Source organism: Sceloporus undulatus, chromosome 3 (assembly GCF_019175285.1).
Source record: "Sceloporus undulatus isolate JIND9_A2432 ecotype Alabama chromosome 3, SceUnd_v1.1, whole genome shotgun sequence".
In the NCBI taxonomy this organism is placed as follows: domain Eukaryota; kingdom Metazoa; phylum Chordata; class Lepidosauria; order Squamata; family Phrynosomatidae; genus Sceloporus; species Sceloporus undulatus.
Window position 1 is genome coordinate 185450810 of NC_056524.1, and position 105949 is coordinate 185556758.

The following is a 105949-nucleotide window of genomic DNA, read 5'->3' on the forward strand; positions in this document are numbered from 1 at the left end:
GCATTTTATCCTGGATTCCTGTTCACACTCACATGAAATGCCATGGAGAGATTCAACCCTGGCAGTCACGGCAGTGGAGGCAGAGGAAGAGGAAGAAGAGGAGGAGGGGGCCAAAGGCAAGTGGAGGAAGGCTGATCCAAGGCAGGGATAGGGAGAGAAGAGGAGGAGGAGGAGGAGAAGGGGTCCAAAGGCAAGCGGAGGAAGGCTGATCCAGGCACAGATGGGAGCAGATAAGGGAAGGAGGAGGAAGATGAGGAAGAGGGGAGCTCTGAATGGGATTGAATTATAAGTTTTCATTGGTGGCTCCCATAAAAACCCTGGTTCTTTTGAAAAGAACCTCCGAAATCCCTGTGGTAAAAAAACCTGGTTTAAGGGGGATTTGCACTGCCCCCCCCCCCGAATTCAGGTCAGGAAAACCCGGTATGAATGTGAACAACCCCCAGGAAAACCTGGCACAAGTTTACACCGGTTTGGAACCCAGTTTAAAATGCAGTGTGAATTTGGAACCCAGTGTGAAAATGCAGTGTGAATTTGGAACCCAGTGTGAAAATGCAGAGCCCCCTGGTTTTCTTGACAAATTTGTTCAGAGGGAGTTTGCTTTTGCCTTCCTCTGAGGCTGAGAGAAAGTGACTTGACCAAGCTCAGCTAGTAGGTTTTCATGCCTGAGTAGGGATTCAAATTCTGATCTCTAGTTGTAGGTCAAAGCTCAAACCACTACACCACACTGAGTAGGCTACCAAAATTAAGCTCAGAGTAAAACCTGTAAACCTAGTAAAATAAACTAGCCCACAGCTTTCCTCCACTAGTCTTAAATTTAACTTCACTGTGGCAAAACTGTGATTTGTTTTTGTTTTTTCGATTTACAAACCTACACAGACAAGCCACATACAATGTCTATGCAGTAAATTACACAGACCTTATCTGCATAACAAACCCAACATGGTCAGATGGTAGCAGGTAGCTCACCAGAATGCTTTGACTGCCAATGAAGAAGGCTGGCTATTCCAGGCAAAAGAGATTCACAGATGTAATTATACCAGTGTGATCTGTGTGATTTAGAAAGCAAGGAGCTGAATGGTTGAGCAGACGTGTACTACAAATGGAAGCAGGGAAGACTAACATGATGTAGATTTCAGATGCACTCAAAAATAATTCACATGCAGCTGTAAAAGCCTTGAGCTGTGCTATGCAGTGTAAAGATACTCCTGTGGGTTCAGCCTTATGAATCTCTGAATAGTCCTTAATCAATGCTGTTGGCTACATTAGGTTTCAGAGTGTGCAATTGCTCAGAGATGCTGACGTGTTGCAGCCCTCCATTTTCTTCTGCTGCTCTTTCTGCAGTTTGTGATCACTGTGTCTTCCTTCCACCCACCTGCCTGCCCCTAACTTCCGACTATGTGGGTAGTAATTGGTATAATTAGGCAGAATGTTAACTAATGATATCCTAACTAGTGTTGTAATGCAAAGCTGCCATTTCACTTCTGCATCATAACTCTAAAGAATGGGGGAGGAGAAGGAGAAAGGTGGAGAACAGAAAAAAGGATGGATAGATAGATAGATAGATAGATAGATAGATAGATAGATAGATAGATAGATAGAATATAGATATCCTTCCCTTCTCCACCTTTCTCCTCCTCCCCTTCCTTTAGAGTGTAGGTGTGTGTGTTTTCATATAAACAATCTCATTCACAACCAAAACATAAACATTCAGAATTAAAAATATAAAGAAAAAGAGAAAAGAAAAAAGAAGATACAAATAAAGTATATAACTAAAACTAATATATAGTACTAAAACACTAAAACATGTAACTAACTTCCAGGCTAGCCTGGAAGAAGAGACTCCTCCCTCTATAACTGTCATCTTCCAGCCTATGAGGGAGTTGACCAGGCAGGCCCAGCTCCACCAGGGCTGGCCTGAAGAAGAAGAGCCCTCCCTCTGGTCCATCTGCCCTGGTCCAGGCCTCAGAGGGAGAGAAGAATGCTGGACCTGATCCCCTCCCTCCCTCACCATTCCCTTCTCCTTTTGTGTCATGTCTTTTTAGATTGTAAGCCTGAGGGCAGGGAACAGTCTATTATCCACTCTGTTGTAAGCCGCCTGGATTCCCAGTGATTGGGCGGCATATAAATAAATCCTATTATTATTATTATTATTATTATTATTATTATTATTATTAAATACTAAGAGCTAACCAGAAGATAATAAAGGAAGTATTCAAACACACTTTCTGTAGTCAAAAAGAAAGAAAAGAGAACATGGATGACAGATAAATGCTACAAGCAATAATGGAAAGAAGAGAAGCAAAGCAAAAGGAAGATAGGAATAAACTAAGAACCATGGGTCCTAGATCAGATCAAGCCAGAAATCTCCCTGGAAACCAAAATGACAAAACTGAAGCTGTCATACTTTGGACACATCATGAGAAGGGAGGGCTCACTGGAAAAAAACGGTAACACTAGGAAAGGTGGAGGGAAGTAGGAAGAGAGGAAGGCTGAATGCTAGATGGATGGACTGTATTAAGGAGGTCATGGGTATGGGTTTGCAGGAACTAAGCAGAGCAGTGGAGGGCAGGGGGACTTTGGCGCTATCTCATCCACAGGGTTGCCATAGGCTAGATCAACACAAGGACAGTTAAGAACAACAAAACTAGTTGAAACACAAAAGATCTCTGAGGTCCCAATTCACACTGTAATGAGAGAGTGAAAAAGCAAAGGAAAAACTTAAGGCTGAAAACAGGTGGCCCTAAAGGAGCAGCATCATGCAGCTCCTTTGTGCGCCTGATCGGGGCTGCAGCATGTGGTTGCTGGCCTTTCTGGCCTTTCCCCAGTACAAAAAGGAGCAGCAAAAAGCCACTTCTTTTTGTGCCAGAGAAAAGGCATCTTTGTTGCTGTGGCTGTGTTTCTTCAGTGTTTCTTTAGCGTTCCTTTGGCATGCTGCACCTAAATGCTATGCCGCCGAAACACCAAAATGCTGCCCGTGGGCAGTGTGATGCTGGGGGTGGAGTTGGGATGTGCAATGTGTGGATGCCACACTCCCACACCACCCTGAAGCCAGCTCTTTTTATTCTACAATTACAGTTGCAACTAGGTAACTAGATAATCCTATTAGAATGACTAATAAGATAGCCAGAATTTATTGCATTGTTAAATTTATTATTGCTCAAAAAGTCCATAAAAAGTTTCTAGTTTTTCTAAATATATTCTGTTGGTTTAAACTTTAAAACCCATATCAGTTGGGCAGCAAGCTTAACAATCCATTCTTTCACTGTTGATGTTTCAGTCCATTTCCAAGTTTGAGCAAACTGTGTTCCAGGTATTGTTGCTGTACAAACCAGTTTTATTTTGAAGATCTATACAGTGTTTTCCGTATCCAGAAATATTTCCTGGGAGTCTCCAGCATTACCAAAGACTTTTATTCCCATTCCTCAGGTCAGTTTAAATTAACCAGTACTTTTTAAATGAAAAGTACTGGTTACTTGCCATGTGTTTCTATTAGCTTGCACTTAGTAAAGATGGCCATCAAATAAGCACAACTATTGTTTTCACTTCAGAGACTCAACGGAGATCAAATGAGGAAAGGTCAGCAATAAAAACAAACAGTCCTAATACACAACTAATATAATACTGCTGAAGCACTTTAGCACTTTATGGAGATTATTGCATATGAATATTCCCAATGGGGTAGACACATTTAACTGTCAATCTTGCTGCACCTGTCCTGTGGTTGGGCCATAGGTAGCCCGTATGCAACCCAGGCTAACTCTGCAGCTTTTCAAGAACAGGAAAATCCTGCTCTTTAAAAGCTATGGCACAAGCCTGGGTTACATTCAGGCTGCATATGGGCTGCCTACGGCCCAACCACAGGACAGTGTGGTAAGATCCACCATTGATGGTTAAATGTGCATCTATCCCGTTTGGGATATTCATGTGCAATAATCTCCTATAATGCCTGCATTTAAAAATGGTTCAATGGAAATGGGTAAAAATCACTTTCTGAAATGTTTCATGAGACTGGATGTGACACATGGTCAGTGGGAAGGTGAAGAGCTCAAGGGAAGAAGAGGGGGAGGGAATCCCGGCATATTTTGCGTGAGAGGAAATCCATAAATGTGGAAACCTATGAACCCATTATGCAAACCCACGAATGTGCAGGTACAACCCAAATAAAATTACTAAGTACTTGGAGCAGTTGAGCCCTGGCTGGATTTTTTAAAAACTCTGACAGCAACCATTCAGCACATTGGGAGGAGCCCCAGTTCTTTTTCTGTGACCAGATTGCTGCATGCCTCTCTTCTGTGTACACACAGAAAGAGGGGGTGTTCCCACTTAATATTTGAAACGATTTAAAATACAACGTTTTTAATAAAACCGATTCAAAATAACCCTGGTGTTATCTCGCGTTCCGAAATGCGTTATTCTTCGTTCCCATCTGGTTATTTAAATCAAAGTTTTTACCTGCAAGCGTTCCTACTTGGCATGAAATCGGTGTTTAAATAAAGCGATTCTTCTCTTCCATACCTTATTTGGAGCTGTCAATCAATAGTACGTCAGAATGACGTAACGTTAACCCGGATTATTTGGAAGCGATTTAACTTTCGTCAGCATTTCCATTTCATTGACCGTTTGTGAAATGATGTATTTTTGGCGGTTTTTTTTTAATGAACCAATCAAGGCGCTTAAACGATCAAACGTCATAAGCGCTGTCAGCCTTATATACATTTTCCCTCCAAATTTAGTAGGAAACCCAAGCTCTTTCCAGAGGAACTATGGGATAGGTTTTCCAGGGCAGCATCCCCTCTTCATGTCTCCCAAGACAGCCAGGGAGAATCCCTTCACAGAGCCCACAGATCAATGGGGGAGGCTTCTGGCAAAGCGAATTTAGTAGGAAACCCAAGCTCTTTCCAGAGGAACTATGGGATAGGTTTTCCAGGGCAGCATCCCCTCTTCATGTCTCCCAAGACAGCCAGGGAGAATGCCTTCACAGAGCCCACAGATCAATGGGGGAGGCTTCTGGCAAAGCAGGGAGGGAGCACCTCTTCCAAAGATTCTCTTTCCAGGGTTGGAGGAGAAGGCAGATTCCGTTTCAGAAAGAGAGGGAGAAGGCTCTATCCCCCCCCCATTGATCAGAGCCCTTCCCTGTCTGGGCGAGATCAGATGCCTCCTCGCGAGGAGCCTTCCCTTCCCTGTCTGGGCGAGATCAGAGCCCAAGCGGGCAGGGAATGCCTCTTCGAGAGGAGGCTTCCCTTCCTGCCTCTCCTCCGTTAGAAATGGGCTCTCCCCACACAGAGGGGAGGTTGCAATCCACCGGAGGAAGCCTTGTAGTCCTTTGGCAGATGCAGGCGCTTGAGCAGCCGAGACTTCAGGCGCTTAAAGCGCTGAAGAGATTAAGCGCCTGTAAACCATTAAAATAAAAAATAAAAATAATCCTTATCTCTTGTTGAAAGACCACAGCGGACAAAGGGGTGAGGGAAGCAAAAATGGCGACAGCCACGACGGATGGGGACAGAAAGGGCAACTCCCCCAAGGACAGCCCCCACCGCAGTCCGCTCCTCCCATCCATCCAACCCGATTCAAAGGCTGTCGTTCCTATTTAAATACTCCGGTTCCTAACTCGAATCAATGGAAAAACGTAGGTCGGACCCTAGTGTTTTTTTAATGCGCGTTAAAAGACGAAAACTCGATTCAAATTTTTATCCCGCTCTACGATTCGATTTGTAGTGGGGACGATTGCGGGTTGCTCTAGAACCGTTCTAGTTTTAAATCGGATCCTAATATGAATGCCACTCCTTGGATTCGATTCAGAACGCGGGGTTTCCCCTAGTGGGAACATCCCCAGAGATTGCCATTTTCTCTGCAGGCAGAAGGAAAGCAGCAGACTAATCTGCTTATGGAGATGAGGGGGAGAGACCTCTGGTCTCTATTTTCCACCACTAGATTGCTTTGTTTTCCTCTTTGTACATGGGGAAAGGAACAGTCCATGAGAGGCCCTTTTTCTCTCCTTTCCTCCCCACTCTTTGTGTGTGTGTTTGTGTGTGTGTGTGAAGGAGAGAGAGAGAGAGAGAGAGAGAGCAAATGGTTTCAGATTGGGTTGGGGCTGTGCATTGCTGAGACATGTCCCAGAGACATGGGCTGTTCTTTGGGGCAAAAAAATAAAAATAAAAATAAAAATTGGTTTCCTGCTCCTGCCTACAAGTACACCTGCACAGCATCACAAACAATGAAATTGTGGCAATTTTTTAAATAAGAAAATGCATTAGCACATTTGACTTAGATTCATGTTTCCAATATAACAAAATGAAAGAGAAATTATTCCAAGATAATAATAATTAACAAGGCACCAGATCATATCTGATCTTGGATGTTAAGCAGGGTCCATTCCAGCTAATACTTGGGTAAGAGACTGCCAATGAAAACCAGGTACTGTAGGCTATATAAATGGCAAATCCACCTCTGAATATTCCTTGCCTAATAAAACTCTATGAAATTTATGGGGTCATCATAAGTTGACAAATGATTTGAAGGCATGTGTACCCAAACAAAATATATTACCTTTCCTAAGCACAGAGAGGTGATTATTTTATCCTGATCCATGGTAAGCATGGAGTCCTATATAATAGTCAGTTATTTGTAACAAATAAGTCATATGTATGCAGAATTAATGAGCTGGTCAGAAATGCATACATTTCGGATGTTCAATCACTGCTTTTGCTTTTGTGGTCTGTATGAGCCAGCATGGTACTGTATAGTGGTTTGAGTGTTGAACTATGACTCTGGAGGCCAGGGCTCAAATCCCTGTAAGTTCATCCATGTAAACCCACTGGGTGACCTTGAGCAAGTCACACACTCTGAGCCTCAGAGGATTGCAAAGGCAAAACCCCTTGAAGAAACTTGCCAAGGAAACACCATGATAGGTTTGCCTTAGGGTCACCATATACTGGAAACAACTTGAAGGCACATAACAACAAACAACAATGAGTTGAACTGAGATACTTCCTCACAGTAAAATCCAGGATTATTATTATTATTACTAACCTTTATTTATGAAGCGCTGTAAATTTACACAGCGCTGTACATGCAATCTTTTTAGTTAGACGGTTCCCTGCCCTCGGGCTTACAATCTAAAAAGACATGACACAGAAGGAGAAGGGAATGGTGGCGGGAAAGGGTAAGAGGTCCAGCAGTTCCTCTCTACCTCCAAGGCCTGGACCAAGGCAGATGGACTGGAGGGAGGGCTTGGCTTCAAAATGGAAGGTTAATCATTATCCAGGGAAAATACATACTCACAAGTAGGATAATACATATACAGTACATAGCAATACAGGAAATGGTTCAATAAGCAGGCAACAAAAGAACATCAGATAGTAAGCGACAATTATGCAATGCCTGGGAAGGCTTCTCTGAACAGGATGGTTTTCAACTCTGTTTTGAAGCTAAAGAAGTGATGGCTCTTGCTTGTGGGGGAAGAAGGTTCCAGGAGTGAGGGGCAGCAAGTGAAAAGGGGCGAATCCGGGATGGGGCAGAGGAAATCCTGGGCTGAGACAGGAACCCTTGACTACCAGAACAGAGGGCCCGGGTGGGAAGGTGAGGAGAAAGAAGGTCTGATAAGTAAGGAGGGGCCAGTCCATGGAGGGCTTCGAATGTCAACAGCAGGAGCTTATACTGAATGCGGAAAGGGAGAGGGAGCCAGTGAAGGGATGCCAACACAGGAGAGATGTGGTCAGAGCGGTGGGTGGAAGTGATAATGCGTGCAGCTGAATGCTGGACAGAGATTAAAGGACGGAGGTGAGAAAGAGGAAGCCCAGCCAGGAGGACGTTACAGTAATCCAGTCGTGAGATCACTAGGGCATGGACCAGGATCTTGGCAGTAGAGGCGAAGAGATATGGTCGGATTTTGGCAATATTGTACAAAAAGAATCTACAAGCCTTGGCTGTGGTCTGGATCTGAGGGATACACGACAGAGAAGAGTCAAAGATAAAGCCAAGACTGCGGGCTTGCTGGACTGGTTGAATGGAAATGTTGTCCACAGAGACAGAAAAGGAGTGTTGAAGGGTGGGCTTAGGAGGAAAGACAAGAAGCTCCATCTTGGACATGTTGAGCTTCAAACGCCAATAGCGCATCCACTGTGAGACAGCTGTAAGGCAAGAACGAGACTTGCTGTTCAAGCCTTGGAGAAAGGTCAGGGGCAGAAAGATACAGCTGGGTGTCATCAGCATACAGATGGTAGGAAAAACCAAAAGAGCTGATGAGTTTTCCTAAGGACAGTGTGTAGAGAGAAAACAGAAGGGGACCCAGAACAGAGCCCTAGGGAACTCCAACAGATAACGGAACAGGAGAAGAAGTCTGACCCCTTGCAACTACTGCAAAAGATCGGCCAGACAAGTAAGAACTAAACCAGTCGAGAACAGAGTCTGAGAACCCAAGGTCAGAGAGTATGTCCATTAGGAGACAGTGATCAACGGTGTCGAAGGCTGCAGACAAATCGAGAAGGATGAGAACAGAGTAAAGGCCATTAGCCTTGGCCTGTAAAAGGTCATTCGAGATCTTAGTGAGAGCTGTCTCTGTGGAATGCCTTGGGTGGAAGGGATCAAGGATGGAGTTGGTTTCAAGAAACTTAAGACAGCGCGATAGCCCCCACCGCTCCCCAGCCCCAAGCGGCGACAGAGGGACTAGAATCTCCTTTTTTTTTCCCTCCTGTCTCCACGCCTGATAAAAGTGAAAGAAGGAGAGGAGGGGGGCACACAGGGATAAGTAATAAGGAGAAAAAAAGACTTCAAGTAGTAGAGATAAGCGCGGAAGAAAGGGAGAAAAGTTAGAGTAAATAATTATAGGGAGGAATAGTAGCAAGATGAAGAAATATATTGGAGAAATGGAGAATTAGAATACAGAGAGGAGGGGTATAGGAAAGGGAAGAAGGACCGCTAAATCCCTAGTCCGTCGCGCTAGAGAATAAGACATTAAGAGCTGCCCGAGATCTAAGGAAGAGAAAAGAAAAAGGAAAAAGAAAAGCGAAGTAAATAACCCATGGAAATATAGGACAAATAAGGGGAAAGAAGCAAAGAAAAGATAGAAGCTGGGTCCGCAATACAGTCAGGGGAAGGTGCAATCTTACCAGACTGTAAACCAATAAAGGGTGGGCTGGCAGAGAAGGATAAGAGCAAAACAGCCAGACAGAGACTTTCCCAAGGAAGAGGGGAAGTAAGAAAGGTACTCACAAGGCGTTCCTAGAGGGCAGAATAAAGGAAGGAAGGAAGGGTAGAGGGGAAGGAAGGTTTAGAGAAAGAAGGAACCAGGAGTCGAGGCCCTTTATTTGGTATAACACAACAGAACGGAAGTTCTGTGAAGAGGTGCGGAGGAAGCAAGAAGTAAATAGAGAAAAAGGATCCCCAAGGAAACACAATAGAGAAGAGAAAGTAGAATGAGTCAAAGACCAACTACTAGACAGTTTAAACAGTCACAAAAAATGTCGCAAAGACAGGGAAGGTCACCTTCAGCATCACCAGAAAGGCAAGTAGATGTAGCAATACAAATAGCTAGTCTGTTAGAAGAGTTTAAGATGTTTAAACAGGATATGAAGAAGGAAATGAAGGAAAATAGGGAGGAAATTAAGGAAGAAGTGAGAAAAGAAGTAGATAAGATAGGAAGGAAGATAGAAAAGATATCGGAAGAAGTAGGACAAGTTAAGAAGGATATAAAAGAGGTGAGAGTAAGGACACATGACTTGGAGAAAACATCCAAACAGATTAAAGAAAGAATACAACAGGAGGAGTGGAAAACGACACAACTAGAGTTAAGACAGAGAGAGAAATGTTTAAAACTCAGAGGGTTACCAGAAGATCCCAATGAAAATTTAGCGGAGAGGATAATACCAGATCTGGGGAAATTTTTGGAAATAGAGGAGGGAAAATTGGAGTTAGAAATCGACAGAATGTTTAGAGTTAATTCAATAGTAGCTAGAGAAAGGAAGGTACCGAGAGATATTGTAATATACCTGGTGAGGACAAAGATAAAGGATTTGATAATAAGAAAAAGTTACGCGGAGAGATTAATAGTGGAAAATGAAGAGTTGAAAGTGTTTAAGGATATACCGAGCCAAATATTGAAGAGGAGGCAAGAGTATAAATTCCTGACAAAGCTACTGACAAAGGGAGAAATTGGTTTCAGATGGGACAAATTAGAAGGCATTTCTTTCAATTATAAACAAAAACGATATAGAATAGACACAATAGAAAAGGCAAAAGAGATTTACGAAAGAATTAAGCAAGAGGTGGAAGAAAGGAAATAAGGGGATAGGAAGAATATACATAAAAAACTAGGAAACAATGATGGGAATAAAATGTTTAATTTGGAATGTGAAAGGATTAAACTCAGGTGCAAAAAGGAAACATGTATTTCATTTTGTAGAAAAACAGAAAGCGGACATAATATGTTTGCAAGAAACGCATATAAATAAAAGGGAAGTAAAATATTTAAGAAATGGAAAACTAGGGGTTCAATATGTCTCAGCATATGAAAAAAGAAAAAGAGGAGTGGTGATATATGTGGGAAAAGATGCACAGAGTAAAGAGATTATGATAGATCAAAATGGAAGGATGGTGGTCGTAGAAGTTAAAATAAGGGATACAAGAGTGCTAATAATAGGAATTTATGCCCCATTTGAGGAAAAGGAAGACTTCTTCAGAAAAATACAAGATATAATCTTAGAACAAAAAAATGGATAAAGTGATTGTAATGGGCGATTGGAATGGGGTATTTAACCCAAAAGAGGATAGAACGACAGTGAATGAAAAAAAGAAAAAAGGTAAGAAGGTGCTTCATGGGAAACTCCCAAAAATAGTATGGGACCTAAAAAATAATTGTGCACTAGAAGAAGCATGGGAGTATAAATATGGCAAAGAAAAAGGATTTACATTTTATTCAGAAAGGCATAAGTCGATGTCGAGAATAGACATGTTTGTCATATCTAAAGTAATGTTACCGGATATTAATAAAATAGAAATATTGCCCAAAATAGTATCGGATCATAATCCAGTAATGTTAAACTTGAATGAAAAAAGGAAAGAATGGGCATGGAGATTAAATGAATCACTGATAGAGGCAAAAGAAAGTGTAGAATATGTGAAGAAAGAATTAAAGTTCTTTTTTGAGGAAAATGGAGGAATGGATACAAGAGCGAAAGTAATATGGGACACGTGTAAAGCAGTAACGAGGGGAATTTTTGTAAAATTAGGATATGAAAAAAAGAAAAAGAGAGAAAGGAAGATGAAGCAGTTAGTGGAAAATCTGAAAGTAAAAGAGAGGGAAATGAGGGAGAAACCGAAAGATAATAAGGTAAAACAGGAAGTTAAGATGGCACAAATACAGCTGAACGAAGAATTGAATAAGGAAGTAGAATGGCAATTAAAAAGGAGTAAACAAAAATTCTTCGAAGAGGCAAACAAACCGGGAAAATGGTTGGCACAGAGGTTAAGGAAAAAGCAGGAAAAAAAGTTAATTACGGAATTAAGAGTAGGGGATAAGGTATACAAAGAACAAAGAGACCTAAAGAAAGTGTTTAAAGAATTTTATGAGGAACTGTATAAAGAGAGAAAGACCGGGGAGATGGAACAAGAAAAGATAGAGAGGTATTTGGAAAAGCAAGAAATAGCAATTTTAGGAAAGGAGGAACAAGATAAGTTGAACGCTCCAATCTCAGATAAAGAAATAAAAGAGGCAATAGGAAGGGCTAAAAATGGATCATCTCCGGGGCCTGATGGCCTATCAGCTGGTTTTTACAAAAAATTTGAGGAAATAATAGTACCACAATTGAAAGAAATGTATAATAAGATAGGTGAAGAAGGGAAACCGGATTCATGGAAGTATAATAATATAGTGGTAATCTTAAAAGAAGGAAAGGACGCAAAAGATCCCAAAAACTATAGGCCGATATCACTAATAAACAATGATTATAAATATTAACTTCAATTCTAGCAGAAAGGGTAAAAGGAATACTAGAGGAAAGAATTCATAAGGATCAGACTGGGTTTTTACCAGGGAGACAAATACATGAGAATATAAGAACAGTGATAGATATATTAGAATACTACAATATAAACAAGGAAAAGAAAGCTGCTATTGTGTTCATTGACTCTGAGAAAGCATATGATAATATAAGGTGGGAATTTATGTACAAGATATTGAAGAAAATGCAAGTGGGAGAAAAATTCTTAAAATGGGTAATAGAATTATATAAAGATCAAAGAAGCAAGGTGATAGTAAATGGGGAAAAATCGGATGAAATAGAAATCCAGAAAGGGACGAGACAAGGGTGCCCATTGTCTCCTCTGCTATACATTATGATCATTGAGATATTGTTGCAAAATATAAGGGAAAATGAGAAAATACAAGGAGTAAAGATAAGAGACCAATGCTATAAGGTAAAAGCCTATGCAGACGATATTGTAGTGTATATGGAGAATCCGTTAATCAGTATAAAAGAGTTAAAAAATACAATAGAAAAATTTGGAGAAGTAGCTGGGCTAAAGATTAATGAGGAAAAAACAGTTGTAATTACAAAAAATATGACAAAACAGGAAGAGAAAGAACTAGAGGAAATTACAAAATTTAGAACTCAAAATAAAGTCAAATATCTGGGTGTCTGGATAACAAAAAGAGTCGGAGAATTGTATGCAAACAATTATCAAAAAAAATGGAAAGAGATAAAGGAGGAATTAGGGAGATGGGCAAGACTACGGCTCTCCTTATTAGGGAGGATGGCGGCAATAAAAATGAGCGTGCTGCCCAAACTCTTATATTTATTCCAGAATCTCCCGGTCATAAACACAGATAAGTGCTTCAGGGAATGGAGAAAGGAATTAGCGAATTTCATTTGGGAGGGGAGAAAAGCACGAATAAAATGGGACAATTTGATAGATAATAAACATAGAGGAGGTTTAGGAGTGCCAGAGCTACAAAAATATTATTAGGCAAGCGGAATGGTCTGGGTGGAAGAATGGATTAAGTTAGAAAATGTTAGAATGCTAAATTTAGAAGGTCATAACATTAAATATGGATGGCATGCATACTTAAATTACAAGAAATGGAAGGAGGACAGAGAATTTAAAAATCATGTCATAAGAAAAGGGTTATTAAGGATATGGGAACATTATAGGAATAAGTTCTATAGGAAACTACCCAGATGGACGTCGCCACAGGAGGCTCACTTCGGAAAGTTTAGAAAAGGGGAAGAACAATGGATAAGATATGAACAAATATTAGAGGAAGGAAAAAAAGGGGATCTAAGAATTAAGACCAGAGAGAAACTAGAAAAGGAAAATATGAAGATTGAATGGTTCCCATACAAGCAATTGGAGGAAAGGTTCAAGAAGGATGAAAAACAGGTGGGAATAGAAAACCAGAAAAATGAGTTAGATAGGATAATTTTTGAGACACAGAATAAGAAGAAAATATCTAAATATTACGCGGAACTATTAGAAAGGGATGTGGAAAAGGAAAGGATTAAGGGGAACATGGTAAAATGGAGTCAAATGGTGCAGCATAACATAGAGCTGGAGGATTGGGAGAGATCGTGGGAAAAAACGAATAAATTCACCCTAGCCCAAAATATGAAAGAAAACTACTATAAAATGTTCTATTTGTGGTACACCACGCCGGTTAAAATATACAAAATGTATAAAAAAAGGGAATAAGACATGTTGGAAATGTAAGAAAGCAGAGGGAACCTTTTACCACATGTGGTGGGACTGTAAAAAAGCCAAACATTTTTGGAATGAGATACACTGTGTGATAACAGATATAGTAGGAGGGAGATTCCAAAAAACACCTGAGTTATACCTATTGAATATGACCTGTAGAATAGAGAAAGAAATAGAGAGGAGATACTGGAAGATAATTTTGTATATGATTTCGGCGGCAAGGTTGCTATATGCACAAAGATGGAAAGTAGAGCAAGTACCAACTATAGAGGACTGGTTTAATAAGGTGATGGAAATGAAAGAGGCGGATAGACTGTCCAGGAGTATAAAAAGAAAAGAAGAAGATGAGGAAGAGGCTGAAGAAGATGTGTGGAATATAATAGAACAGTACTGGAATAGTGTAATGTAAACAAAAGGAAGTAAAGGGGGGAAGATAAAGAAATAGGATATGGGTTAGGCAGGGAGAGGGGAGGAAGAAGGGTAGGTGGAATGGGAGGGAAGAGGGGAGGGGGAAGGGAAGGGTAGATTTGTAAAAGGAAAAAAGAAAAAAAAAGTGTAAGTAAATATATATATATATATATATATATGAATGTGTCAGATACATTAAAAAAAAAAAAGAAAAAAAAAAAACAAAACTTTAGAAAGAAAGGGGAGAAGAAAAATCGGACGATAGCTAGACAAAGAGGAGGGGTCAAGAGAAGGTTTTTTCAGAATTGGGGAAATGAGAGCATGTTTGAAGTCCGATGGGAAGGAGCCTGTAGAGAGAGAGAGATTGAAGATATGGAGAAGCGAGGGCAGAAAGGAGGGAGCTATAGAGATTAGAAGACGAGTAGGAATTGGATCAAGAGGATAAGTTGCAGGTTTGGAAGAGTTCAGAAGTGCAGAGAGTTCATCCAAAGAGGCAGGAGGAAAGACAGAAAATTTGTTAGGCGAAGGCGATAGAAGATTAAGAGCAGAAGAAGAATCAGGAGGGACTATCTCAGAGCGAATAGTGGTAATCTTAGAGATGAAATAGTTAGCAAAGTCATTAGGAGAGAAAGATGAAGAGACAGGAGGAGAGGGAGGTTTAAGCAAAGTGTTGAAGGTGGAGAACAAACGCTGCGGGCGCCTCTCATTGGCGGAGATCAATGATTTGTAATAATTCTGTTTTGCCATAGAGAGGGCGCGTGAGAAGGAAGAAAGAACAAATTTGAAATGGATAAAATCAGCCCACTCTTTGGACTTTCTCCAAAGACGTTCGGCCACTCTAGAGCAGGACCGGAGAAACTTAATGTTGGGGGTAAGCCAGGGCTGAGGTCTAGTCTTGGAGGAAGAAGTGCGTACAGAGACAGGGGCAAAATAGTCGAGAGTTGAGGAAAGAGTGGAGTTAAATAAAGACATTGCTGAATCAGCAGAATCCCTGAGATTTAGGGAAGAGAGAGATGAATCCAGGGTCAGACCAAGATGGTTAGAGTCAACAGATTGAAGATCACAAAAATGGCGTTGAATAGTATGGTGAGGAGGAGGAGTATAAGTGAGAGCAAAGGAGATTAAATGATGGTCAGATAGTGGAAAGTCAAGTGCCAGGTAGTCAGAAATGGCGCAGTTTGCAGCAAGAATTAGGTCAAGACAGTGACCAAGAGAATGAGTTGAAGAGTTGTACAGGAGAACCAGTACAGTACTGTGTGGTATTCCCTCCCTCCCAAAATGGCATGAGTCCTGTTCAGGCATTTGAAAAAGAGAGCAGCTAAACACACAAGAAGGAGAAATGACATAGAGCCTTTTGTTCTTTCAAAAGTGGTTCTCCATAAGTGAGGTGAATGGAGTACCATACTTCTCTCCTTGCATGTTTTCCTCACATACATTTAGAACATCTGAGCATAACAGGTCTGTAGGGGCCTCATTGTTTATCTTTTTCCCATTTGATGGCTTAGAGCTGCACAATACTGATGTCTGAGCCGTGAAACTAGTCAAAGGTATTGACTCTACCATAATAGAGACTAGATGGGGAAAGATACTGATGGATCCTACTGCCCATCCATTTATTAATCGAAGAGCAATAACCCAAAGCCAAATCCAATAGCAGCCTTCCCTAGAGGAGACCCACTGAAATCAATGGGATTTAAGTTAACTGTGACCACAAAGTCCTATGCAATCATACTACTCTAGGTTGGATTAATGCTGGTTTTAGTTCATTGATTTGTGCTGGGTCTTTTCTTATTTGATATAAATACTGAGGTAGACAAAGGTAGGTCAGTATTACACTGTAAATGAAATGCAGAATACATTGCTTTTGTGTTGACATGAAACCAGCTTTTCCAATAGAGATGTATGTGGAAGCAAACTTGCAGGCTACCAGATCAATAGACCTCTAAATTATTTATAACTGTACAATGTTCAGCTTGCACTGATTTTATTGTGAGGTTCATTGCATGCTTTTGCGGAGGCAACTATTAGCAGAGGCCTCAATACTCTTTGACTTAATATTTGATATTGTATAGTGGTTAGAGTTTAGGACCATAATTGGGAATATCCAGGTTCATGTTGCTGCTCAACTGTGAAACTCACTTTGGCCCCATCATTGTCTTTTAGACTAGCTCACCTCATGATAAAGTGGGGAACAAGAAAGGCAGGTGTACTACTTTAAGCTAGCTGGAGAAAATAAGAGATACACTGTAAATGTAACTGAGACCTGGTACAGACTAGGGCAAAGCGCTGGCCTAGGGCCAATTTTAGGGCTCGGGAGAGCCGAGTGTCTGCATGCTCTCGAGCCCTACCGTGCTATCCGGGCACCATCATGACTTACCCCCGTCCACATGGGGGCCACCATGATGACGTACACACAGTGCAGTGTCCAAATGGCGTCGTGCCGCATGTAGGTCATTGGTGAAATCCCATGAAATCTCATCATGAAATCTCACACCATAAGAAACAAAGTCCCATCCAAAATTACATTTAGCTGTTCCACTGTAGTTTCCTATTTTTCATACTACTTAGCAATGGCCAATGTCCCATTAGAGAATTGGAGAACTGCTGTGGATCAGGATAATCTTTTCAGGTTGGCCTAATGTTCAAAGGCTGATTTTCCTTCTGTTTTATTGGGGGAGTGGGGCATAAAATATATATAAAAATTACTTATATTGATGTAACATTATTCCATTAAAATTAGCAAAACAAAAAATCAAATTACTTCATTAATTATTATTATATTTACCTCTGTTCATTATGAAGAAATACAATCCTCCACTCATACTTAACTACCAGTAATTATTATTAAATGTAGATTATATATAAGTTAAATGTACTTATGTACTTAAGTTAACTATGATATTGATTATTGGTGTCAAACTAAAAGGAACTAAATGAATTATGATATTGACCTTCCCACTGACTATAAAGCATTTAGTTCCTCTTACCCATTGAACATAGTACATTCAACAGTTTGCTGACAATTTGCAGTGACAAATTGCAATGCCCATGTTTAAAATATGGGGCTTCCTGTAGGAGGTGGAGTAGAAGGGGCTTGGAGCTATATGCGGTCCAGGAGCTGCATTTTTCCCATCCCACATTAAAATATAAAGTTGGAGGGAACACTCACACCGTTAGGGTGGGTGAGGTGACCACTTTGAAATTGCTGGCCATTCCCCCATCTGGAGGAGAAAGACCTCTAAATATCACATAGGCCCAGTACAGATGGGCCTTTAAGCACATAAGGAATATGTGCTAGGATTGCCTCTGGGTGTCGCTTACAGACGCCTCGCAACCCTAGTAAGTATTCCATACGTCAAAATGGTGGTGCCCTGTACACACAGGCACCGCCATTTTGACGCGATGGACATTTAGCGTCCGCACACCATGGAGCACTCAGGCATCGCAAGTGTGCCAGAAAAAGAACCCGCTTTTTGCGGGTTCTTTTTTTGCCGGTGGGAAACTGCGTGGTTTATCTGCTGCTGTTTCCCGTCGGCGGAAAAGGAGGTGCCGGCAGACCATCCTTTCTGGGCAGTCTGTATCCTGCCACTGCCTATCTTTTTCAGTCCTCTTAAACGTGAAGGATCTTACCATGTCTCCAAATAAGATTCAATTGTCACCCTAATCAGTTTATAAATATAGAGTGCAGTTGCTGTTATTGTGTGACTTCAAGTCATTTCTGATTTTTAGTGACCCTAATCTGAACCTATCATGGGGCTTTCTTGGTAAAATTTGTTCACAGGAAGTTTTGTCATTGCTTTCCTCTGAAACCAAGATTGTGTGACTTGCCTGAGGTCACCCATGAGGTTTCAGTGGCTGAGTGGAGATTTAAAGCCTTAGCCCCAGGGTCCTAGTGAAACACCCAAACCACTACCCAACTCTGGCTCTGCAGAATGGAAGGGATGCCATTTGATTCTTTACTTTAGGTAGCAAAAAGTCTTGGGCTGCTCTGGGAGTATGGAATGTTACTAACATCCGTGAAAAGGAATGGTTCATAAGAAACAACAGAAGAGGGGGATCTGAGATGCTCCATCCATCCATCCATCCATCCATCCATCCATCCATCCATCCCATTTAGCTTTTTGCAACAACATTCAGTCACTACCTTAAACATCACCCAGTCCTACGTTTTGTTTTAAGTTACAAGATAATCAGAACTAGCATATTTTGCAGAATCTACATGTTGTTGTGAAGCCAGGGGGAGAGACAGTTTTGCATTCATAATGAGAAATGTTCCAGTTAGCATGAAAAACAGATATGGAAATCCAGTCTAATATGGTTACTCTCATATTTGGTTTTCTCATTCTCCCATTTAGGTGCCAATGTTGTTGCTGCACACCAGAGGGCAATGGAGAGCTGAAATGGATGGATTTCACTGCAACAAACATTAGACTAAAATAGGCTATAGTGGAAATTTGGTGTTGTTATTAAAGAGGACATGTGTGTTTGTACATATGCATTCATTGAGTTAGCATGTGACGACAGAAATACACTGTCATTCTAGCAAAGCAAATCTTGGATAGATACTTTAGCAATCAGAATACTTCAGAATTTCATAAAAAAGGTTCTTAGGAGTTGGCCTATTTATAGTTGTTGTTTTTAACTGTGTGAAAGCATCCTTAAAAAGTAAAGAAGATTGTGGTGGTTGTCCATGTGTTGAATTTGAGGACATCTCTGATGCTATACCTGTAAATTAAGACCTGTGATGTGGGGGAAATAATCCCCAAAAGGGGGAAAAACATTTTTAATATATTATTTTTCCATGTAAAATGTTCCATTTCTTACACATAGAAAAAAAAGTCTCCTCAAATTGTGAGCAGCCATTACATTCCACGCACAGTACTTTGGGACTAATAAAATTAGTGTGCCAACAGTCTGCAGTGGCTTTTTTTCCTATCCCTCTTCAATTTAAACAATGTGAGGGAGGTATAAGTCTTTAAAATTTTAAAGAATTTCAGGAAAATATAGCCTCTACGTGCTTTAACATTTGCTTGAAAATACTTATTGAAACTGCATTAATGCAGAAGTCATAAATGTGTACATGCATGTGAGTAAGTTCTATTGTTGCAGGCTTAACAAAGGAAAAAACAACAACATAGGTCTTCCTCACTTTCCCCATTTCTTTGACTTTTCTTCTTTTAATATGTGTGTTTATGATTTCACTACCACTGGAAGAAATGGGAGGAAAATTATGAACACAAGTTCCAGGGCTGCTGTGCATTTCCTGCCTCCCACCCCACTCCCATGCCTGAGTCACGTCTGGGGACCTGAAGATCCAAAGCCTTCACTGATTCACCCATAACATGCCTCAATCTGCCTGACCTGTATGACTCTACCAACATCAAAGTTCTGATGTTGGAAAATATGGGGGTCACAGAGATTTCCACACAGGCCATGAAGTGGAATCCAAAGTAATTCTTCCTTTCCAAAGGCAGACCTGACCGAGTGCACTCTGCCCTGCAACATTTGTTCTTGTTCCCACTTGTGTTGCATAAAAGTGTTGCCAAAGCTATGATAGCTCAGATGTATTTGTGACAGTCAAGAGATTTAACATTATCCAGGACCATGCAGAACTGTCTTTGCTTACTCCGGTCTTTAAGCTTTAATTAGATTTATATATGGTGAATCAAATAAATAGAAGAATAAACAAATATATATTTTTATGATTTACACTGTCTTTTAGAAAGTTTTTCTTCAGAATGTATTTCAGACTACAGTTGGCCCTCTACATTTATAGCTTTGATTATTCATGGATTTAATTGCTACGTTATCTCTAGGAATCTCTAGGTCCTCTAGCTTGACTCTGCTGGAAGTTGACCATAGAGTCACACTGGAGGACCTAGAGATTCCTAGAAACAGTTCTCTAGGCATTTTTTGGGTCTCCTGTGTGATTCTACTGTCAAGTTCTGGCTGATGGTGACCAAAGAGTTGTGCTAAAGAACCAAGAGATTCCTAGAGAAGTGCCGCTAATCCCAGTGAATGTGGAGGGCCCACTGCATCTGAAAAACTGTGATCCTATCTGTACTGGCCAGGGTACTCTGAGTATTCTGGTGCTGGAGCTGCCCTGACCCTCTTACATTAGGCCCTCCATTCTGAAGCTGGGTAGCTGTTCGCACATTTCCTGCTGAGCTGACTAGTGCATCTGCTATCCTTGCAGACTGCTTCACTCCAAGGCTAGAACAAGGGTCCAATAACAATCAGAAGGCTAGGACCTCATTCTGAGCTCAGGACAAGCAACTGGTGGCAGCAACAGATGCACTTTGCAGCTCAGCAGAATGCATTTTGAACAGTCACCTGGAGTCTGAACAGAGGGCTCCAGATCTTCCAGGAAGGTCTAGAGCAAAAAGTAAGGTTTTTAAAATGTGTTTTAAGTGGGGGGGGGGTTTATACACTGGTTCTAGAGCATATCCAGAGGAGGGTGACCAAAATGGTGAAAGGTCTGGAAATCATACTCAATGAGGAATGACTTAAGGAACTGGGTATATTTAGCCTGGAGAAGAGACTGTTAATAGGTGATGTGATAACCCTGTTCAAATATCTGAAAGGATGCCATATGAAAGGAGGAGGAAGCTTGCTTTTTGTGCTCCAAAGACTAGGACACAGATCAGTGGATGCAAACCACAGGAAAAGAGATTCCATCTCAACATTAGGAAGAACATGCTGATGGTAAGAGCTGTTCGACAGTGGAACATACTACCTCGGAGAGTCATGGAGTGTCCTTCTTTGGAGGTTTTTAAGAAGAGGCTGGATGGTCAACTGTCGAGGGAGCTTTGATTGTGTGTTCCTGCATGGCAGAGGACTGGACTGGATGACCCTTGAGGTCTCTCCCAGCGATCCTATCATTCTAGTGCTGAATCGGCCAGATGTTATCCAGTCTGTTTGCACCCCAACCGAGCATTGGGCTGTGCATTATTTGATCTCCCTGCCAAGAGGGCAGGGGTGGGGGGTGTGGTGAGGTGAGGAGGATACTTTATTTGGCCCATGCAAACAGGGCCAGCCTCCCACTATCAGCGTGCCAAGGATCTTAATCCTTAATGGGGGCTTTTTCTTTGTCCCGCCACCATCAAAGGCATATTTAGTGAGGACACAGGAGAGAACCTTCTCAGGAGGTGTTCCCAGGCTGTGGATTCCTCTCCCATGGGAGGCATAGCACAGACCATTGACTGTTAGCTGGCAAGTTATTTTAACTAGGGTGTGCTATTGTTTTATCATATTTTGAACATGATATTTTTAACAGTTTTACTTGTTTATTTTTATTTTAAATTGTTAATTTTAAAATGTTTTTAAACTTTTGTATTATCTAAAATTAAAATAATTATATTAACTTATATATTATGAACTATCTTGGATGCCATACTGGGAACAGGGCAACATATACTGTAAATTGAATCAATCAATCAATCAATCAATTAATCAAATAAGGGAGTTTTGAAAAGGTAAGGTTTGTAGTGATTATGAAAAACAGCGTATATTGAACAGAACCAGGCCATCACAGCCTCATGATGTGGGATGGTTAAGAGTCATGTGTGATTTCATTTTCTGCAACATACATGTTGGGAAATAGCCATTAACAAGGCATCCAATGACATCTTGCTAGATAATTAGTACATTATGTTTGGGCTTTGCAATAGATTATTACCTTTTATCTTTATATGTACTTTTTTCCCTGGAAAAAAAAATAAAATAAAACCCCAACCTCTTCCTGCAACTAGGTCATGGTTATCATTGTTAAGTCAACGATCACCTATTATTAGAATGTGCTTATTTTCCAAGAGGATATTGCAGTCTCAAGTCAATATTTACAAAAGAAAAAAGAAAATTCTTTGGTGCCTGAGAATGGAGGATCATTTTAGGGTATCTGGGGATTGGTTTCAAGACTATGGTTTGTTCCTTTGTTTTGATATAAACAAGATCATTTATAATCCAAGAAAGGTCTTCTGACCAGTTTGTGTACATATAAAGATATCTGACTTTGGTGAGCCATTGTGTGAAACAGCAATCAAGACACCTTTTCCAGAATGTTTTTTTTTTTTCCCTTTTGCTATTGCAAAACACGGTTATTTCGATTGTTGAAAGAAGAGATTCCCGGAAGCTTTAGGTAATGATTACTATGTCTGGAATTTTAGTCAATCAGAAGGACTTTAAAAACAAGTGTTCAAGTATAAACAAAGAGTGGGTACCTTTGTCTGTTCAGATGTTTTGGACTGCAGCTCCCATGGTGGGTGCGACTGCTGGAAATTATAGGCCAGAAATCTGAAAAGTCTAAAATTTTCATCCTTTGCATACCATCCAACATTTCACAGAAGAAAAATAGGACATTTGTGGCCAAGCACCATCAGAGTGGGCTCAACAAGACAAAGATTATTGACAAAGAATAGACAAGTTAGGAGAGGATGCAGCAGTTTGCTTTTGCCTGAGCCTAATGAGAAGGGCAAGATTCTACTACTTCTCTCCTTTCTATCTTGCTGAATTAGCTGAGTGCAAATCTTTGCACTTTGAACTCAGTTATCAGCAGTTGAGGTATGTTGAGGACAAAGAGGGAAAGTGGGAGGAGGAAAGAGAAACTGGGACATTTTAAAAGCAGATGAAAAAGTGGGACAACAAAGGATTAATTAGGACTGTCCCTGCCAAATCAGGACAGTTTGAGAGTATGTCGTGGTATGAGCCAACAGCAAACTACATCTATAGGGTTTTTAAGTTCAGGTTGAGCGTTTGTAGAATAAATGTTATTCTTTTCCAGTCCAGTTAACTCCCTGTCTCAAAACCATAAAATAGTAAGTTTTAAAAGTTTATTGAATAAGGACTATTACACCAGGCTGCTAAGACATCACAATTGTGTTAGTATAGGAAACACAACCACTCCAGTTTCAGTGCATTCATTTTCGCACAGCACTTCAAAAGTGCTGTGGTGCTACTATAGTTTAAGGCTCTACACTGACCTTTGTAGCCCCACCATCCTGGCCTATCCCTTTCAGTTTGTATTTTTTAAAATGATTTTTTTTTTTTTACTTTTCAATTGCACATTCACAGCAGTTGATTAACTAAATAAAGTAAAATGGCAGAAAGGAAAGAAATGAAAGACAGGCTGCTTGGGAATAGTGGAAGGAGGAGATGAGCATAATCATGTCCACTTGCACCACAGGACTTCCTGCATATCAGAACTGCAGCAAGACTTATCACATGTGAATTAATAGTGGAAAAGCAGTGTGATTGAGAGGCATTGACAGGTTTTGCCCATCAATGAAAAGGAGTGCTCCAGGAATGGATAGAAATAGCAGCTGCAGGACAGAAATAACACTGTATTATAAACTACGAGCACAGACACTACTATCCTGCTGTAATTCTACTTTGGCAGCCTCATGTGATAAAATCCTAAGTCAATAGACCATATCACAAACACAAACCTTGCCAGATTGTTATCTGGCAGTCATATAGCACTGAACCTCAGAATTATCCCAGTTATCACAACTGACATCTGAGATGAAGTGTTGCAATCTGGGTTATAACAATCCCTCCCCCACAACAGTTTGCATATAAAAATCTCCCTTTTTGTGTCCTTGAGCACACTGAAAGCCTACAGCACACATTAGGGCTGAAGGGCGGGGTATAAATACCATAAACAAACAAACAAACAAACAAATAATATTTCCTAAAATTAGTCATCTGATTTTATACTTAAGTACTTGAGGCTCACCAGCTAGTTGTGTCACATGATAACTTTTGCAGGGCAGCTGTTCATGTGATTCTAACACAATAAAACTTTCAAGCTGCTGTTTCTTCCTCAAGGTCTTTTTTGGTCATCGTAAAAGACACAGAAATATCCCCTGTATGTAACCCATACTTTATGAGAATTCACTAGTAGTTCTGAGAAAAGCTTGAGAAGTTGTTTGTTTGCTTATTTATGTAACAAAATATTTCTACACTGCCCTATATTTGAGGATCTCATGGTGCCTTAAAATAAAGATGAATCTGAAACATTTGAAACCATTTGACTCATTTAAAGGCTGAGAAAACATATTAAGCCATTAACACTTGAAACACTTTAACTGTTTAAAAACAGTTAAAACAAATTAAAACCACTCATGTGCAAATTTGGATGAACTCAATTGTGCTCCAAAATCTTTAGTAAAGATTTTACTTGTTGCTAGAAGGACAGCAGTGTTGGTGCCAATCAGGCCTCTAAAGGGAGGGAGTTCCATAACTGGATGCTTTACTAGAGAAGGTTTGTTAAAAGTAAAAAGCTACTTCCATAATAGTAGTTAGTTACCATTATTATTAATTTTTTTTAGTGACTGTTTATTTCCTCACACAGGCTACATCTGCACCACAAAAATAATGCACTTTGACAGTGTTTTAACTGCCATAGCACCATTCTACAAATCCTATCTGGCACCAGAGTTCTCTGATTAAAAAAATATCTCACAACAACAAATCCCAGAATTCAATAACTCTGAGTCATGGCAGTTAAAGTGGTGCCAAACTGCATTATTTCTACAGTGCGGATGCAACCAAGCTCTTCCTACTGGGGGAAGAGGGGACAAGGCATTGCTATCCCACTGTGTTAGAAGCACAGGTATCCTGCCTGGTACAAGAGGAGGAGGATGCAGAAGAGGCTATCTGCCTGTCTTTTTCCCATGAAGAAACCAGTCAGGAAAAAGATGAGGCCAACATGCTTATGTTTGTATGCGTGAAAGGAGTCTTCACAATTCTGCTGATCCATCCTCTAGCATAGGTACATTAGCATGGATGCAGCAATGTGTTTGGGAGCTTAGTTTGCAGACACAATCATGCTTCCCTTCATATAGTCAGTAAATATATGTATGCAATGTGTCTGTGTGAATTGCAAGGTCATATGTGTGTGGTCTGAGATTTAAAGTATCAAGTGATGAGATATAATGAGAGTCAAGGTGGCATAGTGGTTAAGGTGTTAGATCTTGAGAGATCCAATTAAGTGATGAAGCTCCTCATAGGGGTGTTGTGAGGATAACATGTGGGAAAGGCGAATCAACTATGCCACTTTAAATTTATTGGAGGAATGGTAGAATAAAAAAAATATAATCAATAATTATTAAGTGACACACAAAGATGTTTGAATTCACACAATTACTAGATGATGGTGGTGGTGTTTTTAACCTGTCATATACTTGTGTTATGTCCTTATTTGCTATTGTTCTGTGCTCCATAATAGTCACTTTCATAATGTTTAGTAACCATGATCAATCTTTTTGAAAAAGTACTCATTTAAAGTGCTCATTTGAAAAAGTGCTCATTTAAAAATATAACACCTTAACTTCAGTGGAAGGGCCATTCTCTTTGGACTCTCAATTTTTTCATTCTCATTCTACTAATCTCCAAATCAAGAGGGACTCAGTGTGGAAAATGTGCAAACAAACAGAAGGCCTGTATGCACCAGAAAATATACTCTTTAATGAGGCATGCTGAAATGACCCAGTGTAGTTTATGACTCCCTGTGAAGGAAATGAATTTCTTTTCCTGGTGTTCTTTTGTTTGTTCCTTCCTTACTTCCTTTCTCTGACTTTCGAATATCAGAAGCTGCCATATGCAGAATTAGATTACTGTCATTATACTATTTCAGTTCAGGCATAGGGAAACTTTGGTCTCCTTGGTACTTTGGACTTCCAGAAGCCCTAGCCAGTATCAACAATGATAATTGATTATTTGAGTTGTAGTACAAAGCATATGGTGAGCCAAATGTTCACTGCTCTTGTTCTAGCTGTTAGTTATTTCAAGCAGGTTACTGAATATTGATGAAGTGTTTTGCCAGTGATGTCCATTCCTGCCCGTTTTCACATGGACTTACAACCTGACATGCAGAATGGGTGTTGGCATTATTACTATTGTTCCTACAGTCATTTTTTAATGTTAAATAGTTAATTTTCCTTTTAGGGTAAAAGCCCTCACAAAGCAGATTATGATATGACAAAAAATATAACTCTGAATACAGTATCCAGTACAGTTGGCCCTCCACATTTGCAGCTTTGATTTTTGCAGATTTTATTATTTGTGGATTTGAATAATAAGGTGTTCTCTCTAGAATATGTTCTCTCCAACAGTAATTTTCATGAAACAGAAAAGAAAAATGTTGTGAGTGACAAGTGACATGTATTCAGTGTGACAACCACAGGCTGCTGAGTCAGAGCACATGACATGAGGCAAAGTTACAACAAGCTTGCATTGTGCTGTGTGGCACAGAGCGATATCTCAGAAGCAGCCTACTACAGTGCGCCCCCATTATACATGGGCACATCTTATGCGGCTTTCAGCATATGTTGGAAGCCTGTGCTGGAAGAAGCCTCGGTGCACCAGGAAGAAGTAAAGTTGTGTGTGTGTGAGGCACATGCCCTGTGCTGCACCACCGGCACAAGTCCCATTACTTCTAATGGGGCTCGAGCATATGTGTTTTTCCCTTAAATGGGTGGGAGGTGTCTGGAACACCTCTGCGTAAGGGAAAGGCACACTGTATATATGTGGACCAAGAGACTGGTCACATGTAGGTTAGTTGAGTTAGTTTGGAGTAGTTGGAAGTTTTTGGAGAGTTGCAGTGTGTATATATTGAATTATATTGTACACAACACAACTGAAGATAAAGCCTCCAGACTTTGGATGAATCAACTACGTCTGTGAGTCATCTCTTGTGTGTGAAAAGTGATCAGTGCATTGCCAATACTGATAGCTGGGTATTTTGCTTTTGTAGTTTTTATATTTTCCACTGCTACATTATTGTTTGGCTGCATTTGAGAGATTTGTCTCCAGACTATATCAGTAGTTGAAATTTCCCCTCACCAACAATCTCTAGGTCCTACAGGATGTTGACCATAGAGTTTCTCTGGAGGACAGATATTTGTAGGTCATCCAGCATGATTCTGTGGTGAACTTCTGGCAGATATTGACCATGGAGTTGAGGTGGAGGACGTAGAGATTCCCAGAGAGGTGTTCTCTCAGATTATAAAAAAAATAGTGGGTTTTAATTTGCAGTTTTTCTACTTTTACAGGGATCTTGTGTCCCTAACCCCAGCAAAAGTGGAGGGCCCACTGTGAAAGTATTATTAAAATACAAAATACTATGTATAAATAAGATCTGCAGCAGTAAATAAAACCCTAGTGAAAACCAGGGCACACCACCATTAACAACAATGCTATTGTAACATTTTCTGAATGATATGTGACTCTTTTCCTAGAACAAATAAAGACTATTTCTGCCTCCAGCTATCTTACATTTCTGAAAAGAAATTGGCCAATTTCCTTCCCTGTTGTTTGTATGTAGGTGGTTACAAAGCCTTATATGAAAACCTTCAAGGTTAAGAGTACAGTCTGTGACTCACTCTTTTGTGATTGACTGGGAGCCATCAATATTGCAGCTGGCAGTGTTCATATACAACTCACTGAGCAGGATATCTGGCTTTGAGAAGGGAATCTCTTAGAAAGCTCTTCCCTCTTGAACTAACCAAGATTTAAGGGATTCAGTTATAAGAGCAGCCTATTAGGTGTGGTTTGGAGTCTGCAGTGGAGTTTACCATTGGAGCACCTTTGCTCATGCCTGTTAAATTTTGTTAAATTTCATTCTGCTAGTTGAGATATAGGATATTTCCAGGCAAACCTTTTTTTTTCCAATGCAATACTCTACACACACACAATTTATAGCGTTTCCAAATGATGTCTTCTACTTATAATCCTCCCATGCTTTCCCACAACTTCTTATATCCATTTCTATTCCAAGAAAAATATATAGTGAATAAACAAAACAAGGAATAGCTGTGCAAAATCTGGTAGTGAGAGGAGGCTTCCATCTGTTTACATTCTAATATTCATCCTTGTACCCACTAGTGGCTTGTGTTCCATACAAGTGGTGTCTTCATCACCAGTTTGTAGTGAAATGCTTGTACCATATAGGGTTTGATCTGATTTAGATTGTGGTGGAAATGGAAATCTTGGTGCAAACACCACCACCCCTAAAAAAAAAACCAAAACCCAATTCCCCTCAACCCCTCTCTCTCAACTTACAAATTTGTCGTGAAAGTAAAGCAGGAAAAAAGGAAGAGGTACACAGAAGTCAAGCATCCTCGTGGGTATTCTACAGTGTGTTTTCCCTAGAAGCTTCCCTAAATATTATCCTTAGTCTCATCTTAAGCCTCTTTACTTGCCATAGATATAAAACCTGTTCTAAATTTATTATTTAGCTGCATTGAGTTAAAAATATTATAAACATTTTAATTGCAATCTTATGTCTACCTGGGAGAAAATCTAGTTAATGCAGCTTAGTTTTGTGCAGACATGTATCGGCATGCACAGGTAAAGAATTAACTTTGAACATAATGGACTATAGCAAACACAATACATTCTATTCCTCCTTATCATTCATTTTATTTATAACCCACTCTTGCCCCACAGGACTGGAACTCAAGGAAGCCTGCAAATTAAAGTAAATAGAATATAGATTTTATTTTTTAAAATACAAAAAAATCCTAATTAAAATGCCATTAAAAAAAAAAAGTCAGCTCTATTGAAGTCCTTTCTTTAAAAATAGTCAGTTTGCAAAAACGTCTAGGCATCAAGGACTCTTTGTATGAAAAAAAAAGGACAATAAGGGGGAGGCCATTCTGGCCTTCTTAGGAAGAAAGTTCAGTATAGTAATTTCAGTATATTAACTGGTGTGAAATAAAATCTGTAAAGGATTAAATATGCTGGAAATATTTTTACACTTTGGCCAAGAACCTAAGCAAGACCACATGTGAAATATCCAAACACAGTTTGAAAGAAGTTGGATCCACCGATTGCTCTGTTGATGACCATTTTGGCCTTTAAATATTTGAGAACACTCTATGGACTTCATCAACTTTACATAGCTATTAGCTCTACAGAACTGAAATAACTCCTGGATATCTTCATGTTTCCTCTCTGTATTTCAGAGATGGACAACCTACAGTCCTTAGGCCACATATGACTCATTCTAGGACAATTTTCAAAAGCCTTCACTTCAGATGTATGATTAGATTGACGTTTCCCTCCTCTGGGCAACCATTAGATGATGAGGAAGAGGCTGAGAGAGGGAGAAAGGGTGGCAGAAAGAGAAATACAGATAGTACACCCCTGTTTGGCTTTAGTCCTGACTCACTTTGGGATCTTTCACACTACAAAATTACAACACTGTGATTCCACTTAACTTCCATGGCTGCATCCTATGGAATCATACAAATATAACTTATAATCCATTTTTGGAGTTCTTTAAACAGAGGTTGGCTGGGGATCTTTCAGAATGCTTTAGTTGTGTATTCCAGCATGGCACTAGATTGCCCTTGTGGTTTCCAGCTTACTCAGATTCTGTGATTCTGTAATTGTATAGTTTGTAAGGTCCTCATTTGCATCAGCACTGACCACTTCCAGTATGCACACCGTATCCCTGAAGGTTACTTCTGAGGGAACACAGCCTTTCACAGGAAAAAAATTCTAAGAATGACCCCTCGCCCACACTCTATTCCATTATATTTAAGAAAGCCACAGGATAGGTCTTTTGTGTCTTTAGTAGGTGTGTGGAAGAAGGAATTTTAGGAGGTGTAGAATTTGGTGTGCATATGTCAGATTCCTCAAAACCAACCCAAGCCCTCTTTATGACATATGTTAAACCTAAGGAACAATAATCTAGAATTTTGTCGAGGAGAAACAGCATCAAGGGTGACGTTTCAGAAAATGGTGGCAGTCAGGGAAAGGATTCAGCAAGTCTCTTTCCCTAATACTGCTTCTTTGGTGAAAAGCATCCCCTGCTGAAAATATTTCCCTGCAAGAAGCTTTCATCTATGTTTAAACATATACTGGGCTGTGCACATAATGGGTTCATGCTTTCGATGTGCACTGATATATGCGCAGTTGGGTACAATAGACCCATTGCAACCAATATGTTGATTCACCATTCCACAGTTGACTGAGTGGGTCTACTCTAGTTGAGACACTGCAATCATATTGAGAGCAACATGCTTGAGTTTGAGGTGTCTTTAATTTACTGACCTTGAAAATGCAAATGCCAAAGGGATCCCTCACAGTGGCATCACTAGGGTCCGCATCACCTGGTGCAGTAACTCATGGTGTCACACACACACACACAATTCTCCCATACTATACCATACAGAATCCTTACGAATGTTTTATGAGTAAGTAATGCTACTAATAAATCATAATTCCCATATATCACTACATGAATGGTAATATTTGTGAGCTAAATTATTATTATTATTATTATTATTAATCTTTATTTATAAAGCGCTGTAAATTTACACAGCGCTGTACATACAATCTTTTAATTAGGCGGTTCCCTTCCCTCAGGCTTACAATCTAAAAAGACACGACACAAAAGGAGAAGAGAGTGATGGAGGGGAAGGGGATGAGGGCCAGCAGTTCCTCTCTACCTTCGAGGCCTGGACCAAGGCAGATGGACTGGAGGGAGGGCTTGGCTTCTTAATGGATGGGTAAACTTCTTCCAGGGAGGCCTGTTGGAGTTAGTCTGCCTCTCTAGTAGGATAATACATATAAAATACATAGCAATACAGGAAACGATTAAATAAAACAGGCAACAAAAGAACATCAAATAGCATGTGACAATGCCTGGGAATGCTTCTCTGAACAGGATGGTCTTCAACTCCATTTTGAAGCTGGTTAAAGAAATGATGGCTCTTGCTCGCGGGGGAAGAAGGTTCCAGGAGTGAGGGGCAGCGAGTGAAAAGGGGAGAATCTAAATCAAAATTATACCTTTAAATTACAATATCATGCACACAGCCTAAATGTATTTACATGTGCATAGTTTCTTGAGGGTAAAGTGAAAAGTTGGTAAGATGTGATGTTTTTAAAGAAAATTTAAAATGAATAATTAATTTAAAAAATATAAAATAAAATGTGGAGCCTCTCTTTTCTCATCCCACTGAACCTTGTCCCACTCACACATATCTTCAGCATTTTAAAGGGACATAGGCAAATGCCACAGCCTGTTTCTGTCAAAAGGCAGATGTTTGGGGAACAGGAGTGCCACCCCCCACTTAGAGAGTCATCTGGTGTGACCCACCCCCATGTCCCCTAGTGATGCCCCTAATCCCTCTGAGACTGTTTCTATCTCAAAGTGGGAGCAATACTGGGTAAGAATGGAGTAGCCCCGGTCGTTCTTATTTCAAACTCCTTACAGAGCTGCACTCCACTGTCCTTAGGTACCCCTCTCAACATAAATTGCAAGGCTGGCTCAAAGCACTCTTGATAACATGGTACTAAAATAAGTGCAAAAAAATCAATGGTCTACTTTGTCTAATGTTCCTAACATCAGAAAATGGAAGATAGCCTCAGAGCTCAAAGGAGGAAACTGGCCTTCCAAATGTTGCTGGACTCCAATTCTCACCAGTCTTGGCTAAGTTGTGTATATGGTGCTGGATAATGGGAGGCATAGTTAATACCATAGTATATGGTGCTGGATAATGGGAGGCATAGATAATGGGAGGCATAGTTAAGCTGGGCCAAATGTTCCCCAGCTGTGTAGTTTTATGAGATACTTAGCCTTCTCTATCAGAGAGCTCTGGTGCCACAACAAACTATTGTTGTGGCATTGGTATTAGTAATGGAATGTGTGGTGACTTCCCAAATCCAGAGGTTTCTGGATGAAACAGATTATCTAGATCCATTTCAAACTGCTTTCAGAGCTGGCTATGGAACAGAGACAGCCTTCATTGCCTTGGTGAATGACCTATACAGGGGACTGGACAGAGGGAGTGCATCCCTATTAGTTCTGTAGGACCTGTCAGTGGCTTTCAATACCACAACCATCGTATCCTTCTGGGCAAAATGGTGTCCATTATATAAAATTGAAAATCAAGTTTGCTATTTGGAATTTATACATTTTAAGAATTTTTTCAAACTGTGGATAAGTGACTTCATGGATAAAAAAATTCAGAGGATAAGGAGGGCTGACTGTACTGTTTTACAATGGCTCCATTCCTTTCTGGAGGGGTGAATTCAGAAGGTGGTGTTGGGGGACTCCTGTTTGACCCCCTGGCTGTTGACCTGTGGGGTTTCTCCGGGTTCTGTGTTGTCTTCTATTTAACATATACATGAAACCACTGGGAGACATCGTACAGAGTTTTGGGGTGAGGTGCCACCACCATTCCCTTCTCCTTTTGTGTCATGTCTTCTTAGATTGTAAGCCTGAGGGCAGGGAACTGTGTAATTAAAAATAATAATAATTGTAAGCCGCTCTGAGAGCCTTTAGGGCTGAAGGGTGGGGTATAAATACTGTAAGTAAGTAAGTAAATAAGTAAGTAAATAATATGTGGCTGACACCCACCTCTACTATTCTTTTCCACCTCAATCCAAGGAGGCTGTCCTGGTCCTAAACCAGTGTCTGTCATCAGTAATGGACTGGATGAGGGCAAACAAATTAAAACTTAATAGACAGATGCTTTCTGGTCAGTCAGAAAGCAGATCAGGGAATAGGGATCCAGCTTGTGTTAGATAGGATCACCCTCCCTATGAAGACACAGGTTTGCAGTATGGGGGTACTCTTGGACTCAGCTTTGGAGGCCCAGGTCTCTGCACTGACCTGGAGTGCTTTTGCACATTTAAAACTTGTGTGCCAGCTATGCCTGTTCCTTGAGATGTCAGATCTGGCCATGGTGGTACATGCCTTGGTTACATACTATTTGGACTAGTGTAACACGTTCTACTTAGGGCTGCCTTGGAAGAGTGTTTGGAAGCTTCAGCTGGTCCAAAGCACTATAGCCAGATTGTTAACTGGGGCAGGTTACAGAGACCCCACAATGCGTCTGTTGAAACAGTTTCAAAGTGTATTGATTCTGCAGTGTGGCAGCAGCCCTGGTGCCACAACAAACTATGAATCCCAGGATTCCACAGCATGGAGTCATGACAGTTAAAGCAGTTTCAAAGTGCATTATTTCTGCAGTGTTGCAGCAGCCCTGGTGCCACAGCAGACTGCAGATGCATACTTTGAATTCCCTGGATTTCATAGCATGGAGCCAGGGCAGTTAAAGCATTCATTCTGCAGCAGTGTGGCAGCAATCCTTGGGGAACCTTTGTCCCTTCAGATGTTATTGGAGTTCACTTCCTAGGAATCCCCAGCCAGCAAGTAAAATAAACTGGTGGTAAACATGTTGTCTAGTGAAGGAACTGGGGGAGTTGCAGTCCAAAATATCTGAGGACTAACAGTCCCTACATCACAATTTAATTTACTGTGGTTTTGGCAAGACAGGTCAAGAGGACATCCTGGAAGAAGTGTGTGTGTGTGTGGGGGGGGTATTTTGGATAGCTGTGTTGGCCAAGAAAATCCAAAAACAACAAGGAGCGAGATGTTTGGGGGGAAGGGGAGCAATTCCAAAGCATATGATACATGATGGAAGTTTCACTGGCTGCTTCTTCGGGCAAAGATGCTAAAAATCATACAGGAGAGAAACACTGAGGCTGAAAACAGGAGCAAGGAGTCAAAGTGCCCAGGAGGCAACCCACCCTGGTAAACATGTTGTCTAGAAAGTGCAGAAGCTAATTTGCTCTAATGTTGGAAAGGAGTCCAAACATCAAGGCCTCGTTCCCATTGCAAAATTAATAGTTTTTTGAGTCGAATCGATGAAGCAATTTAGCCTCGAGTAGACGTTCACACTATTCGAGCCATGATCGAACCTACCCGTTTCAATTTAACCCACTTCACATTCACATTCACATTCAGCAATGGATTGATTCAACATTGAGTCACCTCACAGGCGTGACCGCGCCACAGGAACCGAATCAAATAAACAGTGCGTTCACACTTGCGCTGAATCAATTCATTTCAAAAGATAAGGGGAATTCCGCAGATCCGGAAGAACCTGATTTTAAGGCTGAACTGAATACACTCTTGTTTAGGGAGGTATTCCAGAATCCAGATTAATGGCTGTTAATCTGCTGCTTCCTTTGTCATTATTGTATAGTAGTTAGTATTATTTTAGCAATATTTTAATCATGTCATGTTGTTTTAGATTGTACTCCGCTTGGCAGGTTTTTCTTCTTCTTTTTTCTTATTTTATTTGACCATTACTGTGTAAAGCGCTGTGCAAACTTTACAGAGCTCTATAAATAAATGTCAATAATAATAATAATAATAATAATAATAATAATAATAATAACCAGTTTAAATGGGTTTAGTGATGGGCCTCCCTCCACAAACCACACCAGAAATTCAGCGCAAGTGTGAACGAGAACCATTTATACCAGTTCAGATCAGTTTGCAAACCGATTTATTATGTAGTGGGAATGAGATCCAAGATTAACCCGAAGTGAGAGTGGGACAAACCACACTTTGCTTTGCCACCTATGCCAACCGGTTGGGAGCCTGCGAAAAAACACAGAATTACCTCAACAGCAAGAAGAGAGCCTCCAGATGGCTTTCAAAACCCTGCCTGCCTTTTAAAAAAGGCTACCCACCATCCACACATCAGCTACAGTGCTATGATTCCACTTTAAGTGCCACAGGGAGGTGCAGTTTCAGGAGGACTAATTATGATTTTCAGCCGGAGAGCTCTTTGTGCCCAGGGTGACCAGAGCTGGTCCTCCTTTTCCAGGACCTGTCCTACATTTCAGCCTTCTGCCCAGGAGGAGATGTCAAAAAGGTCCTCCATTTTGAGAAGGTCTAAGAAGCATGGATATTGATAGGAGTACTTTTTGCTTCACTTTGGTCCATTTTTTTTCTTGAAGGTCCTATAATTGGCCATGCCTTGTCCTCCTTTGTGGTGAGGACATCTAGTCACCCTGTTCCCAGAGACAGTTGCTTTGGAGGATTGTAACTTCCAGAACCAAGTTGGAAACAGGCTGACCAGAGGTCCTCCTTCCTCCCCAGGACAGGTTCTACATTGCAACCTTCTGTCCAGGAGGAATAACAAAATGTCCTCCATTTTAGCATGGCTAAGAAGCATGAACTTAATACCTATAGGAGTGTCTTTAGCTTTGATTTGGTCATGTCCCTACATTTTTGTGTGTGGAATGATGTCCTACATTTTGGGGTGCCTGGTCCTCCTTTGCAGTTAGGACCTCTGGTCCCCCTGGTTGGGCCTCATTATACTACAAAGCCTAGCCTCCCTTAGGATGCAGCTGGGGCAGTTAAAGCGGAATCACAACGCTGCAATTGCACAGGTGTGGCCGCCTAAACTGGTCCAAAACACACTGCAGACACAATCCAGTTTGATACTGCTTTCACTGCCTTGGCTCAGGGCTAGGGGATCCTGGGAACTTGAGTTCAGTGTGGCTCCAGAGCTCTCTCTGACAGAGAAGGCTCAATGTCACACAAAACTACAGTTTCCAGGAATTCCTTAGCATTGAGCCAGAGCAGTGAAAGCAGTCTCAAACTGGATTATTTCTGCATTGTGGTTGTGTTTTCCACCAGCTTGCCTCTGGAAGGGGAGGCGTGGTGAAGAATGGCCGGGGAGCCAATCAGGAGAGTGTTCCCTTTTTTCCCTCTTGTGACGTCACAATCCTCGGAACCTTCAGCTGCAACAATAACAATCGCAGGCTGGGAGGGAGGGTCCCCCTGCAGTCCTTTGGCTGGGCGCGCGCTGACCCAGCTGTTGCTACTGTCAGCAGCGCCCTGAGAAAAGAGCACCAGCCCAGCAGCAGCAATAAAAGCATTGCAAAGCAACTCAGGAGAAGGGTCAGGAATAGCAACCTTTCTTCCCAGCAACCATGTCATCCAGCGAGACTCTTGGGGTGCAAGAGGAGAATCTGCAGGGTAAGGGCCTCGAGCCTCCTTCCCCCTCCAATAATAATAATAATAATAATAATAATAATAATAATAATAATAATAATAGATTCCAAGAATTTATTATCTGCAGAGGGAGGTGAGGAGGGTTGCACGGTTGGATCTCGGTTTGCAGGAGGGGAAGCGGATTGGAAGGCCCCCCCCCCAGCAGCTCTGCAACGATTGCTTTGTAGCCATAAGTTGTTGTTGTTTTTAATCTGTTGTTATTGGTTGTTAGGTGTTGCTAATGTTTGGAAGGAAAAGGCAGTGAGGGGAAAGAAGCTTGTGGGGGTGGGGGTGGGGGGTGGGGATGTTAGATCACTTGCTGTTTCTCTCATTGGAGAGTGAGTATACCAGGCCTTCTTGATTTTGTGGTGTTACCAAAATAAATAATAATAATAATGTTTATTAATGATGTCTTTTTCACCAAAAGAGAGTACACTAGAACATATAATAATAATAATAATAATAATAGTAATAATAATAATGTTTGTTTATAGCACCCTTTTCACCAAAGGTACATCAGAACAATATATACAATAATAAGAACAATGTTTATTTCTAACACTCTTTTCACCAAAGGGCACTACATCAGAATGTATACAATAATAATAATGTTTACTTATAGGATCCTTTTCACCAAAGAAAAGGTACATACGAGCAACATATACAATAATAGCAATGTTTATTTTTAGTGCTTTCCCCCCCAAAAGGGCAGTACATTAGAATACATGAAATAATGTTCATTAATAATACTCTTTTCACCAAAGGATAGCACATCAGACCATATGCAATAATTATGTATGTTTATAAACCCATTTCGCCATTATTATCAAGACATATGCAGTGACAACAATGTTTGTTTATAAGACCTTTTTTGCCAAAAGAGGGTACATGAGAACATAATACAATAATAATAGTGTTTATTTATAGCACTCTTAGCCAAAAGAGCGTATGTCGGAATATATACAATAATAATAATGTTTGTTTATAACACTGTTTTCACCAAAGGGCGGTACATCAGAACATATACAGTCAAAAACCAATGATAAACCATAGCACTATAAAATGCTGAAATACCAAAATAATATAGTAATATGCTCAAAAGAAAACAAACACTGGATTATTATTATCTTCCCTGCTGGAGATGTGTGCCATTGGCTCTGAGAGTACAGTGGTCAAGGCAGTGTTACTCCGGGTAGTCAAAGTACAGGTTCAGCCTTCTTTCTGCTCTTTGTTTCTGTTCCCCACTTGTACTTGTTGTGTGTCTTTGTCTGCATGAGTCATGTCTTGTCTGGGTGCCTTTATGGCTGTAAATAATTGGCCTTTGGAAATTATGGGCATGGGACTTATTAAGAGGTGACGTCATGGGATTGGTTTCCAGTGTGTACCCTGAGAAAGCTTGGAGGCAGATTGCAACATGCAAAGGACTGGAGTTTCCTTACTTGTACCTGTAATCAGGTAAATAAGTAATACTCTTGGAAGGTGCTCTGGCTTGTTGGAGTCCTGCCAAATACAGGGTAATTCAAAAAGAATAGTGCAAAACTGAATAAGAACAACTTTACATTTTGCGTCTTTTTTGAATCATAGAGTTGGAAGAGACCTCAAGGGCCATTATGTCGCAGGAATACACAATACTGGGTCCCTTGCAAGGTGGAAATGCAAGTCAAGGTCCAGTTGTTAGTTCCAACTAGAGTAGAGCTACTGAAGTAATGGAACTTGTGTTAGAATCTATTTTATCAAGTTTCTGTTGGTTTAGTGAGTCTATTTTACTTGGGATTAACAACTGGATTTAGGCCATAGGCTTTCATTTGTATTTTTTCCTGAACCTACCATAAAGGAAAAGGAACATGAAAGGACTGTAGTTACCCAACTCTGAGATCTCACCAAATTTAACATATCTTCAACTAACACAGAGAGGTGTTACTCCCTGTCCTTGTTTACCTGGGAGTAATCCACAGTGACACTTACATATGAGTAAATATGCACCAACTTTTGTTGTTGTTGTGTGCCTTCAAGATGTTTTGAACTTGTGGGGACCCTAAGGCAAACCTATAATGGGGCTTTCTTGCCAAAATTTGTTCAGAGGAAAATTGTCATTGCCTTCCCCAGAGGCTGAGAGCATGTGACTTGCCCAAGGTCACCCAGTGGGTTTCATGGCCAAGCCGGGATTCAAATCTCGGTCTTCAGAATGGTAGTCCAACCCTCAAACCACTACATCCTGCTGCACCAAATAGTCCTGTTAATTAACACAAACCCAGTTAACACATACTTAAGCTTCATGTATATAAACTAGACTGGTTCGGTTAATTGTTACGTTGACATCATTCATATAGTTGAATTTGGATGGCCATTTCACATATGTGCTACATCAGGGGTAAGAACTGTTCGGCCCTTCAGATCTTGGTCAACAACTCCTAGCATTCTCTCGCATTGGCTATACTGACTAGGGCTGCTGGGATTTACAGTCTCAACAACAGCTGGAAGCATATACTAGGTCCACCCTCTTTTACAGTATAGCAACTTATTTGTGTTTCCTGAGAAATGTTTAAGGGAAGTGAAATTAATCTACCAGTTACAAATGCTGAACTGGCACAGAGTACAAGATTTAGCATTGCACTAATAGATTTGTATCATGCACATAATCTTAGTTTGTTAGCCTTGCATGGGATAGACAGGCACAGTTATGGCTGGATTGTAGATGTATTTGAAATGCAAAAGTCTTTGAAAGAGAAAGAGCTTGAAGTTCATATCTCAGTAACTTCCACACAAACCTCAGAATTCTTTTAGCTTTTAGTTAAACACTGCCCCCAGCAAATCCTTGTGCTTTAAATGTGTATAACACTCAAATATTGTGACTTCCCTTAGGTCCAAAACACACTGCAGAAATAATCCAGTTTGAGACTGCTTTAACTGCCCTGGTTCAGTGCTAGGGAATTCTGGGAATTGTAGTTTTGTGAGACATTTAGCAATCTCTATCAGAGAGCTCTGGTGCCACAACAAACTATAATTCCTAGGATTTCCTAGCACTAAGCCAGGACAGTTAAACGATCTCAAACTGGATTATGTCTGCAGCGTGTTTTGGAGCTTAGTATGGAACTACTTGAAACTTTTCAAGTTCAATTGCTGCCTGTTATGCTTGCAGCTGTTTGTTTATATAACCTTCCTTTAGTTTTGTAAGAGGGTGTTTCACAACTCTTTAAGACTGTTTTTCAGTGTGGCCCAGAGGGGCATGTTTGTTCACAACAAATTATGTATGAAGTGGTAAGTAAAACATATAATCTCTCTCTCTATGCTATTTATATCTGTGGTCTGGTAACCAGAACGCCCGAAGTTGCTTACTATCAATGTATACCGTTGTACTTCTCTCCATCCCCCCTGCTTCTCTCTCCTCTCTCCCACCTGTCTTTTTCTGTGTTCTTCTGTTGCTGAACATCCTGGAGTTATATTTTCCAGAACCAGGCCATACGAAAGGCCTGTAAATAGAACTGTAAAAATACACAGTGGGATAGAAGCTTGTATCTAACAGATGCCTTGGAACTCACAAATTACTTGTATGCTAAGTGAGCTTTTTCCTTATTGGCTTTATTCGCTGGCTTGGCACACACAAAAAAGGAAGAGATGCAAAATGTTGCATTATTTGTTTTTCTCCATAAGTTATTTCAAACATTGTTATCTCTGAAAAGTACATTCAGGACTCAGATAAGCACTGTTTGCTGCATGGAACTAAAATGGCAATTATATTCACTTACTTTTTTTTTTACATTTAGCAACCATTAACTCAACTGAAATTGGTCATTATCCTGCCCTAAACCTTACTTAAAGTCAGTCCATTAATGTGGTTGTCAAATGAAACCAGGTCACGGAAACTGGCTTCTTAAATCCATTAGTGTCTCTCATGTCAAAGTTTTTAACACTCATGGAATAAGTATGGCAGATAAAATTTGTCCAGCCATCTGGAGAGCACAGTATTGAGGAAAACCTGGAGTATGGCTTTTTAAAAAAATGTGAATCAGCTCAGGACTCATTGTCTCTTAAAGCAGAGACTCTTGAGGTGTGGTTGGTCTGCAGCATCCATCAGTTGGAGTTAGCATAGCTAGTGATGCGCTGTAGTTCCACAACAGCTGTGGACTTACATGTTTGCCACTCTTGCCTTAAGCAAATGAACACAACAGACCAAAATTCCCTCCTAAGCAGCCCTATCACATTTGGACTGTTGGATGCATTACAGTGGCACTGTTTGGGTGAATGGGACCATTTGGCTCTCTAATACACTTTCCTTCCCCCTAGGAATCAAGGCAGGACACATTGTAGAGTAGGACTGGGTTGCATGTATGGATGAGTGAATGGGACCAACAGGTGTATGCCATGCAAAGGGGTATTGTAGCACCTTTGAGACTAACAGAGAAATGAAGAAGTTGGTAATATAAGCTTTTGTAGACTTTAGTATACTTCCTCAGATGCAGTCTATGAAAGCTTATGCTACCAACTTCTTTCTTTCAGGCGGAATTCACACTGCAGAAACACTCCAGTTTGACACTACTTTAAGTTTGTTGTGGCACCAGAGCACTTTGACAGAGAAGGCTAAATATCTCAGAAAACTACAATTCCCAGAATTCCATTGCATTGAGCCGTGGCAGTTAAAATGGTGTCAGACTGGATTATTTCTGCAGTTTGGATGCAGCCTGTCTCAAAGGTGCTACAATACCCCTTTATATACCTATCCAGACTAACACAGGTATACAACAGTACTTCCTATTCTTATCCTCTACCCATTCTGCTACAGGTCTGTGGTATTCACAATGTTGCTCCATTTCACTTTGCCTGTATTTTGAAATAGCTTGCAGAATTTCTAAAATCAAGTTTTGGACTGGAATTTTCAATCCTTCGAATAGGGATCCTGTTATAATTCCTGGTGATTTTGACCACATATTCTGTAATTCCTGTGCCTAGGGCATAATGGCTGGCAGTTATTGGAATGGTGGTTTGGAACATCTGAGGGGCATTAGGTTGTCCACTGCATCCCAAAAAAGAGAAAGTTAATTCTGACAACAGTTATGTAATCCTAAGAAGACTCCTTGCTCAGTGACCTAATCTACACATGTGTGTTGTGCTATGACACCTATCTATTATGGAAGCAATGCATGGATATATATGCAGCCAGAGAAGTGCAGTGGTTAAATGTACCGCAGTCATTCACTCACAAACCACAAGGTTGTGAGTTCAATACCATCCATGGACACCAGGATCAATTCAGCTTGGCATCCTTTCGAAGTCGCTAAAATGAGTACCCAGCTTGTTGGGGGCAATTAGCTTACACATTATAAACCACTTAGGGAGTGCTTAAATGTACTGATAAGCAGATTAGAAATGTGCTTGCTATTGCTACAGTACTGCCATTGATTCTGGTCAGTATAATGCCAAAGTACTGCAAGAAGCAAAGATATAATGTCTTGGTACTCAGGACTGCTGGGAGCAGATCCAAGCCCCATAGGGGGGAAAAACTGGGAGTGTCAGTAGCTTGCTTGTTCCTCAAGTCTTAACACCCCCCTACAGTCTCTACCACCCACTGCCAGCACACTGCTCCCCGTGGGCACCTTCCCAACTGACTAATACCCAGAGGCTGTGTCCTTTCACATCATGAGCCCTTCAGTGGCCAATCCAGGCTATCCAAGAGAGAATCAGGGACTTCTTTCAGGAGCTAAGGTGCTGGCAAAAAATACTGGAGAAGCATTTGCTTGGGTGGCTGCTGTGCTGCTGTTTTTCTAGGCAGTTGAGGCCACAGTTGGCTGGTTGCCTCCAAGTCTCTGTTCCAGTGTCTGACGCTATTGCTGGAGGTCTTGCCCTTTACCTGTGTCTTCCTCTGCACACCTGCTTATCCCTCTTATTTCCTTCCCCCTGCTTACTGGAATGATTGTGTCCCTTTGATCACTCACAGATTTCTTTACTCACTTGGATCCTAATCTTGCTCTCTCTTGCAGCAGGAACGACCCAACTAAAAATATTCAGTGTTTGGTAATGCAGAATTTTCAAAATCATTATTATTCACTGTTTTTACCATGGATATAAAAAAGTAGACAAATAATGATACTACAGATTGAATCTCCCTTAACCAAAATGCTTGGAACCAGACATATTTTGGAACATATCCAATGAGATATCTTGGAGATGGGACCCAAATCTTTTTATATACCTTATAAACATAGCCTGAAGGTAATTTTATACATAATACTGTTATGTATCAAATTACTAATTTTGTGCACAAAAACTTGTTTACATTGAACCATCAGAAAGCAAAGGTGTCATTGTCTTAGCCAACCAGGCAACAATTTTGGATTTCAGGATATTTTGGATTTTGTAATTCCAGTTAAGGGAGACTCATCCTATACATGAAGAACAAAAACATATGTCACCTATTTGGAACCTGAGTCTCCATCCAGACTGCCAGGCCCTGGTAATTTGTATTGGCTCATTCACCTTTCAGCCTTGTGGATACTGATAAGCAAAAAGGGCTTAATTACAGTTTTATTATTAAGAGGCAATAAATTAGGGAATCTGTCTGTTCACTTCCTGGAATACAAGAACCAAGCTGTTCAGCCAGGCTTTAAAAAAGAATGTCAGCAAATGAAAGTACTTGGCTTCTACATATAACCGTGTGTTGCTTTTTCTGTTTTGTTTTCTTCTTTTGCCAAGTAGGTTCTTGGGTGGAACTGCACTTCAGCAGCAATGGGAATGGGAATGGTGGCCAATCCACAAGCCAAGAACAAGTGCCAGCTTCAGTTTCAATTTACAATGGTGACATGGAGAAAATCCTTCTAGATGCACAGCATGAGTCTGGGAGGAGCAGTTCACGAGAGAGCTCACACTGTGACAGGTACTCCAAAATGCAGAGCTCTGGCTGTTTCAAAGGGGATTTCGACTGCATGTGCATGGAAGATCTTAGAGTTTGAGAAATGGGTAAGGTGACTCAGTTGGCCATCGTAGTGTCATCAGCACTCCCTCTGATTAATTGGTCCAGGTTGTGTGTCAACTTGACCATGGACTTCCATTGCTACTCCATTCTCATTACACTTTAGGTTTTGGTTTACAGTAAGGTGGAATTCTCTCTCATCAGTTCCACCAGTGCTGTGGAGAATGCAGGCATTAGAGCCTTGGAGGAATCCATAATCCTGCTGCTGCCATCCCAATGGAGTGGAAGGGAGAAAGGGGCAAGGAGCTGCATTTCTGCTCCCCACCATCCTCACCATGTTATTAAACTGTCTTCTGCTGAAAGCAGTGGGAGGTCATTGACACCAGCCTCAGAACTGGGCTAGATAAATCAAGGGTCAGTTTTAGAAGGGAGATGCGTCTGTGGTCCAGGACAGATTTGGATACTGTAGGCCTGTAACTTCTGCCAGCATGCCCATTCTCCCACCCTAGCACAGTGTTCCTCCTCTCTGACAATGGAGGCAATAGATGCAAAGATTGGGTCATTTGAGGATGATCTCTCTTACAAGGGTAGAACTCTTATCCAACTGTTCAGGTTTGAATGGCTTGGGAGCTAGAATGAAACCAAGCAAGTATAGACATGAAGAGAGACATGTAAGTAAGTTTATGTAAGTTTCTTAAAACAAAAGTGTGTGGTACTTCTAGGCATAATCTCTATTCAGTGTTCTAAAGAAAACCACTGGGCTGTAATGCTTATTATGCTGGACTGCAATTTGGAGATCTAGGTTCAACTTGCCACTCAGGCATACAAGTCACGGCTGACCATGGGCCAGTCGCATTGATCTGAACTTTCTTCACAGGTTTTCTTGTGAAGGTGAAATAAGGAGGAGCAGAACTGTATGCAGTGCCTTCAGTTTATCGAGTGCTCTATGTACTCAATGAATAAAGGTTCATTACTGAAGAAGCTGAAACATATTTGTAAAATATTTATAAAGTTCTTTATCACTCCAATAAATACACACACACACACCCCTACCTACCTACCTACCTACCTACCTACCTACCTACCTACCTACCTTATGGGATTGGTGACATCCTTCTGGAATCCAGAACAAACTTGCTTGCCTAATGATAGGGCCTGCCTTGTATTGGGGCGGGGGGTGGGGGGTGGGAGAAGAGGATTGTGCCTGGTTTCACAATTTGAAATAATGAAAGAATGCGTGAATGTTGTTCCTTGCTACTTAATGGCCTGTAATTCTCTTCTTAAAGTCCCCCTCGTTCCCAAACACCGCAAGACGTTCACAGAACTTCGGAAGTTGAGAGTCGTGGCAGTGGAGAAAAGTATAGCTTCCAGGTAATGTCCAGTCCTTTAATAAAGGTACATCTGTGCCCTCACTGATACCATAATAATCTAACAAAAGCCCTCCTCTTGTTTTCCGATTACTTCTCTTTTTTAATTGGTTTCTTATCAAATTTGGAGGGGGAAAAGACAGAATAGCTCCCCAGTAGTACTAGGAGACCTGGAAGCAAGCACACATGGAGAAACATCATCATCTGTAACCAGCAGATGCCAAGATGCTTTCCATCAAGAGAGCTCTTTAAGTTGGGAGAAGTCACATTTCCCTCAGAGCTCAGATAGCAGTACATTGTCACTGGGAAATGCAATTCTTTCCTTAAAATAGCAGGCCTATTTTAAGTACAGGTTGGAAAACCCTGATCTAGATGAACCCTAATACTTTCAAGAGTTATCAGTGAGCTAATCTGGGAATGTGTATAGTTCTTAAACAAGATTAGGTACTTCAGCAGTTTCAGTGTTACAATAATTATTTAAGACTGCTTACAATAATATAGTTATGAAAACTAGTTAACGGGAGCGTGTTACAGACTGCCGGATTGCGGCGGTCTGGCTCCGCCTCCGCTTGCAGTGTCCGGGAGCCGCAGCAGCCAAACTGAGCAGCTCCCGGACGCTCCGAGGAAGGAGCGCGGAAATCGCGCTCCTTCCTGGGTCCCGGAAGAGACACCATGAGGCGCTAGTCACGCACTCGCGGCGTCACTTCCAGGGCACGACGTGTGGACGCACAGCGTCCGCTACGTCAATATGGCGGTGGCCGTGTGGAACGGCTGCTGCCATTTGTCACGGACTCTGTCTGTGATAGGGTTAGGGGCGTCTGGAAGAGATGCCCCTTTTTAAAACTGGGACGTCCTCAGGACGTCCCTAATGGCAGTCTGTAACCCGCCAGTGTAGTTCTTTATATGCTTCTCTCTGTGTGTATATGTCGCTGGTCAACTTATGGTGACGCCATGAATTTCACAGGGTTTTCTTAAGCAATGAATATTCAGAAGTGATTTTGCCAGTTCTTTCCTCTGGTTCCTTCACAACCTGGTATTGGTTGGTGGTCTCCCATCCAAGCACTAACAGAGATGAACCTCTCCCATCCAAATACTAACAGAGATGAACCTGCTTAGCTTCCAAGATCAGACAGGATCTGGTGCCTTTAGGGTATTTAGGCCTTCAAGTTCCAAATACCTGTGGAGCATATTCCCAGCTATAATTTATTCATTTAATTTCTATCCTTCCTTTCTTCTGACACAGGATCCAAGGTGGCATACAACACTTTCAAAGTACAATACAAGTATTGAATTGAAATGAGCTATATTTGGAACTGGATTTAAGCCTGTCACTAGTTTTTTAACTGATCTCATAAGAGTATCAAACTCATCTACCTTTCTTTTAGTCTGAAGAAGATTTTCTGGAAAGAAGAAAAGAAGTTGAACAGCTCCTGAAGAAAAATTCTGACTGGATGTGGGACTGGTCCAGTAGACCTGAGAATATTCCACCCAAGTGAGCAGATCTTATGGTGAAAATTACATTGGTACCTGATTGAATTATATCCTTCAAATCAGTGGCAAACATTTATGAATATAATTTTCATGTCTTCTTGCAAAACAGGGAATTTCTCTTTAAACACCCTAAGCGCACAGCTACCCTCAGCATGAGAAATACCAGTGTGATGAAGAAGGGGGGTATATTTTCTGCAGAATTTCTGAAGGCTGTTCTACCCTCACTGCTGCTGTCCCATCTGCTTGCCATTGGACTGGGGTAAGGAGTTACTCAGATCGTCCTTTGTCAAACTAGTAGTGAAAAGGAACATTTAATTGTGATTATTTTAGGCTTGCAGCTAGGTCCACAGATCCTCACATGTACAAATTTGTGGTCCCAAAGGAGCCAGGTTTTCCAGGTTTGCAGAAAGCTGTTCTCTAGGAACAGTGCTTCCTCCTGACACAACAACTAATGTCTTGCAAGCCAGCATCAAATATATAGTCAATGTGCTGCCCCGGGCTGTGTCTGGCTCCCAGGTATGGGTTGTGGTTTTGGGTTACTTTTCTGGCTGATGCTCAGTATTTCCAGATTCCCTGGTCCATCTTTTTAATGGATTTTTACAAAAAGGTTGAATTGGAAGCCTCCAGGAGTGACAGCTCACCTTACCCCATGCCCAAATTGTTTAACTTTTAAAAACATTTTGTATTTTGCAGACATTTCTGTTTTTTAAAATGAAATGTTGTGTAGTTCCCAGAGCATCCCAGGAGCAGAAGATTGGCCCCTAGAACAACCACAGTTGCCCAACCCTGCCAGAGCTATCATGGCTAAAACCCATTAGAAGGCCTACACTTTGGTGATGGTGGTAATGAAGAAATCATTCTTCTCTGCCATCATTGTGCCTAGAATTGTCCAGCAGAGCTGTCTTGAGCAGCTGAGGCCTTCTGTGCTCTTATATTTATTTATTAATGGTATTTATACCCCACCCTTCTTCCCTACAAGAACAGAATGTAGACCACTTGACACCTCATTGTGAGGAACTTGCAAACATTTTGCAGACAAAATTGCTCAGATCCTCTCCAACTTGGATTCTTTAGTTGATAACATGTCCAGTGGATGTAACGTTGTCCCTGCCTTGTCCTGTGTTATTGGATACCTTTCAATTTGTGCAACCTGAAGATGTGAGCAGGATTATTGGAGAGGTGAGAGCCACCACATGTTAGACCCTTGCCCTCCCTGGTTTATTAAAGCAACCAGAGGCCAAGTGGCTATTGTAAACTGCTGTGGAAGTGGGAATGGTGAATGCCTCACTGCAGAAAGGCAAGTTTTTATTTTTATTCTCCTTGAAAGAAGTTGTGGTGAAGCCTGTACTGAAGAAAAAAGCCTCCCTGAGCCCCAGTATATTAGACAATTACTGATAAGTCTCCAGAATCCTGTTTTTGGACAAGCTCCTGGAGCATATTGTGGACTTCCAGCTCCAGGGGTTCCTGGATGAAGCAGATTATCTGATCCATACATCTGATTACAATCCTGGTGAGACAGAGTTGGTTATTTCATAAAATGACCCCAAAAAGTGACCATACCCAGAACAGGATGGAGAGTATGTGTTCCTATTGGTTTTCTAGACCTCTCAATGGCTTTTTGACCATGGTATTCTTCTGGGTGACCTCTCTGGGATGGGAGACACTGTTTTACAGGGGAATGTGTGTGTGTGTGCGCGCGCGCTTTCAGAGTGTAGTGCTGAGGGATTCTTGTTCAATACTTTGGTCTGTGAAGCTTAATCGAGACAAGATCCTGGTGAGTCAGAAGGTAGATTAGGGTATAAGGATTCATTTTGTACATAATGGGATTACACTTCTCCTGAAATTGCAGGTTTCTAGCTTGGACATTCTCTTGGACTCAACCCTGAGCGTGGAGGCACAGGTTTTTGCAGTATGCAGGAATATGTTTACACAATTAAAACTAGTGCAACGGCTGCACCCATTCCTGGAGGTGTCAGATCTTGCTAGGATAACACATGTCTTCATTATAACTTGTTTGGGTTACTGTAATGCTCTCTAGGTGGGGCTGCCATTGGAAACTGTTCAGAAACTTCAGCAGGTCCAAAAAACTGCGATTAGGGCTGTTTGTAGAGAGCATGTACCTCACTTGTTGAAACAACTTCACTGGCTACAGGTCAATTTCTAGGAGCAATTCAGAATGCCTTTTATGAGGTATACAACTCTACATGGCTTAGGGCCAGACCATCTCAAAGTCTATATGTCACCATATAAGCCTGCCCAAAGTTTACAATGACAAGAGAAGGGTTTTCTCTCTTTCCCACCACCGTCTCAGGATTTGTTTGTTGAGGACATAGGAGACAACCTTCTTTGTTGGTGCTCCTAGGCATTGGAACTGCCCCTGGAGGGACATTTGACCTGGTCCCCTCTATGCTGTCTTTTTGCCAGTCAGCAAAGAGCTTTTTGTTTAAATAGGTCTTCAGACTTTAACTGGATGGGGTAGAAGAATGTGAAATGTGTACTGTCCTTGTAAAAATATGTAATATGTGTTTTAATTGTTTTAAATTAATGTTTCAATAGAAATTATGGTTTAATGTTTTTTTTTAACTGTTGTACCACATGTTATAACTATTTTGCTGTAACTTATGTTATATTGTAAACCTTTTTTGAATCCCATTTTGGGAGAAAGATGGGATATAAATGAAAGAAAGAATAAAGCCGTTTCCTCACAAAATGCATGGCTGGTAGTCAAAGCAGAATGGAGGTTCTCTACAAACTAATTCTCTTTGTAGTTAAAGCACTGTACCTACTGACTCTTTTTTGGGTTTCAGGATTTATATCGGAAGACGGTTGACAACCACAGCTTCCAGCAGCTCATTATAAGAGGTGGCAATGAGTCTATCTGCCCTGCAAAACATTGACAACATTTATCCAGGCATACAAAAACAGTGAACAAAAAGAACTCTAGGTGTGCAACTGCACCATGGTTATATCTGTTTCATTTTCTAAATATTATACTCCTGGCCTACTTGAGAAAGGCATGTATGAAAACAAAACCCAAACAGTTCTTGTATGTAGCCCCTTTTTTGTTCAGTTCAGTATGCTAATCAAGGGCAGGGAGAACATGTGCTTTCAAATGTTGTTGCACTACATATCCCAATAGCCATTGCTAGGATAGCCAGTGATTATGAATGATAGTTGTTGTAGTTCAGCATCATCTGGAGGGCTCTGAATGGAGTTTTTTTTTTAAACCCAACAACTACCAACTCTGTGGCAAAAAAAATATGTAGTTAGTGAAGATTATGTAGCAAGGAATTATCCTGCTTGTTTTCTATTTTGTAAATACATTCTTTGGTATTGCTCTTGGTACCACTTTATTGTAAAAAGCTGAATAGTGGGCCAAGATTATTGTGGCCTTACATTTCTAAAGACTGCAGTCTTTTTACCTGATGTGAAGTGATTTAGTAAATTTACCGTAAAATGTAACTGTGAATCTGAATCCAATATACCGTTGATAGAGGTTTGTGTGTTTTAGTAGCTGACTGTTCTCTTGTGTTTTCATTGCATGTTTATATCCAGTGCAACTACCACATAACAAGGGTGTAAATATAGAAGACTTCAGTAGTGATGGTTTTCTGAAACAGTAATTACTCACATCTCCCTAAATTCAGGAAACTTCCAAGAGGGATGGGAATGAGAAATTGCAAAGCCACAGAACCAAGGATTATTATGGCTATGATAGTGCTTATCTCCCTGTATTTGGCAACCCCCAATAGGCAGGTCATGGAGGAAGAAAGGGCTTCTGCATAGTTTTTGTGGGTTTTTCAGGCTATGAGGCCTTTTTCTACAAGAGTTTATTCCTGACGTTTCACCAGCAGCTGTGGCTGGCATCTTCAGAAAATGCTGGCATAGAAGAGAGTGGGGTATATATACTGTTGGTTGACTTGGCCAAGTTTCTGGCCACACAGTTACAAAGCTGTATAGGACAACCCCCTACTACATCAAAGAGTTAGCTCACTTCATAGAAAAAAATCAACAAACTCAAACCTGTAGACATACTAATCAGCTTTGATGTGGTCTTGTTCATCAAAGTCCCCAGAATGGACACCATGGCACTCATCCAACATTTTTTTCCAGAAGACATCACAGCTCTGTTCGAACATTGTCTCACCACAAGCTACTTTTGGTGGGACAAGGAATTCTACAAGCAGAGAGATGGGGTGGCAATGGGAAGCCCTCTGAGCCCCGTGATAGCAATCTTTTACATGGAACATTTTGAAAAGCAAGCCCTGGAAACAGCACCAAAAAAGCCCACAACATGGTTCCTATATGTACATGACACCTTCACAGTTTGGGGCCACAGAGAAGATGATCTGACCATGTTTTTGAACCTTCTGAACAATATTCACCCAAACATCCAATTCATGATGGAAAAAGAAAAGGAAGGAACATTGCCATTCTTGGATGTCCTGGTCATCTGTGAACCAAACCAATGGTTGGGCCACACAATATGGAGAAAATCTACACACACAGACAGATACCTACACAAGAACTCCAACCATCACCCAGGACAAAAGAGAAGCACAATAAAAACATGGTAGGCCGTGCAAAAAGGATCTATGAACCTCATTTCTTAGAAGATGAATTGAAGCACCTAGACTGGGCTCTACAGACTAATGGTTATTATAGCTCAGACATCAGAAAGGCTGCCTAACCCAGAAAAACCCAGAGGAGGGAAGACAACTATTCTTCTAGAACATGGCCTCATATCCTGAAAAACCCACAAAAAACTATGGATGCATCCCATGAAATTCTTCGACTTCACAAAGGCTTCTGCACTTTGCATAGAAACCAAGGAGGCTGACTGAAGAGCAGTCAGTTCTCCTTTTCTGACAGCCTCCTATGGATTCACACCAGATCCACAGGAAATAACATTTGCACATAGGGCTGGACAAACTGCTATCCTATAGCTGTTTTAGTGATGCTCCCCTCGCCCCCAGTTTTTCCTGTGCCATCCTTTTCTTGGTCCCAAAAAGGGTGACTTGCCTCTTGTGAAAGCTTCCAGGTACAGTGGTTGATGCTAGCTGTCTCAAAGGAAGTTACTTTTCTGTTGCTAATGGAGTTAAAATTGTATTGCTTCCTTTTATTGCCCTTTATCCCTGGTTTGCACATGGCAAAGAAGAAGCAATATCTCCCTGCACTGACATCTGTCAATGTAATTTCAACTTACAACAGAGTAATATCTGAGGAAGAATAGAGGCCTGTGACTTATCTTTACCTTTTTTGTTCTCCTGTATGATTTTAAACATCTTTGTTTATAATAGCCAGTGCAACTTTGAAAGCTTGCATGAGGCATCTTCTACTTTTTGGTTGACCAATAAAGGTATTACTCTTGTGGATTTTATATTTTGTTATATTGTGCTATATGGTCAGCACAGTTATCCCTAAATATGTTTCTTTTTCACTTACTGTACCACTTAAAAACTGTATGTGGCGTTCTGCATTTACCATGATTAAAACAATACGTTTTGTTTTCTTTGGTAGTTTAACACTTCCATATATAAACATATTTTTGCTGTACCCTGAGTTAGCAGGCTTTACTTGATAAGTGAAAAAAGAAATTAAGTAATTGTTATGTAGATTTTCTGTTACCTTAAAGTTTTTGTAAGTTACAGAAAGAGAATGTAATGCCCAAAGTAAACAATTTTATTGTTGTTTTTGCATACGGCTCCTGATGCTCTGAAGAAGCGCCATCAAGGTATGTACCACATTATGAAACATCTCAAGAATATTCTTACTAAGATTGCCTGTGTGGAAATACTACTGACTGGTGTTGAAAATGAGCACAGTTTCAGAATTTGTGTTAAGTGAAATGAAGTATCTGCTCAGTAGAAATATAGTATAGTACCTGGCATCCATCCATATTAGCACTCTGTACTTACAATATTATTCTTTGCTGCTTTTGGCCTTAATTCTTGTTTTCAAAAAATGATTGTGTAGAACTGAAAGTAGGATTAATACTATGGCATCTCAGATTATACTGCTGTGACTGTTTCTCTAATGTAGAATGTTATTTCATGAACTTGAGGACTTTGTTGAAGAGGTTAGCTTGGCCTTTTCTTATAGATAACAATTCAGCTAACTAGATATGCTAAGATTTCTGTGTTCCTTCCTGGTATGGGCTTTGGGCAGAGTATTCTTTCTTTGAGGGGAGTCTTAGGCGGCCCAGAAGGAACTACTGTACAACCTCCACTATCCATATCCATTGTTCATGCTGGCTGGGGAGAATAGCAGTTATAGTTCAACATCTTATGGTCCCAAAGTAAAGTGGTCCTCAGGCACATAGTTGCAAATGGCAATACAGCAGGAGCTCTCATTAGAACTCCATAACAGTACTGGGTTTTGCCTAAATCTCCAGGAGAGAGATTGCTGACTTCAGTAAAATCATTAGAGACTACTGTTTCAACTGCTTTCAAATTTGAATAGATAAGGCCCATCTGAAGCAGAACCCTACATCTTTATATTTCCATTATTGTCAGATGTAGCTACTTCTGAAGAAAGCAGTTTGGTTTCTCCTGATCTAGCAAAAGACAATCCAGAAAGACAATAGTATTGGTTGCTTATTCTTCCACTAATCATGGGACATCCACATATTTACTGGATACAAATCTGACATTTGTATGTAGTGAGGGTTTGGTCTTCTAATAGTATTTTTGCCAATCATGTCAAGTAAACAGCTAGAACTTTTATCATCCAGGTGACAAGCTCTGCAATATATTGTTGAATGTATACAAGTTGTATGGTTACTATATAAAAATAAACTGAGTCAATATTTTCCTGCTTTGTGTGGTGTGTCTGTATTGGGGAGATCAACTTAAAGACAGGCTATTATAGGGTTTGCTTTTGAGAGACATCTGAGAATTAAGATCCACAGGCAAAAGAAGAGGTCTAAATGCATTTATTATTCCTATGAGACTAGAGCCGTTAAATCATTTGCCGCATGGCAAGTTAACACTTGCTTTAACAGATCTTCTATAGTTCAGTCTAGCTGTTAAGCCAGGCTGGGCAATTGTGACAAGCGTGCTAGACCAATTTTCAGTCCTTGGTACCTTCCAGAAACTGCAGTTCCCACCTTCACCACAAAAAACAAACAAAAACTGGACATGGCTGAAAGTCTATGCCTAATTTTGGAGGAATGGGTGGGTTACAAATATTGATGAGTTCAGGGCTATTCCTTGAAGCTTCCATAAAGACAATTCTCGGGGGTGGGGATTACCAGAAAAGGGCAGTGTGAATAGTCAAGGGTGGCAAATACTGCTTTGGATCCTCTCTGTAATTTCAATAAGGGCACAAGGCTTAGTAGTCCAGTTGTATCAGAAACAGCACAACCAATGTTTACAGCTGCGTACATGCAAATTTTTATTTGCTAAACACATTGCTATTGATATGAATCAGTAGTAGACTACTATAATATACAGAAGAGCCGTAGGCTCATATTTGTTAGAACAGAAAAAAAATACTGCCTGCGGGTACATTACATACATGTATGAAAAATGAATCCGTTAAAGAGTACCCCAAGTACTGTACAAACAAATGAATCTGGTCTATCATGGCACTATAAACCAACTGTAATTAAATACATCTGGAAAGATTTTCTGCTTGTGTTAAATGGGAGATAGATCAGCAACTTAGTATACTTAAGTAGTGTCTTCTGGCTAAACCCCACACTCAAACCGGCACAGCAAAAGATGGTCATTCCTTGATCAGGCACACATACTGACATTCCTACTCTGCTCCCTCCAGGCATCTTTGGTGCAATAATCAGAACCACAATCCCTGCCCCAATTCCTCCTTGCACCAGAGGTGGATGATGAAAGAAACGTCATGTCCTGATGGATAGAATTGATTGCTCAGTGGCTGCTGCCTGGTAAAGTAAGATTTTCAAAACAAACAAAAAAACCCAGCTTCATTTATATACTGCTTCATGCTGAACTAACAGTGTCTAAGCAGTTTCCAACTGTAAGCTAATTGCCCCCAACAATCTGGCTACTCATTTTCATGATAGTGGCAGTAGTACCACAATCACCAATACAGTTCTTCTTGTGTGCCTTCAAGTCATTTCTTCAAAACCCAAAAGTGAACCTATTGCTCGGTTTTCTTAGCAAGATTTCTTCAGAGGTGGTTTGCCATTGCCTTCCTGAGGTTGAGAGTATGTGACCTGCCCAAGGTCACCCAGTGCATTTCATGGCCAAGCAGGGCATCAAACCCTGGTCTCGAGGTGTAGTTCAGCACTCAAACCACTACGCCACACTGGCTCCCCAGTTAAAATACACAGGGACTGTGGATACAAAACAGTTATGCATGCAAAACTACAGGTTAGGCAACTGCAATAATGAATCCAAGCGTCTATAACTGATTTATAAATTACTATCTACACAATTCATAATATGAACCTAGGGTGTATGAAGGGTTCCCCTCCAGCAACTCCCAGCATTTTTCACCACGGCTTTTCTGGTGAGAGCTGATGGGAACTGCAGTCTTCTCATCTGGAGGGCCACACTTTGCCACCTCTCAAAAAATAACAAACTAAACCAAACCAACAAAAAGGTAGTATTGGAAGATCATTTCATCCCACTGTTAATTTCCTGTATGTCAAACTACCTAAAGGTTGGATATTTTCTCAGTGAAACAGAAAAAAATGAAATCTGCATTTTTAAAATACATAGGAAAGCTTGCAGAGACATTGCTGTTTAATATGAGCAACAGAAAAAAATGGCTTTTGACATTTGCAAAAATAGGTGTTCTGCAAGAACTTGAACAGGTAACTCAATTGTTGCCATTTGGAGGCATCATCTTGGCATGGTGGAGATGTGATATTGGTGTAACTTGTAACATGGGACCCAAAATTTCTATTCATGGGTGGCCAGTATAGTTGAAATACCAGCATATCATCTTTCCTCTCCAGACTTCTCAAATATTGACTGGCTTTCATGAAATCAGGCCACATATACTTGTTTTGGCAAGATCAACATACTGTACACCAAAAGAGCCACACCAGACAAAAGTTTATACACTAGTTCTTTTTTTTACCTTTATAGCATCAAGTGCAAGATGAGGCCTGCTTAGTGTGGATAGAACATAATCACTTGGCTTTTACGTTTTTGTTTCCTTAGCGGAAGGAGAAACCACAAAAAGGAAAATTTATGGAAGGAGTACTTGCATTCACATGACAAAAACTTCAGAATCTAAAGCAGTAACACTGAAGACATTACTCAAATCTAGCCCTCATACTAAGAGCCCTCAGATTTAATCACAACAAACTTGTTAACTTGTTAAGTATTTCTGCTCTCTCAGCCATTATAAATCATTTTTTTAAAAAAAAAGTATCTTTGAAACTGGCAAATGAAAAGAAGAGACTGTAAAGCTTCAGTTTTACAGGGAGCAACACAGATTTTTTTGGGCTGAGTTATCTGAACAAAGTATACTGAAGCCAAACATCTTGAAATAAGGAAACATGAAGACATCTATATTAAGACAAACTTGTTTGTGGTGATCATCTAAAAAGGTAGACAAATGCACATGGTGCATACACAGAATTAAAAAATGAAATAAAAAGGTCCAAATTCAAAACAATGAAAACAAAAGGATGTATCACATTTCTATGCATATACTGTACAACAAAAATAAGATCCAGTTGGAGTGGCTATGGCCACTTTGAAGTAGCAGCCACTGGTAATGAATGGCATAATAATACATCAAAGAGATATGCTTGGAATAACTTGGATGCAATTTCAGAAAAAAATATATAGTGAAAAAGTTTCAAGTACACTGAGCAAGTTCAGGTAAACATTTAAAATTTATTAAACTTTTTGGTCAAAATAATTGAACAATTATGTACAATCCCATTGTATTAGCTCTCGCATATTTTTTAAGGAACAAAGTCAATCTAATGGTTAAATGACCTACTCGTTCCACATTTCAAGATTTGCAAATAGTGTCACAACTGATATACAGTATACGATTTTTATTTAAACTTTATCTTTAGAACCCCCCCAATTACTATTTATTAGATTGCGAACAAGAGTGGCACTCTATGGACATTAATTGACAGGGTACGAACAGAGACATGTTGCTCTTGCATATTCATATCTAACCTTAATAATCATATTAAACCTTCATTGAATTAAATTTGGAGTGTGAACCATACACCTGTATTTTTGCCAGGAAGTTCGGGCCTGAATTTCAAGGAGGATTTTGTAGGCACATTTAGTAGTAAATTCAGAAGAAGGGAGAGATACTCGGTGCTATCATGTGTCTACTACTATTGTGTACAAGTTTACTCCCACAGGCATTTACCATGAAACACTTGGAGATGATCATGTGTCTTCTAGATGAGATTCCAAAAGTGATAAACTTTTCCTTAGCCTCATGTTGTTAGTAGAAACTCCATATTTTACAAATGTAATTTCACGCCAATATTCAGCCTCATAACAGCCTGATCTCCTGGTGTCACAGACCCAGAGTAAGAGTACAAACATATTTAAGCTGTGCTCCTGTTTGGCATAATCAAGTTTAAAAATATACCAGCTTGACCTTCAGTGGGAAGTTTGGGGTGTATATGTTTATGCCCAGTTGTATTTAAAAACCTTCAAAGCAAAGAACTAAAAGGTAAAAAAAGTAAAGCACATTAAGGTATGTGTCTCAGTTGGAGGCATATTTACTGTTAACCAGACCAGTGATTTGTTGAAGGATTAGATGCACAGAAACATTGTGCTCATTTAAGGCTGCAGATGAACTTTAACTCAATGTTTTAGATTTCTGCACAACAGATTATTTTTTTTAGCACAGAAAACCAACAGAAGCTAAGGTAAAGACAACTGGAGAAAAATTTGAGTTTAGTTTGAAGCAGTAAACATCATACGAAACTGCTTATATTGTCAAAATGAGTATTTTTGGGACAAACTATTTTCAAATCTTTCCATCAGTTATTTTGCACAATCTCAATACATGCAATAAAAAAGACTGAATACATACTTTCAGATTTAAAAACACTTTTTATAGTTTGTTATTTTTATTAAGTGGTTTACACCAGAAGGTGTGGTTATAGATACAGTTGGTGAGTAAATATACATGAAAAACCTGTCTATGCACCCAACTCTAGACTTACCTATATGCTCAAAGGTAGAAACACCTAAAGCTTAGATGAAGGCCAGAGAAAGAATGTTTACAGGCATGAAGCACAAATATATGTTTTGAAAGGCCCAAATATTACAGCAGATAAAGAGCACATGAGATAGAAATTACATTTTATGACAATTTGTTTCTTGGGTGTTAGATTTTTGGTCTATCAACTGGAAAGGAAGGCTCAGACTTAAATAAATACATTTGTTTTGAATATTGGCCTTTATTGAGTATTGTCCATCACTTCTGCTTCAAGTGGGCTTTTTTGTTTGTTTACAAAAATTCAATTTCCATGTTCCCCCTCACTGAAGGCAGAAATACACCATGAACTCAAGTCCAGGCCAGCTTCTCTCCTTTACCTATAAAGGGAAATAAGTGCATCAATGTTCTTTACTGGGAGGACAACAAGGCCATCTCTGACAGATAAACAACTGAGCTTAACTATGCAAGACGACAACTTTGTCCTCGAATATGCCGTCTTTAATTAATTTTGTCCTGGAATATATACAAGTTATTGGTGGCAGCTACAGCAATGATGTTTTCTGCAGGGTGCCATGCTGTATGAAGGATCTTCTTGTTGAAGTCCAGACTGTCAACACTTATTTCATCTTTCTTTCTCTTGCCACCTGTACACACTTTCCGGGGCTTTAAGATAGCACGAGGTTTGCTACTCTCTCTCGATGCTTCTAACGTAATGTCTCGCCGTGTGTTTCGATCAAACATCCTAAAGAAGTTGTTGTATGAGCCAGTCATTATAGCGCTGTAGTAAAAGAGAGAACAATGGTTTATTCAATTTATTTTTCAAATGATCATGTTAACTTTCTGGAAAAAACTGTGAAAACTGGTATGGTATATATCCAGGTGACAGTTCATCTTCTTCCCTGAATATCTGTTTTGAGCCTCAGTTCAAAGTGCTAATTGTAACCTGCAAAGTCCTTTGTACTGCAATGTTTCATACTTTCTACTTCTGGTTTAAAGAAATTTGTTGGCCTTCTTGACACATTATTGTTGTCTTTAAATAATATTTTATATTCTTGTTTCCCTTGAGTGCTGTCCAGGCAACAATTGTTATAGAGCAGCTCTATGACCGAATGAATTTAATCAATGAATAAACCAATGTGCACGTACAAGGGCATTTTAATGGAATATGTGGTGAGAAAAGGAGGTTCTTGAAAACTTCATAGCATAATTCCAAGAACTTTTAGGTCCCATCAGATATACTGATGCTGCCAATAGGGCATCACTTTGGAGAGAAATCATATCAGAAAAAGAAAAATCTACCGTTAATGGTATAGTGGACCCTTGGTATCTTCTGGGGTTTGGTTATAGGACTTCCTGTGGATACCAAAATCCCTGGATGTTATGTACAATGGATAGTAAAATGGTGTCCCTTGTATTAAAAGGCAAAACTCACTGGCTATGCTGATTAGGGCTGATGAGGACCAGATGCTAGCCACTTCTGCTCCAGGATATCAGGGAATGTTCCTCTGAACTGCCACATGCTTTTAGCCAGTAGGCAGAGAGATGTAATTGCAGTGGCATTTACACTAAATAGCATACACACTAGACCAGCACACTCCAGCCTGAGTTCACCACATCTTAGACTACAACTTCCAGAAGCCCCAGTAATATGGTCAATGGTCACGACTTTAGAAAGATGTAGCCTAAATAGCTGAAGGGAACCATGGTGAATCCAGCTGCACTACACAGCTATTTCAAATATAATTTTCGATTCTTGCACTAAACTGTATTCTGTCAGCAAACAGGTCCCATGCTTGTAAACGAGATTCCAGGGGCTGATCTTTAAATAAAATAAATAAATAAATATGAAAATAGCTTGTTCTATCACTGAACAGTATTTTAAAAATATTTATTTTATTTTACTGTCCTTTCAAATATATTATCAGTAGGGCTTACAGTAAAACATTAAATACACATTATTTAATTAATAGATTCCATTATTACTGTTAAGAGCCAAAACAAAGGTTCAAGACTGGACTGAATGCCCATATTTTAAAAGCATTAACCGATTCAGAATTATCCTAATTATTGCTGTGTATCAAAGAATGCTACTATGTTAAATTAACTTTAAATAAAGCTTAGATTAATTAAAACACGACATACATTTTCAGAATTCAGGCAAATGTCTGAACTGCCTAAGTAAGCCTTACCTATCAGAACCATTCCAGCAGCACTCAAACTTGTCAAAGATGCAGTCATTCTCATAAAGGGAACAAAGTTTGCTTCGAAGATATTCATGAACCTTGAAATATACAAGTCATGGACAGTATGAGAACATTTTTCACTTGTTAAAGAAATCCCTTTTAGTATAAATTATTTAGTATAATTATTACATTACATTAGGCAGTCTTCACATTCATAGATTTCAGGTTCATGGTTTTGACTATTCCCAACTTTGTATCTGCTGCTTAACAAGGTTGACCTCTTCACCCTGCTCCTCCTCACTCTTCCTCCCAGCCAGTGAAAACCAGCACTATACATTATCCTTCTTTGCCAAACTTTGCCTCCTCCTCCTCATTTCCAAAGCCCTTTCCTTTGAGTCTGATGTTTGTAGCCATCCCCAGGGAGGAGCCAACTCCGCCCCCCGCTCCCTCTCTCCCCCAGCCAGACAAAACCAACACCATACTTTTCCTCTGTGGCGATGGCTGCAAACATTGGATTCAAAGCAGAAATACTTTGGAAATGAGAATGAAAAGATTGGTAAAGTGGGGAAGATACAATGTTGCCTTTGTCTGGCTGGGAGAGAGGGGAAGGAGAGGTGGATCTTCTGCAGCGGTGGCTGCTAACATCAGATTGAAAATGGAAGCACTTGGGAAATGTGGGGGAGGCCATGTGTTGCAAAGAGAGCTACGGGTGGTGTTTTTGGCAGGAGAAAACCATGGGGGGGGTGATATATTTGCGGGTTTTCCACTTTCATGGGTCCTCGGCCCCAACCCCTGCAAATGTGAAGGGGTGACTATATATTATAATTGAGGACAGTGGTCCCCAAACTTTTTCCAGCTACCATCCCTTTTCCTCTTGGGCAACAAATATACTGTTCTGTCCCCTTGTATTTCTTGGTATTAGGTATACTGTTCTGCAAATTCAAAACAACAGATCTAGGCAGATGCTCGCTTTGAACCCAGTAACCCTGAGAGTGAAAACTGAGCATCTTTATGAGCAGTGACTGAACATCCTCTTGCCTATGCCAGCCTTGTAGCAAAGGCCAACCCAGGCAAGAGGCTTCTTGATTGTTGCTCATCAGATGCTCAGTCATTGCACCAGCAAACTTAGGGAGCAGCAACCAAGCAGCTGGCTAACCAGCAAATGCTGCCCTTCCAGCAAAGGCCAGTGTGGGCAAGAGGACTCTTAGTCACTGCTCAGCCAACTGCCTGGTTGCTGTTCCAAGGTGACTGGGTGCAAAGGGAGAAGTTTCTCCCTGGTAAGGAAGGACTCTCAGTCCTTCATTGTGGCAGAGATGGTGTTTATATAGGGGGTTTAGAGGCCACATACTCTCAATTGGAGACTGGCATGGATGGGAGAAGGAAGATATTTTAACTACAGGAGCCACTCCAAGATGAAAGACTCTTTCCAAGAATTGACCTCAGATACTCCTCCTCCTTCCCCAGTCATGTCTTCTTCATACACCTTCAAATGTTCCCCACATACACCAACATTGTTTCTTTTGCTACCTCTTCTCTCAGCCTCTGATGAAAGAAAGCAGGAGCAACAATGCAGCTGCAACCTGCCAGCCAAGTCCCAGCAAAACTCACAAAGCTTAAGCAGGGTCCCAAATTTGAAATTTTATTTTTTGCCACCACTTCTCCCATGACACCACATGCTCTAACTCCTTGAACCAGTCAATTAGTCTTTCCCACATGGCACCACTCTAGGTCACAGAAGCAAAGCCCTATCCCCAGCCTTACATGTTTCTAACTGCCACCACCACCACTACTAGCAAAAAGTGTGGATAAAGGAGTAGGAGACAACACCACATGAAGTGATCAGTGAGGCTGTGTAATGGTTTTAAGGGATTCTGAAAAGAAGTTTCATGCAACCTTCATCCCCATCATGGTCCTAAAGGCTGATGGTTCCCCTTGTCTTTCTTGTGCACTAATACTTTGAAGACCCCCTTTTCCCTCTTACCGCCCACCTACTGCCCCTTTCCCCCCTTACCACCCTCCTTGATCTTTCCAGCCCACCCGGGGGTGTACTACCCAAGTTGGGAACTACTGTTTTAGGGCATAAACACTGTACCTGATAGGTCTCTACAGGCCTGTTTTCCATATTAAGATCCCATACTTTAACCGAAAGGTAGTCTCTAGTCATCATGTATCGACCACTGTGACTGAACTTTACGTCTGATATTGAAGAAATTATTTCTGAAAAGAACGATCGGCTGCTGGGATCTTCAGGCTCTTCAAAAACTGAAAATTATAAAGGTACACAGAAAAGCTGTTGAAAATGGTGAGTTTTAACATTTTGGCATTGTCAAACAAGGCTTACCTAGTTGAGCTATTTTCAAACAGTGTGTCATGAGAACACCTGAAGCGTTTCCCAAAACTTCTGGTGTTTTAGTTTAACAATGTTTTATCATCTTGCATATTTTGATTATGGGCATCTGTCAGTTTGCTTTATTTTATATTGTAATGTTTTTGTATTATATCTGAGTAATTTATTTTATAATTATATTGTATAGTTTTATATTTGTATTACTTCTTTCCCCCGTGTGTGTTTATAGACATATTTTAGATTAGCAAGTCTGGCTGTTGAAAAGCACCATGTATATTGGTGGAACTATAAACAAACAATAACAAGAACTGTGCTAGCCTGTAGACAAACGGAAGGCGTTTGTCAGCTCCAAGAAACTATTGAGAAAATACACCTCCTTCTTTGTGGATGCTGTAGAATGAAGTGTGCCTTTTACAAATGGATGGATGAGGGGTATGCCAAGGGTTGGTGTTTTACATTCTTCTTTCCAAGGCTGGTATTCTCCAGTGTCATATCCCATTACCCTTCTGTGTTGCTTTTCTGAAGGCTCAAAAAGCTAAAATGAGAGCTGAGATCTAGGAAAGCACTAGATACTACACAAAATTCTTGACTTTTGATAAACAGAGGAGAAACACGTCCCAGATATCAAAAATTATAGAAATAAATATGCCAATCACATTATACTTTCACCTCAGCAATGTAGGGGCTGAGGCATTTTAGGCGCAGAGGAGGCCCTTTTCCCAAACAAATGTGTTTCAATATTTGGGATGAGGCTGGAGGGCTCAAAGAGGCCATGGGGATTTGCATTTAGCTCTGAGATGTATTTTCTCAACCCTTACCATACCCCTGAGATATTCTCCAAGAAACTCCAGAATTCCTTCCTAAAATAATAGTGTATTTATGCGGTTGTACTGTACTGTGCTACAACAACAGCACATATTTTTCACTTCTGTCTTTAATTTGCCTTTTTGTCTTACTATAAGTTATTTAGAAACGTTAACATCTGACTCTAAGTAAATCCTATTTGCATCAGAAAGAAATAATAATAATTAGCTACCATGTTTCCAAGCCACATGGGGGCCTACTATGGTTACTAGAAGATTAGTAGGGTCAACACAGGTACAACAGCACAAAAGGACAATGATGAAGAAACAGTAGGCTTGCTAAAAAAATACCAAAAAATGAAGTTTCGACTTCTTTACATTTGTTTAAAATTACTTTCCTCTCTGATATTATACCTGCAAGTTTCAATACAACTTATGTCATTTATCGTGCACTTCAACACAAAATTTTAAAGACCATTAAAACTATGGAAATAAAAACCATGGCATACAGGAGACCCATAACTCTCTATGAGAGAATACCCATGTATTTCTGACAATGGTGTAGAAAACTGAGAAATAACTTACATTTTGAATGTCTATCACAAAGAGCTGAAGAACGCATATCACAGAGACGTATAGTTCCTTTGCTACTGCTGTAGACAAATACGTTACAATGATGAGGGTGGAACTCTGCTGCAGTTATGACTTCTGTCAGTTCCTCCATGTTAGCAGGTTTTATATCTACAATGTCTGAATATTTACTTATAAAGGTTAATATGTATTATTATATTCGTTTATAGCTCACCGTTTTTCCAATATAGAGATTCAAGGTGGCTTGCACAATATTAAAACCAGAACAGATTAAAAACACAAAAACCTCAGTAAAAATTGTTACTTTAAAAAAACAAACGATCTGTAAAATTGAAACCATTTAAAAAGTCAATAGAAGACAAGATATAAAAACAGCAAAGTAGCACACTCATAACAGCCCACTGTAGTGAATTTCTGAAACCTGTTGAGCTAGAAGTTTTTATTTGCTGGCAAAGACAGAAAGGAAGGAGCCATGCTATTGTCCCTAGAGAATAAGTTACAAAGTCTCAGAGCACTCACCAAAAATGCCCTCTGCTACATCCCCCCCTCAAATGTCCATGGGAAGATGGGAGAACAAAAAGAGTAGCTTCCCCAAAGGATCTTAAGAGCTCTGAATGGGTCATATAGGGAGATACTGTCCTTCAGGTATCTTTGATGGAAGCCACATGGAACTTTATAGGTCATAACCAGACCTTTAAATTGGGCCAGCAGCCAGTGGAGTTGTTGCAGCAAACGAGTTGTAAGCTCTCTGTAGCCAGACCCAGTTAACAATCTGGCTGCAGCTATTTGAGCAACTGAAGTTTCTCAGCACTTTTCAAAGGCACTGAAGAGCACATAGTAATCCAAACAGGGTGTAACCAAAACATGTCTTGCAGTGTGGCCAGAATAGACATCTCCAGGTATGGTCTCAGCAGACAGATTAGCTTTAACTGTGAAAATACACTCCTGATGACCACTGAAACTTGGGTCTGCAGACTTGACAGAGTCCAGGAACAAAGCCAAACTGTGATCTTGCATCTGCATGGGTAGTGTAACTCCGTCCAGCACATGTTGAATCTGTACTCCAAGACCTGCCTCTTGACTGACCAAGAACAAACACCTCTGTCTTATCTGGATTCATCCAGTTCATTACAGATGCAAGGCACTAATTCAGCATGGCAATAGATCCCCTGGAGTTTCCCTGATCATGATTATCCCTGATCTGAAAATGTGAAATGCTCCAAAATGTGAAACTTTTTTCATGCTTGGCTGAAATAGTGATACCTTCTGCTGGTTCAATATACAAACTTTGTTTCATAACCAAAATTATAAAAATACTGTGTAAAAGTATACAGGCTGTGTGTATAAGGTATACATGAAACACAACAATTTTCATGTTTTGACTTGGATCCCATTTCCAGGATATCTCACTATGTATATGCAAATACTTCAAAACCCCAAAAAACCCTGAAACTTCTGCTCCCAAGCATTTCAGGTAAGGGATACTGAACTTGTAATAGAGCTGGGTGTCATTAACAAATTGATTCCTCCCCAACTCCAAAATACAACTTTTCAGCCGTACAATATAGCGGTGCATCTCAGATAGGGAGGCAGGACCCTGGGGGCAGGGTACAAGAGGTGCTCAAGGGGAAGGCGTGAGACTTGGGAGCCCTGATCCCTCCTCTTCCTCTCAAACCTTTTTATATGTAAAATTTACACATGTGTTGTGTTAAATATTGAATTTGCCTAAATAAAACTGTTATATTTTGAATTATATTTTCTTATCAAAAGTTAAAATATGAATACATATGAATGTGTGAATGAAAATTTGTTTTCATTGTTGTGTGCTCAACCCACTACATGACACTGGCTCTACATGCAAATGAATGAATGAAAATCAGCACACTAAGTAAACATAATGTTTTTATTCATATACTACACTGAGTGGAGGGGTCCCAAGGGTAAAACGTTGGGAGTACCACTGCAACATAGGAAGACAAACGGTCTAAAACAAGGGTTGGCAAAATGCAGCTCATGGGCCACAGGTGCCCCCTCAAACCAATTTTGTGGCTGGGATCAATTTCTCACCCCATTCTTTTTGCTCCAAAATTAATCCTAGAGGTGGAGGATTTTCACTACTTTTGGAAGTTCTCCAGACCTCACACACACACACACACACACACACACAAAACTTCAATATGCCCTCTAAGAGCCCAAGAAGGTACCAAAACATGGTGAGAATGCCACCATGCCCCTAAAGAGTGTATTTTGGGGGGGGGGGGGGGGGGGTAAATTTAAAATTTGAATTGGAATTTAAAAACATTATTCAAAAGTGACACCTAATGTTCACACTTAATAACACATCAAATTCCCAATGATTTCAAATAATGATTTCTATGATGAGGAATGGATTTAAAGACTGTCAGCAAAGATGACCCAAGATCACATGCAACCTTTAGCTTATTTCAAAGGCTTCCAGAAGTCATGCCGCTTTGATCACATTGGAAAAGCAGGGTAAAAATAAACTATTATTATTATTATTTCAAACCTCTGGCAAAATACTATCTGTTCTATCTGTTTCAACAAACTAGGCACATATCTAACAGGAATAGTCTAAGCAGACTAAAAAAGATACTTTACAACAATTAGAAATATTTTCCATAAGAAGATACTATGTAGTAAGAGATTTCAAGATATTACATTTATACTGTATTTCATATCAAAAAGGATACTAAAACTTCTATCTGTGATTTCTAAATGCCACAGGTTGATTCTTAGGTCATCAGCCGAAAGGTATGTTTCATGATCACTATTTACTGAAATAGAGTTTATGTGATACGTGTGTGCATTTGCAAATATCCTTCGGGGACTTGCTTCTACCATCAGGTCCATAGGTTTCAGTATTGGCACCTAAAAATGGAGAAAGGGACAAAAGTTGGCTTTTACATAAAGTTGCAATTATTTTGTCAATCAGCATTTTAAGATAATTTAGACTACATTTTCAACGGCTCAAAAAGCTCTGAACCACAAGTCAAGTCCATTAAAGAATTTAACTTGCAATTAAATTTTTTTAGTTCTATAATAGCCTTTCAGTTGGACTCTTGCTTATACTAAGGTTCTAAAAGACTAGCAGTGTACATGTGTATCCTTAGAAGTAAGTCCTTTTAAGTCCAGTACATCATCCTTGCACACACACAGGCAGAAAATTAGAGTCTGAAGATGATGGTAATCAAGGGTTGGTAGCCCAAACATATGTAAATTCTCAATGCTCTAGCATTTACAATTTTTATAACATTTACTAATATTTGATTTGTAGATTAATATTGTACTGTTTTCACCAGCTGTCAGAGAACGCATGGAGTTTCTTAAAGTACTTGCTAACTTTGGGCTTGATGTAAATTTAGTCATACTTAGAACAAGCCCACTGAAATAAATGGGACTTTAATCATACTATCATGCCATTATTTTGTTGGGTCTACTGTAAGAAATGACTAAGGGCCGAAAGATGGCTCTAAATTTGATTGCCAGATCGGGGTAGTGGCAAGCACACGTCACGGCCTTGATCTGGTATTTTTCTGGCCCAAAAAGAAGCGGCAAAATGTTTCTCCTTGTGCCGGAAAAAAGCCACCCTTTCCACTGCAGCTGCAGCTTTTCAGTGCTCCTGTGGCGTGAAGCATCTAAACACCATGCTGCCAGAGTGCTGAAAAGCTGCCCCCTTCATGTAGGCAATGGGGCATACACTATGCCCCCACGTTTCTGGGAAGCCAGCATATTGTGCTGGTGTATACCTGTACTGTACTGGTCCTAAGTCTGGATCCAACCCATTACACCTGCAATGAGGATGACCTATCACAGAAGCCAATTTGAGTTAACTTCCCCCTGGCAACAACAGTGTGTACTTCACCTCTGGAATGCTTGAAAAGAAAATTTTAAAATGCAGTGATTGGGGAGAAAATACTTTTCATTTTGAATATATACTATACTAAAATAGTTTTCAAATTATACTGTCAGTACCAGTGTGCCTTTCTGGAGAAAAATCAGGATTTTGATATTATATTTAGTATTTCAGATATTTTGCATTTGTACTTTGAATAGAAATTATGAGACAACACACAGACTATACTTACCTGAATAAACCAAATAAAATGGCATGATTGTAACCCACAGAACTGCATGTGCACCAAGACTTTCCATAAATATATTGTCTCAAAGTGATACTAGCTAACTCTTATTTACAAATTGCATTTTTCAAATCTTTATCTTACTTGTAGTGTTCTTATTTGTAATGTTTGCATATTTTATATTGCAAGATGCCTTGACAAAAACATCTAATAAATGGAATTTGGAATTATAATGTCCCATGACACCTAACAAAGAATATTTGATACAACAGCATAGTCCTGGTTATTTAGGTTACTACTTTTGGTACACTTTTTGTCCATTTTCTGCTGTTTGTGGTGTTCTGAGATGGGTATCTGTATCAAAGATTAGATCCCAAACAGGACACACTCGTCACACATGGAAGTGTGATTTTGAGGTTCTCAGCAAATGTTTGTGAGTGGAAAAGTATCGGGTTGGGAGTTACAGGCATAGATCACACCAATACTCCAGGGGCCACAGTAATCTTGCCAGTGTGGGTATTCTCCAGAGCCACATCTGCCAATTTTCAATACGCTCCAGAGGCCTACCATACTTTGTGCTCACCATTCTTTGACAACCAGAAATGATGTTCCAACCATCTTTTGTCAATTTGGAGAGCACTGGGAAGGTCCTTGCTTTCTTGGGTTGAGATAGAACAGCTTGTTTTACCATTCTGAAACAGATTAAAGCATTTTTGTGGCATGCTGGATGGTGGTGGTTCAGTGAGGGGGTCAGAGGGCCACACTAGACACCATTGTACCTGCTTTATGGGAACTCACACAATCATGTTGTATTGAATCAAAACTACAATCCATGTAGCTCAATATTGTTTATACCAACTGTCAATAGTTTTCCAAGGTTTCAGTCAGCAGTGTGTTACAACCCTATCTAGAGATAACAGTGACTGAGCATAAAACCTTTGGCATGCAGTTTTATTTTTTACCACTAAGCTACACCGCACCCCCCCTTTTAAAATTAAGAATTTAGACACTTTCTAAAGTTGAGCATTCAATAAAACTACTATTCCACATAAAATTACTATACCACAGCTGCAGCATAACTGGCAGCAATATTATTAAATTTCATTTAAAGTTAGAAGAGCAGAATACCCGGAGTGCTGTGATTCTAAATGGATCTCGGAGTCTTCCATCTTCATCTTTTAAGTTATACCCTTCAGCTCTTTTATCCCTTTCACTGATTTTCCATAATTTAATAGTTTTATCTAAGAGAAAGAAAGAGGATGACATTTCCAAACTGCTGAAATTCAACAATATTAAAAATTACCATAGTAGAACAGACATTCATTATTTCATCTCTGTTTGCATATAACCCAGTCTGATTTTCAAGCTGGAAAAAGCTCTTGATGGGGACAAGATCACATATACTCCAAACAATTCATCCATTAAATCTGTGTCCATGCAACCTTGTGATTGCATACAACCTTGTGAATGCATATTTTACAGATTCCTCTAAGTCTAGAAAATGTAGTAAAAAAAACCAACCCTAAAAACTTAAGGTCAATTTATCCACAGGTCAATGCAAGCATTCTACTCTTATCAAAAAAAGAACCATCCCCATCTTTCATGACAGCTATGTCTGTCCTGGGGGAACCAAAAGGAAGCACTGACATCCACTCTCCACTCCAGCACTAGTTCTGGACTTTTTGAGTGCACTGGTGGGAAAATAGTGGTGACTCTTTGGTACTTCCCCTCAAAGGTGATCCAAGAGAGTAGAGGGGGTTGGTGCTTCTTTTATGTTCTCCCAGATGGACTAAGCTCTCATCTTTTGCCACTCTACCCAGAGAAACAGATGTTTCTTCTTTGATAAGAGTTAATAATGCACCCTAACTCTTGACTTTACATTCTTTTTGAGACATGCACATTTTTTTTAGCCCTGCCTGTGCCTGGTCACCTCCCCCCCTCCAATACTGCACATTGTACCATTTACTGTAGTTCCCTCCACATACTATCAGGCCTTTCAGGAGAGTGCAAACAGTTATGCTTCGAACTTTGTAACTTTTTTTGTATGATTTTCCTTTGCTTTATCCTTTACATCCTTTGCTACATGCTCTTCAGTTTTACCTTTGACTTATCCACAGGTCATAGCAAAACTCCTAATTTGGGCTCAAAATGTGCCCTTGACTTATATATGAGTACAACTTATAAACAGGTATATATGGTAATTTATATTATATGCTTATTGGATTACAGTCAGCCCTCCATATCCATTGATTCTGCATCTATGGATTCCACCATCAACAGCTTGAAAATATCCCCAACCCTCCCCCCACCCCCCACCCAAAAATAGTTCCAAAAAGGAAACTTCAATTTTGCCATTTCATGTAAGGGACACCATTTAACTGCACCATTGTACAGTTGTCCCTTATCTGTGGTGGACCCATTCTGAGGGCCCCTGCAGATAACAAAAGATGCAGGACCTTAAGTCCTGTTCTTTCCTATGGCCATGCAATATGCGTGTGCAAGCTGGCCTGGCTATGTGCATGCACATCCATTTAAAATAACACGGCTTGTCATTCATGGAAGTTCAGATCCACAGATGGTAAAGCCTACAGGTAAGAAAAGTCCATTGTGTGGGCTTGAGCACCCAGTGATTTTGGTATCCATGGGGTTCTAGAACCAAACCCCAGCAGATGCAAGTGCGCACGGTAATTTACTTTTCAGATCTTATTATCTTGTGCAATTGGTGCCCACAAATGTTTGCAAGGTTTATTAGCACACCATCATCTTTTTAAGGAAGGAAAGATGCAGTACAGATCTCTTGCCTCTCTCTCAATTTTCATGGGAGAGGCTTAAGTGCTGTTTTACGTCCAGCAGAGATTCTACAGTACTTCACTACTTCTGACCAGGCAATGGACTAGGTCCCTTCTCTGGAAATCATACAGAACTTTGTCAAATGGGTGGGAAGGAAAGTTAGTAAAAGGATTTTGAGAGCCAACTGCACAATTTAATCAAATCTTGGTAATAATGGGGAGAGCAAAGCTCTATTGAAGACACTATGTTTCTGTTTCCGTGGCCTGATACAGACGGGCAGAAAGCGCTGTCCTTGGACCAAAATTAGGGTTCGGGAATGTGCAGCAACTGCACGTTCCTGACCCTGATACGGAATGGTGGTGTCATCATGGCAGCCTGTCTACACTGGAGCCGCCATGAGGATGCAAGCACTGCACAGCATCTAGATGTCACTGGAAGGAAGTGGTGTTATGGCGGCGCCCTTTCCCGTTTGTGGTGCTGCAAAAAAGAAGCCAACCTAGGCAGCTTCTTTTTGGCAGCACATTCGGTGCCATAGTGTGCGGCTGCTGCAGCATCAACTCGGGGCAAAGACGTGCGGCGTGAAGCTGCCTGTCTGTCGAGCCCCCAAGTACTGGAAATCTTAGTTCACCCCTTGTCAGCTTCTGGATTGACCATGCAATTTCAAAGATATTTTTGTAATCATAAGTGGCTAGAAAACTGTATTAGTTTTGAAAAGAAACAACCTATTTTTAGAAAATTGAATTCCACTCCTGATACTGCCCTTTTTTTTGGTAGCAACTTCTTTATACACACAATTTAGAATGGTGCTATGCAGGACCTTCCTGTTCCCTTCTGCTAAACTGTAACCTCTCTAAGGAAAGCATGCATCAGTTTCTCTATAACTGAATGAAGTAATGCATTAGGCCACTAGCATTTATATTACATCAGGAGTGCCTCTAAGAGCTTGAACAATAAGCTTGTGTTTCAGCAGTGCCTGCCACAACAATCTGAACAACTAAAGATTTTACAATGTCAGTAAGCAACTAAGAATGCTCCTCCACAAACAAGAACATTATTTTTTTCATAAGATGCATTTCAGTTAAGATCATCTTAGACTACCTTCTCTCTGACAAAATGAATGCAGTTGATTTGAAGTACAGTATATCTAAAATAAAAATGGCTCTTTTATACTACAGTTATATGAGATAATATTTTTATAAGATTACCATATCATGAAAATATTTAAAGTGTTGTGTTGTCATAAAAAATAAAGCATACTTTGAGTTTAATAAAAATATATTTTAAAAGTGCTCTGGTCAATATGCGTAAGAAAACTAGAGCAAAATAAATTAAAAACTAGCTTGACTTAGTTATGACTGTCATAGCTCATAATGAGAAAAATATTCTGGAGATATATCAAGCAAAAAACAATAAGGAAAGATACGACTCCACAGCACTGGGGGGGGGGGGCATGCTCTGTAAGGAACAGAGTACACTTGCAGTGTTTCTGGCACTATGATACCTTCCCTCTTGAAGTGAAAAGTGTCAGTTTGGCAAAATACTGTATTAGATCTTAAATAATTAATGGTAGCTTGTTTTGTACTCAAGTATACAGCCTGATCTGCAAGGGTTTAGTCTTTATTAAAACAGATATAACTGATTCTGCATTATTTAATCTAAAGACATATCTGTGGTTGTCCTCTTGTATATTAAACAAGGTTAGATAATGAGCATTTTAATTATACGAAATCTTATGCTATAAAGAGTTGTAGGAACCCAACATGTTAATCAGAATTATCTAAACTGTATTCCTATGCTCACATGTACAGGAGTAGGCCGCATTGTACTCAACAGGACTTACGTTCGAGCAGACATGTACAGGACTGATCTCTTAGCTAAAACTAAATTACCAGTAAAAACTGAGTATGTGTAATCACTAATGAAATAAACCACCTGCACTAATAAACATTAAACAATAAAATATCCTTACCATTTGTAGATAATAAGAAGTGAGCAGCATTCTGTTGTGGTAACCACCTAATTTTGTTAATTTTTTCCTCAATTTCTAGACTTTTCAAGTAGTCAAACTCAGGTTCATGACTCTGAAAGGTACTGTAAACATTATATTCCCCTCTTGAATGAGGACGGCTTTTATTCTGCAAGGAAACAAGTGTAAGAATAGTGTAATGTTATTTTTGATAACATTTTTATACTGAAGTCATTAGTTGAAAAGATTACAACCAACAAAATCATATAGGTTTGACATACAGCAAGCAGAAATTCTTTAAAGGATTATTTGAATGTTCCAAATTTAATCATTACTAATTAATTTTACTATTAGATATTTTGGTACACAATATTTTAAAATAATTTTGTGCATGCAAAAGTTCATGAAACAGTTCGCATACAGTGAAACGTAAGAAAACAAGAGTCACTATCTCACTATCTCATGTGGACAATTCTGGAATATTTGGGATATCAAAATAAGGAATACTCAACCTGTATTACAAATACAGTGTGCCCTTCTTTTACGCAGGGTTCCATTCCAGACTCCCCTGCATAAAAGAAAAAGTGCGTATGCTCGAGCCCTGTGAAGACACACCCAACTAAAGGTGGTGGCGGGTTTGGGTGTGCAACGCCAGTACCCTGGTGAGATCAAACTCTTTTACCCAAAAAGGCTCCGAAGCTGAATGTAAAGTTCAAAAAGGGGGAAGTTTAATTAAAAGAACAAAAATAAAGAGTTTTCTCCTCCCGATACTTTACAGAGTTTCAGCAATCTTCAGGGTGTCATCTTTCTGGGTCTGATCTTGGTTTGATCTCCTCTCTCAATGGAGCTGGTGCAGGTTCTTTCAGCTCCTGAATTCTTCGACTTGATGTAGGTAACTAATTTCTGGTAACTGATATGGCTAACTTGATCTTGGTAACTAAATCGGCTAACTAGTACCTGGTAACTGATTTGGCTAACGTACTTGGTAATTAAAATGGCTAAAGTGTAAGAAATGCCCTTTCCGGCTGTCTGGGCCTGTTTGCCACTAAAAGACAGCTCTCTGCCTGCTCACAGCAAAGACTGCTCCAACTAAAAGCCTCAAGCTACAACAGAGCATGCTGGGAAGGGGCAAACCAAACCTGGAAAGAATGCAGGAGATCCTATAGTTCCTCCCACAACTAATACAATGAACTTTACTACACTAAAATATTCTATGGCCTGAACCAACACGAAAGAAAATGCAGGGGGAGATTCAAATAGTCCTGGCAGGACATCAAAAGCCCCATTACAAGTAATAGGGCTCATACTTGTGGCGGCGCATGGCAGTGTGCGCGTGCCACGGGTGCATGTGCCGTTGTTTCTTCTGGCGCATGCTGCCGCTTCTCCTGGCACTGATTTTAGCATATGCTGAAAGCAGCGTATAATGCATCCGTGTATGACGCAGGCACACTGTATTTCAAAATAATAATTTCCACATAAATGTTTAATGTGCTTGAAAATAATATTTAAACCCAACTAAATCAAGTAGCATCTGAACACTAAAGCATTTTCTAGAAATGTTCCAGTTTTACTTTTTCCAGAAAACCTACATCACTGAATGGTGAAGCTGTAAAGTACCCAAAAACTCACAGTTTCGGCTCCAAACTCTAACAACAGGAAAAGCAAGATGTTTTCAATTTAAAAGTCATGTGCCTTTGGCCATTAGATGTTGTAGCAAAATGTACTACTCTGCAAATCTTTCAAAAAAATTTTTTTCTGAAGACTTAGTATTTCCCTTCCTGCAACAATGGAATGGGCATACTGCTATGAAGCTTAGGGATTTGTTTCAAAACAGCAAACCAACTAGTTATCTGCAACAGTGCAACTTCCCCATTACCAAGAGTAAAGACCACTTCCCATTATCCTCCAACCAAGTTATATGGCTACTATAACAGTACATGTCATACTGCTTACGTGCTAGTCTAAAATATCATCCCAAAAACATTTTTTGTTAGTTTTACAAAGGAGACATACGTATATCCATATCATCTGGATGCACATAATCCCAGCACTGTAATGCTTCACTACTCACTTCAGAAAACAAGACGACTGAGGTGAAAACAAAACCTTATAACAGAATTCTTCTTTTGTCTTGCATAGTGGGAGGCAGTTTGCCAATGCATGCTTGGATGGAGCCACTCTTGGCTGTTTACTTGTTTGACAAACTATTCTAAAGGTCTCTTAATTCTCAGGAGATTCATTTATACATTCTTATTTTGATTTGGCTTTACAGAATTGTTAATATGAAGTATCATTTATGGAAGTAAATCTGAACCTTAAGATTTTAACAAATCTCATGTAGAGAAGCTAGTAAAGGGCTGATGGCTTTTGGAAAGACTGTTTCTTGCTTGCTCCTTTTCAACAGGAACGAATGTAAATAAAATCCCAAGCAATACTTCGTAACACAACTATAAAAGGTATCAATAGGTCTATCATGGTTGCCTTTTACCCATTCTAGGCTCAGTACCACACAATGATCTCCTTTTGAAATTGGATGGATATTCAACAATAGTTGTGAAAGAGTACACATATGCTCTTTTGGGAGAAAAAATAAAAATCACCTAGGTGCATGAATTAGTAGCATGCTTCCTTGTCCTGTGGCCATAATTGGCACGTGGCATTGGCATGGAGACTTAAATCCTTAGATAATTCTACTCTTGAATGAATCAATTACTTTTATAACTGCAGTTTAAAAATTACAAGCAGTTGTATTTAATCATAAAAAGAAACACAGAATGGCCCTCAAAATTGCTGATTAATTGCAAAAGGTACATATTAATTCCTCAAAATCACGGTGTTTGAAGAAGCAAAGGGCATTTCCCAGCCTTTCTATACTTGATTATGGATGAACATATATTTTATATATGTATGATCACTTTAAAAGGAAAATATTACTTAACCAACTACCGTAACAGTTTCAAGACCCATTTCAAGTTCAATTTTTAAAAGATAATAGCACAACAATTTTTTAAGGTACCCAACAAATTAAACTTGCTGATGTGATGTCATATATTTTAAGCAAAAACTGCAGGGAGGTTTAAACGCCACTTTTCATTGTTTTTAATAGCACTGACCTCTGGTTCCCTTTGAAATATAACCACTCTGCCACCTTTGTCTCCTGTTGCAAGAAGATCTCCAGAGTAATTAAATTCAACTGTTGAGATAATGTCAGCTGTAAACATAAAACAGAAACAGCAAAATTATAATGTGTAAACTGAATTGAGTGGTTCAGGACTCACGTTCATGAACTGAACAGGCAACCTATACATTAACATGCTAGCTGATTTTCAACACTAATGTTAAAAAGTCTGTTCCTTTCAAGCCTTGATCACCCTTTAAATATTTCAAAAGTACTCCAAATTACATGAGGAATACAACAGAAGAAATTAGACTCTAAAAACTTTGTATGCAACACTGAACCTAAGAATTTGGAGAAACCAAGATACCCTTTTCAGAAATTCACAAGCATCTTAGGGATTCAACATGGGTTTTAAAAATTCACCATGGATGTTGAAAATAATAAAAAGGGCACACTGTGTATAAAAGCAACCTCTCTCTACTGTAACATAACATCCACAGGACAAATATCCATTAGCCTAAGCTAACATAGATAGTCCTAATGGAGAACATTACCTCAAAGTCATGCATACACAAGCCCCAAAAGATACATGAGAAGAGTCACTTGGGTCATATCCTGGTATGACAATAATTCTATTAAAATTCTGTTTTCCATTAAAGACGCAAAAAGGCATCAACTGTGTAGGAAGCCGACAAACTATGGAATTTATCTTGGTTTTTTTTTAAATGTAAAAGATACAGTTTATTGAAAATTTATTCCATCTGAAATGGAAGTAATAAATCAAAGTAATAGTACAGAAGCAAAAATCATTTAAGTTGTACAGTTGTCAATTCACCAATCCTCAGTCTTAAAATGACTGGAAGAAACACAAAATACATTATACACATGTAATGTCGGAGAAGAGGGTTCTTTTTTGTTTTATAAATATGATGTGTTTTGTTTTTAAACGACACGTCCTTAGTTTTTCCTCACCTATTACAAACTAACCACCAAAGTTATTTCCAGTGGAGCTCGCCCAGCAAAGTGCCCATAAGACACTGCAGATGCATCTGTATCCGTAGAATGTGGATATACTTCCAGCATGACAGATAAGATAGAAATAGTACTAAAAACAAGCAAACCAGGATTGTGCTGGATGGAAATGAGAAAGACCTAACTGATATCATATCCCATACTACTCCAAATCCCAACGGCACCACTGCTGACAGTGCATCTTTACATGAGTCCTAGAATCAAGTGCAAGAAAAATCCCTTACTGCTGATTTCAATGCAAGATAATTGTTTTTAAAATAGCCCATGATGATGGCTGCCTCTCCCATATCATACAACACAGCACAGATGTAATGTTATGCAGCAGCACACCATCAGCAGTATCCAAACACCACAAGATTCCAACTCAAACAAGGTATGCAGCTTGGGATTCCCTCTTTGGCTCCATGCCATGTACACTAGAGCACACACAGGACCAATGGCATAATGGCACTTTATACACAGACTGAATCAGCATATAAAAACATGCAGCCTTTGAAATGCAAAGGACTTTTGTGGAATTATTGTAATGGAAACATATTAAACACTTAACATTGAGGGCACATAAAATCACATCATAGGTATCATTTAGACCAAATATGACCCTCTTCTTAATCTACGGTGAAAAATGCAATCAGGGAGCACAAAAACTTTGTTTTTAGCATCTAAATGATTGCAGTCCCCAGAGCTTTTTGTCAGAGGCACCGAGTACTGCAATCATTTTGATGCTATAGAGGAAGGTTGTTTTTCTGATGGGCTTTCAGCATATGTTGGAAGCCGTGTATGGTGCACCCGCGTATAATGCGGGCGCATGGCATATTTTAGCTAACTTGGCTGGTATCAGATACCATCTGTGGAGCATCCTACAGTGGTTCTCTTTGGCCTGATTTAAACGGGCCTTTGCGCTGCCCCCATCATGTGCTAGGGGTTGGCTGAGGACGCAGCGTCCAGCGGCCCCTTTATCTCTTTCCCCGCCGCTATCGGGGTGTCCTTGGGGCATGAAGCTCCAAGGACACCCCTTTCCAGGCCGCAGGGAAGCGTTTTGCCACTTCCCCGAGGCCTGTAAAAGCAGTGGATCGGGGCCTCTGGGGCTGCCGCTGTGGCCCTGATCCGTTGGGGAAAGGGGTGGGTGCAGGCCGCCCCAAAGGGGCAGCCTGTATCCCACCTTAAATGTTCGTATTTAATGTAAATTTCAGATTTTTATCCCAGGACTTTCCCCACTTATTCAAGTGTATTACCTGTACAACATTTTGAGCCCATCTTAAAATACATTCACTAGTTCTTGATCTATTTCCATTTTAAAGAGTAATTTACATGTCCTTGATATAGTGTGGTTAATTTTATCAAATATTTCATCTACGTCCATTTTCTCATTGCCAATTCCTTCAAGTTTAATGTCCATTTTAGGTCAGTTCTTAATTCAGGTTAACGTTTATTGTACTAGCCCAAGGCTAGTGAAAACTGTTTGAAGGATGATATGGCTTGGGACATGGACAACACTTAAGGATCTTGGTTGACTCTTTTCTCAATGTTTCCATCTCTAAGAAGAGGCAGGTAACAACCAAAGAGATTGATTTTTGGCTACAATGCCCTGTCAACTATCTTTTCAGTGCAAGTAAAGACATCCCTCACTCTGATTTTTAAAGCTCTTACTGAACTGATTTTATTATTTTGTTCCAATTTCTGTTTTGATGTTTTCTCACACTTACTAACCATTTGCTTCTAGCAGGTCCGTGGAAGTAGTAAGACCTGGTGTAATACATATATATTGTATGAAGATACAGCAGGCCAAATTAAAAATTCAAGCAAATTTTCAGGTCAAACATTTCTTGTGAACCTCAAGACTATCCAGTGTTTTCAAGAGTCTTGTTTATCAAATTACATTTTCAAATTATTAACTCAGTTGACTAGAAAGGTGAGGTTGCAGTGATGAACAAAATCAAACTAAAAAACCCCAAGCAAAATCACAAAAGAAACACCATCAATGTAGGGCTGCATCTGCACTGCAGAAATAATCCAGTTTGACACTACTTTAACTGTTGTGGCTCAATGGTCTGTTCTAGACGGGCCTTTGCTCCGCCCCCAGTACGTACTAGGGGTTGGTCGAGGATGCAGTGTCCAATCAGGCCTCACCCCTAGTACATACTGGGGGAGTAAAAATGGCAGCGCCCTATAGACATGGGCGCCGCCATTTTGACGTGACGGATGCTTAGCGTCCGCACGTCGTGGCGTGGTTGTGATGACGCAAGTGCGCCATTGGCACCTTGCGGCATCACAACTGTACTGCAAGAACCACCTGCTTTTTGCGGGTTCTTTTTGATGTGGGGGAGTCGCGCGGTTTGTCCGCTGCAGCTCCCTCGCGCAGCAAACATGGGCGCCGGCAGAGCGCCCTTTTTGGGTGCTCTGTAAAGCGCCAATGCTAGGGAAATCTGATAACTGTAGTTTGGTGAGACATTTAGCCTTCTCAGTCAGAAAGCTCTGGTGACTCAACAACTACAATTCCCAGAATTCCATAAAAGTGAGCCATGGCTGTTAAAGCAATGTCAAACTGGATTATTTCTGCAGTGTGGATGCAGCCTACGTTACCTAAAGAACAAACAGAACAATACGTTTTGAACCCCTCTAGAAGGCCAATCGTTGTGTGACTTCAAGTAATTTCTTATTTATGGCAACCTTAAGGTGAACCTATCACAGGGTTTTCCAGGGCTGAGTGTGGGTGACTCACCCACGGTCACAGACTGGGTTTCCATGGCCAAGCATGGAATCCAGCCCTGATCTCCAGAATTGGAGTCCAATGCTCAAACCACTACACCATGCTTGCTCTCCTGGCAGGCCAATAATGAGGGATAATTGCAGGGCTTGGTGCAGGATTCATTTCATAGTCTTAGACAAATTAATATAAATTCCCTCCTTCTCACCACAACACAAAGAACTGCAACCTGAAGCAGGAACTGAAGGGATGATAGACACCAATGTAATTAACAGTAACACTCTCTGAATTATATGGGTGCCATGCTGTAAAGTGCTTCACAGTAAGCAAAATATGCTAACGGAATACAGAAGAAGTACTGACAGAAAAAAGAACCTGCAAAAAGTGGGTGGTTCTTGTGGTACAGTTGTGAAGAAAACTGGGAGGAAAACTGTTAAATCTATACATCCACAAGTAAAATGATGCTTCAATATGATATGCCAGCTGAATCTTCCAAGGATTCTTCTAATGCATCGCTATGTCGAGTATACTGTAGTAATCAAGGCTGGAGGATATATAAGTATGGATTAGTTTTGCAAGCTCCTACTTCTGCAAAAGGAGGTAAGGACTACACAGGCAACAGGTTGACATAAAGGTCTTTTAGACCCGGGACAGATTGCCCAAAAAGGGCAGTCTGTCGGTGCCCTGTTTTACGCCACAAGGAAGCAAACCGCGTGGCTTCCTCGCAGAGCAAAAAGAACCCACAAAAAGCAACAGGAAGTGATGCAACATATGCAGTGGGGGAGATTTGCCCTTGATTTCCATGCAGTTGCCCACAGTTGCCCTATATAGATGCCAAACAATACTGAAATCAATCTCTATTAAACTCTACAATCCAGTCTCCAGCAGCTGGACAAAGTTTCTCTAACAACCATTCTCTGTATCCAGAAAAAACAAAAACGACTGGAACCAAAGGAGCAAAATCTGCAACCCAAATCAAGAATTGAACTAAACCAAATTAATAGCAACTACAGTCAGCCCTTCTTATACATGGATTTTTTATACACGGATTTAAGCATACACGGTTTGAAAATGTTCCAAAAAAGTATAAATTTACATTGATGTTCCATTTTTTTTATTAGGGACACCATTTTGCTATGTCATTATACTTAATGGGACTTGAGCATACATGGATTTTGTTATACACGGGCGATCTTGGAACCAAACCCCAGCGTATAACAAGGATCCACTGTATAACTTTAGACTTGACCAGAGGAAGGGAGTGTGGCACAGTGGTTTGAGCACCAGACTATGACTGGAGACCAGGTTTGATCCCCTGCTCAGCCACTAGGTGTTGTTGGACAGGTCAAATGTGCTCAGCCTCAGGGGAAGACAATGGTAAACCTCCTCTGAACAAATCTAGCCAAGAAAACCCCACAATAGGTTCACCTTAGGGTCACCATAAGTCAGAAATGACTTGAAGGCACACAACAACAAAGTATTGCATCATTTCATTATGTCATTACTTTTATTTATGGAATAACATTTGTAAAATGGAGATGATTTAATGAAAAAAAAATATCCACTCCACAATACTGACAAGGAAACTATGGTGATTTGTTTATCTGCTATGGTGATTGCCTTGGTTTTTAACTCCATCTCATCTCTGGTCATTTCTGCCTTTTCTTATTTTGTTACAAATTAAAATAAGCTTCTCATAAAGAAGCAAAACGTGGCTAATAGCACCTCTAAAAACTCCCTGTGAATGCAAATAGCCTTGTAAACCAGGTATGCATTCTTTGCTTCCAGGGAATATAGTATTTCTAAACTACACTATTGGGTTTTTTGGCTAAAAATGATGATGGAGAAGTCATTTTCACCAATATAGCAGCTTTGGGAGAGCAGCCCAACAAACTCAAGTTGCCCATCCTTGTCTATGCCTTAAAGTGCATCCTCACTCCTTCCCCCACATTCAGAAAAGGTTGTGGATATCTTTTGCAAAATTCAATGGAGTGCTGGTCATTTTTTAAAAATAAATAAATAAGGAGTTTACACAGTCACACAAAATAATTTTCTTGGACATATTTTGCATTAATGTTTTTATCATTAAAACAGTCTGGAAAATATAGAGATAATTTCTTGATGTTTCTCAAAACTGAAAGTGCAATTATAATTATTGAAGCGCATATTTATAGAAAACAACACACATTATGGTAGCATTTAACATCTTTCCACCCCTGACTTACCGTACATCAGTAATTTCTTCAGTTAATTATTGCAGCATTTATATCTAACCCAACTGAGCATTAAGATTTACATGGTAAACATCTTCTGTACTAGGAACATTTTCAAAGGTATAAGCAGCAAGAGGTTATAAGAACGAGTAGTGACAAGACAGCATGACAGTACTATATTTTGTTTCTAGTGCATATTACAAAGTTGAAGTAACTGATCAATAACTTACCAAACCAGAGACAAAAGAAAGGTGAAGATCTGTTAGATCAGCAATGCTGTTGTGCTTCTGTCTCTGTAAGTGGAGTCAGTCAGCACCACAGCTTTGACCTTAAATGCCCCTGTGCCTGTATTTACACGGGGGGGGGGGGGTGCTTTGGTAGTAGAAGATAAGTTGCCTGAATGAAATGAACTTTCATTATTACTATATATTCTGCTTCAAAATAAGCTCATAATCCTATAGCTGGGCACTGGTGTATTAAATGAGGTTCCACTGTTGTAACAGGCTTATGCCTATATAGTGCCTTTCAACAAATTTTCAACTATCCACAGTTTATCGATGGTGTACTGCACAAACAATATCCACGAAGATACATAGACACAACCTGTATATACTGTACTCTGACTATTCTGGTATGACTATTACTAAGGTGCTTTTTCTATAAAATCTGGATAATATTTTAAAAATACTTTTCTCAATTAAATTGTAAGACCTCAAGTAAGATCTGTTTTTTATTTACATAAAGCAGTCAGTAATTTCACTTTTTGATGCAATGTACAAATCATTACTGCTATTATTATATTAAGTAAAAAGAGATAGACCTGGTACTAATCATGTAGGAAGGAAGGAAAAGGAACACATATAAACAGATGAGTAATTAATGGCTATACCATTAAGTCTAGTATCAAAAGACTTATGTACAATGAAAACAATAGAAACATTGAAAAAGGATAAGTTCTTGTATGTTGGCTCAGATGCTTACCCAAGTCAGCTTGACAAAGGCAAGTGTTTCTGATGAGAAGAATGTCTATCAACACATTGATCCCAAACTTTTCAACTGTTTTGCAGTGTGGTGAAGATAAGACAGCAAAAGTCCTTTCAAAGTTGCAAGAGTGACTTTTGACGACTTTGTTTGTCCGTACTTTTGGAAAAGGAGGACTCCATATCTCCAAGTCTCTTGCACACACCAAAGGATTTGGTGGACAAGAAAATAATGGTTGTGGCTATTAAGCTAGCTTGAATCCACCACAGTGTGCACAGTGGATAATGAGTGACCAGGCAGTTAGGAAACAACTTCACAGTGACTGCATACATGTGTCTCTATTATTACAAATATGGAGACAACTGATTTTGATGAAAAGTCAAAGATGTTTCTCATCCATCTACCATAAAGCTAGAGAAGCTAGTGTTGCCAAAACAGGAAAGATGGTTTTGACTGTAAATGTCTTAAAATTTGGTGTTATGCCTGTGGGTATACCTTAGGTGATAAAGAATATGCTTATATAGCTTTTAAAACATTTGTTTGATGGGGGGATACCCAACAATAGTTGACATCTCCATACTATGCTATTGAAGGTAGATATACTATGCATATACTATGGAACCAATGCATGCAAGAGATTAATTATATTCACAAGTAGAATATTAACAATGATGCTTTTCAGCTGGGAGAAATCAGAACAGGGTTTCTCTATTCATATTGCCCAGATTTCAACAGTGGAGAGATACAAACACATCAGCTAGCCATACTTTTTGGCAAGGGAAATAGTAAAGACAAAAGCAGGGCTGGGCAGAATGCAGAAAGTGAAAACAATGGATGTAAGCAGAGCAGGAGTAAGCAAGTGGTCAGGCAGGTAAGCAGAAAAGCTTGCAAAGCGATTCCATATTTATGAACAAACCAGTTATCTACTTTGTTCAGGGCAGGACAATTTTCAGGGCTTGGAAAGGCTGCATTGCCCACTGTGTCGAATTTTGGGACGCTGCATCTCCTTCTAATTTATATTCATTTGGCCCGTTTTGTTCCTTTCTAGGCTACATAGTGGAAGGAACATGATGAAATTCTCCCCACTGTGGGAATTTTACCTACAAGAAATGGGAAAGAATTGGGAGTCTGGGAGGCCTCAAATATAATCTTGGGGCCAAACAGGTTTGTGGGCCTGACTTTGCTATTCCTAGGGCCAAAACAGAAGGCAGAAATAATCCAGTTTGAGACTACGGTACTTTAACTGGCCTAGTTGAGTACTAAGGAATTTTGGGAACTGTAGTTTGTTGTGATACCAGAGCTCTCTAACAGAGAAGGCTCAATGTCTCTCAACTGCAGTTCTCATAATTCCCTAACATTGAGCCAGGGCAGTTAAAATGGTCTCAATATGGATTATTTCTGCAATCTGTTTTGACTCTTAATCAATAATACAATAGACCTTTGTTATACGCTGGGGTTTGGTTCCAAGATCCCCCGTGGATAACAAAATCCGTGGATGCTCAAGCCCCATTAAATATAATGACATAGCAAAATGGTATCCCATATAAAAAGTGGAAAACCAAGGTTTGATATTTGAAATTTATACTTTTTTTGAACATTTTCAAACCGTTGATGCTTGAATCCGTGTACAAAAAAATCCGTGTATAAGAAGAGCTGACTGTACATTGCTAATGAAGCTTGTTTTAAAATCTACTACATTCTATTATAAAAGCTTTCAAACCTATTATCTTAATAGCTTCATTCTATTTGTATTAAATAAGAACAAAAATAGAAGTATTTGAGTGCATTCAAACAAATGCCATGAAATTTCTTTTATTTAAAGCTATACAAATATATTTAATCACTATCACTGTCACTGGCATTTTAGTACAAGGGCAGCATCACGAAAGAAAGCAAACTTAATGTCTGCATAATTTACAAAAAGTTCCAGTTGGGATGCTATAATTAAATCAGAGCAAAGTATGACACTTCACTTCTATCAATCTACCAAAATCTAACCGGAATCCTATCTAGTGGCAGCTTCACACAAATGTCGTATTTCATTCAGCATATGAAACCATTTCAAAAAGCAGTAGGAACAAGGTGTGGAGAGCACCAGGTGGACAGGCTCCCCCTTTTCTGCTCCCGCTCAGTTAAAGTTTAGTTAACTAGATTCTCATCCCAACCAGAGTGTCATCTAAGCCAGGAATTGCATTTAACACTAACAAGAGTTTCAAACAAGGCAATTCCAAACAATGGTTTCTAAAACTGACTGGTTTGAAGTGAACTACTGATTCAGCCATGATTTGTCGTTTCCGGACAACTTGACCAACCAGTCAGCAGAACAGAAAAAGAAAAGCTTTTGCGTTACTCCTTGTGACCATGCAAGAGGGGAGGTGACTGAAATCCATGACTTGTTGCAGCTCATTCTTGCTCATTCACACTGTGCTATACATGATAAGTGCACAGAATAGTAAGACAACAGGTACCTGCATTTCTTCAAGCAGCATAGCTGCAAGCTGGAAGTCAAGGAAGCAATCAGTAGTGTGGCAGAAAGTCAAAAGAGAGCGAACAGGATTTGTATTAAGCTTGTATTAAGCTTTGGCAGACTGTCAGGAAAATAAATATTCCATTAAAAAAATGAAGAGATGACACACTGTTGCCACACCTCTCTCTCACAGCACTGACTAACAGTAGAGTTCAGATGGGACATCAAGTCTGCACTGGTGCTAGTAATGAACACACAAAAATGCAATGGTTTCCAGGTTAAAATTTAATCACAAAATCAGATATAATGATGGGGCACAAACTTATGTCTTCATCCAGTAATGCCATGCTTCTGTGAGAAAATATCAGGCATACTTTGGAAACCCCATATATAGAAATTAACTGTCTGTATTTAGAAAAAGTGATAAATCTAATTAATCTGCAGAAAGGTAAAGAAGTCACGCATTTCCATAACTTTCACAATGTCAGCAAGCACTAGCAGAAAGTTGGCAATACAAGTCTCACCACAGACCGCCACAAGAGAAGGAACTGTGTGGCCCTCCTAATATTGCTGGTCTTTTCAGCATTCCTCATCACTGGCTATGTTGGTTAGGGCTGCTTGGAGCTGCAGTTCAACAACATCTGGAAAAATCACACAATTCTCACCCTTGGATAAAGAGTCACTATTAAGACAAGAGCACAACATGGCACCCACAAACTCTGTCACAGATTACTTTTACATAATTGTTTATAAAGATCGTGACTGTGTAAGTACACTCATCCCTCCACATCTGCGGCTTTGACTTTTGCAGATTTGATTATTCACAGATTTTATTAATATTTTCTCAATAGCAATACATAAGTCCTCCAGCACAACTCTATGGTCAACTTTAACCAAAAGTCGTGGATACCAAAATCCATGAATGCACAAGTCTCATTAAAAACAATGGTGCAATAAAATGGTGTCCCTTATAAAAATGGCCAAAATCAAGGTTACCTTTTGGAATATATATTTTCAAGCTGTGGATGGCTGAATCCATTTACAGTGCGCCCTTTGTTTACGCAGGGGATGCATTCCGGACTCCCCCGCATAAAACAAACAATGTGTATGCTCGAGCCCCATTTAAATGACTGGAGCTCAGGCATGCGTGCGCGCCCCATTCATCCCAATGGGATGCGCTGCCCCTTCCTTCATGCAGCTTTCAGCGTATGTTGAAAGCCGCGTAACGCGTGCCCATGTATGACGCGGGCACACTGTATATAAAAACCATGAATACAGTGGGCCAACTCTACACAAAAAGGCAAAACTTCACATGAATAACATCTGGGAGTTGAGAAACCTAATTGCTACTCCTTTCTAAAATATCATGAAGAAACTCTCTTAAAATGAAAATGAGCAAAATGTGATCAAGTTTTGCTACCTATCTGCAGATATTAGTAAATAAAAGTTAATGTTCAAATAAGGAAGGGGATAATTACACTGCCTAAAATTAATTGCCTACTAATGGCACAAGCAACATCAAATGACTAGTGGTAGCTTCTACTTTAAACACCTACTTTACCATCTACTTTAAGCATTACAGGTTGAGTCTCTCTTATTCGGAATTCTGCAATCCAAAATATCCCAACATCCAAAACTGTCTCCATGGATGGCTGTGATAGTGACACCTTTGCTTTCTGATGGTTCATAATACACAAACTTTGTTTCATGCACAAAATTGTTAAAAATATTATGTATAAAATTACCTTCAGGCCCTGTGTATAAGGTGTATATGAAACATAAACGAATTTCACGTTTAGATCCATCTACAAGAAATCTCATTATGTATATGCAAATATTCCAAAACTTTAAAAAAAACTCCAAAATCCAAAATACTTCTTGTCCCAAGCATTTTGGATATGGAAGACTCAACCTGTACTTGTTGGTTAATCTAGTTGATTTCAGGTATCTCAAGGCTTTGCATGAACACAGAGGGATTTTCTAACACCTCTCTGTGAAACAGTATACCTTCCTTCCAGCTGCATCACAAAATTATTTTTGGATGGCTTCTCTATTCTCTGTCCTTTGGGCAGACAGAACTGGTTGCATATGGTGGACCTCCAAATGGGAAGGGCATTTTCCCAGAAATGTGAGATGTTAGCACGCTTAAGTTGGTTAATGTTCTGGATTTCCCTTATTTAGTCCAAAATAAATACCATACTAACACAGGCAGTTTATATAATGACACTAAAGGTGGGCAAATCTAAGTACAGTGGTACCTCGGGATACGAAATACCCAGGTTACGAAATTTCCGGGATACGAAAAAATCCCATTGAAAATAATTGTTCCGGGTTACGAATGTTTTTCGGGTTACGAAAAAATTTTTTGGTGCTTTTCGGCGCTTTTTCGCACGAAACGCGGCTTTTCCCCATTAGCGCCTATGGCAATTCGGCTTACGAAGGCTTTTCGGGTTACGAAAGCGGCCGCGGAACGAATTAATTTCGTAACCCGAGGGAGCAGTGTATGAGCATGGCTAACTGCTGTACAATAAATGAATTCCAAAGGCCACCTCTAAATAGATAGTAATTCTGCTCAGTAAGAATGCACATAGACATCATGTTAGCAATGTTATACCAGCCATTCTGATACAGACCAAGGAGAAGACTATCAAATATCACTACAAAAGGATGAAAAACAATACCAGAATTAGCATACGTTTGGGAATTTATTGTTACGACTATCTACTCTACTACACAGATCTAGCTTCTCACTATGAGATATCTAATCAGAATGGTTCTTCTACATTTACCCATGTTACAAAAAAATCCCAATGAACACAGTGATGATTCAGAAAAGCTTTGCATTAACATTTTGATAAAAACATGTGACAGTAATTTTGACACAAGTAAACACTGTTCAAATGGCAATGCATCTCAGAACACATGCCACTTTCATGGAAACAAGCAGTGGCCCAAGAAAACGTGGAAGTCCTTCACTGGCATGCTAGGCAAGTCAGGCCAATCTGAACTGAGACTTCATGATAACCAAAGGGACACCTATTTTCAACCTGTTAGTAACTACAACACTTTCAGAACCTTCATGCTGACCACACCCTAAACTGACTTTTCTATCCCACCATAAAGCAAAAGCAATGCACTTTTTGAGTATGTTTAAAGTATAGTAAAGGAAAATAAGCAACTCTCTCATTAAAAAAATGTTTTAAAGGGCAACAACTAAAGCAAACAAAAACCCCCAAAACACATACTAAATGAAATGCAAAACAAATAGTTGTCTCGGCAAGAGTAGATTCAACTACGCAAGCGGAATAAGCATAATTTCAAGAAGGGATTAAACAGTTTCTCTTCAGAACACTACAGTACCAGGTATTTCAACAAAGAAGCAACAATCAGACTAGGTAGCAAACCCCACTGAACTTCTCTAGACTTAATTTGGAGTAACTAATTTTACAGACTTGGCTTATTTTTCCTCCAAAGCTTTTTGATGTAATTAACATATCAGGTAAGTGACTAATCTTGCCTTGCTAGAAAGACCACCTGACAAGTCTGTTAAACCGATTTCAATAGAGGGGCCACCCTTCCCAACATCACCGATCAAGAGCCTGACAGTTTTGATAGACTACTCACACACACACACCGCTTCTCCCTTTTCTTCTGGCTGCCTTGTTGCACTGTCTGTCATTTCTCCAGAAACAGAAAGAATAGAAGAAAGCTGTTTTCTGCACGATGCAGAGATGCCAGAGAGAGCTTAGTCAGACTCAGCAATGCCTCCCCTACACATCCTCCAAGGAAAGGTGTGAGTGAGGATGTGGGTGGAGAAGAAGAGAAGTATAAAAGGGTGAGCAGGCAGTCCTTGGAAGTGGAAAAAGGACTCCTTGGAGGGATACTTTTAGCACCTTTCTGACCATCTTTTTTACTTGCTGTCAAGGTCAGAGACATTCCCACCACTCCATTATGAACAGTGGGCCCTTGGTATCCACTGGGCCTTCGTTCCAGGACCCCCGTTCTGTAGATACCAAAGTCCACAGATGCTCAAGTCCTATGAAATACAGTACCACAGTAAAATGGTGATGCTTGTATAAAATTGGCAAAATCAAACTTTGCTTTTTGGAACACACACACAAATATTTTCAAGCTGTGGATGGTTGAATCTGTGGATAAAATATCTGTGGATACAGAGGGCCAACTCTAAATATATTTGAGAGAAATACATGGAAAATAGCCCAAGCTGAATCTATGCCTATGGAGGGCTGGCTCTCCTGGGGGACTTGCAGCATCCCCAAGGGAGGAAGCCTGCCTTCAAAGTTGTGTTTTTATTGATTTATTTAAATATCCTTCTCAACTCTGGAGAAACTTGGGCAGGGAAGGGCTTTTAAATTACGGATTTTAGATGCGGATCATTTAAATATGTGCACATTCTTATTTATCCTTTTAAACTGATGTGTGTTTTGACCAATGTTGCTTGTTTGTTAACTGTTGCTATCCCCTGCCTCAATCCACAGGGAAAGGTAAGAATATTATCGTTATTACTACTGTTTTCCCTGCCTCAATTCATGGGGAGAGGTGGGTAAGAAATAATTATTACCGAAATAATAATGATTCTTGGGAGTATATTATTATTATTATTATTATTATTATTATTATTGCACCCCTGCGTTGATCCACAGGCAGAAGTGGATAAGAAATAATAATCATCATAAGGATTTTGGGGAGCATATTATTATTATTATTATTATTATTATCATCATCCCTTCTCCGCCTTGATTCAGGGGCAGAGGCGGGTAAAAGGGATAAATATTATCATCACTTGTTATTATTATTATTATTAGAAAGCAACCTTTCTTTTGAAAAAGGGGAAACTACCAAGGCCAGGGAGCAGCTCCTTAGCTTCCCAGTGCGGGAAGGGAAAGGAAGAAGGGAAGGGAGCAAGGGAAGGAGGGAAAGGAAGGGAAGGGAAGGGAGGAAGGAAGGCCTAGTTGTGGGGCCTTGCCTGGGCTCCGGGATGAAGCCAGCCCCCTCCCCATTCCGTCCCCGGGCCTCCTTTACCTTCGGCCACGTCCTCGTCGATGGCCCCCTTGACCTGGGAGAAGCACCACTGGAAGTCGTTGCCGCCGCCTCCTCCTCCTCCTCCTCCTCCTCCGGCCACCCCTGCTGCAGGGAAGGGAAAGGGGAGAGGACCGTGAGGCCCGGGCGCCCAGACCCCCTCCCTCCCCCCCCCCCCCCCCGCCTCTCTCTCTCTCCCTCTCCCCGAGAGCCCGGCTCCCAAGGCCCCTCCAGAGCCCCAGGCCCACAGACCCAGCGCCGCCGCCGCGGCCTCCTCCTGCTCCTCCTCCTCCTGGGCTTCTGGACCTCTTACCTGCCATGTCTCGCAGTGTGTGCCGGCCGGAGAGACAGAGGTCCCGCGAGGAGCCAAAGGGGAGGCCAGGGCCTAAGAGCGGAGGAGCTGCCGCTGCTGCTGCTGCTGCTGGTGGTGAGGCGGCCTCCAGCGCCGCCGCCGCCGCCGGAGTTGGAGGAGGAGGAGGAGGAGGAGGTTCGGGGGTTTCAAAATGGCGCCCATTGCCGGTCAGCCTGATCCGGTGACGTCATCCCTCCTCCTCCCCTGCCGCCCGCCAGCCTCCGACCCAGGAGAACAGGAGGACTAGGCCGCGATGATGGCGGCTCAGGAGGAGGAAGAGGGAATGCAGGGAACGGGAGGAGCAGGAGGGCTTTGGGGAGGAAAGGATCTCTCTCTCTCTTTCTCTCCTCAGCGAGGAATGGAGGCCGCGTTCCCCGTGATGAGGCAGGCTTTCCTCGGGCGCCCGCCTCAGGCGCCGCCAAAGGACATTGGCTCCTCCTAAGGAGGAAAGACAAGGGCAGGCCGACGGCGACGAAGAACACCACTACTTCCCTAGTCACGATTTGGGGGAGACTAGGGACCCAAAGTCCCTTCTTGTGGGGACGTTGTTGTTGTTGTTGTGGTGGTGGTGGTGGTGTGCCCCTCGAGTCGTTTCAGGCTTATGGGGGAGCCTAACTTTATATGTGTGTACAGCGCTTTATAAATAATAATAATCATGTTCCACATATATTATCTATTATAATATTATATATATGTATGTGTGTGTGTATGTACAACACTTTATAAATAAAGCTTAATAATAATAATAATAATGTTCCTTATGTATTATAATATTATATGTGTGTCTGTGTGTGTGTATAGCGCTGTGTAAAATGTAGTGTTATATAAATAAAACGTAATAATAATAATGTTCCAAATATATTATATATCATAGCATATTATACATATATATAGAGAGAGAGAGAAAGAGAGAGAGAACTGTATAAATAAAGCTTAATAATAATAATAATGTTCCACATATATTATATACTATAAAATTATCTATTGCATATTATATATATATATATATATATATATATATGTAATATATGTGAGCTATAATATTGTAGTGTGTGTGTATATATATATATGTGTGTGTGTGTGTGTGTGTACACAAACACACACACTCCTCCCTCCCTCCATTCTCACAGACTTGGGATCCATGCCCTTTGATTTTCCACTGGGGGCGAATGGAGGCAGTTAAAATGGGGTGCGCATTTGTATTCCCCTTCAGAAGCGCACCTCCAAGCCAATGGGGCTTGAATATGTGCGTTTTTTTCATTTTTGCAGGGGGAATGGATCCTCCACAAAAAAGGAGGGAGGACTGTACATATACAGTGCACCCGTGTCATAAGCAGGCATGCTTCACACGGCTTTCGGCATACACTGAAAGCTGTGTGGGGAGGAAGGGGTGGTGCGTCCCATAGCGACTAATAGGGCGCGCACCCATGGCCCACGCCACTGCATGCATGATCCCCATTCATTTAAATGGGTATCAAGCATACGCGGAATTTGCTTTATGCAGGGGAGTCCAGAATGGATCCCCGCATAAAGCAAGGGTGCACTGTATATATTATATTACACATACTGTATTATAATATTATATGTACAGTGCACCCACATTAGACATGGGTGTGCATATGCAGACTTGAGTGTGCGTGCTCAAGCAGCAGGGGGCGCAAGGGGTGGCACGTCCCATGCAAATGAATGGGGTGTGTGCCTATGGCACGCACATGCCACCGCACACACAAGTCCCATTCAAATGAATGGGGCTCGAGCATAGGCGGAATTCACCTTACGCAGGGGGGTCCAGAACGGATCCCCCAGGTAAGGCGAGTTTCCACTGTATGTATGTATATATATAATATATGTATGTATGTATATGTATATATAATATTATATATATTATAATATTAGTTATTATATTACATATATAATACATGTGGAACATTATTAGTAGTAGTAGTAAGCTTTATTTATAAAGCGCTGTAAATTTAAATAGCGTTGTACATACAATCAATTAAAATAGATAAAATAAACCTAAGCGTACATTCTACAAATACAGTGTTACCCCGGGATACGAATGCGCCGCCTTACGAAATTTCCGGGTTACGAAAAAATCCAATTGAAAAAAACTGTTCCAGGTTACGAAGGTTATTTCGGGTTACGAAAGAAATTTTGGTGCTTTTCGGCGCTTTTTCGCACCAAATCGCGGCTTTTCCCCATTAGCGCCTATGGGGTTTCGGCTTGCGAAAGCCTTTCGGGTTACGAAAGCGGCGGCGGAACGAATTATTTTCGTAACCCGGGGTAACACTGTATATAATTGTATCCACCTCTGTCATGTTAATGGCTCCCCCTGATACAAAGGCTGTTGTGTGTCTTCCAAGGTGTTTTCCAGTTTATAGTGATCCTATAATTTTCTTTTTTGGCACATTTCTTCAGACAGGGTTTGCCTTTGCCTTCCCCTGAGGCTGAGAGTGGGTGACTCCCAGTGGTATTCATGACTTAGCTGGGAATTGAACCCTGGCACTCAAACCACTAGGCCACATTGCCTCTGCATCTTCTCAAATGCTCCAGTCAGCCTGGCTTCCTTGACTAAGCTGACTGTATGGATTTAGGGATTTATAAGTTAAAAAAGAAAACCTGCAGAAATAATCCAGTTTGAAAACACTTTAACTGTCCTAAAGCAATGCTAAGGAATTCTGGGAACTGTAGTTTTGTGAGACAGCTCTGTCAGAGAGGTCTGGTGCCACAGTAAACTACATCTCCTAGAATTTCCTAGCCTTGAGCCAGGGCAGTTAAAGTGGCCTCAAACTGGATTATTTCTGCAGTATGTTTTGGACCATAGTTAGCGTGGTATAATGGTTTGAGTGTTGGACTGTGCCCCTGAGACCAGAGTCCAAAATACACTGGGAATTGTAGTTTATTGTGGCACCAGAGCTCTGTGACATAGAAGGCTAAATGTCTCACAAAACTATAGTTCCCAGAATTCCCTAGCATTGAGCCAGGGCAGTTAAAGCAGTCTCTTTAAATAGCCCTATTTAAATATTTGAAGGGATGTCATATTCAGGAGGGAGCAAGCTTGTTTTCTGCTGCTCCAGAGACTAGGACCCGGAACAATGGATGCAAGATACAGGAAAAGAGATTCCACCTCAACATTAGGAAGAACTTCCTGGCAGTAAAGGCTGTTCGACTGTGGAACACTTCCTCGGAGTGTAGTGGAGTCTCCTTCCTTAGAGGTCTTCAAACAGAGGTTGGATGGCCATCTGTCGGTGATGCTTTGATTGTGATTTCCTGCATGGCAGGGGGTTGGACTGGATGGCCCTTGTGATGTCTTCCAACTCTACAATTATATGATTCTATGATTTAAACTGGATTATTTCTGCAGTTTGTTTTGGACCTAGAATTTGATTCCCTTGCTCAGCCATGAAATTCATTGGGTGACCTTGGAGAAATCACACTCTCTCAGCCTCAGGATGGCAATGGCAAACCCCCTCTGAAGAAGCTTGTCTTAGAGTCACCATAAGTCGGAAACTAACTGAAGGCACACAGTACACAACTTGTCTTCTGAAGAAGTCTTGCCAAGAAAATACCATGATAGGTTTGTTTTAGGGTTACCATAAGTCGGAAATGACTTACACAACAACATATAAAGTGTCTTGTGGCATCTTAACAGCTAACCAATTTGTTTCAGTATAAGCTTACAGCCCACTTCTGAAATACATTTTTATATATTAAAAGCAACGATCATGTTATCTTTAATTTCATGGCAGGGGAATGGTTTAAGCTTTTCATCCTGATTGTGATGTTTTTGGAGTGCCTCACAATGATAGAAATATATCTCACATTCAGAGACGTACCTGTAATAAAGCCCTTGGAAGGTGCATCACCAGTAAGTAACTACGCATATCCAGAACTAGCTGGGATTAAGGCTGTTGCCACATTGCAGAAATAATCCAGTTTGACGCCATTCTAACTGTCATGGCACAATACTATGGAATTCTGGGAACTAGTTTTGTGAGACATTTAGGCTTCTCTGTCAGATAGCTGTGGTGCCACAGAAAACTGCAATTCCCAGAACTCCTATAGCATTGAGTCATGACAGTACAGTAAATGTGTCAGGCGGCTTTATTTCTGCAGTGTAGATACATCCTTAGAATATTATGCATTATGCTCTCAAGCACATGTAAATCCTGACCTTTTCTGTAAGGCTGTACCACATTCAGCTTCTTGTTGCATCAGTGGTCTCTTTGAAGAATCCAGAAGGGGCAAAAAGCAACAAAGTGAGCTGTTCTACCAGCTAATTTCCACATTAAATTTCTGTCTCCATACTAGTACTTTTCTCCTATGTGGTTCTACATCTGTGTTTGCTTTGCAGCTCATGGCTATTGCATTTTCTTAATTTTTTTAAACAGAAAAAATCTTGAAAATGTATTATATGTTATCATTATATATTCCGGTGGAAGCCTGGTGGAAATGGTATTTGTTGCTATACCCAGGATCTGGGTGCCTCTTTGGGTCAGCAGTTGTTTAATAGGGTCTCAAAGATAATGAAATGCATATGAGATGGAGAGTTTGTGTTTAATATATAATGTTTTAAAACAAGACCTCCATACGTTAATAGACTCTTCCTGCTGAAACACTGGTGACTGGGACATGGTACACTAAATTGCATCCTTATCTTTAGTCTATAGGATGGCTGCTGAGTAGCAAGTGCCTTTTCAGTATCAATTCTAATACTAGTGATGCCAACAAAGCAGCATAGTTTATATAACAGACTGAACAGAGATGTCAAGAGTTGGTGTGGGAGGTAAAATGTCAGCAAATCCACAGCTGCCTGTATTTGTTTCATCGAAAACTTCAAAGATTATATAAGTTTCAGCATTGTAATCTTGATCTCCCCCTGCCCTACAGCATAAATATTTGAATCATCACCCACTCTTTCAGCAAGAACAAGTTACTCTTTGCTTCATTACTTACTATATTAGAAATACTCTAAATAAATAAATACACACATGTCCCTGCTCTATCCATGAAACATTGACATGGCTTGTTAGATCCCAGTTTTAAGTTGGGCTCTATGCAAAATATCAGTATGTATTTCTTTTACTTTGAAAATATCTGCTATTACCCCAAGGCCTGGCCCTCTGTACCCCTCCTCTTTTTCAATATCAAATTGATATCAAAAGGGATGCTTTAGGCAGGTAGCCAAGAGGGCATTTCCAGTGCAGGAAGCTAGCTGGCTATTGAAGGACTTCCGTGACCATATAAGAAGATCTGCCTGGCTCACCATGAAAGAAAGCTAAAGTACTAAGACAGGATGGATCAATTAAGATCAGAATCTGCATAATCCCTTAATTGATAGGAGTGATGGTTCGTGATAGACTTTATGCTTAAAAATGAACAGAAACCCAAGTGCACTTCCCTCTGGAGGAAATACTCCATTGTCCTGAGATATTTGCACTGATTGCCCAGCCATTTACAAGTTTTCTTCTCCTTCTGTCCCAGAAACTTCATTTTAATCCCAAAATCTGCTCTGGGATATGTTTTGCCCTATAAATATGCTGTCAAGGCACTACCAATTTAGTCTTGTTTTGAGGTTAGGAAGACATTCTGTTGGTATCTCACCTGACTCCTCAGCAACTGTTGGCCGACTCAGATCCACTGGCAGCATTTTGAGTCGCTTTGTTCTGACAGAGCCCCCCAGCTGGAACCTCTGCTTCTGGAATCAGTACAATATCACCCTCTGAGAGTGTCTTTGTGTGAGTGGTGAGTCCCTTTGATCTACAAATAAAACTACATTTGGACCTTGCATGCTGATTCTCAGAATCAGTATACACAGGCTTGCTCCCTGCTTTTAGTTGCCCAAAGGTCTCTCAGAAGCTTTACGTGAGCTATTAAAATTCCCTTATTAAATATTGGTCGTGGGTGCCCTCTGGGCCTCTAGCATTTTAGGTAACAAAGCAACTTTAAAAACAAAAGAAAACTCCTTGTATAACAAGGAAAAGAGGAAATGCTACATTTAATTCAGTGTGTCATTGCTATGGCCAGATTCTTAATAGTAGCCTGAACCTTTCTAATTGCTGAGAAGATAACAAGTTTATTCATTAGTCAGCTGACCATATCAATAGAATACTAAATACAGTTACAAAATTACAACATATAAAATACATGATAAAAAATATCAAAATGTCCGCATATATACAAAGATAAAACCGAATCACACTTAAAACTCAAATGGGGGTGAAAACGGACACAGACTAACTAAACGCAAATTTAATAAAATGGGATACAAAATAAAATAGGCTAAAATAAGACTAGCTACAACAGAGTGGGAGATAACAATGAAAGTGTTTAAATGAACGCCTCACCGTGACACGAAACCCTGTTTTGTGCAATAAATTGATCCCCCAAGGTAGCAGCATTAACCACAAATTTAGCTACACATCGCACTATATGTATATTCTCTCCAGAGAAAAGATAAGACAATTTAGCTGAAAGATCCCAGTAAATCATTCTATCCCAGAATGGTTGTTAAAAATGTAATCTCTCCTTAAGATAGAATTTCACGAGTGTGACTCTTCCTGTAGTGGTCAGTGGAGCTATATGTGTTGTGTGCATTGAAGTCATTCCAATTTATGGCAATCATATAGCAATCCTAGCATGGGTTTTTTGTTTGTTTTTGGTGAAATTTGTTCAGAGAGGATTTGCCTTTGCCTTGCTCTGAAGCTGAGAGAGTGTGGCTTGCCTAAGGACACCCAGTGGGTTTCCGTGGCTGGGTGGAGTTTGAAACCCTGGTCTCCAGAGTTGTAGTCCAACACTAAAACCACCACCCCACATCGGATCACAGTGAAGCTGTAGTGTATGAAATTTGTTCTTGTATCAAAGTACTAAAAAGTACAGGAACCCTTTCATGGCATGGTCATGAAAACATTAAAACTAAATAGATTCTTCAGTCTAATGTTGTTCAAAATATATTTTTTTAATTTACTTTAAAAATATTGCTCTCAAAGATAGATCCAGGAGACTAGCATTGTAGCAGTCTTTAATGAGTATTGATTAGCGACATTATGGGATTGAATTCAGGCAGGATATTTCATTGTGAGAGGTTTACAAGTGCATATCAAGTGGATTCAAGAACAATCTTCCAGTGGATTGTTTGCATTATGTATTTTGGTACATATTGGCTGGTCCAATAAAGGTATCACTGGTCCAAAACACACTGCAGGAATAATCCAATTTGAGACTGCTTTAACTGCCCTGGCTCAATGCTAGGGAATTCTGGGAAATGTAGTTTTGTGAGACATTTAACCACCTCTGCCAGAACTCTGGTGCCATGATAAACTACAATCCCCAGGATTCCCTAGGACTGAGCCAGGGCAGTTAAAGCAGTCTCAGACAAGATCGTTTCTGCACTGTTTTGTGGATTTTTGATGTTATTGTACTAATCCTCTAGTGGGTTAGCAATAATGCAGAAAAGGGAAGCAGATAGATAAAGGAAAAGTTCCCCTGTAAAAAATGGCTACATTTGGGCATCTTTACCTTTGTATAAGGGGATACATGACTGAGGTTTATAAAATTATGTATAGCATAGAGAAGGTAGATAGGGAAAAAATTTATGTCAGTATCAGAGTCACCTACTGATTCTGGACAGTGGAAGACTGAGAACAGATAAAAGGACTCATTTTGTCACGTATGTATGTATCTTCAAGTCACCTGTCGAATTATGACAACTCCATTACAATGGCACCTTGTTACCCGCTGGGGTTTGGTTCCAGGATCCCTTGTGGATAACAAAATCTGTGGATGTTCAAGTCCCATTAAATATAATGGCATAGCAAAATATCAAATGACAAAATCAAGGTTTGCTTTTTGGAATTTATACATTTTTGGAATACTTTCAAGCTGTGGATGCTTGAATCCGTGGATAAAAATCTGTGGATAAGGAGGGCCGACTGTAATTGCATAGGGTTTGCTTAGGCAAGGAATACTGAGGTGGTTTTGCCAGTTCCTTCCTCTGAAATATTGCCTACAGCAGGGGTAGGCAATCTTTTTGAGCCGGGGGCCAGGTTGTTGTCCCTCAGACAACTGGGGGGCCGAAGCCAAAAAATAAATAATTAAATAATTTTTTAAAAAAATTAAATATATAAATAAACCAGGACAAATGTAGGACAAAATTTTCAAATGGAAGACACTTTTTTTAAAAAAATGGAGGACACACGAAAAAATTTGCTGGTTTTTTTTTTAAATGTTAATATAAATGAATGTTTCTGAGGTTTCTATAGACAATTGCCCCCCAAAGGCCCCGGCGGCAATCGGCGGCAGGACTGGGCTGGGGCCGGTCCCAAGGCCTCGCCGGGCCGCATCCGGCCCGCGGGCCGCAGGTTGCCTACCCCTGGCCTACAGCATCTGGTATTCATTGGTGATTTCCTATCCAAATACAAATCAGGGTTGATGAGCTTAGCTTTCAAGATCAGTCAGGATCTGGTGTCTTTAGGGTATTTAGGTCCCATATTTGTCACATAGCCCATAGGCTATGTATTGTGTGAAATGTATTCCCACAAGTTACAGTGATGACAGCTGCCAACTGATAGCTTTAAAGATGGTTTGGATAGAACCATGGGTGTTAGGGACATCAGTGGCTATTTGTTAGGATAGTTATATATTAAAAGGTAAAGGTATTCCCCATTGACAAGGTTGTCCGATCATAAGGGGTGGTACTCATCTCCGTCACTAAGCCGAAGAGCCAGCGTTGTCAGAGACTGCTCTGTGATCATGTGGCCAGCATGATTGCACAGAACACTGTTATATATTGCCTCATGTATAATAGCTTTGTAGTGACAAAAGAGAAGAAATACGATGTAGTGGTTTGAACATGGGACTAAGACTCCAACAGACCAGGGTTTGAAACCCTACTTAGCCATAGAAACTTGCTGGGTGGATTTGGGCAAGTCACATTATTTCAGCTTCAGAAGAAAGTAACAGCAAACCTTGCTTGTTATGAGAACCAGCATGGTGTAGTGGTTAAGATCGGGATTTGAATTCCCATTCAAACATGGAAACTTACTGAGTAGACTTGGGCAGGTCGCATTTTCTCAGCTTCGGAGGAAAGTAATGACAAACCTACTCTGAACAAATCTTGCCAGGAAAACCCTGTGCTAGGGTCACTTTAGGGTACTATAAGTCAGAAATTACTTAAAGGCACATCTCAACAAATTAAGGATGGAGTGTATATCAAGAGAATCATTATTATAATCACAATGATCATATCAGAGGCACCATAACTGTGCATATCAGTTTCTGGGGAGCATGTGATAGAGGGCACAGTCGCATTCATGTCCTGTTCTTTGGCTTCTTGTTCACTATTGGATTAGATGGATCTTTAGTGTGATGAAGCATGGTTATTAATATTTTCTTATATTTCCCCACCCACCAAGTAGTATATGAACATTGCAATTTCTACAAATTGTATAATATGTGACACTGACCCAGCCAGCTGAGTGACATGGGACTTAATGGATTGCATTGTTAATTATGTGTATTGAGTGAATGATGCAGATGAGTGCTTCTCAGCCTATTTGATGTACGGGATTCACATTCCCCACCACATTGTACCAGCAACCAGTGGCATCATTAGGGGGTTACAAGGGGTACGGACTGCACTAGGCAACACCCTAAGAGGGTGACACCACTGCTCCCCAGGTACCTGCATTTTCATAGAAATATGTAGTTGGAAGAGACCACAAGGGCCATCCAGTCCAACCTCCTGCCATGCAGGAACTCACAATCAAAGCACCCCCAACAGATGGCCATTCAGCCTATGTCTAAAGACCAGCAAAGGAGACTCCACCACTTTCTGATGGAGTGTGTTTCACTGTTAAACAGCTCTTACTGTCAAGAAATTCCTTCTAAAATGTTCAAGTGGAATCTCTTTTCCTGTACCTTGTATCCATTGCTCTGAGGCCTATTCTCTGGAGCAGCAGAAAACAAGCTTGCTCCGTCCTCAATATGACATCCTTTCAAATATTTAAACAAGGCTATCATATCGCCTCTTAACCTTCTCTTCTCCAGTCTAAACATATCCCGCTCCCTAAGAGGGCATGGTTTCCAGGCCCTTCACCATTTTAGTCGCCCTCTTTTGGACATATTCCAGCTTCTCAACATTCTTTTTGAATTGAGGTGCCCAGAACTGGACACAGTATTCCAGGTGAGGCCTAACCAAGCAGAATAGAATGGCTCTTCCCTTGATATATACACTATACTTCTATTGATGCAGCCTCAAACCGCATTGACATTTTTAGCTGCAGATATGGGCTGTGGCATTTGGTGGATACAGGCTGTGGTATTTGTCTGCGTCCCATTAAGATGCTGAAGAGATGGTGTGAGTGGAGTGAGGCTCAGTGGGAGGAAAAAGGAGAAGCTTTAGGTGTTTTTCAAAAAAATTAAATTTTCATTTTTAAAAAACGTTATTTTTTAAAAATATATTTAAAAAAAATATTCTAAATTTTCTTTTAAAGCATCACATTTTACCAACATTTCACTTTAACTAGATGAAACTATATATATGTAAATATATTTAGGCTGTCCATATGATATTGTAATTTAAAGGTATACTTTTAATTTTGCTAGTTTTTTATGTCACAACTATTATCATTACATTCAGTGAAACATATGGGAATTACGATTCATGAGTAGCATTAGTACAACAGACATTACTAAGGATTCTGTATGATGTGATAAGAGAGGAGGTCAATTGGGGGTGATACCCTGAGTTACCGCACCAGATGATGCCAACTGTAGTGACGCCACTGCCAAACTTGCACCATGGCTTCTTACATAGCTTTGAAATCTGGTAAGCTCCTTTGGTTTATGTAACCTGTTGCAGGTGATTTGCTGCTAGTCTTTGATCAGAACATGGACATGTTGCAGGTGACTATGGCAATTGTTATCTCTCAGCATGATCTACTCAGATCCCATACATGCTTATAACTATACCATCTCACTGCATTGGACAAAGCAAGGTACAGTGTATAACACTGTACTGTATAACAATACTGTAACTTAAACACGGGCAACATTTTCTTCATTCCAGTTTTTCATTGTTTACTGACTCCCATTAGAAGCATGTTTCATGTTCTAATATGCTTTAGTGAATTCGTTACATTAATTTTAATTAAATTCATTTTTATTGGTTAATTAAAACTGGATTAAATTTGCATAAAAGAAATAGTATGTGAGGGGGTGGGTGGGAAGTTTTATTTTCAGATTATGCATAATACAGTACCATATGTCTCATAGGCTTCATTTCAGCAGAAGTATTATTTGCTTATAGGAGAAAGAGAAACACCTTGACTACAAAAGGTATCTGACATGTTTGTGTTCTCATTTAAAAGCAGTTGCCAGCTTTTAAATAATCTGCTGCTCAAAAGGTAAACTGAAATGTTACATAAATTATAATCTGTTTCTTCATATTGTAGTATTCTGTGCTGTGTATAAAGATTGAGTGACAGGTGTGGAAAGTTTGGCAGAGAGTGAATTTGCCTACAGTTGGAGACTGGCTGAGAGAGAGAGAGGCGGAAGGAGAGACAGGAACTACATACCATCCAACTGTCCCAGTTTGGCAGGGACAGTCCTTATTATTCTTCTATCATTCCATTTTTTCATCTACTTTTAAAATGTCCCAGTTTCTATCTCCTACTCCAGCTTCTTCTCTTTCCCCACAGCTTACCTCAGTTGTTGCAAACTGAGTTCAAAGTTCAAAATGTCCCCATCTTCAAGGCGGCGGGGGGGGGGGGAGACCCAAATAATTATCTCCCAGTCAGTCTGACATCAATACCTGGAAAGATTCTAGAGCAGATCATTAAATAGAAAGTTTGTAATTACTTAGAAACCAGTGCTGTCGTCACTAAGAATCAACACAGGTTTCTCGAAAACAAGTCACGCCAGACTAATGTCTCTCTTTTTTGCTAGAGTTAACATGCTTGATAGATGAAGGGAATGCTGTGAATGTAGCATATCTTGATTTCAGTAAGGCTTTTGACAAAGTTCACCATGATATTCTTGCAAAGAAGCTAGTAAAATGTGGCCTAGACAGTGCTACTGTTAGGTGGATTTGTAATTGGTTGACCGTCCGAACCCAAAGGGTGCTCACCAATGTCTTCTCTTCATCCTGGAGAGAGGTAACTAGTGGAGTGCCACAGGAATCTGTAATGGGCCCTGTGCTATTCAGCATCTTTATCAATGATTTGGATGAAAAAAGCATGCTGTTTACATTTGCAGATGCTACCAAACTGGAAGAGGTTGCTAATTCTCCAGAGGACAGGATTAAAATTTAAAATGACCGTGGCAGATTAGAGGGATGGCTAAAGCTAACAAGATTAATTTCAATGGGGAGAAATATAAGGTACTATACTTGGGCAGTAAAAATATATGAAATGCGCAGATATAGGATGGGAGACACCTGGCTAGACAACAGTCCATGTGAAATGGATCTAGGAGTCTTAGTAGACCACATGCTGAACATGAATCAGCAGTGTGATGCGGCCGCCAAGAAAGCCAATGTGATTCTTGGTTGCATGAACAGGTATATAGTGTTTAGATCAGCATTTCCCAGACTTCAACCCTCCAAATGTTTTGGACTTCAGATCCTAGCATTCCCGATTATTGGCCCGAATGGCTAGGGCTTCTGTGAGTTAAAGTCCAAAACACCCAGAGGACTAAAGTTTGGGGAACACTGATCTAGATCAAGAGAAATGACAGTACCACCGTATTCTGCTTTGGTCAGGCCTCACCTGGAATACTGTGTTCAGTTCTGGGCACCTCAATTCAAGAAGAATGTTGACAAGCTAGAGCATGTCCAGGGGAGGGTGACCAAAAAGGTGAAGGGTCTGGAAACCATGCCTTATGAGGGGAGACTTAGTGGTCTGAGTATGTTTAGCCTGGAGAAGAGATGGTTTAGAGGTGATATGATAGCCCTGTTTAAATATTTGAAGGGATGTCATATCAAAGAAAGATGAGCTCGTTTTCCACAGCTCCAGAGACTAGGACAAGGACCAATGGATTCAAACTGCAAGGAAAAGTGATTCCATCTAAATATCAGGAGGAACTTCCTGATGGTCAGAGCTGTTCAACAGTGGAACTCACTTGCTCAGAATGTGGTGGAATCTCCTTTGGAGGTTTTTCAACAGAGGCTGGATGGCCGTGTGTTGGAGGTGCTTTGACTGGTGTTCCTGCTTGGCAGGGGGTTGGACTTGAAGGCCTCTGGCCTCTTCCAACTCTATGATTCTGTGATAAGAAGTATGGGTTCAATTAACTTAGCATGGGGGGAGGTGAGGAGGATGAAATCATGCACTTCCCAGTAGACATTGATAAAAGCAAACTGCTGCAGCCAATCCTAGCTTGTGTGTTCTTTCTCATAATTAACATTCACCATCTAAACCACATTTTAATGTTTGGTCACACATGTCCAGGTTTTCATCTGTGAAATACTGGCAAGTCTGAAACTAGTATTTTGAGAAGACAGTTGGAGACACTGGAACTAAGTTTTGGGAGGGGAGATGTGTTTAGTGGGAGGGGAGTGAGGGAAACTGTGAGGGAAGACATTAATAGATACCCTACTGGATGCTGGTAAAACATAAAATCCACTAGAACTCCACTTACCATGCAGACCTGGGAGGGCAAAGGATGTACAACAGCGATTGGGTTGTGCCTATACTTGGCCACTTCAGTTTGGTGATTTGAGTATTGGTTGACTCTGGAGATCAGGGTTCAATTGCCCATGAACCATGGAATCCCACTGGGCGACCCTGAGCGAGTCACACCCTTCAGACCCAGAAAACCTCTCGATAGGTTCATCATATGTTGAAACCTCTTGATAGAATCATCATATGTCAGAAATGACTTGAAGGCGCACAACCGCAACAAGAGCTGTCAAGAGTGCTGTTCAACTGCTGTTGTGTATTGGAAATAAAATGTCATATAAGGAGGTACTAGAACTAGATAATCATGTTTTTGCTGTCTAGCTGCCAGGCACCTTTTTTAACCCTCCCGTTCATCAATTGCCACAAAGATGGATTCTCCTCTAAAACCTGCAGTCCTTTTCAAACTCAGTTTCACATCTCCCTACATAGCAACTGTAACCAACCTAGCCACTACTATTTTAGGAACAATATAGAGTGTTATTGCAAAAATAGCCCTGTTAAGCTTCTTGTGTATGCTGTTACTATATGGTTTTCTTCAGGGGTTACTAAAAGAATATAAACATCAGAAAACATAAACAATCAGATTAAAATACTGTATAGTGTTTATTCACACTGCATATTGGTATGTGATGTCCTGTTGCATTATAATCTCAACCGATACCATGCTGTGATCATCCACATGTGCCCACTGAGCACCAGTTATGGGGTGGGAATAGAAGAAAAAAAGGGGAAAAGTAGAGATAGGAAACTTGCTTTTCATGTGATTCTTTAAGTAATTCACCTTAAGATCCACACTGTTCTATGCCATTTTGGAGCTGAAAATAAATAAAAATAAAAGATTCTCTTAAGAAGCAGTATTGCTGAGATACTTAATCCCTTTGTTATATTGGGACAGTGTGAAAACAAGCACGGCTTTTCACGATTCCCATAGGGATTTAGCATCAGAGTTATTCTGTCTTTTTAGTTTTGATGTTGCAGATGAGAGTGGAAGGAGAGTAAGGCTCCATCTGCTTTCGGATCCATCTCTTCTCTGGAATGTTGTTCTTAACCACACCCTGTACACCTCATCAGAGGATCTGCCTCAAAGTCTGAATGCCTAGGTTATAATAAAATGCTCCCGCGCCTTGACAACAGAAGTGATGAGACAGTTTTGTAGCCTGTTGTGAAAACAAGCAAGTTAGTCCTTTGACTAAAGACCATTCTTTAGGCAGTTATTCGACACCTCTTGCATACTTCCACAGGATATTACAAACTTGGTGAGTCAGCTTTTGCAGATCCAGCTTTGAGTGCTTTGAAGGACTGCTTCATCAGGACCTATTCCTGGTTGTGATTTAACAGCCAGTAAATGTGGCTGCTTGCAGCCCATGGCAAAATCTTGTAAATTGGGGAAGAAAAACATCCCTTTTCTTTTTATAAATCTGTTCCCCCCTCCTTTTTTTTTTTTTTTTTTTTTTTTGTAATTACAGGTATCAGCAGATCTCTGATTTTGTCCTAAGTTGCTGATTACCATTCTTCTAAAACTATGGTTGGTTTTTCCAATGTTCAGCAAACTAAGTAGAGAGCAGTAAAGAGAGAATGTATAATGTCAGTCTTCCCTCTTTCCCTTAGAATTTGCAAATAATAATAATAATAATCATACTTATTTATTTATTTATACCCCCAATCTTCAGCCAAGGCTATCAGAGCGCTTATGCTGTTTCCCTTTCTCCTTCTGGTTTGGAATGCTGAACAAGTTTAGCATTCCTGAGGCCAGAAACAGCTTCCATTTTCCATCCCAAGTACTGAAAATTTGCGGGGCTCCCCATAGTTGGCTAGAGATATGGGCCTTGCAGGATATGACCTACATGTTCTTGCATGCCTCACTAATGGCCACATTGTTTACGGGCTAATGAGAATGGGGGGGTACAGGATCCCAGTCAGTTATTCGCAAGGTTATAGAAATTTCCTCTTCTCCCTTACCTGTTCCTATATAGCAATGGCCAAACAAAGCAGATAATAAACTGGGCAACATCAACAGCATGGATTTGGGGGTATAGGATTGGCCATATGGCTTTTTTTTCAGGACAAGTTGATCTCTGCGCTTGTTGCTATGCCAATGTTGCTGTAGAAATAACATTAGCATGCCATCTGCGCGAAGATTACATTCCACTGACTTGATGCACTTCATATTGTGATTTATGTAAATTAAAAATATTATAACTTAGTTAGGCCTTAGTACTTATATTACAGCTATCCAGTGTAATTTCCGTGATGCTGAATAATAAGCCATTCCTTGTTTGTAATCAAGCTTTTCATATCTTCATTATGTTTGTGTGCCCTTCAAGTTGTTTCCAGCTTAGGTGATACTATCACAGGGTTTTCTGTGGCTGAGGGTGACTCATCCAGTAGGTTTCAATGGCAAGCAGAAACTGAACCCCTGGTCCATAGACCACTGTGAAAACTACTACACCTTCTCTCTTCGTCTCTTTCTCTTTTCATATTTAATTATCCTTACCACAGGCAGGGAAATATAGGTACTGTTTATCTTGCAGCACCCAAGTGAATTATTTTATTGATCTGACCTCTAAGCTTCACATGACAATATATACTTTGAAATCTGGACTCGTTAGATATTTTATATCCTCAACTCCCACCTGTAAAATGGATTTGACTGTTAAACATTGAAAAACACTATTCTGACAGTGTAGAACTCTACTCTTGGAGGTCACATGCCTTTCCCTGAATCGCTGAACTAATACTGTGATAAGGGTATTCCTTTTTACTAGCTGAGCTAT

At 40.2% G+C, this 105949-nt stretch overlaps 2 protein-coding genes across 5 annotated transcripts; one reads left to right on the forward strand and one right to left on the reverse strand.

Annotated features, from left to right (window-relative positions):
* Positions 1-35673: 35673 nt before the first annotated feature.
* On the forward strand, positions 35674-52478 carry BNIP3 (BCL2 interacting protein 3). Its single transcript, XM_042457053.1, has 6 exons — positions 35674-35890; positions 42596-42773; positions 44096-44180; positions 45562-45668; positions 45777-45926; positions 48475-52478. Exons 1-6 carry the CDS (start codon positions 35845-35847, stop codon positions 48524-48526), a joined length of 618 nt encoding a protein of 205 aa, XP_042312987.1. The 5' UTR covers positions 35674-35844; the 3' UTR covers positions 48527-52478.
* Positions 52479-55480: 3002 nt separating this feature from the next.
* Positions 55481-89680, reverse strand: PPP2R2D (protein phosphatase 2 regulatory subunit Bdelta). Of its 4 annotated transcripts, none has more exons than XM_042458617.1 (10): positions 89458-89680; positions 89148-89252; positions 74700-74797; positions 71590-71755; positions 67959-68071; positions 65442-65619; positions 62725-62889; positions 61082-61251; positions 58996-59087; positions 55481-57584 (listed from the first exon to the last, which is right to left on the reverse strand). In XM_042458617.1, the coding sequence occupies exons 1-10, from the start codon at positions 89462-89464 to the stop codon at positions 57305-57307; spliced, it is 1374 nt and encodes a 457-aa protein (XP_042314551.1). In that variant the 5' UTR covers positions 89465-89680; the 3' UTR covers positions 55481-57304. The 4 variants fall into 4 exon arrangements, with proteins under 4 accessions (XP_042314551.1, XP_042314549.1, XP_042314550.1 ...); XM_042458615.1 differs by having other exon boundaries at positions 89148-89249; positions 89458-89661; XM_042458616.1 differs by lacking the exons at positions 74700-74797; positions 89148-89252; positions 89458-89680 and adding an exon at positions 67414-67522 and having other exon boundaries at positions 71590-71724.
* Between the last annotated feature and the right edge of the window lie 16269 nt (positions 89681-105949).

Bases quoted from the DNA above. Each gene is read 5' to 3' on its own strand.
- PPP2R2D (XM_042458617.1), bottom strand. The intron at 68,072-71,589 runs GTAAGGATATTT...TCTTTCTCTTAG, and splicing joins CTTCTTATTATCTACAAATG to ATAAAACTATTAAATTATGG. The intron at 59,088-61,081 runs GTACAGTGTTTA...GTATATTTCAAG, and splicing joins GGCCTGTAGAGACCTATCAG to GTTCATGAATATCTTCGAAG.
- BNIP3 (XM_042457053.1), top strand. From the start codon at position 35,845: ATGTCATCCAGCGAGACTCTTGGGGTGCAAGAGGAGAATCTGCAGG. The intron at 35,891-42,595 runs GTAAGGGCCTCG...TTTGCCAAGTAG, and splicing joins GCAAGAGGAGAATCTGCAGG to GTTCTTGGGTGGAACTGCAC. The intron at 42,774-44,095 runs GTACTCCAAAAT...CTCTTCTTAAAG, and splicing joins GAGAGCTCACACTGTGACAG to TCCCCCTCGTTCCCAAACAC.